Source organism: Myotis myotis, unplaced genomic scaffold (assembly GCF_014108235.1).
Source record: "Myotis myotis isolate mMyoMyo1 unplaced genomic scaffold, mMyoMyo1.p scaffold_m19_p_15, whole genome shotgun sequence".
In the NCBI taxonomy this organism is placed as follows: domain Eukaryota; kingdom Metazoa; phylum Chordata; class Mammalia; order Chiroptera; family Vespertilionidae; genus Myotis; species Myotis myotis.
This window is the reverse complement of record NW_023416319.1, coordinates 52,945,728-53,089,906: the sequence shown is the minus strand read 5'-3', so window position 1 is coordinate 53,089,906 and position 144,179 is coordinate 52,945,728. Positions and strand designations below refer to the sequence as shown.

At 44.4% G+C, this 144,179-nt stretch overlaps 1 protein-coding gene, 1 long non-coding RNA gene and 1 other non-coding gene across 3 annotated transcripts; 2 read left to right on the top strand and 1 right to left on the bottom strand.

The window, feature by feature from the left end:
• The first annotated feature begins 92,977 nt into the window (after positions 1-92,977).
• Positions 92,978-98,272, top strand: LOC118670221. The gene is made up of 3 exons (XR_004972256.1): positions 92,978-93,227; positions 95,349-95,488; positions 97,335-98,272. It is a non-coding gene; the product is annotated as an uncharacterized LOC118670221 (long non-coding RNA).
• A 3,461-nt stretch (positions 98,273-101,733) lies between these two features.
• Positions 101,734-125,950, top strand: ZNF239 (zinc finger protein 239). The gene is given in 4 exon segments (XM_036337316.1): positions 101,734-101,783; positions 102,452-102,500; positions 123,904-124,134; positions 124,137-125,950. Coding segments are annotated over 2 exon segments (1,395 nt in total). The 5' UTR covers positions 101,734-101,783; positions 102,452-102,500; positions 123,904-123,998; the 3' UTR covers positions 125,396-125,950.
• A 4,549-nt stretch (positions 125,951-130,499) lies between these two features.
• Positions 130,500-130,606, bottom strand: LOC118670401. The gene has a single exon (XR_004972302.1). It is a non-coding gene; the product is annotated as a U6 spliceosomal RNA (small nuclear RNA).
• Positions 130,607-144,179: the final 13,573 nt, after the last annotated feature.

Here is a 144,179-nt window from a genome sequence, read left to right as displayed (position 1 = left end):
TGGGGCGCCGCACCCTGTCACACTCAGGGCAGGGCCGATGGGGAGGTTTTGGCTCTACCCCGTCACACACAGAGCAGGGCCCATGTGGGGCGGTTGGGGCATCGCCCTCTATCACCCACAGCAGGGCCAATCAGGGGGTTGGGGCGCCGCACCCTGTCACACTCAGGGCAGGGCCGATGGGGAGGTTATGGCTCTACCCCGTCACACACAGAGCAGGGCCCGTGGGGGGGGGGGGGGTCACACCCTGTCACACACAGAGCAGGGCCGATCAGGGGGTTGGGGCACCACAGCCTGTCACACACACAGCTGCAGGGCAATCAGGGGGTTGGGGAGCTCCCCCCTATCAGGCACAAAGCAGGGCTGATCAGGGGGTTGGGGCACCTTCCCCTGTCACGAACAGAGCAGGGAAGATAGGGAGGTTGTGGCCCCATCCCCTGTTACACACAGAGCCACAGGGCAATGTTTGGATGCTGCCCCTGTCACGCTGATCCCGGTGCCGGGAGGCCTCACGGCTCCACTGATCCCGGTGCTGGGAGGCATATTACCTTTTTACTATATAGGATAGAGGCCTGATGCATGGGTGGGGGCCAGCTGGTTTGCCCTGAAGAGTGTCCTGGATCAGGGTGGGGGTCTCCACTGGGGTGCCTGGCCAGTCTGGGTGAGGGGCTAAGGGCTGTTTTCAGGCTGGCGGGTGACTGAAGCTCCCAACCGCTCCTTTTTTTCTTTTTTCTTTTTTTATTCTGGGTCAGCTTTAGCTCTGAGGCTTGGCTCCAGCTCTGAGGCCTCAGCTGCTGAAAGCAGGTATCTGGTTTGTTTGGATTCTATAATCGAAACACTGTTTCAACTCCAGCTCTGAGATCCCGGCTGGCTGAAAGCACGTTTCTGGGGTTTTGTTTAGCTTCTATATTTGTAACAATGTTTCAAACTGCAAGCTCAGAGGCCGGCAGTGGCAGGCGGGGAACGTTGGAGTCCTCTGTCACTGAAGCAAGTAAGCCTCATGTTCGCTTCAAGCTGCCTGGCTCCCGGCCGCCATCTTGGCTGGCAGTTAATTTGCATATTGCCCTGATTAGCCGATGGGAAGGGTAGCGGGCGTACAGCTAATTACCATGTTTCTCTTTTATTAGATAGGATGTTGCAGGTGGACTTCTACATTTTACAAAGACAGAGTAACAATGGTCCTGGTTACCCTCTTGTTTTACCAACAAGAAATGGGGAAAATATGCCCTGGCCAGTGTGGTTCAGGTGGTTGAGCATCATCCCATACACCAAAAGTTTGCCAGTTCGATTCCAACTTGGGGCGCATGCCCAGGTTGTGGGTTTGATCTCCCAGTGGGTTGTGTGCAAGAGGGAGCCAGTTGATGTTCTGCTCTCACATTGATGTTTTTCTCTGTGTGTTCTTCTCCCTTCCTCTCTCTCTAAAAATGAATAAAAATATTTTTACATGGAAAAAATAATGAAACAATGGTTTTCACGATACTTTGAACATGCAATAAATGAGTGATCTCTGAAAGACATAAAACAAATGAGGTGACTCCTGTTAATGCTTCAGCTTACTGGTAGCCTCTTCAGTCACAGGGCAGGGAGAGAAATATCTGAGTAATCCAGGACTCCTTAAGTTGAGATGACAAAGTTGAGTGCATTAAGCCACTTAGACTTTGCAAGATAGCGCACTAGATAGGTAAGAGCTTCACAGAGAACTATAGAGATCTGCCAACTACAGAGAATCTCCCTTCAATATTCCGCACACACATGTATGGAAACTAACCCAAGGCTAGAGAAATGATTAGAGAAACTAGTATCTGGTGTTCACATGCTGTGGTTCTCAACCTTCCTAATGCCATGACCCTTTAATGCAGTTCCTCATGTTGTGATGAACCCCAACCATAAAATTATTTTTGTTGCTACTTCATAACTGTAATTTTGCTACTGTTATAAATCGTAATGTAAATATCTGATATGCAGGATGTATTTTCATTGTTCGTGACCCACAGGTTGCGAACCACTGAAGGGCCAGGTATAGTGCCTTTTCCCACCAGACACACTCAAAAATCCTGCAATGCAAGAACAATTGGGTAGATTACTAACAGGTTCTTGCCTTGATAGAGAGGAATGCTTAGTCCGAGATTACTGTTCCAGGCCCACCTAACAAATCTTACTATCAAGACCCAAAAGTATAAGACCGTTTCCAAGAAAGCTTAAATGCATCCCACAACAAAGCTCAAGAATACTTATAGAAATACAATCATACCCAGCACCCGACAGCAAAAATTACAATGCTGTCAATCAAATTTACCACTGGGTAAAGGAGCAGAACCCATAACTAAAGGAAAAATAGGCAAGCAATGCTGACTCAGAAATGACAAAGATGTTAGAATAAGTAAGTAAGAACACTAAACAGTTATTATAAAAGTATCATATATTTTTAAAAATTAGTCACATAACATAGAGGCAAACTAAACTTAGACAAAACTACAAAGTGTGGCATTAAAAAATATATAGTAAATGGGATTAACAACAAATAAGACACTGCAGATGAAAATATTAGTGAACCTGAAATATAGAAACTATTGAAAATAAATGAGAGAAAGAAAATGATACAAAAAATGAAATGACTAAAGAAAGCATACTTAAATAATGATGCAAGGAACATAGGGGTGTATCTAATGGCCAAGATTTGGAAGCATCCCATGTAGATGAGTGAAGTAAATGCATAAAAGAAAAGCTGTGGTATATTTACACAATGGAATATTACTCAGCTGTAAAAAAGGAAATCTTACCTTTTGTATCAACATGGTTAGACCTGGAGAGTATTATGCTAAGTAAAATAAGCCAGTCAGAGAAAGACAAGTACTATGTGATTTCACTTATATTCGGAATCTAATGAACAAAATAAACTAACAAAAAAAACTGGAGACAGATTCATGGAATCAGAGAACAGACTGACAACTGTCAGAGGGGAGAGGGTTGGGAACTGGGTCAGAAGGGTGAAGGGATTAAGCAAGGAAAAAAATGAAAGATTCGGGGACACAGAAAAGGATGGTGATTGCCAGAAAGATGGGGGTTGGGGAGAGGTAGAAGAAGGTAAAGGGGCATAAATGGTGATGGAAGGAGATCTGATTTGGGGTGGTAAACACAATACAATATACAGGTGATGGATTGTAGAATTGTATGCCTGAAAACTATATAATTTTATTAACCAATGTCACCCCAATAAATTTAATTTTTTAAAAGTTTTAGAGAAGTAAAAGTAAAAATGAATGGCACAAAATTTTCCAAATTGGATCAAAACTATAAACCCACAGATCGAAGAAGCTCAACAAACCCCAACAAGTTTGATAAACAAGAAAAACTACACCAAGGCACATCATAATTAAATTGCTAAAAACCAGTGATAAAAAGACAATCTTTTTTAAAAATATAGTAACAAGACATTATTAGGATTACAGAAGCTTTCTTGTCTGAGACAATGCAACATCTTTAAAATACTGAAAGAGACATTAGAAAAAAAGATTTGCAACAAAAAGAAACCAATAGAAAATCCAACTAAGGCAGAGTTCCATCAATTTTAGGAAACCTGGATATTTAATTGTAGGTTTAAAGTTACTCCAAAAATGAATTTAGTCAACATCATACATAAATATAAATTTCAGTTATGTGAAAGATAAAAAGGTCAAACTAGAGTTTTATACCAAGCTAAAAATATTTTTTTCTTCTTTTTTTTAAAAAAAAATCTTTATTGTTCAGATTATTACAGTTGTTCCTCTTTTTTCCACCCATAGCTCCCCTCCGCCCAGTTCCCACCCCACCCTCTGCCCTTATCACCCCACCCCCAATGTCCTCATACATATGTGTACGATTTTTGTCCAGTCTCTTCCCGCACCCACCCCCTTTCCCCCCAAGAATTGTCAGTCCACTCCCTTTCTATGCCCCTGATTCTATTATATTCACCAGTTTATTCTGTTCATCAGATTTTTTATTCACTTAATTTTTAGATTCACTTGTTGACGTATATGTATTTGTTGTTCATAATTTTTATCTTTACCTTTTTCTTCTTCTTCCTCTTCTTAAAGAATACCTTTCAGCATTTCATATAATACTGGTTTGGTGGTGATGAACTCCTTTAGCTTTTTCTTATCTGTGAAGCTCTTTATCTGACCTTCAGTTCTGAATGATAGCTTTGCTGGGTAGACTAATCTTGGTTGTAGGTTCTTGCTATTCATCACTTTGAATATTTCTTACCACTCCCTTCTGGACTGCATATTTCTGTTGAGAAATCAGCTGAGAATCGTGCGGGTACTCCCTTATAGGTAACTAGCTGTTTTTCTCTTGCTGCTTTTAAGATTATCTCTTAGTCTTTTGCTCTTGGCATTTTAATTATGATGTGTCTTGGTGTGGTCCTCTTTGGGTTCCTTTTGTTTGGGGTTCTCTGTGCTTCCTGGACTTGTAAGTCTATTTCTTTCACCAGGTAGGGGAAGTTTTCTGTCACTATTTCTCCAAATAGATTTTCAATATCTTGCTTTCTCTCTTATTCTGGCACCCCCATAATTTGGATGTTGGTACGCTTGAAGCTGTCCCAGAGGCTCCTTACACTATCTTGATATTTTTGGAATCTTTTTTCTTTTTGCTTTTCTGGTTGGGTGTTTTTTACTTCTTCATACTTGAAGTCTTTGACTTGATTCTTGCGATCCTCTTGTCTGCTGTTGGATCTCTGTATAATATTCTTTATTTTAGTCAGTGTATGCTTAACTTCTAGTTGGTCCTTTTTCATATCCTCGAGGATCTCACTAGACTTATTGAGGGTCTTACTAAATTTATTGGCGGTTTCTAGAAAATTCTTGAAAAACCTTATAACCATGGTTTTGAACTCTATATCCAGTAGTTTGCTTTCCTCCATTTCTGTCATTTGTGACCTGTTTCTTTGTCTCCGCATTTTGGCTGCTTCCCTGTGGCTTTGTGTGCTAGGTGTCCCATAGGGCCCAGTGGCTCAGCCTCTCCAATTACCTGAGGTGGACACTCTTGGTGCACCCCTTTGTGGGCTGTGTGCTCAGTCTTGTTGTAGTTAAGCCTTGATTGTAGTTGGTATCACTGGGAGGAATTGACCTCCAGGTCAATTGGCTGTGAGATTCAGCTGTGTCTACAGTGGGAGAACTTCTGTTCTGAGAACAGCCTTATGGGGCAAGACTTGTTTCAGTGGGGCTTTGGTGCTCACTGAGTCTGCCCCTTAAGTGTGTCCCTTATGGATCTGAGGAGTTGTAATCTGGATGTTCCCACTCTGACTACTGGGTACACTGACACTTGGATCTCTAAGGAGGTGCTAATTTAGCCTCTGCATGAGGCTACCTAGCAGGAGGTATGGAGAGATCTTCAGATTCCTCTTCTTTGTTTGGGATTTGGAGGTGCCCAAATGAGGCCCAGCTGTGAAGCAATGCAAGCTGCTGTTGGGCCTTAGGCCTTCTTTTGGATGATCTGGGTCTTTCTGACCCAGCTGCAGTTTGTTAGGTAATTTTAGATTGCAAAGGGCCAGGTCATTCATATGCAAAAGCCTCTGCGCACAGCTTGGGTGGGACGGGGTCTCAGGGAATCAACAGGGCAAAGCAAACAGCTATGGCTGATCCGCAGCCCTGCCTTAAGAGGTCCTGGGTCTCCGTGGCCGACAGTAATTGCTGCAATTCCCTCTGAGAGAAAGCCGCCCTCGAGTTCTACCTGCTGACAGACAGTCCAGTTTCTCCCCGTATGAGTCTGGGTCCCCAGAGACTCGCCCGGAACTGGAGTCAGGGCCGTCAGGAGCTTGTGTCTCCCTCCCAATTGGAAAAAACAACCGCGTCCTCAGATGCCAGCCCTTTCTGTGTGCGCCTCCGTACCTCTGCACTTTACTTCCGCACCTCCTCTGAGTCTCCGTGTTCTTTTCTCTTCTAGTTGTAGACTTTCCACTCAGCCAGCCTTCCTGTGGTTCTGGATGATGTCCATTTTGTCTTTTAGTTGTATTTTTGAAGTGGTTGTGTGAGGCAGCAATTTCAGCTGTTTACCTATGCCACCATCTTGGTTTCTTCCTTTTTTTAATATTTTTTTATTGATTTCTAGAGAGAGGAAGGCAGAGAGGGGGAGAGAGAGAGAGAGAGAGAGAGAGAGAGAGAGAGAGAGAGAGAGAGAAACATCAATGTCAGAGCAAAGCATTGATTGGCTACCTCTTGCATTGCCCCCCCTACTGGGAATGAAGCCTGGTCATGGGCCCTGACCAGGAATCAAAGCAGCAATCTTTTTTTTTTAATATACTTTTTATTGACTTCAGAGAGGAAGGGGAGGAGAGAAAGATAGAAACATCAATGATGAGAATCATTGATCAGCTGCCTCCTGCACTCCCCCTCCTCGGGATAGGGCCCACAACCCGAGCATGTGCCTCTGACTGAAATCATACCCAGGATCCTTCAATACCCAGGCCAACACTCTATCCACTGAGCCAAACCAGGTATACAAACCAGCAACCTTTTGGTTCCCAGGACAATGCCCAACCAACTGAACCATACCATCCAGGGCACAAAAATATTTTTTAAAATAAAGACTTTTCAGAAGAAAAAAGCTAAAATAATTCGCCACCAGCCCTGAACTACAAGAAATTTAAGGAAAGTCCAGAAGGAATTTGACACCATATGGATATCTGGATCTACCCAAAGGAATGAAGAAGATCAGAAATTATAACTACATAAGTAAGTATATACAATTTTGTTCTTATTAATAAAAATAATAACAATGTTGTATGAGGTTAGTAACATATGTAGAAGTCAAATGTGTGATGACAATGACATAAAAAATCTAGTAGGAGAGAAATGGAGGTATATTATTATAAGTTCTAATACTATATGTGAAATGGTATGATAACATGTGAATATAGTTAAATATATATGATAACCTCTAAATCAATCATTAAAATAATGAAACAAAAAAAACATAGTGAATAGACCAATAAATAGATAAAATGGAGAACCAGGACAGCAGCATAGATAAATGCCTATACTCACGGCCTCCCACAACCACATCAAAATTACAACTAAAAGCAGAACAACCATCATTCAGAACTGCCTGAAAGCTTGCTGAATGGAAGTCCTACACCTAGAGAAGTAAAAAATAAAGCACATTGAGACTGGTAGGAGGGGCACACTGAGCCTGGCCTGTCCTGGCTCAGGCTTTAGGCTTTGCTAAAATCTCTCAAATATGCCATAGCTGGTGTCAGCATGCCCCAAAACTATCGATAAAAGGCCCAAGACATTTCTTCACAGCTGGGCCTCACCTGGGCACCTCCAAGCCCAATAAAAATAGCAACTAGAAGCCATCTGCAGGTCCCTCTGTGGTTCCTGCCAAGTGGCCCCAGGCAGTATCTGACTTTGCACTTCCCTGGGATCCCTAGAGGCAGTGCACTTGGTGGAAAGCTTCAGACCAAAGCAGATTACAACTCTACACATCCACAAGCAACACACTCAACAGGCAGACTCAGTGAGAACCAAAAACCCACTGAAGAAAGTCCTGCTCCATAGGGTGTTTCCTCCACAGCAGCTCTCCCACTGTAGTCACAGCTTGTACTCACAGCCAATTGGCCTGGAGGTCAACTCCTCCCAATGACACCAACAGCAATCAAGGTTCAACTATAAGGCTATTAAGAACAAAAAAGACCCAATCAGAATAGCCAAAAGAAAAAAGCATCCAAAAATATGAAGATAGTGTAAAGAGCCTCTGTGACAACTTCAAGCATACCAACATTCTCATTATGGGTGTTCCAGAAGGAGAAGGGAAAGAGCAAGATATTGAAAACCTATTTGAAGAAATAATGACAGAAAACTTCCCCTACCTCATGAAAGAAATAGACTTACAATTCCAGGAAGCACAGAGTCCCAAATAAGAGGATCCCAAATAGAACCACACCAAGACACATCATAATTAAAATGCCAACAGTTAAAAACAAAGAAAGAATCTTAAAAACAGCAAGAGAAAAGCAGTTAGTTACCTATAAGGGAGAGCCCATATGACTGTCAGCTGATTTCTCAACAGAAACTTTGCAAACCAGAGGGAGTGGCAAGAAATATTGAAAGTGATAAATAATAAGGACCTACAACCAGATTACTCTACTCAGCAAAGCTCTCATTTAGAACTGAAGGTCAGATAAAGAATTTCACAAACAAGGAAAAATTGAAGGATTTCATCACCACCAAACCAGTATTACATGAAATGTTGAAGGATATTTTTTAAGTATGGAAGAAGAAGAAGAAGAAGAAGAAGAAGAAGAAGAAGAAGAAGAAGAAGAAGAAGAAGAAGAAGAAGAAGAAGAAGAAGGAGGAGAAATGAATAATAAAATGGCAACAAATACATATCTATCAACAATTGAATCTAAAAATAAACAAGAAATCTAATGAACAAAATAAACTGGTGAATAAAATAGAATCAGAGCATGGAAGCATGGAACAGACTGATGAATCTCAGAGGAAAGTGAGGAGGAGAGATTAACCAAAGATCTTACCTATGGACACAGACAGTAGGGTGGTGAAGGCCTGGGATGGGTGGAAACCTGGTGGGAAAAAAGCAATGGGGGAGCAGGGGAAACATATCTAACACTCTCAACAATAAAGATCTTTTTTAAAAAGAGAAAGAGATAAAATGGAGTATTTAAAAAATAATAGTAAAATCTTAAAAAATGCAAAGAAAGAACAGGGGGATATGAAAGAGTTGGAACAAATAGAAAACAAATGGCAAGATCACATACTCAAATCTAAGCACACCAATTATCACATTAAATGTAAATGGTCTAATTAACCCAATTAAGAGGAAGAGATTTTTAAATTGGCTTTTTAAAAGACCCAGCTATGCCCTGCCCACTAGAAGTGCACTTTAAATATAACAAGAAGTGAACTTTAAATATAAAGACACAAATACTAATATGGTGACAGAGTAGGTGGAAGATACCAAAGTAGAATTACAACTAAAATATAGAGTAACCATCTAACATGGAGCTGAACAAAAGTCTTATAACCAAGGATTTATAGAAGAAGCCATATCAAGATTGGTAGGAAGAGAGGGTATGTGAGAAGGGTCAGCCCCACTCCCACAGGCAGATGAGAATACAGAGGGATATCTCAGCTACAAGTTTCCTCCTGAGGATTACTGGGTCTCAACCCTATGCAAGGCTTCTAATCCCAGAGCACCAGAGCCAGGAAAAGGCATCCATATAACATCTAGAGAAAGTAGTCTTGGATTCAGTCTCTTGCTTTTCGTTACTTTGTATACCTCATGCCATTCTCTTCTAGCCTGAAGTGTTTCTGTTGAGAAATTAGTTGTCAGTCTAATGGGAGCTCCCTTGTAGGTAACTTTCTGTCTCTCTACTGCTGACTTTAAGATTCATTCATTGTCTTTATCATTTGCCATTTTAATTATGATGTGTCTTGTTGTGGATATTTTGGGGTTCATCTTGATTGGGACTCTGTGTTTCCTGGACTTATGTGACTTTTTTTCACCAGGTCAGGAAGTTTTCTGTCATTATTTCTTCAAACGGGTTCTTTATTCCTTGCTCAGATTCTTTTCCTTGTGGCACCCCTATAATGTGAATGTTGTTACGTTTCCTATTGTCCCAAAGCTCCTTTAAACTCTTCATTTTTTAATTGTTTTTGCAATTGTTTCTCTGATTGTGTGTGTGTTTTCAACCTTGTCTTTTAATTCACTGATTTGGTCTTGGCTTCTTCTAGTCTACTGTTGATTCCTTGTAAGGTATTTGTTATTTCAGCTATGTCATTCTTCATTTCTGACTTATTGTTATTCATGGTTTATACCTCTTATTTCATGCTGTTGTATTTCTCATTAAGTTTCTATCATTCTCATTAAGTTCCATAATGTTCTCATTAAGTTACTTGTAGTTCTCACTAAGTTGTTTGAGCACCCTTAAAATTATTACTCTGAATTCATTACCTGACAATTTGCTTGCCTCCATTTCATTTAGTTCCTTTTCTGAAAATTCCTCCTTTTCTTTCAGTTGGGGGTTGTTTCTTTGTCTATATCTATATAATTTTATTAACCAATGTTACCTCTGTAAATTCAGTAAAATTTTTTGAAAAATACACAAATATATTAAAAGAGAAAAAGATAGCCGAACCTGGTTTGGCTCAGTGGATAGAGCGTCGGCCTGTGGACTGAAAGGTCCCAGGTTCAATTCCGGTCAAGGGCATGTACCTGGGTTGCGGGCACATCCCCAGTAGGAGATGTGCAGGAGGCAGCTGATCGATGTTTCTCTCTCATCGATGTTTCTAACTCTCTATCTCTCTCCCTTCCTCTCTGTAAAAAAATCAATAAAATATATTTTTTTAAAAAAAGGGAAAAAGATAGATCATGTGTTAACATTAATCAAAAGATAGCTGGAGTGGCTATATTACTATACAAACTAGATTTACACTTACATCAACTACATCTGGTTATAAAACATGCAGCACAGAAAAACCTTAGTGCAAGCAGAAAAGATATTTAAGTTTTCACTGCTTGCAAAAATGTGCATGACTTAAGTCACTTCAGATTATTTTTAAGATAATTTTTATAAGAATGATGAAGTATGTGTGGGAGCTCTTTAAATAAATTTTCTTTCTACCATGACTTTAAAAAACAATAAAATAAAACACAGAGCATAAAGGTAGACAATCTAACATATTTTTTTCTAAAATCCCTCTTGAAATCTTTGTGCAAAAGCTGTAAACATGTTTTAATGTCATAAACCCAAGAAGACAAGAATAATAGAGATGAAAAAAACAAAACTATTTTGGCAGCTGGAAATATATACTTAGTAGGAAGTAACTTACTAAATCTTAAAATAAAATGATGTAAACCACAATGGGATTTACATCATGAAATTCCCACAAAACTTAGGACCTAAAGCACCAGAAAAGATGGTAGAGTGAGGTGATGATGAGCTAAAAAAAAAAAAAAAAAAAAAAAAAAGAACTGACTAAAAGTCTGTTTAAATGGAGGTTAATCGTCCTTCTCCCATTAGATCTCTTATTTTGCTCAAAGAATGTAAATGCTCCTCCCACACCCAGTAAGAGGCAAGATATTTATGCTCTAGAGCAGGTAACTGGGCCAGGAGACAGTACTGGTGGGTTAAAGGTGAAAGTAACAGGCTTGGGGGGGGAGGAATAAAGTAATAGTTTTTTATCTACACTAATAAAAGACAAACATGCAAATTGACCATACCTTCGCTATGCCTTAAGCCACGCCCATCAGCCAATCAGAGCAACTATATGCAAATTAACCCAACCAAGATGGCGGCCGGCAGCCCCAGAGCTGGAGCAAGCAGGAGGCTTAGTTGCCCCAATGATGGAGGAAGCCAACTTCCCGCCTGCTGCGGCTGGCTCTGAGCTCCACTCAATTATAGAAGGTAAATAAACCCCAGATACCTGCTCTCAGCCATCCATAGCCACGAAGCTGGAGCGAGCAGAAGGCTTCCCTCCTGCCCGCCCTGGCCGGAACACAGCTCCTCTCAAGGCTACAAAGTTTCAATTATAGAAGGTAAATAAATCCCAGAAGAAGAAAAAAGAAGAAAAAAAAAAGGAGAGGCTGGGAGCTTCTGTCACCAGGGGGGCTTGGCCAGCCTGAAAACAGCCCTCAGCCCTTCACCCAGACTGGCCAGGCACCCCAGTGAACCCCCCACCCTAAAGGGGCCAGCCTGAAAACAGCCATCAGCCCCTCACTCAGGCTGGCCAAACCTCCATGGGGTGAGGGTCCCCACTAGGGGGCGGGGGCTTGACCAGCCTGAAAACAGCCATAAGCCCCTCACTCAGGCTGGCCAGGCACCCCAGTGGGGACCCCCACCCTGAAGGGGGTGTGACCAGCCTGCAAACAGCCATCAGCCCCTCACCCAGGCTGGCCAGGAACCCCAGTGGGGACCCCCACCCTGAAGGGGGTGTGACCAGCCTGAAAACACCCATTAGCCCCTCACCCAGGCTGGCCAGGCACCCCAGAGGGACCCGACCCTGATCCAGGACACCCTTCAGGGCAAACCAGCCGGCCCCCACCCATGCACCAGGCCTCTATCCTATATAATAAAAGGGCAATATGCAAATTGACCCTAACAGCAGAATGACTGGGAATGGCTGGTCCCTATGACACACACTGACCACCAGGGGGCAGACGCTCAATGCAGGAGCTTCCCCCTGGTGGTCAGTGCGCTTCCACAGGGGGAGCTCTGCTCAGCCACAAGCCAGGTTGACGACTGCCAATACAGCGGTGGTGGTGGGAGCCTCTTCCGCCTCCTCAGCAGCGCTAAAGATGTCCGACTGCAGCTTAGGCCTGCTCCCTGCTGGCAAGTGGACATCCTCCGAGGGCTCCCAGGCTGCCAGAGGGATGTCTGATTGCCAGCTTAGGCCCAATCCCCCGGGGAGCAGGCCTAAGCCAGCAGGTGGTCATCCCCTGAGGGGTCCTAGACTGCGAGAGGGCACAGGCCAGGCTGAGGAACCCCCCCCCCCCGAGTGCACAAATTTTTGTGCACCGGGCCTCTAGTATTTATATAAATAGTTATATATTTAATAGTTTTTATATTTAATGCTGAGAAACTCTTTCTACCCAGGATTCTTTGCCTTCTTTTCTCTTTCTGGCAATCACATTTTCTGACCACATGAGTTTATACAGCCTTTGCTAGACAATCTGAACAATCTAGACAAGCCCCCAAAAACACCACCAAAATTAACCAACCAGGTCACTCTTGTTATGAAACCAGATTGTACATAAACTTGTGTGTGCCCTATTCTTATTTATCTGCCCACAGGCAAGGTTGATAATAATATCCAATATTTATTTAGTATTTTTATGTGCCAGGAACTATGAGGTAGTTGGAATGACAATTTACACATTACAGATAAGGAAAGAGAGACACAGAAAGGGCAAGAAAGGTATCTAAGTCCCCACCATGGAATGTGGCAGTTCATAGACCACACTTCTCTTATTAATTACATATATTATTCTCTTTTTTCATAAATATTTTTCAACTCTGCACTGTCCCTTTCAACTACAACCATGGCTGCTGGGTAGCCTGGTGATCAAATCCTCCAATCATGTGCCAACAGCAATTAAGGCTCCACTGAACCATGAGGTCATGCACTACTCACACAAAGAACACACCTGAAGGTGACCAGGAAAAGTGCACCACTGGGCCCCACAGCACATCTACTACATAAGACCACTCTATGAAGACCAGGAGATTTCCAACACTTGGAGATGTAGCAAATCTACCAATACATTGTAAAAAAAAAAAGGAAAGAAAGAAAGCAGGGAGGCAGCCAAAATGAGAAGACAAATAAACATATCCCAAAAGAAAATAAAACACTCAGAAAATAACTAACCAAAATAGGGGCAAGCAATCTGCCAGATGCAAAGGTCAAAACATTAGTTATAAGTTGCTCAGTTATCGCAGTGAGAACTTCAACAAAAATATAGAAAACATAAAAAGGAGATAGAAAACATTTTTTTAAATGTCAGAAATGAAGAATACAATAACTGAAATAAAAAATACTTTACCGGGAATCAACAGTATATTAGATAAAGCAGAGGATCAAATTGGGACTTTGGGAGATAAGATTACAAAAAAAAAAAAAAAAAAAAAAAAAAACCCACACACACACACAACAACAATTAAAACATTAAAAATAAAAAAGAATCCAAAAAATGAGGATAGTTTTAATGGGCCTCTGGGACAACATCAAGCATAGCAACATCTTCATCACAAGGAAATCACAAAGAGAAGAGAGAGCGCAAGGAAATGAAAACCTATTTGAAGAAATAACGATGGAAAACTTTCCTAACCTGAAGAAGAAATAGTCATACAAATCCAAGAAGCACAGAGAGTCCCAAAAAAAGATGAACCCAAAGAGGCTCACATCAAGACATGTTATAATTAAAATACCCAAGATAAAATAAAAAGAGAGAATCTTAAAAGCAGCAAGACAAAAGCAGTTAGATATCCAAAAGGAACTCCTATAAGACTGTGAGCTGATTTCTCTACAGAAACTTTGCAGGCCAGAAGGGAGTGATATGAAATATTCAAAGTGGTGAAAAGCAATGACCTACAACCAAAATTACTCTACCCAGCAGAGTTAAGATTTAGAATTAAAAGACAGATAAAGAGCTTCCTAGGCAAGAAAAAAAGCTAAAGGAATTCATCACCACCAAACCAGTATTACAAGAAATATCAAAGGGACTTCTTGAAGAAGAAGGAAAAAATTTTATGAACAATAAAATGGCAGTAATTACATATCTATTAACAACTACTTTAAATGTAAATGGAATAAATACTACAATCAAAAGACATAGGGTGGCTGAAAAATAACAAAACAAGACTTTCACATATGTTGCCTACAAAAGACCCACTTCAGATCAAAAGACACACACAAACTGAGAGATGGAAAAAAATATTTCTATAAAATGGAACCCCCCTCCAAAAAAAAAAAATACTTGGGTAGCAATACTTATACCAGAAAAAAAAATACTTTATTTTTTATTGAATATATTGCAGTGACATTGAAACCAGAAAGGTTTATCCCACCTTTGTCAATATCAACATCCCCTTATCCCATTTCCCTCTTACTATCAACATATTATTGTCCATTTCTTTGTGTCATATATTTCTTTTGTTTAATCCTTATACCTTCTTGTTCACCAAGCCCCGCCCCCCCCCGTTTTTCTGTATCTATGTCTGTTTCTATTTGTTTGTTTATTTTGTTCATTAGATTCCATATAAGTGAAATAAGATGGTATTTGTCTTTCTCTGAAAGGCACATTTCACGTAGTATAATACATTCCAGATTCATCATGCTGTCACAAAAGGTAAGATTTTATACTTTTTGCAGGTAAGTAGTATCCATTGTGTAAATGTACCCCTACTTTGAGTGTGTAACTGTCTATCTCCCTTTATGTCCCTCAGGGTGTGCTTTATATATTTAGGTGCTCCTATGTTGGGTGCATAAATGTTTATAAGGGTTCTATCCTCTTGATGGACTTCTCCCTTTATTATTATGTAGTGTCCTTTGTCTCTTTCTATAACCTTTATTTTTATTTATTTTGTCTGATATAAGTATTGCTATCCCAACTTTTTTTGTTTGTTTCCATTTCCACTAAATTTTTTCCCATTTCTTCAATTTCAGTACGTGTGCATCTTTTTTTGTTGTTGTTGTTAATCTTCACTTGAGGATATTTTGTCATTGATTTTTTTCACTGGAAGGGGAGGGGAGAGACAGAGGGAGAGAAACATCAATGTGAGAGAGAGACATCCTTTGGTTGCCTCCCACATGTGCTCCAACCAGGGTCAGGGATAAAGCCTGGAACCGAGGTATGTGCCCTTGACTGGAATTGAAACCAGGACCCCTCAGTCCATGGGCCAATGCTCTATCCACTGAGCCAAATTGGATACGGCCTGCATGCATCTTTTGTTCTAAAATGTGTCTCTTGGAGAACCAAAATGGCAGCATAAGGTATAAACCTATGCGTGCTGCCCCCCACAACAACATTGAAATTACAACTATAAGACAAAACAGCTATCATCCAGAACCACGGGAAAGCTGGCCGAGTGGAAGCTCTACAACTAGAAGGAAAGAAAGAAGCACATTGAGACTGGGTAGGAGGTGCAGAGGTGCCAAGAACAGAGGTACAGAGGCGCACACGAGGCGGGCTGCACCTGGATGCGCGATTTTTTTCAATTGGAAGGAGATACAAGCTCTCGAATGCACTGAGCTCATTTAAGGTGAGATTCTGTGTTCCCAGACTCCTACGGGGAGAAACTGGACTGTCTTGCAGCAGGTCGGAAAGCGAGGGTGGCTTTCTCACAGAGCTGCTTGCAGGGATCATTGTTGCTGTGGGGGCATGGGACTCAGGGACAGAGACTCGGAGTCGCAGAGATGCTGAAGACAGCCATTGCTGTTTGCTCCACCGTGGTGAGTCTCTGAGACCCCACCCCACTCAATTTACATCCCCACCCAAGCTGTGAGCAGTGGTGCAAAAGAATCACCTGCACTTTTGCAGCCTAATCTAACAAACTGCAGCTGGGTCAAAGAGCTCCAAAACTTCCAAATCCCAAACAAAGAGGAGAAATCTGCTAATATCGCTGTAGCTCCTGCTGGGGGACTCACACAGTGGTTGACTTGGAGATCCAGGAGTCAGGGTACCCCTGTTCAGATACCAGATTTCAACTCCTCGCATCCATAAGGGACACACTCAAGAGGCAGACTCAGTAAGCACCAAAGCCCCACTGAAGCAAGTCCTGCCCCCTAAGGGTGTCTCCAGCACAGCAGTTCTTCTACTATAGACACAGCGGGTCCTCGCAGTCAGCCAAAAATGTGGAGACAAAGAAACATGTCACAAATGAAAGAAATGTAGGAAAGCAAACTAATGGAGGACATAGAGTTCAAAACCACAGTTATAAGGTTACTCAAGAATCTTCTACAAACCTCTGAGGAACTTAGTGAGACCTTCAAGGATCTTAATGAGAATGCCAAAAAAATGGAAAAGGACCAGTCAGAAATTAAACATATACTGACTGAAATTAAAAATAATATACAGATGCCCTGATCAGTTTGGCTCAGTGGATAGAACGTCGGCCTGTGGCCTGAAGGGTCCCGGGTTTGATTCCAGTCAAGGGCATGTACCTTGGTTGTAGGCACATCCCCAGTGGGGGGTGTGCAGCAGACAGCTGGTCGATGTTTCTCTCTCGTCAATGTTTCTAACTCTTTATCCCTCTCCCTTCCTCTCTGCAAAAAATCAATAAAATATATTAAAATAATAATAATAATAATAATAATAATAATAATATACAGAGGTCCAACAGCAGACTAGAGGATCGCAAGAATCAAGTCAAAGATTTGAAATATGAAGAAGCAAAAAAACACCCAGCTGTAAAAGCAAAACAAAAAAAGAATCCAAAAACATGAAGATAGTGTAAGGAGCCTCTGGGGCAACTTCAAATGTACAAACATCCGAATTATCAGGGTGCCAGAAGAAGAGAGAGAGCAAGATACTGAAAGCCTATTAGAAGAAATCATGACAGAAAACTTCCCCTACCTAGTGAAAGAAATAGACTTACAAGTCCAGGAAGCGCAGAGAACCCCAAACAAGAGGAATCCAAAGAGGACCACACCAAGACACATCATAATTAACACATTGTTTGCGGGTAGTTTTTATCACACGCTAACAGGTGGCATGGGCCATTTTTGCTAATTTTTTGCGCAAATGGCAACGTTCAGTAAAATTACGATAACTTTAGTTTTACATATTTTTTTTCAATGAAACTTTTTGTGATTTACTATAAAATGTATGCTGAATTATTTTTTTAAATTTTAAACAGACAAATACTGGAAAACTCACTGGAAATTGAACTAAAAGTAATAAAATATGTAAAAATTCTGATTTATTGAAAATTTTTTGAAAAAAAGTACAATATGTAAAAAAAGAATGTAAAAAAAGAAAGAAAGAAGTTTTAGTAGTGTTTTTTTGTGTGATAATCGTTAAAACATTTCCCCTGATTGTTAGAATCACACTGAATGCGTGGTGAGGCAGAGAATTGTGTGAAGGGATGACCGTCTACTCAGTTGAATAGATTACCGTTATACCTGGAAGTACATACATAATTCACCATTGTATGTGTTAGAGACCCAAATTTTGTCCTTTGGAATTCGTATATCTGCATGTTAGCATCCCTTTAGAGCAATAAAAAAGTATAAAAATAAACGTATTTATACGTTACCCGCATTCTACCACTAGTCTATAAAAAACGTATTAATACGTATCCCGCGCTCTACTACCATTCAACGTAAAACATATAAATACGTTTCCCGCATACAATGTGTTAAAATGCCAAGGGCTAAAGACAAAGAGAGAATCTTAAAAGCAGCAAGAGAAAAACAGCTATAAGGAAGTTACCTATAAGGGAGTACCCATACGATTCTCAGTTGATTTCTCAACAGAAACTATGCAGTCCAGAAGGGAGTGGCAAGAAATATCAAAGTGATGAATAGCAAGAACCTACAACCAAGATTAGTCTACCCAGCAAAGCTATCATTCAGAATTGAAGGTCAGATAAGAGCTTCACAGATAAGTAAAAGCTAAAGGAGTTCATCACCACCAAACCAGGATTATATGAAATGTTGAAAGGTATTCTTTAAGAAGAGGATGGAGAAGAAAAAGGTAAAGATAAAAATTATGAATAACAAATACATATACGTCAACAAGTGAATCTAAAAATTAAGTGAATAAAAAATCTGATGAACAGAATAAACTGGTGAATATAATAGAATCAGGGGCATAGAAAGGGAGTGGACTGACAATTCTTGGGGGGAAAGGGGTGTGGGGGTGCGGGAAGAGACTGGACAAAAATCGTACACCTACAGATGAGGACAGTGGGGAGGGGGGGATAAGGGCAGAGGGTGGGGTGGGAACCAGGTGGAGGGGAGCTATGGGGAGAAAAAAGAGGAATAACTGTAATAATCTGAACAATAAAGATTTTTAAAGAAAAAATTTTTTAAAATGTGTCCCTTGTAGACAGCATATATATGAATCATGTTTTCTTATGTATTCAGCTACCCTATGTCTTTTGATTGTACCATTAAATTCATTTACATTTAAAGTTATTATTAACAGCTACTTATTTATTGCAATTTTATTCTTTATACCTATGTGTCTCTCTCCCTTTTTTATTATTCTTTTTAAAGGAGGCCATTTAACATTTTTTGCAATACTGGTTTAATAGTAATGAACTCTTCAGCTTTTTTCTGGTCTGGGAAGATTTTTATTTCACCTTCAATTTGAAATGATAAGCTTGCTAGATAGAGTAGTCTTGGTTGTAGACCTTTACTTTTCATCACTTTAAATATTTCTTGCCAATCCTTCTGGCCTGAAGTGTTACTATTGATAAATCAGCTGGGAGCCTTTAGGGAGCTCCCTCTTAGGGTAAGTAATTGCCTTTCCCATGCTGCTTTTAAAATTCTTTCTTTGTCTTTAACCTTTGCCTTTTTAATTATGATGTGCAGGTAGATGTCAGATGTTGTATGTAATTGGCCTTTTTGAGATCATCTTAATTGGAACTTTCTGTGCTTGTTGAACTTGTGTGACTTTTTCCTTCACCAGGCTAGAGAAGTGTTAAGCCATTATTTCTTCAAACAGGTTCTCAATTCCTTGCTCACTCTGTTCTCCTGGTACCCCTATGATGTGGATGCTGTTATGCTTGATTTTGCCTCAGACGTTCCTCAGACTTTCTTCATTTTTTTTAATTCTTTCTTATTTTTTAAAACATTTTTATTGATTTCAGAGAGGAAGGGTGAGGGAGAGAGAGATAAAAAACATCAATGATTAGAGAAAAATCATTGTTTGGCCACCTTATGCACCTCCTTCACCCCACCTACTGGGGATCAAGCCTTCAACCTGGGTACATGCCCTAACCAGGAATCTAACTGTAACCTTCCAGTTCAGAGTTGATGCTCAAATACCGAGCTACACTGGCCAGGCTAAATTCTGTTTTATTTTTGTTGCAATGTTTGTGTGGTTACACTTTTCTTGTCCTCTAAATTGCTGATTCTGCTTTATCTAACCTGCTGTTGTTTCCTTCTAATGTATTTTTATTTCAAATATTGTATTCTTCATACCTGACTGGTTCTTTTTAATTGTTTCTATATCCTTGTTAATGCTTACTATCTCTGTTTAAATTCTCACTGAAATTATTTTCCTAAGGTCCTTATCACCATTGTTTTAAACTCTCATTTGGGGCATATTTCTTTGTCTTCCTGCCGGGAGCCAGTCCATCCTTGCTGTTTCAAGGGACCTGGCATATATGGCATACTGTTCTTAATATGTTTGCTCACCTTCTTGGCACTATATGTTTTAACCAAGGTCACCTCTCTGAGAAAGGTTGTTTCCCCAGGTAGGGATTTTCCCCTGAAGTTAGGGAGGGAATAAAACCCCTTAACTAAGTGCCAGGCGGGTAATTAATCACTTTAACTACGAACAATCATGCGTAAGCTACATAATCTTTACTCCCTGGAATGAAGATAAGAAACACCCTAACCTTTGGAATAGAGATTGATAGGATTGGAATCAACTGGTATAAATACAGATGTAACAAGACAACAGGACACAGAACCTAGACACAGAACCTAGACACAGAACCTAGAGACAGAAGAACTTCGCTGGAGAGAACATGGCAAAAGATCCTGGACAGAAACTGGAGACAGAACCTAGAGACAGAACCTAGCGAGAGAACATGGCAAAAGATCCTGGACAGAAACTGGCCACAGAACCTAGAGACAGAACCTAGAGACAGAACCTGGCTACAGAACCTGGATAGAACAAGCAAGAGAACCTGACTAGAACCTGGTGACTGAACCTGGCTGGAGAACCCAGAGAACCTGGCTGGAGAACCTAGCAAGAGAACATGGACACAGAACCTGGCTGGAGATCCTAACCAGAACTTCGCTGGAGATCCAGACCAGAACTTGGTTGGAGATCCTGGCTAGAGATCCAGGCTAGGCTGCTGATCAACTGAACGCTGTCTCTGTGTCATTCCTTCTTTGCCGACTCTGTCCACACCTTTGGGGACCCCTGGACCTGCTGGGGTTGGACCCCAGCATCTTCCCATTTTGTCTGCCTTTTTGTGTTTGCCTCTGTGTATTAAGTAGATCTGCTATGACGCCCAATCTTGTTATGAGGGCTTTCTTGTATAGGTGCCTTGTGGGTAGCGGTGGCACAATATTCTAGATCAGCTGACCAGGTGCTTCAGAAATTATTTTTGTGTGGGTTATGTGCCCTCTCCTATTGTAGTTGAGTATTGAATGCTCTTGGCCCATTTATGGTTAGAGTTAACCTCCAGGCAGGCTGACCATAAGGATGGACCTCGCTCACCATGTATGAGTAGCTGTTCAGGGGCTGCACACCCAAGATAGAGGTTTTCCTGGAAGGGTCTGATATTTGCCAAAGTCTCCCTTTGGCTGTGTCATTTGTGTGACTAGTTGTATCAAGCTCTTATTTATTTTGAAGTTCACCACTGGTTGTCTTGGTTTTGGGTCCCCATATCCAGGGCTTCAGTGCAGGTGGATGTCAGATGTTGTGTGTAATAGGCCTTGGGCTACCTGTCTGGAGCTACCATGCAATTCACTCTTTGTGGCTGTGTCTACTGGGCCTAAGTGTGTGTAGAAGGGGCCAGGCTTGCCGTAGGTGGTTAGGGTCAATGAATAGAGTGTCAGCCTGAAGACTGAAGGGTCCTGGGTTTGATTCCAGTCAAGAGCACATGCCAGGTTGCAGGCTCAATCCCCAGTAGAGGGCATGTGGGAGGCAGCCAATCAATGTTTCTCTCTCATCATTGATGTTTCTATCTCCCTCTCCCTTCCTCTCTGAAATCAATAAAAATCTATTTTGAAGAAGGAGGAGGAGGAGGAGGAGGAGGAGGAGGAGGAGGAGGAGGAGGAAGAAGAAGAAGAAGAAGAAGAAGAAGAAGAAGAAGAAGAAGAAGAAGAAGAAGAAGAAGAAGAAGAAGAAGAAGGGGCCAGGCTTTATACCAGGATTGGCTTCCTAAAACTTTGAGCTGGGGACAGATCAATGAAAGTCTAAGGCTCCACAAGGTCAGCATCCACCTGTTCCACCACCACCACCTCCCCAAGATTGCCTGGACTTGTTCCAACATCTTATGAAGAAAGGCTGTAGAGTGGGCCCAAGCTGGTCATGCTCCACTGACTGTTCCACACAACTCAAGCTTGGTAGGGTGGGGTGACCAGGTTGGGAAGACAGGGCTAGTGGGAGCAGCATGGTCAGGCACTCAATGTAGAGAATGTGACCCCTATTCCAGAGCCATACCATTCAGTCTCTGCTAGAGTCTCTAGCTCCCCCTGAGGAGGAGCACACCACAGGTTCAGGTAGGTGAGCCAGCTGTTCCCACTGCAGGACCAAGCTCAGAAGGACTTGGGCGAACAGATCAAGAAAGTCTTTGGGGGGTGGGGGAGTGGCAGTGGCTGGGCCACAGGAAGAGACTAAGCTGCATGTCTCCCCCTAGCTCTACAGCTATGCCATCAGAGACCTTGATTGAGCTTCACTCCAAAGGTTCCAGCTCCAAGCTGTGCTCCCTTTCCCCTGCAGAACTGAGCCCAGCAGGAGCAAGACAGTTCTCTGTTGGGCATGGTGCTGGTCCTTAGGAGGTGAGCAAGCTGCACGTCCTTCTCTAGCTCCACAGCCATGCCATCAGAGACCCCAGTGGAGTCACACTCCAGAGATCTCAGCTCCAACCTTGTTCCCTCCCCCTTGCAGCACTGAGCCTAGCAGGATGGGGCCAGTGGGACTAGTAAAAACAGATCAAGGTCATTTTTTGTTGAGGTTGGTGCCAGCCTGGCAAAGGGGTAGTGAGCTGCCCACCTCCCTTACCTCCACAGATGCACCACTAGAGGCCCTGACAAGGAAGTCTTCCATTTGGATGGTGCCTGCTGAACCAGTGGGAGGGGATAAAGATTAGCCCCCATTTCAAAGCTACACCAATCAATGACTGTCTGAGAGTCTGCTTATAGTTTGTACAGAAAAAGAGTGTGCCACAGATCCCTTTTGGGAGCAGCCAACAGTCCTTTCTGCCAGACTCAATCTTGGCAGTGTGGTATCACCTGTATTTGGGGAACATGGTTATTATACTCCCCCAGCTGGTGCTATAAGATAGCCTGCCCAACCTTGGAAGATGGTGCATGAGGGTGGTGCAGGATGTTGACTCAGAACCAGGACCTCAGTAGCCAACCCTCCAGATCTGTCTCCAGAGCCACAACTAGCCAGATCTTTTCTTTAGGACTCTTGTATGCCCTGAGTCATTTTCCCTCTACCAGAGCCCCAGGGGAGTGGCCAAGAGCAAGTTTAGGAGAGCACCTGGAATTCTAATAGACTCCCTCCTTTTCCCAGTGGACAGAGTCCTCACTGGTTTTTGCTGCCAGATACTATGCAGGCTCCTCTTTCCAGATCTGATGCTCTGGTTTGGGGGTTCCCTGGCGAGGGTTGAGACCCTACACTCCTCAAGGGGAACTTTTGTAGCCAAGATATTACTCTAGCTCTCAACTTCCCCACTTGGGTGCAGGGGCCAGACGTTTCTGCATCTCCACCCTTCTTACCAAGACACCTGAAGGTGGGCATGTCAGAATGAGCGGAGGAAATGGGATGAAGGGAAGGACAGAGATGGGGATCTTGTATGTGGTCTTGTGCCCACCACAGAAACAGCTGATGTGATAGCAGTGGTAGTGGTGAAGGAGTTTGGCTGCAGCTCTCACATCGCAGCCTGATGGGTAGGAGATGCACACGCAGCGTTCTAACCAGCACCATTGTTAAACCCAGTGACAGGGGCAGAGAGACAGCACAGCAGTGTGGCAGACACAAACTAGCAGCCACCATTACTACCAAGAAGGCAAAGCCACATAATCATGAACCCACCTCTCCTCACCTACAACTTGCCCACCCATTACAGCAAAGCTGGTAGAGGCAGAACACAATAGAGGCAGCAGACACTCCTTGGACAGCTGATAGCCTTTAGGTACAACGAAGCAATGCTGGGAACTTGCAGACCCAAAGCCTAGTCCCAAGGCAACCCCGACATAAAGGGGACACTCACCACCTCAGGGCATACAAGACATTTTCCACTAATGAGGTAAGGTTGACACACTGAGATCCAAGAGGTGCCAGTAGTGCAGGTATGAGAAAATAAAAACTTGCACTATAGCAACATCTACTGGAAAGCAAAAGAAAAACCTCTACTTATCAACTCTGAATTATTAAGATGTACTTAACAAAGTACTTCTCCATGGGTTTGATCACAGAAACTAATAAAGTATTCTCTAAATAAAAAAAAATTTAAAAAACAAAGTACTTCTTTTTTAAAGTTCACTACCTCAAATGCCTAAGGAGAGAAACAATTCACCAATTAGAATAACTGAGGTAACAAGATATCTCAAAAAGAAAGTTAAAAGTCCCCAGAAACCAAACTTAAAGGCAGAAAAGACTCTAATTTAAATTACAGAAAATTCAAGATTGCAGTTGTATAAACTCAATGAGCTCCAAGAAAACTCATAAAGGCAGTTCAATGAGCTCAGGATTAAAATCAACACAAGGAGCACTTTCCCAAAAAGATTGAAACTATAAAAAAGAAACAATAGTGAGATGGATCTGGAGAACTCAATAAATGATATAAGGATTGCATTAGAGAACATTAAAAAATAGAACAGACCCGATAAACATGAGATTCAGTGAGTTCAAAGATACAAATCTAGAAATGATTCAGGTGGAAGAAGAGAAAAACTTAGAGTTTTTTTTAAATGAAAGAACTATCTAACTCTGTTAGAAAGAGAAATATAAGAATAATCAGCATACCAGGAGAAGAACAAGAAAGAGATCAAGAGAAGAAGAAACAGTGAACAACAACAATTAACAAAATGATAGTAAGCACATACTTATTAATAATTACCCTAAATATAAATGGACCAAATGTTCCAATCAAAAAACATAGGGTGGCAGAATGGTTTTTTAAAAAATGACCCATTAATATACTGCTTATAAGAGACTTAAAAGGAGGGAGAAAGACATTGCATGCTAATATCAGACAAAATAGACTTCAAAACAAATAATTTTTTAGAAAGGAGGGCATTACGTAATTATAAAGCGATCTATCCAAAAAAGAAGATATAACAATTGTAAATATCGAGACAGCCAACACAGGAGCACCCAGATATGTGAAGCAAATGTTAGTGGACATAAAGGCAAAAATTAACAATAATACCATAATAGTTGGGGACTTTAATACTCCATTACTTCAATAAATAGGTAACTTAGACAAAAAATTAATTTTTAAAATAATGGCCTTAAATTCCAAATTAGATGAGTTTGACTTGATAAACATTTATAGAGCAACTTCATCCAAAAACTGTAGAGTACATATTTTTCTCACATGCACATGAAACATTTTCCAAGATAGATCACATTAATAGGCTTCAAAACAAGCCTCAATTAATTCAAGAAAATTGAAATTATATCAAGCATATTTTCTGGCCACATGGCATAAAACTGGAAATCAACTAAAAAAAAAAAAAAAAAAAAAAAAAACCTTGGGAAAATACAAGGAGATTAAACATGCTTTTAAACAACCAACAGTTGTTTAGAAAACAAGAAAAAGAGAAATAAACAAAACCAAAATTAAGTACAAGAAAATAATAATAAAAGTCAGAGGGGAACTAAGTGAAATATAAAAATAAAAGACAATTTTGGTCAAGATGGCAGAGTAGGGACACACTGTACTGGAATTCCCCCACGACCACTTCAAAATTACAACTAAACTACAGTAAACAAGATCAAAAGTGAAAGTAAAATTGAAAAAAAAATAATTTCTATACATATGAAAAGCAAAGGACTAAAATGTACCCTAAGTTCTTAGAAATCAATAAGCAAAGAAAACCAGTCCAATTTTAAAAATGGCCAAAGGACTTAAAGACAGTTTGGAGCTTTGCTATCCAATGTGATGGCGGTGGTGAGTGTGTTTTATGTGCTGGTGAGTCAGCTCTGTCTTCTGACTACTCTAGGAATGAATGATGACCACAATGCCCTGTCTTCAACAGCCCTGCTCAGGTCCTGTAGACTCAGACTTGTGGCTTCTTTCATGGTGTCAATCCATCTCATATTTGATCTTCCTCTTTTTCTACTGCCTTCTATTTTCCCAGCAGTACTGTCTTTTCCAAAAAGAGAAGAGAGAGAGAGAAAAGAATTGAACACTTATTTGAAAAAATAATGACCAAAAACTTCTCTGGCCTGAAGGAAATACACAGAAAGTGTAGAGAGTGCCAAAAAAGACGAACCCAAAGAGACTCACACCAAGAAACATCATAATTAATATGCCAAAGGTTACAAAAAAGTACTAAAAGCAGCAAAAGAAAAGCAGTTTGTTACCTATAAGGGAGCTACCATAAAACTGTCAGCTGATTTCTCAACAGAAACTTTGCAAGGCAGAAGGAATTGGCAGAAAATATTCAAAGTAATAAAAAGCAAGAACCTACAACCAATATTACTCTATCTAGCAAAGTTATCATTTAGAATCCAAGGACAGATAAAGAGCTTCCCAGATAAGAAAAAGCTAAAGGAATTAATCACCACCAAACCAGTATTACAAGAAACATTAAAAGGTCTTTTTGAAGAAGGAGGAGGAGAAGGAGGAGGAGGAGGAGAAAAAGAAGTCAATAAATACATATCTAATAACAATTACTTTAAATGCTTTGAACAAAAGACATACAATGGCTGAATTGATAACAAAACAAGGCCCTTATATATGCTGTCTACAAGAGACTCACTTCAGATCAAAAGATACACAAGGAGATGCAAGTAATGGGATGGAAAAAGACATTTTATGAAAATCAAATAAAAAAAGGTTGGGGTAGCAACTTATACCAGACAAAATAGACTTTAAAACAAAAGCTATAACAAGAGACAACAAAGGGCCCAGAAATTCTAATTGTGGGTATTTATTCAAAGAAACCCAAACCATTCATTCAAAAAGACACATGCATCCATATGTTCACTGCAGCATTATTTACAATAGTCAATATATGGAAGCAATAGATGACTGGATAAAGGAAAAGTGGCGCATATATAAAATGGACTATGACTCAGCCATAAAAAGAATGAATCTGCAACAACATGGATGGACCTAACGGGTACTGTGCTAAATGAAATAAGTGAGATAGAGAAAGACAAATACCATATTATCTCACTTATATGTGGAATCTAAAGAACAAAATAAACAAACAAGCAGAACAGAAACAGATTCATGGATACAGAGAATATTTTGATGGCTGCCAGATGGCGGGGGGTTGAGAGCATGGATAAAAAACGTGAAGGGATTAAGAAGTACACATTGGTAGTTACAGTATAGTCATGGGTATGTAAGATATAGCATAAAAAATTAGTAATATTGTAAAAACTACAGTGTGATATAGGTACTAGATTTATTGGGGTGACCATTTAAGCTGTTATATAAATATTTACTCACTTGGTTGTACACTTAAAACTCATATAATTTTATACATTAACAATAATTGTAAAATAAAAAATTATTTTTTAAAAATGTCTTTCAGATACAAATCAACCACTGGGTCTCCCAGGACACCTTCTATATAAGACCATTTTAACAAAACCACAAGAATCAGAAAATCTATCTAAGTCATAGAAAAAAACACAGGGAATCAGTCAAAATTACAAGACAAGGAAATATTACAAGACAAAAAGTGAAAGAACAAGGGGGGAAAAAACAACAAAAAAACTAAACTAAATGGAGACAAGCGGGGGATTAAAAATGGTGGCAGAGTAAGTGGAAGCTCACAAACACATTCCCAGGACCAAACTGGAATTACAATTAAAATACAGAAGAACCACCCTGAAAAACCAACTGAGGACTAGCTGGAGAGAACCCTGATAATCAAGGACAGAAAGCGAAGACAGCAGAGAGACTGGTAGGAAGAGTGAAAGCATGAAAGGGCTGGCCCGGCTGCCACAGGCAGCAGAAGTTCCAGAGAGAAAAAAGACCCCGAATTGCTGCAGCAATCATGAGAAAAAAGAACGAAGTAAGAGGGCTCACAATACCGGATATCAAACCATACTACAAAGCCATTATAACCAAAACAGCCTGATAATGACATAAGAATAGGCATGTAGACCAATGGATCAGAACAGAGACCCCAGAAATTGACCCACACCATTACAGTCTTTTAATATTTGCCAAAGGAGGCAAAAACATATAATGGAGTAAAAACAGCCTCTTCAACAAATGGTGCTAGGAAAACTGGATGGACAGACACATGCAAAAAGATGAAACTAGACCACCTCCTTATACCATATACAAAAATAAACTCAAGGTGGATAAAAGACTTTAATGTAAGGCATGAAACCATAAAAATCTTAGAAGAAAACATAGGCAGTAATATCCCAGACATCTTATGCAGTAATATGTTTACAGATAAGCCTCCTAGGACAAAGGAAACTAAGGAGAAAATAAACAAATGAAACTACATCAAAATAAAACACTCTGCACAGCAAAAGAAACCATCAACAAATTGAAAAGGGAACCCACTGCATGGGAGAACATATTTGGCAATGATACATCTGATAAGGGGTTAATATACAAAATATATAAATTACTCAAAAAGAAGACAAACAATCCAATTAAAAAATGGGCAGAAGATGACCTAGCCAGTTTGGTTCAGTGGATAGAGTGTCAGCCTGCGAACCTAATGATCCCAGGTTCAATTCCAGTCAAGGGAACATACCTTGGTTGCAGGTTCCTCCCAGGCCTGGGCCCTGGTGGGGGCACTTGCAGGAGGCAACCAATCAATGTGTTTCTCTCACACCAACATTTCTCTCTGTCTTTCCCTCTCTCTTCCACTCTCTCTAAAAACTAATGGAAAAAAAAAATGGGCAGAAAACCTGAATAGACGTTTCTCCATAAAAGACATACAAATGGCCAAGAGAGACATGAAAAACTTCTTAAAGTCACTAATAATCAGAGAAATGCAAATTAAAACCACAATGAGATATCAACTCACACCTGTCAGAATGGCTATCATAAAAATATCAATAAACAACAAGTGCTGGTGAGGATGTGAAGAAAAGGGAACACTAATTCACTGCTGGTGGGAATACAGATTGGTACAGCCACTATGGAAAACAGTATGGAGTTTCCTCAAAAAAATTAATATGGAACTTCCGTTTGACCCAGCAATCCCGCTTCTGGGAATATATCCTAAGAAACCCAAAAAAGCCATCAGAAAGAATGTATTCACCCCTGTATTAAAAGCAGCATAATTTACAATAGCTAAGATTTGGAAACAGCCCAAGTGCCCATCAGTAGATGAATGGATAAAAAAAGCTGTGGGACATTTACACAATGGAATACTATGCAGCTGTAAAAAAGATGGATCTCTTACTCTTTGGGACAGCATGGATAGACCTGGTAAATATTATGTTAAGTGAAATAAGCCAAACTGAGAAAGACAAATATCACATGATCTCACTTATTTTTGTGGAATCTAATGAACAAAATGAATTGACCAACAAAATAAGATCCAAAGCAGGGAGGCATGGAACAGACTCACATACCTTGATGTGGGGTTGGGGGTACAAAAAGAGATAAGCCAAAGAACTTAAATACTTACTAGAGGCCTGGTGCACGGATTCGTGCACATTGAAAGGAAATTAGTTAGAAGGTGGCCGGTGGGGTAGGATTGGGTGAGACAGGCTGGACTGACCCTGGAGCCAACCTCCCACAGTCCCTCCCTGGCCGGCCACACCTGGGGCAGCACTGAAGCTCGAAGGACATCTGCAGAGTGAGTGGGGTCCCTTCAGCAGATGGGGTCCCTCAGCCTGGCCTGCGGGGATCCAGTCGAAACTGGCAGTCCGACATCCCCCAAGGGGTCCTGGAGTGCGAGAGGGCACTCTGCAAAGTTGCTGTGGCTCGGCAGCTCCTGGGTTGAGTGTCTGCCCCCTGGTGGTCAGTGTGCATCATACCTACTGGCCGGTCAGCCGGTCACTTAGCCTTTTATATATATAGATGTTCACAGCCTATGGACACGGGCAATAGGGTAGTGAAGACCTGGATTGGGGGTAGGTGGGGAAATGGGAGATATCTGTAATACTAGTATTGTCAACAATAAAAAATATTTTTAAAGGAAAAAAATGGAGACAAGCAACCTATGAGATACAGAATTCATAACACTGGTATTAGGGATGCTCAACAAACTTAGCAGAAGAATTAATTAGCTGAGTCAGAACTTCAACAAACTAATAGAAAACAAAAATAAAGAATAAAAAAATGAAGAATGAACTAGAGGGAATCAATACAGATTAGATGAAGCAGAAGATCAAACCCATAGTCTGAACACAAGTTAGGAGAAAATAACTGTTAAAAAATTAACCAAAATAGTTACAAAATCAAGAATACCAATATTTGCATCATAAAGGTACCAAAAGGAGAGAAGAGAGAAAAAGTGATTAAAAACCTCTTTGAAGAAATAATGGCTGAAAACTTCTCTGACCTGATGAAGGAAATGCACATACAAGTCCAATAACTTCAGAGAGTCTCAAACAAGTTGAACCCAAAAGGCCCACACCAAAGCATATTATAATTTAAGTACCAAAAGTTAAAGAAAAAGAGAATATCTTAAAAGTAGCAAGAGCCGGACTGGCATGGCCAAGTGGTTGAGCATCAAACTATGAACATGGAGGTCATGATTCTATTCCCAGTCCTGGCACATGCCCAGGTTGTGGGCTTAATCCTCAATTGGGGGCATGCAGGAGGCAGCCGATCAATGATTCTCTCCCATCATTGATGTTTCTGTTTCTCCCTCTCCCTTCCACTCTGAAATCAATAAAAACATATAATATTTTTTAAAAAGACGGGCCCTTGCTAGTGTGGCTCAGTTGGTTGTGAGTCATCACTATGTCATACACCTGAAATTATTATAATATTGTATGTCAACCATAATTGTAAAATAATTTTTTAATTTCAAAATAAAAAAATTAAAAGAAATGAACTATTAAGCTGTTAAAAGCCATGGGGGAACTTTAAATGTATATTAGTGAAAAAAGAGCTAAACTGAAAAGTCTGAATGCTATATGATTCCAACTATAAACATTCTGGAAAAGGTAAAACTACAGAGATGGTAAAACTTCAGTGGTTGCCAGCAGTTGGGGAGAAGGGGGAAGAATAGGCAGAGCACAGAGGACGTTTAAAGCAGCAAAGACACTCTGTGTGTGACACTATCCTAGTGAATTCCCATCAGTATACATTTGTCCCAACCCATGGAATGCACATCAATGAAAGGAGCCCTCCAGTCAAGTGTGGCCTTTTAGTGACTATGATATGTCGGTGTAGGTTCATCAGTTTTAACAAATGTACCACTCTGGTGGGGCATGCTGATCACGGGAGAAGCTGTGTGTGCTTGAGAAGCAAGGGATATATGAGAAGTCTCTAACTCCTTCTCAATTCTGCTGTGAACCTCAAACTGCTCTAAAAAAATAAAATTCATACTTTTTAAAAGAAAAAATAAAGTGGCAGTTGGAGAAGTTAGGTAATGTGCCCAAAGTTACATGCCAGCTGGAATTCGGAGTCCAGGCTCCTGTGGCTCCAGCCCGGGAGCTTTCTAATGAGTCCATGAGACCAACATGGTCCCTGACTGAGCTTCGCCTGTGAGTGTTGCCCTTGCGTGGCCTCCCATGCCACCAGCGGTTTCTCCTTCCCCGTCTCTGGGCTGATTCTGTGCAGAAAGCAAGGCCATCTCTCAGCGGGCGGCCCGCAGAGTGCCCATCTGATAGGGGAAGGAACCCACACACAGAATGGACTGGCATTACGGCCCATCTGATAGGGGAAGGAACCCACACACAGAATGGACTGGCATTACAGTCTGCCTCCTTTCTCTCTGCTGATAACACAAGGCTTGAAGACATTTGGGACACTTAAAAGGACATTCTAATGAATAAGAAACAGAAATTGAAACACCATAAATGAGGCGGCTTGTATACACTGAGGAATTGAGTTAGGGAGATTAAGGTCTGGGCCAGAGCTGCCCAGCCTGACTGCCGGGGAAATGCCCACAGGGGCCCCATCAGGCGTATGGGAGCAGGTGGACCAGTGATCCGGGCCGGCTGCAGAGTGAGTGAGGTCAGACTCTGAAAGCTGTAGCTGCCTACACAATGGAGTCAGCAGGCTTTAGTCACTGCACAAGTAATCTCTTCGTAATCAGGATAATTTTATCCATTGCCTCTTAAGGTAAGACACGAATGTTTCCTTGTACCACCAGAGGAAATTCTTCCCAGACACCCAGTGCTTGCTGGGGAAACTATTTTATTAGGTATTCTGGGCGAATATAATACTGATTTCAAGCAACTATAGCTGAAGTCATCAGCAAGTACAATGGTCATTGTACGCCAAGAATCAGGGCCATACTTTATCTCTAGGTAAAAACTATTTTTAATGTATTTCATAAATCATTGGCAAGGCCAACCACACTAAACATTCCAGAACACACAGGGGATATCTCTGTGGGCGTGCCCAGACCTCCCGGCTATGGGGATTCATTGTTCTGACACTTCCTGCAACAGGCACAGTGCTGTCCCTTTCGCCTGCAAGTCTGCAGGGCCCACAGCAGAGCCTGCTGGCAGGGGCAGGTTCACTACACCAATCCCACAGGTGTGGATGGCACCGTGGTGCACACCGCCAGTCAATGCCGTGCCCCACCGCCGCTCACCCCCTGCAAGCCCGCTGTCTTCATGCAGCAAATGGGGACCTAATCAGCCCAGGGAATAGTGGTGAGCATTTAGCATCCCCCACCCCATTACCAAGTCCAGTGCATTCAGCCCTTGGTTCAGCCCTGATGCTTGACATAGTTCATGAATAAATGAATGCATGCATGAACAGCAAAGCACAAATGAGTGAAGAGCCCCCTGTTTTTAAGATGAAGATATTAAGAGCCAGGAAGACTGTATCATGCAGCCCCCCTTGAGACAGAAGTAGCCAAGGAGATATAAATGGAGGTTGTGAGTGGAAGTTCCAGGAAAGCAGGTTAGAAAGGAGACTGGCAATTGGCGTGAGACTTTCTTGTTCTCCTGTCCTTCCTCTTTCTAGGTGTGAGGATAGAGATGTGATGGCTGGAACTCTGAGTTGACCTCGTGGATGAAGTTGTAGGCTAACAGTGGCAAAATCTAGATAGAAGATGTCTGTGTCTCTGATACCTGCGGGGCCTCCCTGTTGTCTCTGGGTGTACGCGCGCGCGCGCGCACACACACACACACATGCAATACACACATCTCACTTTTATGTGGCAAGAAGGAAACACCCTCCCATATGACACCAGGTATTGTTATGTTTGCTCTTTGTTCCTGGAAGCCAAATGCATTTTCACCTGAAAACTTTTGGTGATATGACCATCTCTTGATTTTGCTCCTCCCAAATTGCCTGCCCTTTTTCAGTCTCCTCTTCCAGGCCCTGGTCCTTCCCTCTCTAAGCACTGAATTGATGTAGGGGTCAGGCCTGGTCCCTCTTCACATCCCACCGCTTAAAATACCTTCTACAAGCTAATAATACCCAAGTGATGTTAGTAGCTCAGGCCTCTCCCCGAGCTGCAAATTCACATCCAGTTGCCCAGTTGGCATCTCCAAATTAGTGTGTCCAAAGGAGAGCCTCAGTATTCCTCACTCCTCACAAACCTGTTTCTTTCCCCACTCCCTCCCCGCATCTCAGAACAGACTCCAGTGCTTGCTCAGGCCAAAAAGCTAAAAACCTTCCTGGATAGCTTTCTCTCCCTCAAGCCACCAGCAAGATCTATTGCTCCAAAGCCCATCAGCCCACATCTTCCCATCCCGTCCACCATTACCGCTGCTCCCCGCCCTGGGCTCCTGTGTCCGTGCAGCCCTTGCAGCCTGCCCTGTGTGTGGCGGCAGAGGGCCACCTCTCTACTCAGACCTTCCGTGGCGTCTTGTGGCCCTAAGAATACAATCCACACCCTTGGCTGCGTGTCAGGGCTCTATGCTCTTTCTCACACTACGGTCATCCAGCCCAGTGCTTCCTCGCCATGGACACGCTGGACTCGCTCCACATGCAGGGCCTTTATACTTGCCATCCCCAGACCATGACAGGAGTGGTGCCTCAACTCTCACACTGTAGTGTAAGTATCTCCTCCCTGAAGTCATGTCCAAGGAGCCTTCCACGTGCGCCACTCCTCCCATCAGTCACCTTGTGTTATTTTCTTTGTAACCTCATCAGTATCTGAAAAGTGTCTTATCAGTGTCTTTGCATTCTAGTGTATTCTTCAGGATATGGACTCACAAAATGGGAATTCTGTTTGTCTTTATGCCCCACTTCTATTTTTTATTTTTTTAAACATGTTTTTATTGATTTTTAGAGAGAGAGGAAGGGAGAGAGAGAGAAACATCAATGAGAGAGACATCGATCACACGCCCCACTGAGGACTTAGCCCACAACTAGAGCATGTGCCCTGACCGGGAATTGAACCAGTGACCTCTTGGTTCATGGGTCAATGTTCAACCACTGAGCCACACCGGCTGGGCATTATGCCTCACTTCTAAACTGTGCTGGCTAAGAGACCACTTTCCTGTTGCATGCATCAGGAATTTGAAAGCTGGGCCATTGTTTTTAAGTACCAGTTATTGTTTATTATGTCTTTAGCCTTCATTCTGATCACTGACTTTTTCATCCAAATAGACAATGTACAGATATTTATCAATTTATCAATTTATCAACCTCCTCACCCCATGTTCTTATGTTTGATTTCCCCACTCCCCCATCTCAGTTATAATAGAACTAGAGACCCGATGCACGAAATTTGTGCAAAAGTAGGTCTTCCTTCCCCTGGCTTCCAGCACTGGCTTCCCTCTGGCACCCAGGACCCAGGCTTCCTTCTGGCCACTGGCAATCACCCGGGACCTGGGCTTCCCTCGCAGCCCCAGCTTCATCTGGAAGGACGTCCGGAAGGATGTCCAGTCTAATTAGCATATTATGCTTTTATTATTATAGATAAGGTTTAGCATACCTTTAGAGCCCTTGCATATAAAAATGTTTTTGTTCTCTTGACATATAAAAGTCAAATTGGGGGTAAAAAAACACAATTTCTGTGAAAACTTAGAATTGCCCCAGTGTCTTACAGCTGTGAATGAATAACCTAACATTAACCTGCCTGGTGTTTTGCTCCTTTCTGAGTGGCATGTACTGTCAGATTGAATGCTTTTTTATGGATTTTTAAATCACTGGTTAAAACAGTAGGATATATTTACATTTGTTCATTATTGAACTAAGTTTTTTTTTTCCTCCAGCTCAGAGTTCAAACATTACACTTTTTATTATTGCATTTTGCCACTTGTTTTCTTCCTTCCTCACAATAGCCATATTATTCAAAGACTGAGTCTCCTTTTATTAGGCCCTGGAACTATTCTATTACTCTTTATTATTATTTTCATCCTTTGTCCTTTTTCAAGGAATTTCAGGAGAGCTCTCCACATTGTAGCATTTTTCTGCTGTTTCCGGTCTCCCCTCACTGCCCCTGACGGACTAGAACTCAGTTTTGCATGGCTATTGCTCTGAAGTTTTCCTGATTGTTATGCCCAGATTTCAAGATTCCCGATAGACCAACAGGGAGCCAGCCAAATCCGATGCAAAAGCAGAGAGTTTTATTATTATAGACCCGGGTCTGGCTCCCAGCCTCCACCGACAAAACGGAGAGACGAGAGTGCCAGCCCCGTGAGAAAAAAGGGGTTTTAATAGGGGGGTGGAGTGAGGGGAGGGGAGATGACTGTGGGCCCTGCCGATTGGCCAGGTGCAAGTCGGGTCTTGTTACACAGGATGTGGTCATATCTATGACGCGCACGTCCCTTGATTGTCATTGGTTAGTTTAAAGAAATCCTGGGCGTGGCTAGCAGAGGCTTGGGCTTCCGGGAAGAAGGTGCTTGCTAAGCACATGGCTGCTGCCCCAACATGGAGGACTCGGGGCAAGATGGAGGGCATAGCCCTCGCCCTTTCACTGATAGCAATGTTGACCTTTTTTAATATTTTTTTATTGATTTCAGAGAGGAAGGGAGAGGGAGAGAGAGATGGAAACAACAATGATGAGAGAGAATCATTGATTGGTTGCCTCTTGCTTGCCCCCTACAAGGGATAGAACCTGCAACGTGGGCATGTGCCCTTGACCAGAATGGAATCCGGGACCCTTCAATTCACAGGCCAACACTCTACCCACTGAGCCAAGCCAGCTAGGGTAGCAGTGTTGTCCTTTTCATCTGAGCTCACGCCCTGCCCATTGCTTTTTCATTATCCTGATCTCTTCTATGAATTTCACCTATTCTTATGCTCATTAAGAACATGAAATATTGATCTTTAAATTATTTCTTCTTTCCTGCTGAAAACAGCTTTTTCTAAAGTTCCTTCTTCAAGGGTGTTCAGTTCAGAACCTTTCCACTGGTTGTCTAGTGCTGTGGCTTCTCTGCATATTCATCCTCCGCAAAGATCTTGTTCACAGAAGAATGCCCTCTGGAGAGCTAACACCAGAGAGCAGAGCCGTTCCTTGCCCCTGTCCCCTGGTCACCACTTATGTGGTGCCATTTGCTGGGCTGAGGACGGCCAGGTCCTCTGACACACCTACAGGCAGAGTGTGCCCTCCTAAGTAGAGGGAGGGGTTAGTTTTCATCCACCAGGCTCAGTGCCCTGCCTCCCTCAGCCCTGCCAGGAGTCATTGTGATAATGACCCCTTCACCTCCCCACTGGCAATGGGCAGGGAGGAGGGAGGGTGCTATTCAATACTCTGATGGTTCAACCACTTCTTTAGACCTGGGGGGAGGGGACCTCTTCTCACCTACCTCTGTTCCACTGAGCAACTAACAATGAGACTGTCATCCATTGTGCTGCTAACTCTGTCTCATTGTTACAGATTATGGAAATCCCTCCCAATTGTTGACATGTTCCTGTGAGATTTTCGTGTGGTTTTTGCTCACTTTCTGTACTTCCATGTGTATTTTAAGGACACATTGGTAGAGAGATTACTCAGAGCTAAAAAGCCTCAGGTCACCGCCAGCCTCATTCTCTTTGACTCCCCCTAACACGGAGCCCAGACATGGGGGGGAGGGGGGCCGCCGGGGGCGGGGGGAGCAGTGGGCTCTCAGCGAGGAAAGTACAAACAGTTCCGAGTTTGGGCTGAGATGTTTGGGACCAGACGCTGATCTGGACCAGGCCGAGCTCTCAGGCAGGGACTGGAATGCAATGGGTCCCAGAGAGGAGAAGTGATCAGACGCCAGCTGGAGGCACAGACCCAGGGCCCAGACAGCCGAGGGGGCTGCAGCCTGTTAGGAGTCCGCTGAGATTGCAGCCAGGGCGCAGCGGCTGGGGGGCCATTGGGGACGCTGAGCTCCGTCCTCCTGCAGGGCACGCAGGTAATGCTGACCATGGAGGTGCCGCTGAGCTGCAGGGGGCGCCTCAGGCTGCGGAACCTGAGACATGACTCTGTGGCCAAGCCCAGGCCCTGCTGCTTGAGGCTGCACCAGTGGGAGATCCATCGCCACCATCCAAGGCTCCATCCTCAGAGACCAAGAGTCTTGCTTCCACCCCAGCTGCCCCTGGCTCTCCCCGAGACTGCTCCTTCTAACACCGCAAGCGGGTACCAGGACCGCTAAGACGCCCTTCTCTGGGCCCCCTGTCTACACACATGTGGCAGCTAGCCGCCCATGCCCAGGGTCAGCCTTCGGGTATTTACTGAGCAAGGGGAGAGGGGTGGGAGCCAAGGCTGGGCCTGGATCAGCTGGGCAGGGAGAGGATGCACTGAGCCTTGCCTGTGGGCAGGCCATCCAGACAAGCACTAGAACCAGGTTCCCTACTACCCTTGCCCAGGTCATTGGGGAAAACAAGAAAGGAGAGCCGATGAAGCATGGGAAAGCGAGAATGCCATCAAAGCGCTCGGGGACATCCGCCACCCCCAGCGCTGCCCACACAGGGAGTCACTCTGTCCTGCTGCCTCCGCCCTGAGAACGAGGCCGTGGCAGAAAGTCAGCCTGCAGCGTTCTGCTCCTGGAGAGTATGAGCAAGCATGTCCCCTGGCAGGCCTCCAGCCCTGCAGGACCCAGCCCACAAGGGACCGTGTCAGAGGGTTCCCACACTGCCCCGCTCACTCTTCAGCTGTCAGGATGGAGGGTGCTACCTCCAGAGAAGAATAAATCTCTCGGGCATTTCCCGCTGCAACAGGTTACCCTACAGGGCGTTGCCGTGGGCATTCAGGACGGTACAGGCACCTGAAGCAGCGAACGAGACTTCTGGGAGCTCTGACAATCAGCGGCTCCCGGTGGCCTCTCTCAAAAAGATGCTGAAGGTGACGATAAGGGCGGGTGGCGAGGGAAGGACCCATTGGCCTATAGATACACACAGTGTCTCTGTTCCGCTCCTCTCTGGCCCTCTCACATGGGCAACACCCATCTGCATTAGACAAACATTGAAACGTCCTGCACTAAGAGGCTGCAGGAGCCCCAAGACACGCTCAACCCCATGTTAAAGAAAGAAAAAACTTTCATCTTACTTTTGAAACAGCATAGACTTGTCCCACTTAGCAAAAGTATTTCTGCGATAGAAATAAACAGGGGAGAGAAGCAGAAAGTATGAACTAAATGTCCCTGAAAATGTTATCAAAAATGTTCATTCTAATGTTAAGTCACGGAACTGAGCGGACACCTGGGCCCGACCCCAGGCTTGGTAAATGCAGCAATGTTTCAGCGCTATGTTCATGATCTTCTCCCTAGCACCCTCTAATGGCTGCATAACAAGGTGTGTTACTTTTCCCAGGAGCACAAACTTCAGCCTTCCTCCCTGCCTGCTCAAGATATTTCAATGTCAATGTCCCAAGCCCTGCTTCTTGCCCTCCCATCCTCTGGATGTGGTTCAGCCCCTTTTCCTCATCTCCATCCTACCTGTCCAAGTCACCTCTGTGTGCCCCTCATCAACACTGCTCCGCCACCAGCTGCCCTTTCCTCCCCCAGGGGCTCTGTCAAACCACTCAGCCCTCAAGGGCAGCTTACATTTCATCTTCTCTACAGAACTGTGCCTGGGCCTCAAGCAGAAGGAAACTCCTCCAAACTCTGACTTCCCGGCACATTCCATACTTTCCCTCCTGGCCATCCGTGCGGATGTGGTCCCTCCCGAGGAGACTGGGTCCCTTAAGGGCACTGCAGACCCTCGGCACCTGCGCTGCTCCTGGCACCCGGACACACAGCAGCTTCAGGGCGAGGGAGGCATGAGCGATGTGCAAGCTCTTCAACGAACAGTGAGATTTGGTCTCATCAATTTTTCATGGCATGAGGAACACGCTTTAACATTTGTATGAGGAGAGAAGAGAAAAGGAAAGAAGAGGAAGGGAGGGATGGGAAGAGAGGCTTTGGAGAAAGATATGTATTGAGTGGTGGCTCCTGGAATCCTGAAAATATTGGGTGACGTTTCCTGAAAGGATTGACAATAAGCATTCTCTTCAGAGTTGGATATTCTACAAAAATAGTTTGAAAACAGACTCCCACCTGGCTGTGAGCTTCTGTGTAGTTAGGCAGAACAATGTGTCACTCAAAATTCCTATTTGTTCAGAAAAAAACTTCTTACCCACGGAGGGTCAAGCTGAGTGTCTGCAGGGGAGGCTTCCGAGGGTGGAAGGGACGGTCCTGCGTGGACACAAGCGCTGGCTGTGCAGGGGAGGCGTGAGAGAGGCGGAGGGAGGGGAGCAAACAGGTTGGGGCACAGGTATTGGGCCAGTGGCTCCACACCCTCAGTACAAGAGCAAAGAAATCACGAGGTGCTTGCTCTATGTGGACCTGCAGACACCAGTGTCACGGGGCTTCCCTGCCCACGGCCATGGCTGAGCGGAAAGCTGTGCAGACACAGGACCGTGGCTGCAGCGAGGCCCACGCTCACACATGTGGAGGGGTCTCTATGGTGGTCTGAGGAGTTGGGCTTTGGGCTAATTACATCAACATTTAAACATTCTCAAAGGGGGGTGAGGGGTCTCAGCTTTCATTTTTTACACACACACACACACACACACACACACGCAGATACACACATACACACAGGCTTAGCACACACCTCAGACCAAGCAGGTCCTCCATGTGTTTATTTGCCTCACACTGAGCTGAGGTGCAATGACACATGGCAGTTTGGAGCAGGGTGCTGCAATCACCAGTGCAGGGCCAGCCTTCTCAGTGGGCTCGGGTCCTTGGCACTCCCCTGCGCGGCCCTCCCCGGCCTGGGCTGCAGCGCGTGCACACCAAGAGGGCTCGGGCCTGGGAGCTGGGACCTCCTGAGGCCATCTGGGGGATGATTTAAAAGGAGAGGGAAGGATGACAAGTTAAATAATGTAGAAAATGGAGTCTTGTTTACTTTAAAGATGGAGCGGACAGCTTGCCAATAAAACACAGCTCTCCATTTCCCTCCAGAATTCTGTATTAAAAATAATCTGCGATGAACTCCTGGCACCTCTCTCACAAGGCCTTCCAAAAGCTTTAAAAATATGAATAATAAAGTATGCTCATAAAGAGCAGAGCGCATTCCAGCAAGACAGCTGGGCCAAACTGCTTCTGCTCGGCTGGGGCGGAGAGCAGGAAGGCCCCAGGAGGCAGCTTTACAAATCAAGCACAGCAGGGACAAAATTAGTAAATGCAAGCAAAGGGATGCTGTTCCTTCTGTTACTTGCATACACCCATGTAGGGAAGCGCAGGACTTGGTTGGAATGTCTGTAAGGAGGATTCTCTGAAAGGTCGGGGGACCTTGCCGAAGGCAGCAGACCCTGCCTTGACTTTTCCAAACAAGTCTGAGCCCCCGAGTGTTTTACTGAAATCTTTATGTTTAGACTTCAAAACGTCCTCACTTAAAGGACACTACAGATACATGTGTCTTCTCAAGGATGCTTACCCTGCTGATAGTATCGAATAGTTAACTTTAGTTCAAGCTTTTGTTAAAATAAAAGCCTAAGAAGGCAGGTGAACGGGACCATTTGGTCCCTATAGCCAAGCAGCCCCTTAGCCTCTCTTTCACAGAAACGTGTGTCAGAGTAATCATTCATCCCTCACTCAGGGTCTGCTGGTCCATCCTGGCACACCCACAACACAGTCTAATCAGAAACCTAATTCAGCTCACACACTTACTCATCCATACACACAAGCTCCACAAAAACACACACAGACACTTGTATACTATCACATGCCAACACATGAGACACACAAAATGCACATTTTTGCACACATGGACACACCACAAAAACAATGTATGCCACGCATTGGGAAGCAAGTACGCCTGTGTTTTGCCATTGATTTTAGTGGTCATCTCAGGTGCTATGGCCTTGCAGACCCTGTGAGAGGCATAGGGTAGGAAGGAGGGTCAGAGTCTCAGCAAAATCTCATGGAGACCTTTCCGGGTAGAGGAGTCTTTTACATAAGCCCCAGCCTGAAAGGGTTCAATAATAGCACCTAGAGAGCTGGTGAGTCCCCCTGGAAACAAGGCTGGTGGGCTTCCTCCGCTCCTTCCCACACAGCTCTGAAGGAGGCTGGATCCAATGGTACCAGCACTAACTCAGAGCCCTGGGAGGAAGGGGACATCCAGTCCTTCCCTTAAGAAGCACCTGTCAAGAAAGTATTCAGAGTGAGCCAGCGGTAGTCCAACCCTGCTCAAGTGGAGAAAGGAGATATTGTTTAGTAACTTCCAATGCCCCCCCAAAAAAACTGTAGTAAATAATTTTACAAAATTGTCATTTTTTAAATTGAATATTATGACTTTGAGAAATAAATACATTTTATAGGATGTAGCTGGTATGGTGTGCATTTGTTCTCTCTCTCTCTTTCTCTCTCTCTCTCTCCCACATACACACACACACAGCCCTGCTCTCTCCCTGTCAAGGACCCCTGCATTCCAGGTGAGCACCAGGCACAGCCTGGCCAATTGGCTCCTGCCTTGGGGCTTTGTGCTGGGACTGGGGTAACAGGAACTCTCTCTTTCTCTAGATTTGCTCATGTGGATGATGAGTGACAGAAGCTCTCATCTGCACCTTCTCTCCTGTCCTCATCTCCAGGAGGGAGTGAGCACAGAGAGGGGCATGGGCGTGAACCTGAGGGGGGGCAGGTGGCCAATTTTGAAGCAGTCCTGAGGTCAGCTAGCTGAAATTGAGCTCAGATTTACACAGATAAGTCACATCTAGGGATAATTCTATTCAACTCAATATTATTATCACACTTCACAGAACATTGAGACCTCTCAGGGAGCAGCAGGTATGTACCCTGGGTGTGAAATTGGGGACTTTCAGGCATTGGAGAAATTCTTCTGACCAGAGAAACCAACACAATGAAGGCAAAAGGGCAGGTGCTCAAAGTGGGCTGTTGCCTGGGAGCTATGAAACAGAATCAATGTGGTTCTCCTCAAGAGTGACAGTCCCTGCGGACATTGGCTGGTCACATCGGCCAGGTCACACTGCAGCCACCAAGCCTCTAGAGAAAGGGGTACCCAGGCCCCCTGCAGGGGCAGGCCAGGGAGCCTCCCACTCGGCTTATGGGGGATTTGTGGGAACATTTCTTTCTGTCTTAGAATATGACATGTAAGATTCACATTCTAAAGGGTGTTTTTAACTAAATAATAATCCTATCTAATAATAGACAAACATGGTAATTAACCATACCTCCAACAGGCTTCCCATTGGCTAATCAGGGCGATATGCAAATTAACTGCCAACCAAGATGGCGGCTGGCAGCCAGGCAGCTGAAGCGAACAGGAGGCTTACTTGATCCAGTGATGGAGGAAGCCAAGGTTCCCCGCCTGCCGCTGCCGGCCTCTGAGCTGCACTCTAAGCAATTATGTTGCAATTATAGAAGCTAAACAATCCCCAGAAACCTGCTTTCAGCCAGCTGGGATCTCAGAGCTGGAGTTGCAACAGTGTTTCAATTATAGAAGCCAAACAAACCAAGGTCTCAGAGCTGGAGCCAAGCCTCAGAGCTAAAGCCAGCTCTCAGCTCCAGTGACAGCCATAGAAGGTAAATAAATCCCAGAATAAAAAAAAAAAAAGAAAAAGAAAAAAAGGAGAGGTTGGGAGTTTCAGTCACCCGCCAGCCTGAAAACGGCCCTCAGCCCCTCACCCAGACTGGCCAGGCACCCCAGTGGAGACCACCACCCTGAAGGGGGTGTGACCAGCTGCAAATAGCCATCATCCCCTCATCCAGTCTGGCCAGGCACTCAAGCGGGATCCCCACCCTGATCTGGGACACCCTTCAGGGCAAACCAGCCGGCCCCCACCCGTGCACCAGGCCTCTATCCTATATAGTAAAAGGGTAATATTTAAACTGACCCTAACAGCAGAAGGACTGGGAATGACTGGTCACTATGACACACACTGACCACCAGGGGACAGACGCTCAATGCAGGAGCTGCCCTCTGGTGGTCAGGGCACTCTCACATGGGAGGAGCTCTGCTCAGCCACAAGCCAGGCTGATGGCTGCCAGTACAGTGGTGGTGGTGGGAGCTTCTCCCGCCTCCTCAGCAGCGCTAAGGATGTCCGACTGCAGTTTAGGCCTGCTCCCCGCTGGCAAGTGGACATCCCCCGAGGGCTGCCGGGCTGCTAGAGGGATGTCTGATTGCCATCTTAGGCCCAATCCCCCGGGGAGCGGGCCTAAGCCAGCAGGTGGTCATCCCCTGAGGGGTCCCAGACTGCGAGAGGGCACAGGCCGGGCTGAGGGACCCCCCTCCCCCCCCAAGTGCACAAATTTTTGTGCACCGGGCCTCTAGTCTATATATAAAACCCTAATATGCAAATAGACCAAACAGCAGAATAACCAAACAACTGGTTGCTATGACTTGTGCTGACCACCAGGGGGCATGCATGGAACATAGCAGGCGTTGGCAGCAGGCAGCAGAGCACGGAACATGGCAGGCATCGGCCACAGCGGGATGGTGGAGCAGGTGAGCAGGGGCACCAGACCAAGGTGGGACACTGGAGCTGCCACTAGCACCCACTGCTGGTGACTGCCCCACTCATACCCACTGCCAGTGCTGGAGCTGCCACTCGCACCTGCTGCTGGTGCCCGGCGCCGGTCCCAATCGCTCAGCGCCGTCAGCGGGTGCAAGTGGCAGCTACCAGCCCCAATTTCCCCTGAGAGCTTCTCCACCTCTGCCTGCTCCTGAAGGGCGATCAGAGCAGCAGCCACCACTCACACCCACTGAAGGCACCGGCCCCGCTTGCACCTGCTACTGGAGCCAGCCCCAATTGCTCTGCACTATCAGTGGGTGCGAGTGGGGCCGGCGCCATCAGTGGGTGGGAGTGGCAGCGGAGGGAGCAGAGCTGCTGGCAGAGAGGGGACAGGAGGCCACAGCGGGAGGGGCTGGGCAGGGGCATGGAGGATGGGCCGAGACCCACCCCTGTACCCACCACAGCCTAGCGGGCCACAGTTCCTTTCAAGGTGCACAAATTCATGGACTGAGCACCTAGTAGATCAATAAAATCATGGAAGATACTCACCCCATAATGCAGAATGAGCATGAAATTTTTTTAGATCTTTATTTATAGATGTGTAAAATCAATATAGCCTGGCCAGCTTGGCTCAGTGGTTGAGTATCAACTATGAATTCCTGGTCCAGGCACATGCCCAAGTTGTGGGATTGATCCCCAGTAGGAGGCATGCAGGAGGCAGCTGATCAATGATTTTCTCTCATCATTGATGTTTCTATCTCTCTCTCCCTCTCCTTCCTCTCTGAAATCAATAAGAATATATTATTAAAAAAATAAAAATATTTTTTAAAAATAAATAATAAAATCAAAACAAAATTTTTTCAGCTTAATGTAATTTCATCAATACATAGATTGTTTTCTTCAAATCAATTATCATTAAACTTTGTAGGAAATCTTTATTATAAATGGAAAGAGCAAGTGTGAATATTTTTTAAATATTTGCTGGATTAAAGAACAACATGTTGAGATTCTTTGAATTTATCTTCAATAACCTGATGAGTCAGAATTAATATTGTTCAGAATTTTAAAGACTGAGCCTAGAGAATCAATGACTGCACACCCACACCCACACACCCACACCCACACACCCATAATCACACACACTCACACCCACATTCACACTCGTACACACTCACACACCCATACTCACACACACTCACACACACTCACACACTCGCACCCACATTCACACACACACTCACACTCACACACACACTCACACACACTCTCTCACACACACTCCTACTCACACACACTCACACTCACACACACACACACACTGCCCCGTGCTAGCTGCCACTGGGAAATTAGAAATTAATAACAGCACCTACTGGGAATTGCTAAAGCACACCCAGAGATAATTGTAGAACAGACCAGGCTGAGGAGGGCAGAGCACTTTACAGAGGAAGTGAGTTGAGAGGACTTACATGATGAGAGGGAAGAATAAGAACAGCCTCAGAGGCAGGGACTGAGTTAGTTTATAAGCAGAGGGTGGCATGTCCTTGAGCTCCACGCTCAGAAGTTTGAATGCTGTTTCACAGGCGCAAGCCAGTCGGTAAAGGACGCGAGGGCAGAGTGACACCCTCAGGAACGCCTCTCTCTGAGGACAGTCCGGTGGTGCGTGGGAAGTGGGCTGAGTGAGTGAGACTGGAGTCATCGGGGATGTGGTTGAAGCCGCTGAGCTGGAAAGGTGAGGTTGGTGGACACGACCGGGGTCTCTCTCAGACTGACAGAGGGAGTGCAAGGAGAAGTGGAAAAAACTGCCAAGACGATGCCACTTACAGAAGTAAAAAGACAGAACAAGAGCCTTGGTATCTCTTAGAACTAGCTCTGGAGAGAAAAAGAATTATGCTGATGGGAAAGTTCTACTGGCATTAAAAAGGTGGGGGCGGGGCACCGTAATGCTCCTTTATTGCCTCCGAATTCTCAGCTGAAGAACCATTAAGGGGCGGGGGGTGGCATTAAGGCCAAAGTGAGGAAGAAGGCCTGCTGGGCACCCCCAACACGCATGCGGACCAGTTCTGAGAGCATGCCTGTGTGTGGACAACCCAATACCTGTTTTAACTCTTTTTCACATAGGGTGGTTCTGCTTTGGTAGGGCCGTGCCTTCACTTACACTAACCGTTTGCTAGTGTTCTCCTTGCTTCAGGCTTGGGTTTTAATCGTTGGGAGTTCATACACAAGCCTACTGCCACGCTGACCTCCCTGGAGCTCCTCCGTCCTGAGAGGCGACCGTGTGCTCATGTTGTGATCAAAGGATTGCCTTTGAGGAATGAGGCAGCTCAGTGGAAGCGTAGCCAGGTCTTCGTTACACCATTTATTTAAATAACCCCCTGGCAGGGCGTCCATGCTGTTTACAGGGGCTGAGGAGGAGCAGTGGGCACCAAGGGGTAACCAGAGTGGCTGAGAGAAGGGGCGAAGACGCAGTCCTCGGGGCCAAGGAGTGTCCGTCCCAGGTCAGGGTCAGCCCTGCATGCTGCCCCTCCTGTCCGGCCCGCAGCTCCTCGCCATGGGGCAGACCGCTCCCAAACCAATGCTCTCGCTCTCGCTCTCCTTAACGAAGCCTCCCGGTGGAAAGCTGCTGGGGAAGAGCGGGGCCTCAGGGGCATGCAGGCCCAGCAGATCAGGGGAGAGGGGACCCCGTGTGTGGGGCAGGGTAGCCTGAGAATGTACACAACGGAAGGAGGACAGGTGAGAGCCGGGCTGAAAAGGTCCCACCTCCTTTGATAACGGGTGTGCTGCGGCGGAGGAGCGCAGCCAGAGGCAGTGCCTCTGGTTGGACTGGAAGCCGAAGAGCAGACTTCAGGGGAGGAAAAGAGTTCAGTCTTGACCACGCCAGGGGACAGCCCAGTGCAGTCTCTAGCTTTGCTCCTCTGGAGGCCGGGAGTGGGGTCTGTGGGGGGGAAAAGCCAGGAGTGTGAGTCACGCCGCGAGAGCATCTGATAAATTAGCGGAGAGCAGGCTACGTGGAGCTCATTGTTTCCTTTGGCGTCTGTGGAAGGAATATACGTCCTCGTACAGAGGGCGAAGATCCGCGGGGAGAGGCTGCGGAAGGGCAGGCGGCCCCGGGTCTGCAAAGAAGGGGAAGAGCGCAGTAGTAGGCATCACAGTGGGCACTTCCTGGGTGCCCGGCGCTTCCCAATGCCTCGGCGGTCTCCCCAAAGACTCAGTCCGTCATTGTTTGTTCCCTATCTCATAGGTGAGAAGAGTGAGTCTCAGCGCTGGTGAGCGACTAGCCACAATCACACCGCTATGACCTGGCAGCGCTGTGCTCAGGCTGATGACACAGCACGTCCTTCCAGATACCAGGCAGCGCCCCGGACTGTCAGAGTGGGCGGTCACACCTTCAGCTCTGAGGAGGGCAGGTGAGAGCCAGGCTGAAAACCTCCCCTCTCCTTTGATAACTGCGTGTGATTGAGAAGTAGGAGCTGGACTGGGTGACTAAGGGAGATGGAAGGAGAGCAGTGGATGCCACGTTCTCTTGCCAGGAGCTCGACAACAGAGATGAGGCCACTTTTGTGGTTTTACCCTTTTTTGCTGCTGATGGTATTTTAAGCTTCTGCACTTTCATGATACAGGGAGGAGGAATTATACTGGCTGAGAGATGGCACTTGTGCTCAGTCCTGAGATCAGGAGAACAGCGGGGGGAGGGGATGGCATTTGTGGGTTGGGAGCAGGATGCTGAAGGGCCCTCATGTAACATAGAGGAGGAGGTGAGAGCAGCGCTGAGATGGGGGGAGGGGCGGACGGGGGACTGGAGGAGAGTGGTAACTGGTGGAATGGTCATTCTGTGAAAAAGAACAGGCAGCCAGGCAGAGGCCTGTGTGAAGCAGAGTGTCAAGACCACACACTGGTCCTTGAACCATTGGGCTGATGCTCCTGTCTCCCTGACCAGCAAGAAGGAGGAAGCAAATGGCTCTCCTGGTTTACAGCTGAGCACTGGCCATTGGTCAAGGGGGAGAGGGATCACACAGGGCCAGAGTGACCTTGAGAGGACATTTATGAGAAGAGAGATATGTTGCAATGGGTGTTGTAGTGGGAATTGGCAAGAACTTTATATTACTAGGCATATAAGTGTTCAATTTTGAATAATGTCGAGGTAAAGCTTTATTTAAAAGGTTTTATAACTCATACCCCCTTAAAGCTTATTTAAAGGCTGCCTAATTCATGCCCCCATCTCTCTTTCAACACATAGTAGATAAATACTACAGCATGGATGAATCTGGAAGACATTATGCTAAATGAAATAAGCCAGTCACAAAAAAGACAAATATGGTATGATTTCACTGATATGAGGTACTGAGATGTCTCAATCTATTTGGGCTGCTGTAACAACAATAACACAGCCTGGGTGGCTCACAAATAACAGAAACATCTGGAGGTGGACAAGTCCAAAATCAAGATGCCAGCACACTTGGTGTCTGGTGAGAGCCCAGTTCCTGGTTCACAGACTGTGGTCTCCTCACTGTGTCCTCACGCAGTGAAGAAGCAAGAGAGCTCTCTGGGCCTCGTTTAGAAGAGTTCTCATTTAGAAAGAATCCCATTGATGAGGGCTTCACCCTCATGGCCTGAACATCTCCCAAAGGGCCCACCTCCGAACACCATCCATCACATTGGGGATCAGGTTTCAACATATGCATTTGGGGGAGCACAAACATCCATTCCACAGCACAGAGAATTCATATCCATAGAGACGAAGTAGAACGGTGGTTTCCAGAGGCTGAGAGGAGGGGAGAACAGAAAGTTACCATTTAATGGGTTCAGAGTTTCAGTTTTACAAGATACACGTTGTGGAGCTGAATGGTGGTGATGACTGCAGAATGTGAATGTACTTAATACCACTGAGGGGTATGATTTTTAAAATGGTTAAAATATTCAGTCCTTGGTCTCTGCCTAAACTGTTGCTGTCTACACTTGTCCTTGAGGATTCCATTCGCCCTTGCATCTTAAATGCCCTGGAAACCAATGACCCACAGATGTGTGCCTCTAGGTCAGACTTCCCACCTCAGCTCCAGTCTTGCATTGCCAGCACTCTATCTATCAGACAGCTCCAGATGCTGAATCTTAAACTGGAAAATCAGAGCGCAAACCCCTGATTCCCACCCCGGGAAGAAATAGCTCCCTCTGGATCTTCTATTCCTCAGTAAATGACAACTTCTTTCCATTGCTTAGCCCCAAATCTCAGTTATCTTTGATGACCCTGCCTCTCCTCCACTCCAAACTGATTTCTCAGCAAATTCTGTAGGACCTGCCTTTAAAGTAAACTGAGGAGTCTGCACAAGATGGCAGTGTAGATAAATGCCTGTACTCGCCACCTCCCACAACCACATCAAAATTACAACTAAAATACAGAACAACTATCATTCAGAACCACCTGAAAGATGGCTGAATGCTTTTTACAACTAGAGAAGTAAAAAATAAAGTACATTGAGACTGGTAGGAGGAGAAGGGGCCCAGAACGAGCTGGTCTGGCACCCAGCTGGTTTGGCCGCCCAGAAGGAACAAGGGGTCCCAGCTCCACACCAGACCCCCAGCCCAGGGTCTAGAGCTGTGAAGAGAAGTCCCCATCACTAGAGGCTGTAAAAACCAGCAGGGATTGTGGCTGAGTGACACGGAGGCTGCTGGAAACCCTGGTGTTCCTTTTAAAGGGCTGGCACATGAACACACTCAGACTCGATACCTCTGAGCTCCAGCACTGGGCCCAGGCACATACAGGGAGAAACTGGATTGTCTGGCATCGGGGCAGGAACTTGGGGGCAGCTTTCTCCCAGGCAAAGGTGCTTGCAAGAGCTGGAACCTCCCCTGTTGCAGGACTGATTGGCAGCCATAGCAGAGTCTCAGTCAGCCTGGAGCACACTTTTAGCTCCACCCTGGAGATTCCCTGAGACCCTGACCCATCCAATTTGCAGCCCCACCCAAACTGTTTGCAGCAGCTTTTCCATATTAATGACCTGTCCTGGCTCAGGCTTCTGATTTGCTAAAATCTCTCAAACAAGCTATAGCTGGTAACAGCATGCCCCAAACCTATCAGTAAAAGGCTCAAGACCCAGTACTAGCACCAGGCTGCCTTGCTTCATAGCTGGGCCTCACCTCCACCATAGCAGCATTCCCACATAGCCACAGCTGGTCCTCACAGCCAATTGGCCTGGAGGTCAACTCCTCCCAGTGATGCCAACAGCAATCAAGGCTCAACTACAAGACTGTGCACACAGCCCACAAAGGAGCACACCTAGAGTGCCCAGCTCAGGTGACTGCAGAGGCTGAGCCACTGGACCCTACAGGATACCTACTACACAAGGCCACTCTACCAATTCCTGGAGGCATAGTAGCTCTATCTAATACATAGAAACAAACTCAGAGAAGCAACCAAAATGTGGAGACAGAGAAACATATCACAAATGAAAGAAACATAAGCAAACTACTGGATACAGAGTTCAAAACCATGGTTATGAGGTTACTCAAGGATCTTCATGAGAGCTTCAAGGAACTTAGTGAGACTTCAAGGATCTTAGTGAAAATGTCAACATCATGAAAAAGAACCAATCAGAAATTAAGCATACACTAACTGAAATAAAGAGCAATTTATAAGGATTCAATAGTAGAGTAGAGGATTCTGAGAATCAAGTAAACAATTTGGAATATGTGAAGCAAAAAACACCCAATCAGAAGAGAAAAAATAAAAAAGAGTCCAAATATGAAGTTAGTGTAAGGAGCCCCATGGGACAACTTCAAGCATACCAACATTCGCATTATGGGGGTGCCAGAAGGAGATGAGAAAGACCAAGGTACTGAAAACCTATTTGAAGAAATAATGACAGAAAACTTCCCCTACCTGGTGAAAGAAATAGACTTACAAGTCCAAGAAGCACAGAGTCCCAAAAAAGAGGAACCCAAAGAGGCCCACACCAAGACACATCATAATTAAAATGCCAAGTGCTAAAGACAAAGAGAGAATCTTTTTTTAATATATTTTATTTGTTTTTACAGAGAGAAAGGGAGAGGGATAGAGAGTTAGAAACATTGATGAGACAGAAACAATGATCAGCTGCCTCCTGCATGCCCCCTACTGAGCCTGCAACCAAGATACATGCCCTTGACCAGAATCGAACCCGGGACGCTTCAGTTCACAGGCTGATGCCCTTATTCACTGAACGAAACTGGTTAGAGCCAAAGAGAGAATCTTAAAAGCAGTACGAGAAAAGCAGTTAGTTACCTACAAGGGAGTGCCCATACAACTGTCAGCTGATTTCTCAACAGAAACTTTGCAGGACAGAAGGGAATGGCAAGAAATATTCAAAGTGATGAATGATAAGGACCTACAACCAAGATTACTCTACCCAGTAAAACTCTCATTTAGAATTGACTATATTGACTATATTGACTAAAAACTCTCAATTAGAAGGTCACATAAAGAGCTTCACAAACAAAAAAAGCTAAAGGAGTTCATCACCACCAATCCAGTATTATATGAAATGTTGAAGGGTATTATTTAAGAAGAAGAGATTAAAAATATGAACTATATAATGGCAACAAATATATATCTATCAACAATTGAATCTAAAAATCAAAATTAAGAAATAATAAATCTAATGAACAAAATAAACTAGTGACTGAAACAGAATCAGAGGCATGGAGGCATGGAACGGACTGACAAATCTCAGAGGGGAGGAGAGTGGGGGTAGGGGTGGGAAGAGATTAACCAAAGATCTTACCTATGGATGCAGACATAAATGGTGAAGGCATGGGGTGGGGTGGGAACTGGGTGGAGGGGGGCAATGAGGGGGAAAATTGGGACATCTATAATACTCTCAACAATAAAGATCTATCCTATATAATAAAGAGGTAATATGCAAATTGACCATCATGCCCTCACAAGATGGCAGCGCCCACAGCGGGGGTGGGGCCAGCTGCTCCGCATGCCTGCCACTGGAGTCCCCTCAGCCCTACCGGGGCCCCTGTGTCCTCCTGCACCCCCCACTGACTGAGGCTCAGGCAAACAGGGCCAGCCAAGGCACAGGCAAGCCTCGGATGGCAGCTGCCAAGCCTCTCACAGCCGGCCCGAGGTGCAGGCAAGCCTCAGATGGCGACTGCCAAGCCACCCAGGGCTAGTCCGAGACTCAGGTAACCAGGGCCAGGCGAGGCTTGCGCTGCCAGCAGTGGCAGCAGCAGAGGTGTAATGGGGGCATCGCCTTCCCCTGATCACCGGGTCACCTCCCACCCCTGAGGGCTCCCAGTCTGTGAGAGGGGACAGGCCGGGCTGAGGGACCCCCGTCCAGTACATGAATTTTCATTCACTGAGCCTCTAGTCCTATCTAATAAAAGAGTAATATGCAAATTGACCATCACTCCAACATACAAGATGGCCACCTTCATGTGGTCAAAGATGGCCGCCCCCATGTGGACACAAGATGGCCGCTACAAGATGGCCAGCAGGGGAGGGGAGTTTTGGACCATCAGGCCAGGAGGGGGGGGCACTTGGGAGGGACCAGGCCTGCAAGGGAGGGCAGTTGAGGGCGATCAGGCCTGTAGGGGAGGGCAGTTGGGGGGGACCAGGCCTGCAAGGGAAGGCAGTAGGGGGTGATCAGGCCTGCAGGGGAGGGCAGTTGGGGGGGACCAGGCCTGCAGGGAAGGGTAGTTGGGGGGGACCAGGCCTGCAGCGGAGGGCAGTTGGGGAAAACCAGGCTGGCAGGGGAGGGCAGTTAGGGGCAACCGAGCCAACAGGGGAGGGCAGTTTGGGGGGACCAGGCCTGCAGGGGAAGGCATTTGGGGGCAACCAGGTCAGCTGGGGAGGGCAGTTAGGGGCAACCAGGCTGGCAAGGTAGGGAAGCTAGGGGTTACTGGGCCAGCAGAGGAGGGCAGTTGGGGACGACCAGGCCTGTAAGGGAGGACAGTTAGGGGCAACCAGGCTGGCAGGGGAGGGAAGTTAGGGGTTACCAGGCCAGCAGGGGAGGGCAATTAGGAGCAATTGGGCCAGCAGGGGAGGGCAGTTAGGCATCAATCAGGCTGGCAGGGGGGGTGATCAGGCTGTCAGGCAGAAGTGGTTAAGGACAATCAGCAGGCAGGCAGGCAAGCAGTTGGGAGCCTGCAGTCCTGGATTGTGAGAGAGATATCCAACTTCCCATTTTGGCCCGATCCCACCAGGATCGGGCTTAAATGGGCAGTTGAACATCCTCAAGGGGTCCCATATTGGAGAGGGTGCAGGCTGGGCTGAGGAACACACACACACACACACACACCCCAATGCATGAATTTCGTGAACTGGGCCTCTAATATATATATATGCTAAGTGTCCCTCCTACTGTCCAACCGGTCGCTATGATGCACACTGACCATCAGGGGGCAGATGCTCAATGCAGAAGCTGCCATGACATGCACTGGCCAGCACTATGGACCTGGCACCAACAAACCAACACTCAGCTTCCCCCAAGTGGAACACAGGCCCCACCCCCACCCCAGAGCAACACCCCACAAAATCACAGCCAACGCTGCCAAGATCTCATTGCACAAAATGTGGCCCACAGTCCAACCCACCTTGGAAACCGTGGCTGTGGGCACTGGGTAATGACGTCATGAAGCAATGCCTGGATTCCTCTCCCTAGCAACTAGCCTCCTTGCACTTGCTTTATAGCCAAGTGCAAACATTTTACACTTTAACCAAATGTCTGTGAAGCGTTTTCCTGTGCCTCATCTCATTTGATCCTCACAGAAGTCCTGGAGTTAGGTACATAGGAGACTCAGTGGAATCCTATTTTCTTTTCATTAGCTGGAAAATGAAGATTTAGAAAGTTTAGAAACTTGACCCTACTGAAAAGAAGTAAGAAATGGTGGACCTTGAAAATGACTTCAGGTTTTCTCACTGTGCAGAATATAGTCAAACATTGCTACAGTTTAATATTTTACCCTTTGTTCTACCTATATGATCTACAATAAGGATCTGCTTCATGTTGATATTTACTGCTGTGTTGCTGACAATTACCTGAAAGAGAAGTTGGGGGTGCTTCACTGGGCTGGAAAAAGTTTAGCTAAATCAGAAAGCAGGTCTAATAAAGCAAGCTTATTCTATATATATAAAAGGCTAAGTTGACTCACACATGTGCAATACATATAAAGCGCTCACTGGCACCAATCGCACGCATGTGTTTCGATCTGTCATTGTCGATCGTGAATTTGATTGACACTTCTATTATAGAGAAAGGGCAAATAGCGATATTAAAATATTTCTTCTAATTAATTTTCTTTCTATGTACACGAATTTGTGCACTGGGCCACTAGTTTGAAAGTAAGAATTAAACTCATACAAGTTAACAAAAGGAAGATAAACAACCCAATAAAAAAAAATGGGCAACGGACCTAAATAGATACTTTTTGAAAGAAGACATAAGGCCAAAAGACATATGAAAACATGTTTAAAGTCACTAATCATCTGAGAGATGCAAATCAAAACGACAATGTGGTACCATCTCACACCTGTCAGAATGGCTATCATCAACAAACAACAAGTGCTGGCAAGGATGCAAAGAAAAAGGAACCTTCATGCACTGCTGGTGGGAATGCAGACTGGTGCAGCCACTGTGGAGAACAGTATGGAGTTTCCTCAGAAAACTAAAAGTGGAACTCCCATTTGACCCAGTGATCCCACTTCTAGGAATATATCCCAAGAAGCCAGAAACACCAATCAGAAAGGACGGATGCACCCCTATGTTGATAGCAGCACAATTCACCATAGCTAAGATTTGGAAACAGACTAAGTGCCCATCAGCAGATGAGTGGATTAAAAAACTGTGCTACATCTACACAATGGAATACTATGCTGCGGTAAAAAAGAAGGAATTCTTGACATTTGCAACAGCATGGATGGAACTGAAGAGCATTTTGCTAAGTGAAATAAGCCAATCAGAGAAAGATAAATACCACATGGTCTCACTCATTTGTGGAATATAGAAAACAACATAGACTCATGAACAAGGACAGATCCAAAGACAGAGAAACAGCGATCAGACTATCAATCCCCAGAGGGAAAGTAGGGAAGGGTGGGGGTAAGGGGAAGAGATCAACCAAGGACTTGTATGCATGCATCTAAGCCAAACCAATGGACACGGACAACAGGGGGATGAGAGCATGAGTGCGGGGGGGGCGGGGTGGAGATTGGGGGTTAATGGGGGGATGAGGACACACTTGTAATACCTTAACCAATAAAGAAATTAAAAAATAAAAAAATTAAAAACTGTGGTACATCTACACAATGGAATACTACGCTATGGTAAAAAAGAAGGAATTCTTACCATTTGCAACAGCATGGATGGAACTGGAGAGCATTATGCTAAGCAAAATAAGCCAGTCAGAGAAAGATAAATATCACATGATCTCAATCATTTGTGGAATATAATGAACAACATAAACTGATGAACAAAAACAGATGCAGAGACAGAGAAGCATCAATCAGACTGTCAAACCTCAGAGGGAAGGTAGGGGAGGGTGGGGGTAAGGAGGAGAGATCAACCAAAGGACTTGTATGCATGCATATAAAACTAACCAATGGACACAGACACCAGGGGGGTGAGGGCATGAGTAGGGGTTGGGGGGGCAATGGGGTGATAAGGACACATATGGAATACCTTAATCAATAAAGAAAATTTTTTTAAAAAATTTAAAAATAAATAATTTTTTTAAATAAACTGAGAATGTAGCCACTTCTTATCACCTCCATCACTGTAATGCCAGTCCCAACCACTACAAACCATCATCATCTCTCCCCAGATCATTACCTGAGCCTCCTCCCTCTTCTCCCCACTCTGCCCTTGCATGACCAACCCCTCAATCTAGTCAGAACACAACAGCAGAATCATCTTTTTAAAAAGCTTAAGTGAAATCACATAATTCCTTGTTCAAAATCCCTCTCAAAGTCCTTAAATTGACCCAAATACTTGCCAGGGCTTGAAGTCCCTCCCCATGGCTCCTCTGCCCAGCACTTACCCTGGCTCTGCCCACTCTGGTCTCAGGCTCCTGCCTCGGGGTCTTCACAGGCTGCGCCCTGGACTTGGGATGTGCTCCCCAGGTCTCCTCCTGGCTTGCTCCCTTAACTCTTCAAATATCTCCTGAGCCACCTTCCCAGCGGGCTTTTCCTGACCACTTTACTCACAATTGCCAGTAGTCTGCCTCCTCACCACCCGCTTCCCTGCTCGGTGTGTTTCTAGAGCACTGATCACTTTCTCATCTGATCTATTGTACCTAGGTTATTTGCTTATTTTCTTTCCCCCTTCCTGCTCCACCCCTCACTAAACATAAGCTCCCAGCAAGCCAGGATCTTTTTCTGGTTTTTCATTGCTTAATGCCCACTGCCAAGGCCAAGAGGAATGTCGCAATAGATACTTGTTCAGTAAATGCATGGGTAAGTCATGTCTCTCCTCCCGTTCTCTCCTTCTTTATACCTTCTTCCCTCTAATTTCTATCATTTTTTATTTTCTCTTTGATCTGAGGGGCTCCCCCAAGTTGTATTCTTTCTCTGCCTCAGATGTGAATCCATTTGTCACTCATTGCCTCTAGTGAGTTTTGTTTTCATTTGGGCCGTTGTAGACTTTTTTTTTTTTTATTTCCAAGAACACTTTCTGGTTTCCTACTGCTCCTTGTTCATAATTACCTACACTTGTGTTTCATCAAAGCACCAGCTCCCAATGCCTACTGAGGCTGCAGACCAGAATTAGGTAAAGACGCTTCTGTCCTCCACATTCACTGTCTGGATCAGGGTCCTTTGATTGCCTGGCTCGCCTACCCGCTGTGTGCACTGCTGGCTCACAGAGCCACCCACTGATTCTCTGTGGCCCAACCACATCTGGGAACAGAGGCATTGATTAACCCACCTGGAGCCAGAAATCAGGCCTGGCGCTCCAAGTCCTCGCTTCCCCACTCTGGCCCCACTGCCCACCTGCCTGAGGCAGGGGTGAAACAGGTGGTCTTTTAACCTCCTTTGCAGATCCTGCAGGTGGTAAGTCCACGAGTAACATACGTGGCAGCATGTGATAGCCATGGGTAACTGATTACCAAGGTAATTATCGAGGTAATTCCACCTCCTCAGCATCACATGACACAATACAGTGGGGCCTTGACTTACGAGTGTCCCGACTAACGAGTTTTTTGAGATACCCGCTGTCTCTCGGCCAATCTTTTGCATTGAGTTGATAGAGTAATTTGAGTTAGCGAGCTCCTTAACGAGCTCGGTGTCAGAACAAATTAAACTCGTAAGTCAAGGCCCCACTGTATTTATAAGGCGCCATGCCCAGCATGGTGTGGGAATCACAGATAAAAATGAAGATGATGCTTACCGAGCACTGCTGCATCCAGAGTCGTACGTTTGTCGAGGGACCCGTCGAAATGCTCATTGGAGAGTGTTCCAGTTATGCACAGCTGCAGACAAACAAGCCCAGATTCAGTAAGTAAAAACAACTTTCTTACATCTCACAACTTCTTGGCTCAGGAAATTTGGCAGTTTGGCTGGGTGATTTTTCCGTTCCACGTGGCACTGCCGAGGTCACTTGGGATTATTCAGCTGTCAGGTGGACTCTTTAGGAGGGACCAAGTTGGTTTCACTCACACGTCTAGCAACTTGGAAGAGATGGGGATTTGGCTCACCTGGGAGCTCCTACACATGCACGGTGGTCTCAGAGACCAAGCGGACCTCTCCAATGGTGCCTCCAGAGTCCAAGGGCAGGTGCTCTGGCAAACAAGGCAGAAACTGCAGAGCCTTTTTTAAAATTGATTTTAGAGATGGAGGAAGGGTGAGAAGAGGGGGGGGGGGAGAGAGAGAGAGAGAGAGAGAGAGAGAGAGAGAGAGAGAGAGAGAGAGAGAGAGAGATGTGAGAGACATTGGTTGCCTCCCATACCTGCCCTGACCAGGGACGGAACCCACAACCTAAGTATGTGCCCTGAACTGGAATCAAACCTCCTGACCTTCCAGTGCACGACACGATGCTCCAGTCAACTGAGCCACCCGGCCAGGGCTGCATAGCCTTGTATGACCTGCCCTCAGAGTCACACAGCATCGCTTTGGCTGCATATTAATGTTCGTAGCAACTCACTCAGATTCAGCCAATAGGAACATAGACACCACCTCTCAAGAGAAAGAGTGTCAGAGAATCTGCAGGTGTTTTAAAATCTCCACAGTAACAATACTCAAAAAGGAAACTCATTTTTAAAATCTCTTAAAAAGGAACTTTTTTTAAAGGAACTTTTTTTAAAAACAATTTTATATACATGAATGCTTATAGCTGCTCTATTCATAGTCACCAACAACAGAAAATAATCCAATTGTCCTTTGGTGGTTGAATGGGTAAACACACTGTAATACACCCAGATGATGGAACACTTCTCAGCAATAAAACACATTATTGATACAGTAACTTGGATGAATCTCAAAGGTATTATACTGTGTGGGGGGAAAAGCCAGTTTCAAAGGTTAAATCTTCTTTTTTAATATTTTTATTGATTTCAGAGAGGAAGGGAGAGGGAGAGATAGAAACATCAATGATGAGAGAGAATCATCAATCTGCTGCCTCCAGCAAGCCCCCTGGTGGGGATCAAACCCGAAACCCAGGCATGTGCCCTGACTGGGACTCTAACCGTGACCTCCTTGCTCATGGGTTGATGGTCAACCAGTGAGCCACACCAGCCGGGCAAAGGTTACATACACTTTGATCCATCATATGACATTCTCAAAGTGACCAAATTATAGTGATGGAGAACAGTTCAGTAGGTGCCAGTTCAGATGGTGAAGGGGCAGGGTGACTATAGAGGAGTTTCCAGAGTGATGGAACAGTTCTGTGTCCTCATCCTGGTGAATATATACATGTTTAAAAACTCGTCGGACTGTACACTCCCCCAAAAATCACACTTACTGTACATCAATTTTTAAAATAAAGTAAAACAACTTCGAATCAGTCCAGAAGGACTTATTCTGGACTAAATGCATGCGTAATGAAGGAATCTGAGTAGGAAACAGATCAGCTGTGTAGGGGACGTGTATGCTGAAGAAGAAGGGGGGGAGGGATCCTGTCACATGCTCTGCACTCTCCCACCAAGAGCTCATTCAATTCATGCTGACCCGACTCTGGCAGTGGAGCCTCTGTGAGGCCAGCCATGCCCAGCAGGCAGGAGTGGTCAGAGGGGCACAAAGATTTGTGAAGCTGGAGCTATTGTGGCCAAACAGCTCCCGCTGACCAGAGCTCTTCACAGCCACAGGCACACCTGGCAGAAGGTGCGGGGATACCAGCCACAACTCCTCCAGAAGCCTCCTCTCACTGCATCTTACAGATCAAAACATTTGTCAAAGAGGGTTTAACTCATGTGCTGTGAGGTGCTATGTCAAACAGACTTGGCTCACTATTTTAAACGTTCTGTGAAATGGCTACCTCCAACAGTCATTCAACTGCGTTACCATGGCTTTAAACAAAAACAGCAACTTACAAGAACATATTTTGATATGCCAGGGATTATCATTTGGAACCAAAGAAACATGAATACTTGGGAAAAAAACAAAAAACTAAGTTCAACTGTAAAAGAGATCCCTAAAATGAAGTCTCAGAAAACCTAGTCACAGGGAGGACAAATATAAATCAAAGTAAAGCAAAGGTCATAGTATTTAATACCACACGGTGGCAGAGTTGGGAAATGCTCACTTCTTCTACCTCCATTTCTACTCACCACTTGGCTTGGATTGCCTGTGTGGATCAAGAGTAGTCTGGAAAACAGTGCTTACAGTCAATCTAAATTGTAAAGTAGACAACTATTTCCAAAACTCCTAATATAAGCTTAGAATAAACCAGTGTCCTGGAAGGTTTTCATGTTTCTACTTTGATAAACATTTTTAACAGACCAAGTACATAAAAAATTAAAAGATATAAAGAATCTAAATAATATATAATCAGTCCTTGGTTCAGACGCATTCTCATTACTTTTTGCTGTCTATGTCAGGATAGTGCTTGAGGGTGACTTACAACAATTAATCATGTTTTCAATTACAAAGAGAAGTGAAACATTAATTCTAAATCTTTATCATAAAGCTCACCTCTCTGTCACCCTGCCCGGGACATCTCCTGGAGAAACTCACAGCCACAGTCCGTTGTGTCCTGTGAAATCTGCACAGGGAGGCAGTGAACTGATTACTGTCTGTAATGGACCTGATTACACCTGGGTCCAGGCCCGTCACTCACAGTGTGACCTCAGGCACCTCTTTCTAACTTAGTCTTCTTTTTCTCCAAAATGGGGAAATGACAGTCCTGGCCTCAGAGCATTATAGTGAGGATTACAAGATATGCATACATAAAAAATGCTTGTGGGAGTGAGTGCCTAATGGAGTAAATGCACAGTAAATATTAGCAATTATAATTATTATTACTCCATGATATGGAGCTTAAAACACTATTAAAAATAAGCAAGTCAAGCCGAAACCAGTTTGGCTCAGTGGATAGAGCGTCGGCTTGCGGACTGAAAGGTCCCAGGTTCAATTCTGGTCAAGGGCATGTACCTGGGCTGCGGGCACATCCCCAGTAGGGATGTGCAGGAGGCAGCTGATCGATGTTTCTCTCTCATCGATGTTTCTAACTCTCTATCTCTCTCCCTTCCTCTCTGTAAAAAATCAATAAAATATATTTAAAAAAAAAAAAAGAAGAAGAAGAAGCAAGTCAAAAGAAATGGTTCATTTGAGAGGGTTGGGCTGTAAGTGAGGGGGCCTCCACAGAAAGGGAAGTCTCCAGAAGTCTTACACTCAGAAAATCACAGACTAATCCTCACTTTGTGTTGTTCAGGAGCTTTGAGAGAAAGCCCAACATCAGCCTGGCTTAAAAACAATTAGAACGTGTAACTGGAGAGCCAAGATCCAAGACAACTCCAGAAGTGGGGGGCCCGGGACTCTCGGTGTCATGGAGTTCTCCATTCTTCTCTTTCTCCTCAGTGTCAGCTCCATCTCCTCCTGGTGACTGCAGTCTGGCTGCCGGTAAAAATCAGACTACCCAATTCTTCATTCTGGCCACTCTCTCAGCATGCACTCTGCATCCCTGCCATGGAGAGTGAAGCCAGGGCCAGAGCCACTGCCGGTCCACGGCAAGTGCTGGAGTGGGAGCTCAGCTCCATCCCAGCAGTAGAAGACAAAAAAGGGAAATTCAGGAGATCATGTGGGCAACCATAGGTGCTGAATAGCTAACCATCAGGCCTGCTGGCTCCCTGATGTTTTTTTTTTCAGGACACAAACACTGGGTATTAATCACTGTGTTCATCACACATCCTTTAAGACAATTTTGCCCATGCAAGTGGGCCAGTTCTGCCCAAAGGGTGGTCAGTAAACTATCCCATCAGAAATCATTTGCTAATCGCCCTAACCAGTTTGGCTCAGTGGATAGAGTGTTGGCCTGCGGACTCAAGGGTCCCAGGTTCGATTCCGGTCAAGGGGCATGAACCTTGGTTGCGGACACAACCCTGGTGGGAAGTGTGCAGAGGGCAGCTGATAGATGTTTCTCTCTCATCGATGTTTCTAACTCTCTATCCCTCTCCCTTCCTCTCTGTAAAAAATCAATAAAATATATTTTTTAAAAAAAGAAATCATTTGCTAATCTAATTAATGCCCAGAGAGATTAGCCAGCTTCACATGTGGTTCCTTTCAACCAGTGTGCCCTGACTACCACTAAATCCAGGTTTGATTGTTCTATTGGGCTCAAGGTGGAGATGTGGCCTAGAAGGCGTGAGCTCACGCACCTGAGGCTGGGCCAGGAGGCCGGTGCTGACCCAGGCCAGACAGCACTCCATCCATCCTACTTCCTCAAATCAGCAGTCCTGGTTTCATAATTTATGCAGCTCTAACTTCATCCAAAATTCTGACAAAACATTTTTTCCAAGTCTGGTTTATTCCCAAAGGTGAAAAAGTCTAATTTATAAAATATTGCAATATCTCAACAAAATAAACAAAGGAGAATTGGGTGAAAACTCATGGAAATTTATAAAAACCCCTACTCTGAATGAAGAATCTTCCAAGGAATTCTGTCTGGTTTAAATTAATAACTTATGCAATGATCAAAATACCACTTGTATGAATCCTTCAGTTACTCCACCTAATGAGAAAGGTCAAAGCAAGGCCCTGTGTGTTGTAAGGCTTGGGGTCCTGCTCCCTTTCCTCCATTTGGAATGAGAGCTCTCCTAACTTTACCTGGAGGCTTCGTGCTGTCAGCACAAAAGCATGTACCTCCAAAAATCTGAAGGACCTTTAGCTCCACTTCTAGCCTGGAGTGATAATAACTATGGCCCTGTTTTTGTTTAAATTTTACAAAAACAACCCTAGCCGGTTTGACTCAATGATTAGAGTGTTGGCCCATGGACTGAAGGTCCTGGGTTCGATTCAGGTCAAGGGCATGTACCTGGTTGCAGGCTCATTCCCTGGCCTCGGTCAGGACGCATGCGAGAGGCAACCAATCGGTGTATCTGTCTCTCTCACATCAATGTTTCTCTCTGTCTCTCCCCATCCCTTCCACTCTCTCTAAAAAAAATCTCAGTGGGAAAAATATCCTTGGTTGAGGATTAACAAAAAATTCACAAAAACAATATAAATATCCCCAAGCTATAAATAAACAAAGAGCTAAAGATAGAGTGAGATGTTTCTTAACTGACTTAGGCAGAATTACTCAGAAAACTGGGCTTAGAGAAAATTTAACCCTATAAGCATTTACTTTCTTGGGAACAATGAAGGGCCAGTGTCACATCTGTTTACCTTTCCAAGTACTGCACTCAGTGGGGACCCGGGGGAAAGACTTTTACAGCTTCTCAGATGTGCTTTGTGGCATCCGTTCAGGAGGCCACAGGTTTCTTTGTTTGTTTCCTTCCACCTTAGGGACATGGTGAATAATGTTAAGAGTTCCTTTTGTTGAACTATACATACTAGCATGGCTTGGACAAGACATTCTTGGTCAGAATGCGCTACTCTAAGTTTGCTTGATTTGCTAACATTTTAACTGAGATTTTTCATCTTTGTTTTTGAGTGAGATTGACTTATACATTTTCCTTGTCATGCTATTCTCTTTTCCAAAGTGGGAACAGGGCTAAGTTCACCATTTAGAAAAAAAATCAGGACTGTTTCATCTATTGCTGGGTCTGGAACATCATTTCCTTGCATGATGGTGGTTCTTTTAGAAGTACATTTTAGTCCATTTTTCCATTTTTTTCCATAGTTATTGGGACTTTTGTGGACCCTTATTAGATCATAGTTTCCCAGCATTTGTTCTTCCTATCTAGATTGTTTAAATACGTTTAAAGGGGATTTCTTCTTTCTAAAATGTCTTACCTTTCACGAACCACACTGAGTTTCTTATTCTCAGTCCTAATATTGTCTTCTATTTTTCTCTTGACTACTGTCAAAAGGTTGAATTATTTTGATATTTTCAAAGAATCATCTTTTTTCCTTCGCTTGTCAATCTTCATTAATTTGTGCTTTTCTGTTGTTTTTTAACAAGTACTTCCTAAAATATACTTAAAAGCAGGAACGGTCTGCTGAGTTGCACTTAGACATATGTTAACGTAAAAAACCATTGAAACCTGTAAAGAATTTTTGTGAGTTTATTTGAGCCAAACTGTCGACATATGCCAGGAAGCAGAACCTCAATGAATTGAGATAGTGCTCCGGAGAATGGCAGGGTTACATCCATATTTACACATGAAATTCATTGGTGACAGATTTAAGGAGGTGGGATTAAGCGAAGCGGGGGAAACCTCTGTGATAGGATAAAAAGTAAAATGATGGACACATACTTAGGTGGGTGCAGGATCAATTAACATGATAATGAAGGAATTTGTAGTATCTATCCTGGCGCCCAGAACATTTGGTTATACCCCAGGGGCTCCAGAATAAGGGAAGTTACAAGTTACCCAGACACTCCAAGGGAATGTTATCTTAGAGGCAAAAAGGCAAATGGGCTCAGTAAGGATCAAAGTTGATCTTGTCAGTGAAGATACTGGCTTAGGACATAACTGCCCACCATAACTGCTTTTAGTTAAAGTTTAATTTCAGACCATCCTTTGTGGTTATTTTAGGTCTCTGAGTCTGCTAGGCTGCCACGCAGGCCTTCCCTGAGCTTGTCAGGTCAGCGTGTGGCCCCTTTCGTCCACACATACTATATCACGCTATTGGTAGTAGTCATTTCTAAAGAGTCTGTACTTTTTAGTTGATATTCTCTATAGTTAAGCCTTGTTTAGAATGGATTTCGTTTTTTGGGTTTGTTTTTTTTTTTCATTTTCAAAGTGGATTGGTTTGGAAAGACTCTTTTTTTAGTCACTGCCTTCAAAAGATATAGCATGTATGTTTTCTTATTTTTATAATAATGGTCATAAAATTTCCATGGGTGTTGGAATAGAACATGTACCCTCTTTACTAAATATTATAATAGATCAATTATATTAGTTGAATAATTGGAGTCATGTAAATCCTTTCACATTTTTTGTCACTATTCTGGCAATTTTCTGAAAGATGTGCAAAAGCAGACGTGATTAATGCATCTTAATTAGTGTTTTAACTTTTTCAGTATGAATATTGGCCCCAATAATTATAAAAATAAGTAAGATTATGTATAGATGGATAAAAGGATAGAAAGATGAGTAGGCATTTAATAAAGCAAGTAGACTAAAAAGTGCATTTTGCTCTAGATGGTGTGTCTGCAGTGTTCACTGTAATTCTTTCAACTTTGCTGTTTGAATATCCATAATAAAATGCTCAAAAGAAACAAAATTTTAAAACCAACTTCTGTTGTGCCCAGATTTCAAGATTCCCAAGAACCCACAGGGAGCCAGCGAGTCCGATGCAAAAGCAAAGAGTCATTTATTTCAAACCTAAGTTTGGCTCCCCTGCCCCCCTTTACTGGCACAGCAGCAGGTGGCAGAGAGAGAGAAAACTCTGTGTGGAGAGAGGTTTTATAGGGGGTTGGGGTAAGGGGAGGAGAAAGGACTGTGGGCCCTGCCGATTGGCCAGGCGCGAGTCGGTGTCTCATTACACAGGATGTGGTCATAGTGATGGCGTGCACTTCCCTTGACTATCATTGGCCAGTCCAGAGAAATCCTGGGCGTGGCCAGCAGCGGCTTGGCTTCCGGGAAGAAGCCTTGCTAAGCACATGGCCAAGGTAAAATGGAGGGCATAGCCCTTACCCTGGGGCAAGGTGGAGGGTGTAGTCCTCGCCCTTTCACTTCATGGAAGTGTGTTTTAAGAACACACATCCAACTAAAGCCCTCAAAGCAAGTTCACGTTTCATCACCTACAGATGCTCATGGAATGAAGTTGATGCAAGAAAATATAACAGCACTGATCTTGCACATAAATGCTAAAATTTAAAATCTAGCTAAAATAATGACAGCAGGAGCTCCAGTGGCGCAATCGGTTAGCGCGTGGTACTTATAACATAATGACAGCAATTAGTACTTAAGTGTTTGCCCTGCGCCAGAACATATATTATCTCATTTATCTTCACAACAGCCTTATGAGGTAACAGCTAATATCACCACTTACCTAAAAACTGTGGTTTACAAAGTGAAGGTATTTTCCCCAGGCCAGACATTCTATCCATGGCACTAGATTCAAACTCAGCTTCATGCGGCTATAGAGCTAACACCTGTTTGTCTGTCTGTAGACCTACTGTGTGAATAGAGTGGCCACTAACTGAACACTTGAAATGGAGGAAGCCTGAACTGAGATGTGTCCTCTGAGTATAAAAGACACCAGATTTCTGACACACACCCATTTGATTTGAGGGGAAAACACACACACACACAAAACAAAACAAAACAAAACAAAACAAAACAAAACAAAAAAAGAAAAATAAATACACCAGATTTCTAAGACTTGGGGCAGAAAAAAGAAAGCAAAATATTTCTGATCATTTTTAATATTATGTGTTGAAGTAATATTTTGAATATATTCGGTTAAATAAAATATATTTTAACATTAATTTTAACTACTACTGGACATTTTTTAATTCTATAGGAGCACATTGTGCCAGCTGAACTTTGAGGAAGATGAAAGGTGTATGCCAACAGGCATGCTCAGACAGGCGGGCAGGTGATGTGGGAAGAATTGTGAGCTGGGTTTTAGCTATGAGGGAGGCTCTCGTGTGAAGATCAAAGGAACCAACACAGGGTGCCTCCCTCACTAAAAGGACTGTCCAAGATTGGGACGTGCTGGTTACTGAGTCCTGCTACACACCGACGCTCTAGTCTGGCTGGATTCACGGAGGCTTGCGGTTGTTCCCTAACACTGACTTTCCCTCACAGCTCATCACAACATCCACTGCAATACAGTGTGAAAACAAATCAGAGCGGAATCCTAGATCACAGAGGGTAAGGCCATGGCCCCGCTGATCCTCCAGGCCCTGGGCTCCGCAGCCAGAGCACTGCAGACCCCGACTCAGAAACCCACGCTCATGTTGAGGCCAATGCTGGGGGGAAGGGCGTGTGAAGGGAAGTAACAGCCTTAGGTACCCTGGTGCCAGATTATGAATTTCTTCCGAGTCTCTCTTAAAGGGAATGGGAAACCACTGAAGGTGCAACAATAGGAAGCAAATTAACATCAGGTTGGCACGAGGGAGTCATTATGGAATTTAACTGAAAGGTTTTGTTAGATTTCCAGGAGTGGGTGCCAAATGTGACACTCTAGCAGGAAGGGAGACGGCTGTAGACAGCCAGAAAAGGGGTCCGGGGAGACTTCTAAACCCTCCCTCTAGACGTTGAATTTCATTCTGTGCCCATTTCCAACGTCCTCCCCATTTCCGAGACTCCCTGACCCCGTCATGCTGTAATGTTGTGATTAGTTTTGTTCATCTTTCCACATGTTTCTGAAGAGACATAAGTCATGGAATGTTTACTGATTATATGTAAGCCGGAAAATATACACACAATGTATGTACAATGAATATTTCCGCTTCAATTATCCTAGCTACATGGTGTCATATGTAAAATAATAGTATTTACGTTCTATTTACCAAAGTAAATGAACTTGTCCAGAATAGTGCAGTCGACATGGCTGTCGTGCTTATATTGAAAACAGCTAAGGGTGGAATGATGGTACATCTCCTCTCAGTTAATCTTTAAACCATCCTCATCAAGTTGCCAACGTAGTTTTCTTGTCTTGTAATCACAGTTCACTCACAACCACATTCATGGTGCCGTGCACTAATGGGGTGTGAAGAGCTTTGCTGGGTGCCTTTCTTACATGACTTTCTAGCATAACTCTGCAGAGTGGGTCTTAATGGGTGTTATTGCACTGATTGAAAGTAGGGGAGGGCGGGGGTAAGGGGAAGAGATCAACCGAAGGACTTGTATACATGTATATAAGCCAAACCAATGGACATGGACAACAGGGGGATGGGAGCATGAGTTTGTGGGGGGGGTGGGGGGAGGTTGGGGGTTAATGGGGGGGATGTGGACACATTTGTAATACCTTAACTAATAATAAAAAAATAAAAAAAGAAAAGAAAAGAAAACTAAAGTTCAGAGACATTTGTCTGCCTCCCTCTAATGGCATCTCTCTGGGACTCCATGATACCTTGAACGCCTCCACATAGACATTCAAATATTAAAAGAGTTTTCAAAGCTAAAAACACTCGGCCCCTCCACTATCCCCCACGATTCTGAATACTTTATCCCAGTCACCTTCTAGTGAGCTTTCCTTACCCACTTCCCACCCCAGTTTCTACTGTTGTTGATCTAATTGGCACCCACTCCATACCTTTATCTGATTTATTGAGGAGAACGAGGAGCAGAATGGAAGGCAGCACAGCATGCATATTCAACCATGGCATCTGGAATTCCTTGGTTAGAGTCCAGTTACTAAAAATGGCTGGGCCTCAGTTTTCACACCTACAAAGTGAAAAATTATGTGTTCTCCCTCCCAGAAAAGTGGGGATACAGAGACGGTGTAGCTAAGAAAAAAGCCAAATTGAGCTAGAGGCCAGATATGACCTTGTCTGGAGAGAAGACAGGTTCAGGTTCTGGTGCACTGCAGGAAAGGTGGTGATGTGGAGCATCAAGAGCAGGCACTCTGGCGCCAACCACCCTGGGTTCAAGTCTGAAGGCTGCCTAGGTTTTCTCTTCGGTTCAACAAGGATAGTAAGACTACGTACCTCACTTAAAAAAAGATCCTGACCAAGAGCCCTCTTAAAACAATACCCAACCTTTTTGAGGTAATTTGTTAGTAGAAGGAGTACCTATAATTCCAGGACAGGCTTAAGTACTTGGGAAGGCTCACCCCTCAAATATTTGTTTATATATTCATTCAAAAAAATGTGTTGAGTATGATGCCAGGTGGGTACTAGACTTACTAGGGGATTACTTTGTAAGTTATATAAATATCTAACTTCTATGTTGTACATCTGAAACTAATGTAATATTGAATGTCAACTCTAATTGAAAATTTTTTAAATTAAAAATAAAATATTCCCCATGAAAAAATATGTATTGAGCACCTGCTCTGTGCCAGATATTATTCTAAGCACTTAGGGTACATCATGAGCCAAATATGCCTGACCTGATGGGGTTTACATCCTCATCAGATTAAGTAGTGGATAATAAACAAGCAAATCACATAGAAAGGAGTTAATATCCAAAATGTATAAAGAACTCATACAACTGAACACCAAAAAACAAATAATCCAACTTAAAAATGGGCAAAGGACCTAAATAGTTACTTCTCCAAAGAGGACATATAGATGGCCAATAGACATATGAAAAGATGCTCAATGTCACTAATCATTAGAAAATGATAATTAAACCATAATGAGATACCACCTCACACCTGACAAAATGGCTCTCTTATATAATAAAGAGCTAATATGCTAATTAGACTGGACGGTGGGATGACCCTCCAGACGACCTTCTGAAATGACCAGTGGGCGGGACCATGGGGCCATGAGGCAGCCAGGCTGCAAGGGCCAAGGCAGCCAGGCTGCGAGGGCCAAGGCAGCCAGTCTGCGAGGGCTGAGCCCTTTGCAAGAATTTTGTGCATCGGGCCTCTAGTCATCAATAAATTCACAAACAAGTGCTGATGAGGATATGAAGAAAAGAGAACCCTAGTGCACTATTGGTGGGAATGAAGATTGGTACAGCCACTATGGAAACAGTATGGGGTTACCATAAGAACTTAAAAATGGGACCGCCTTATGACCCATTAATTTCACTTCTGGATATATAGTCAAAGAAACTCATAACACTAAACTGAAAGAATATATGCTCCCTATGTTCACTGCAACATTATTTACAATAGCTAAGATATGGAAGCAACCCAAGTGCCCATCAATAGACCAGTGGATAAAAAAGTGGTGGTATAGCCCTGGCCAGTGTCACTCAGTGGCTAAAGCATTGGCCCACGCACTGAAGGATCACAGGTTCGATTCCTGGTCAAGGGCATTTACCAGGGTTGCAGGTTTGATCCCCAGCAGTGGTCAGGTCACACGCAGGAGACAACCAATCGATGCGTCTCTCTCACATTGATGTTTCTCTCTCTCTCTCTCTCTCAATGGTGGGAAAAAGTGATGGAACATACATATATACAATAGAATATTACTTGGCCATATATAAGAATAAAATCTTACCATTTATGCCCTAGCTGGTTTGGCTCAGTGGATAGAGCATCAGCCTGCAGACTAAAGGGTCCTGGGTTCGATTCTGGTCAGGGTCACATGCCTGGGTGTGGGCTTGATGCCCAGTGGGGGGCATGCAGGAGGAAGCAGATCAATGATTCTCTCTCATCACTGAAGTTTCCATCTCTCTCCCTCCCTCTCCCTTCCTCTCTGAAATCAATAAAAAAATATATATTTTAAAAAATCTTACCATTTGTGACAGCATGGCTGAAAATAGAGGGTCTTTATATATATATAATTGATTTTTTACAGAGAGGAAGGGAGAGGGATAGAGAGTCAGAAACATCGATGAGAGAGAAACATCGATCAGCTGACTCCTGCACACCTACTGGGGATGTGCCCGCAACCAAGGTACATGCCCTTGACCGGAATCGAACCTGGGACCTTTCAGTCTGCAGGCCAACACTCTATCCACTGAGACAAACCAGTTAGGGCTGAAAATAGAGGGTCTTATGCTAAGTGAAATAAGTCAGTCAAAGACAAATACCATATGATTTCATTTATGTGGGAAATTTAAAGAACAAAATGAATGAATAAACAAAATTGAAACATACTCATAATACAGAGTACAGATTGATGGTTGCCAAAGGCTGGGGGGACAGGGGAAACTGGATGAAAAAGGTGAAGGAATTAAAAAATTTGTAGTTACAAAACACTCACAAAATACTACAGTAATCTACATATATAAAAGCCTAAGCAACTGAAGGACCGAACAACCAGTCGCTATGATGCCTACTGACCACCAGGGGGCAGACGCTCAATGCAGGAGCTGCCCCCTGGTGGTCAGTGCACTCGCACTCACACAGCCAACCTCCCGTGGCCCCTCCCCCCCAATGGCCCCAATCAGGGAAGCCAATTCTCCTGTGGCCCCTCGCCACCCCCAGCCAGACAGCCCAATGGTCCCAATCAAGGCAGCCAACCTCCTGAAACCCCTCACCCCCCAGCAAGCCAACCTACCTCCCGCAGCCCCTCCCCCAGGCCAACCTCCTGCGGCCCCAATTGGCCCCAATCACCAGCCAGGCCGGGCGACCCTACCCATGCATGAATTCATGCACTGGGCCTCTAGTCTATATATATAAAAGCCTAAGTGCAATAAAATATATATAAAAAAAAAAAAGCCTAAGTGATCATCCAACCGTTCGACCATCTGACTGGTAGCTATGACGTGCAATGACCGCCAAAGGGCAGACGGTCTGACCAGTAGCTATGACATGCACTGACCACCAGGGGACAGAAGCTCAATGCAGGAGCTGCCAAACTGCGGTGACTTGGCAGCTGCAGTTCTCGGGTGACGCACCCGGAACCAGAAAGGAGGGAACCAGAAAGGAGGGAGCCCGATTCCTGGGTGCATCACCTGAGAACTGCCCTCTCGCAATCTAGGACCCCTTGGGGGATGTCAGAGAGCTGGCTTTAGCCCGATCCCCACAGGCCAGGCCAAGGGATCTCACCAGTGCACGAATCCATGCACCAGGCCTCTAATATTGTAATAACCATGTATGGTGCCAAGTGGGTACTGAAAATATCAAGAGGAACACTTTATATAAAGTATATGATTATCTAAGCACCAATACAAAATAATATTAAGTGTAAATTATAATCGAAAAATAAAATTTAAATTTAAAAACATCACATAGCATGTCAGAGATGATACAGAGCAGCACAAATGGAGGGGAAGACAGGTTGCAGTATTACAGAGTCAAGCTGGACCTGTTAAAGAATCTGACAGCTGAGCAAAAGCTAGGAGAATATCGACACAGGAACTCACCCAGCTGATGCAACAGAGGAATGGCAAGGAGACCGTGGGGATGGATAGGAATAAGAGAAAGTGGATAGGTCAGAGGGAGGGGGGTCAGACTTTGGAGGGACTGGCAGACAATTGCAAGGACTTCAGCCTCTGCTCGCAGTGCGTTGAGAGGCATTGCAGAATTTTGCACAGAAGAGGTCATGAGCTCTGACATTGTAAAGGAACGTTCTAGGTGCTGTGTGAGGAGACTATAATAGAGTAAGGATTTAATAGCTCCATTAGGAAGCTCTCACAATCACCTGAGGAAGGAGGTGGCAGTGTCTTGCACCAAATGACAGCAGAGGAGGAGGTACATTCTGGACTTCTTTCTTTTTATTTTTATTACTAGAGGCCCAGTGCATGAAATTCATGCATAGGGGTGGGGGGAGTCCCCTCAGCCCGGCCTGCACCCTCTCGCAATCCAGGACCCCTCGGGGGATGTCCAACTGCCGTGACTAAGCTGGCAGTCCGACATCCCTCTTGCAATCCAGCACCTCTGGCTCCAAACCGCTTGCCTGCCTGCCTTATCACCTCTAACCACTTGCCTGCCTGCTTGATCGCCCCTAACCGCTTGCCTTTCTGCCTGCCTGATTGCCCCTAACTGCCCGCCTGCCTGCCTGATCACCCCTCACTGCTCGCCTGCCTACCTGGTCGCTCCTAACTGCCTCTGCCTTGGCCCCTGTCACCACGGCTTCATCCAGAAGGATGTCCAGAATGACGTCTGGAAGGTCATTCAGCTGTTCGGTCTAATTAGCATATACACTTTTATTATTATAGACTAGAGGCCCATTGCAGGAAGATTACTTCAAGAACAGGGCTTCCTCAGGCCTATTCCTGCAAGAATAGGGCTTCCTGAGGCAGGAGCGAAGCAGAGAAGGGAGCAGAGCCGGGCTTCGCTCCCTTCTCCTCTTCCTCATTCCCTCCCGTCTCCACTGCCTCGCTCCCTCCCGTGTCTGCCACCACAGCTCCGCTCCCATCTCCGCTGCCTTGCTCCCTCCCATCTCTGCTGCCTCGGCTCCCTCCCATCTCCACCGCCTCGGCTCCCTCTCGTGTCCGCCACCTCAGCTCCACTCCCATCTCCACTGCCTCGCTCCCTCCCTTCTCCGCCGCCTCACCCCTGCCTATCTCTGCTGCCTCACTCCCTCCTGTCTCCGCTGCCTTGGCTCCATTCCCTTCTCCGCCACTTGGCTCCCTTCTGCAGCACTTGGCTTCCTTCTACGCTGTCTTCAGTCTTTGTTCTGCACCTGTGTATGCAAATTAACCGCCATCTTTGTTGGGTTAATTTGCATATTGCTCTGATTGTCTGGTGGGCGTAGTGGAGGGACGGTCAATTTGCATGTTTCTCTTTTATTAGTGTGCATGGTAAAATACACATAACATAAAATTTACTATCTTAACCACCTGTAAGTGTACAGCTTGGCAGCATTAAGTACATTCAGTCTGTTGTGTAACCATCACTGCCATCCATCCCCATAACTCTTCATTTTATAAAACCAAAAGCTGGACAGCTTTTGTAGAGATGCAGGGATAACAGGACATCCTAAAAGGAGGTGAATATTTGACTAAATATCATAAGCATGTCCTTTTTAACAGGATATGGCCCAGGAAGTCAAGCATTGGGCTGTGGAAATTGCTTTCATTGAATTGTCTGTTTCATTGAAACATCTTCGACAGACAATTCAATGAAAGCAATTTCTACAGCCCAATAGCAAACTCTTGTCTAGGCACAACCTCCTCCAGTTATCCAGACAATCATGAAGCATTTCCCTTACACACTGGTGGAAATCAGCTTGGATTGAGATAGATGCTCAATCTCACATGACTGAGTTGAATACTATGCACTCAGTGTTGACCCACTGAGCATGGGTCAAACTGTCACAAAGGCATTTAAAAATCTGGAAGCATTCTGCTAGGTCCAGGGGTCATAGCTGGTGCATGCACAGATGGGGATACTGAAACAAAAACACATCCTCATGATTAAGACTGCACAGACTGCAGCCAGGCCTGGAGCTGAGGGGAGATGCTTCCCACCAAGGCATTGCACCTTCTGGATATAGTGTGATGGGCTGGAGAGAGCCCATACCCACACTTCCTGGGATTCTCAAGGACCAATGCACACCAGCCCCAGCTCTCCCTACTCCATCTTGATCCTGCATGTTCCCAGAAAATATCGTGATAGTTTGGTGCCTGTGGAAGCCCCAAAGTACTAACCAGGGGTTGGTAACATTTTTGTGTAAAGGGCCAGATAGTAAATATTTTAGGCTTTGCCATCACACTGTATCCTTCACAGCTTCTCAGCTCTGCTCTGTGAGGGTAGAAGCAGCCATTGTCAATATATGAATGAATAAGCAAATTTTCATGGTTGTGTTCCAATAAAGCTTTATTTGTGAACACTGGAATTTGAATTTTATTTTTTTAAAAAATATATCTTTATTGATTTCAGAGAGGAAGGGAGAGGATGAGAGGGAGATAGAAAAATCAATGATGAGAGAGAATCATTGATCGGCTGCCTCCCACACGCCCCCTACTGGGGACTGAGCCCGCAACCCAGGCATATGCCCCTGACTGGAATCGAACCCGGGACCCTTCAGTCCCCAGGCTGATGCTCTATCCACTGAACCAAACTAGCCAGGGCAAAATTTTAATTTTATATAATTTTTACAGGCCACAAAATATTTTCGTTCTATTTTTTCCACCATTTTAAAATGTAAAATCCATTCTCACTTTGCTGGGCAAACAAAAAGAGGTAGTGGCTAGATTTGGCCTGCCAGCCATAGTGAGGACTCCTGGACTAAACTGTGTGTCTTGGAAGGGTCCCTGTAGTTACCAGGGCAGGACCGAGGGCCAGGCCCTCCTGCTGGTGCACAAGAGGGGAGGACCCTGCACCCTGCTCCCTCAGGTGCAGCCAGGTTGAGCACAGAGCCTCAAGGTCAAGCTTACCATGGTCATCTTCCTGCAGTGGCCCCAGCTCAGCAGTGAGTGCTGTAAGTCAGATGTGCCAGGTCTCGGCCCACTGATGACTCACAGATAAGCCCCACAAATTACAATAAGGCACCTGCTCTTCGTGACGCTTTCCTGCCATCTACTGGAAAGTTATAGTAATAAATAGATCTACCAGGACAATGCATTTGAATAGCATTTCCTTGGAGTTTTGCGATAATCATTGGTTTAATTCAGGGGTGGGCAAACTTTTTTTTTAATTGCTTAAAGTATTACAAAGAGTATTACATATGTCTCCTTTCCCCCCCCCCCCGCCCCCCCCTGCCCTTGACAATCCCCTGGCCTCCCCTACCCCCCAGTGTCTTATGTCCATTGGTTATGCTTATATGCATGCATACAAGTCCTTTGGTTGATCTCTTACCCACCCCCCTCCTGCCCTCCCACCCTCCCCGGCCTTCCTGCTGTAGTTTGACAGTCTGTTCGAGGCAGCTCTGCCTCTGTATCTATTTTTGTTCATAAGTTTATAATGGTCTTTATTATCCAGAAATGAGTGACATCATGTGGTATTTTTCCTTCATTGACTGGCTTATTTCACTTAGCATAATGCTCTCCAGTTCCATCCATGACGTTGCAAATGGTAAGAGTTCCTTCCTTTTTAGAGCAGCATAGTATTCCATCGTGTAGATGTACCACAGTTTTCTAATCCATTCATCTACTGATGGGCACTTAGGCTGTTTCCAGATCTTAGCTATGGTGAATTGTGCTGCTATGAACATAGGGGTGCATATATCCTTTCTGATTGGTGTTTCTGGTTTCCTGGGATATATTCCTAGAAGTGGGATCACAGGGTCAAATGGGAGTTCCATTTTCAATTTTTTAAGGAAACTCCATATTGTCTTCCATAGTGGCTGCACCAGTCTGCATTCCCACCAGCAGTGCACAAGTGTTCCTTTTTCTCCACATCCTCTCCAGCACTTGTCGTTTGTTGATTTGTTGATGATAGCCAGTCTGACAGGTGTGAGATGGTACCTCATTGTTGTTTTGATTTGCATCTCTCGGATGATTAGTGACTTTGAGCATGTTTTCATATGTCTCTTGGCTTTCTGAATGTCCTCTTTTGAAAGGTGTCTATTTAGGTCCTTTGCCCATTTTTTGATTGGATTGTTTATCTTCCTTTTGTTAAGTTGTATGAGTTCCCTATAAATTTTGGAGATTAGGCCCTTATCAGATATGACATTGGCAAATATGTTTTCCCACGCAGTGGGTTTTCTTGTTGTTTTGTTGATGGTTTCTTTTGCTGTGCAGAAGCTTTTTATTTTGATGTAGTCCCATTTGTTTATTTTCTCTTTAGTTTCCAATGTCCTAGGAGCTGTATCGGTGAAGAAATTGCTTCGGCATATGTCTGAGATTTTGTTGCCTTTGGATTCTTCTAGTATTTGTATGGTTTCCCGTCGTATATTTAAGTCCTTTATCCATTTTGAGTTTATTTTTGTGTATGGTGTAAGTTGGTGGTCTAGTTTCATTTTCTTGCATATATCCGTCCAATTTTCCCAACACCATTTATTGAAGAGACTATCTTGACTCCATTGTATGTTCTTGCCTCCTTTGTCAAATATTAATTGAGCGTATTGGTTGGGGCTGATTTCTGGGCTCTCTATTCTATTCCATTGATCTATATGTCTGTTCTTGTGCCAGTACCAGGCAGTTTTGAGAACAGTGGCTTTGTAATACAGCTTAATATCTGGTATTGAGATCCCACCTGCTTTGTTCTTTCTCAGGATCGCTGCAGCTATTCAGGGTCATTTTTTATTCCAGATGAATTTTTGGAGAGTACGTTCTAGGTCTGTGAAATATGCCATTGGTATTTTAATGGGAAGTGCGTTGAATTTATAGATTGCTTTGGGTAATATGGACATTTTAATGATGTTGATTCTACCAATCCAAGAACATGGTATGTTCTTCCATCTGTTTATGTCTTCCTCTATCTCTTTTTTCAACGTCCTGTAGTTTTCTGAGAAGAGGTCTTTTACCTCTTTAGTTAAGTTTATTCCTAGGTAGCTTAATTTTTTTGGTGCGATGGTAAATGGGATTGATTTTTTAGTCTCTCTTTCTGCACATTCACTATTGGTGTATAGAAATGCCATAGATTTCTTGGCGTTAATTTTGTATCCTGCTATATTGCCGAATTCTTTTATTAAGTCTAATAGTTTATTGATGGAGTCTTTAGGGTTTTTTAAGTATAATATCATGTCATCTGCAAATAAGGACAGTTTTCCTTCTTCTTTTCCAATTTGGATGCCTTTTATTTCTTCTTCTTGTCTAATTGCAATGGCTAATACTTCCAGTACTATGTTGAACAGGAGTGGTGAGAGTGGGCATCCCTGTCTTGTTCCTGTTCTTAGGGGAAATGGTGTTAGTTTTTGTCCATTGAGTATGATGTTGGCTGTGGGTTTGTCATATATGGCTTTTATTATGTTGAGGTATGATCCTTCTACTCCCACCTTGCTGAGAGTTTTTATCAAAAATGGGTGTTGAATTTTGTCAAACGCTTTTTCTGCATCAATTGATATGACTATGTGGTTTTTTTCTTTCAATTTGTTTATGTGATGTATCACATTTATTGATTTGCGGATATTGTACCATCCTTGCATCCCTGGGATAAATACTACTTGGTCGTGGTGTATGATCTTTCTGATGTACTGCTGGATCCGATTTGCTAAGATTTTGTTGAGGATTTTGGCATCTATGTTCATGAGGGATATTGGCCTGTAATTCTCTTTCATTGTGTTGTCTTTACCTGGTTTTGGTATTAGGGTGATGCTGGCTTCATAGAATGAGCTTGGAAGTGTTCCTTCCTCTTGAATTTTTTGTAGTAGTCTAAGGAGGATAGGTTTTAGTTCTTCCTTGAATGTTTGGTAAAACTCCCCTGTGAAGCCGTCTGGTCCTGGGCTTTTGTTTGATGGAAGCTTTTTGATGGCTGCTTCAATTTCTTCCATAGTTATTGGCCTGTTGAGATTTTTAGATTCTTCCTGATTGAGTTTTGGAATGTTGTATTTTTCTAGGAATTTGTCCATTTCCTCCATGTTGTCTAGTTTGTTGGAGTAGAGCTGTCCATAGTATTTTTTAACAATCATTTGTATTTCTGTGGGATCTGTTGTTATTTCGCCTCTATCATTTCTGATTTTGTTGATTTGGGTCCTTTCTCTTTGCTTCTTGGTGGGTGAGTCTGGCTAGAGGTTTGTCAATCTTGTTTATCCTTTCAAAGAACCAGCTCTTGGTTTCATTGATTTTCTGTATTGTTTTTTTGGTCTCTATGTCATTTACTTCTGCTCTAATCTTTATTATCTCCTTCCTTCTGCTTACTCTGGCTTTTCTTGTTGCTCTCTTTCTAATTCTTTGAGCTGTAGAGTTAGATGATTTACTACCATTTTTTCTTGTTTGTTGAGATAGGCCTGTAGAGCTATAAACTTCCCTCTCAGGACTGCTTTCATTGCGTCCCAAAGGTTTTGGATTGTTGTGTTTTCATTGTCATTAGTTTCCAGGATGTTTTTAATTTCTTCTTTGATCTCATTGGTAACCCAATCAATATTTAATAACGTGCTATTCAGCTTCCAAGTGTTTGAGTATTTTGAGTTGTTTTTGTTGTAGTTTATTTCTAATATTATGGCCTTGTGGTCTGAGAAGATGCTTGGTATGATTTCAATCTTCTTGAATTTGGGGAGACTTTGTTTGTGACCCAATATGTGGTCTATTTTTGAAGATGTCCCATGAGCACTTGAGAAGAACGTATATTTTGTGGCTTTGGGATGAAGTGTTCTGAAGATGTCAATTAAGTCCATCTGATCTAGTGAGTCATTTAGATTGCTGTTTCTTTGCTGAGTTTTTGTCTAGCGGATTTATCCAGTGATGTCAGTGGTGTATTAAAGTCCCCTACTATGATTGTATTGTTGTCGATCTCTCCCCTGATATCTTCCAGAAGTTTTCTTATGTATGTGGGTGCTCCTGCATTGGGTGCATATATGTTTATCAGGGTTATATCCTCTTGTTGTATTGATCCCTTTAGTATTATGAAGTGGCCTTTCTTATCTCTTGTTATGGCCTTCACTTTGAGGTCTATTTTGTCTGATGTAAGTATTGCTACCCCAGCTTTTTTTTTCATTTCCATTTGCCTGAAAGGTATTTTTCCATCCCTTCACTTTCAGTCTTTGTGAGTCCCTTCTAATGAGGTGGGTCTCTTGTAGACAGCAAATATATGGGTCATGTTTTTTTATCCATTCAGCCACTCGATGTCTTTTGATTGAACCATTTAGTCCATTTACGTTTAAAGTTATTATTGAAAGGTACTTGTTTGTAGCCATTTCTATTTTTTTGTGTGGCTGTTTTCTTTCTGGGCTTTTTAGTTCTTCTTTTTACACCAGTCCCTTCAGCATTTCTTGCATTGCTGGCTTGGTGGTGATAAACTCCCTTAGCCTTTTTTTGTCTGTGAAGCTTCTTATTTCCCCTTCAATTTTGAATGATAGCCTTGCTGGATAGAGTATTCTTGGATTCAGTCCTTTGCTTTGCATCACTTTGTAAATTTCTGTCCATTCTTTTCTGGCCTGATGTGTTTCTGTTGAGAAATCATTTGATAATCTGATGGGGGATCCTTTGTAGGTAACTCTCTGTTTCTCTCTTGCAGCCTTTAAGATTCTGTCTTTGTCTTGTACATTTGCCATCGTTATTATGACGTGTCTTGGTGTGGGTCTTTTGGGGTTCATCTTGCCTGGGACTCTCTGTACTTCTGTAACTTTTTTCTTCCCCATACCTGGGAAGTTTTCTGACATTATTTCTTCAAATAGATTTTCTAATCCTTGCTGCTCTTCTTGTCCTTCTTGCAGCCCTATTATGCGTATGTTACTTCGGTTCATGTTGTCCCGAAGCTCCCTTAGGCTCTCCTCCTGCTTTTTAATTTTTTTCTCCAGTTGCTGTTCAGATTGAGCTTGTTTCTCTGCCTTATCTTCTAATTCACTAATTCGGTCGTCTGCTTCTTCTAGTCTGCTGTTGAAACTTTCCATGGTGTTTTTGATTGTAGCTATATCACTTTTCATTTATTCCTGATTCTTGCATAGGTTGTTGATTTTCTCATCCATCCGGTGAATGAATTGTACAACCATTATTCTGAATTCTTTTTCTGTCATGTTGCATGCTTCAACTTCATTAATGTCCTTTCTTGGTGACTCCTCATTGTCTTTCCTCTGGGTGTTGTTTCGTCTCTTCATTCTGATTATCTCCCGATGGTTCAAATGTCGAGTTGCGTGGGCCTGGGCCATGTGCAGTGGGAGCCTCCCACCACCCTAGTGTCACTGAAGAGCTCTGACACTAAGATGTGTGGTTGTTGTGGGTTGGTGGGAAGCAGGCTCGCTCAGAGTCAGTGTTGTCAGCGCTCAATGTGGCCTCGTACGCGCCCTTAGAATCAGGGACCCTTCCTGCACCGTGCTGAAACAGAGACCCCCCTGAAGCATGTTGAAAACCAGAGCCCCCTAGCATGGGGCAGGAGTCAGAGTTCCCCAGAATCCAGTATCAGAGTCCCTGTTGCTTCGCGCGACCTTGCCTTGAGAATCAGGGTCCCTGTGTGCCCTTGCACCAGGAATTGGAGTCACTGGCTCTTAGTATGAATGCACAGGAAATCAGGATCTCAGGCGCAGGTGAGAAGAAACACAGTCAAGTCACTGGTGCTTGGTGCTGCCACTGCCCAGAGAATCGGGGTCCCTGGGCCTGTGATGCGTGACAAATTCCCGGTATTCACGCGATTGCTCCCAGCCCAGGGCTCCGAAGCAGGCAGTGTGCTCCGAAGCCGAAGCTGGCAGTGCGCCTAGGCTCAGTTCCTGGGGTTCGCGCGTTTGCTCCCAGCCCAGGGCTCAGAAGCCGGCAGTGCATGTAGGATCAGTTCCCAGGTGCTCGCGCACTCTCAGGCTAAAGTTTCTGGAGCACTGAGGCCCCAGCAAGGGGTGGGTCTATCAGTTAGTTACTCTGGCGCTGCCGCAAGCCTGCGGGGAAGGGGGGAAGGGCTCTGTTACTCACGGATCTGCTGCGGGGACTTCTGAACTTTTGGTGTCCGCAGGTCTGTAGCTGTGGTCACAGGTCTCTGTCCCCAGTGGCTGCAGGGTCCTGGTATGCGTCTGAGATCAGACTGGGTGGTGCTGAGGCCAGGATCCTAGTCTCAAGCAGCTCTGTTTCCCAAGATGGCCTGGTCGCCGTGCCTGTGCTGGCCGCCCAGGTGTGTCCGCGCAGGGAGCGGGACTCCGCCACCTAAGACTACCCGGTTTAGCAGCCCCTTAGAAGACCTGCAGAATCTAACTGTCCCTAGCTCATACACACACACCACACGCGTCCACACACTCCTCTATCACTTCCTTGCGCTCTCACACTCTCTCCCTCCCTAGCTTCCTGCTAGTCGCCATTTTTCAGCATTCTGGGCAAACTTTTTGACTCGAGGGCCACAATGGGTTCTTAGACTGGACCGGAGGGCCAGAACAAAAGCTTGGATGGAGTGTTTGTGTGAACTAATATAAACTCAAAGTAAACATCATTACATAAAAGGGTACGGTCGTTTTTTTTTTTTTAGTTTTATTCATTTCAAACTGGCCGGATCCAGCCCGCAGGCCGTAGTTTGCCCACGGCTGGTTTAATTTAAGCAGTGACCCCGGTTCAGGAAATATAGGAGGAAAAGTAACTAACTCCAAGGAGTACCAGACGATGTCATGCTAATGACAAAAAGGTCTCCCTTCCACAACTTCCGAGAATTTGGAGAAAGGGATGCAGATGGAGAAGGGAAGGAAGAAGGGTCATTGCTGTTCTTACCCAGGGTTTGCGCTAGTTTTAGTTCAAAGTGGTCATTTAAGATGAAATCTCCTGGGTGTAAGCTAGGGGCTCTATTTCAGCTACACTTTGATTCATCCGGGCATACTTTCCAGCATGTCTACCTTGTTACCGCTTATCTCCGCCCTCCACTGAATTAGGTTAGACTGGTGCTCTGCCCGCCACTGAAGGTGTTCTGCAAACAGAAAGTCTTCTCAGGTAAGTGAGGGTCCCACAACTTGCCTCCACTGGACCCTAGAGAGACAGAGAAGAGTGGAGCCATTAGCATGACAGCCCTTCTCAGCTGCAGTCAGTCCACACAGCACTGGGGCCCTATTCCTTCGGCAAGGAGAACCTGAATGCAGTTAAGCTTTTCCACAGACTGTGTGACCTTGGGCCAGCACCTGCCTCCTTTGCCTTAGTTTCTTTATCCTTGGATAAGAACAGCAGTGCAAGACAGTGCTGTCTCACAGAGGTTAGTGACAGTAGAATGAACACTTCACACATGGGCAAGCCTGTGGCCGCAGGGCTGCAGTGAGAACAGGAGGTGGGAGGAAAGGGGCTGGTTCTACGTACTAAAGTGTAATAGAAAAGCTACCAGACACAAAGAGTCAACAACATGGCTCCAGTCTCTCGGGACCTAGCAATGAGTCCCCAGGTGTTCAAATAAAACAGGAGAAGGGTCAGAGGCTGAGACCAAGGAATATTTGCAGAGACCACAAGGTCAGCCTTCTCTAATTTAAAACCAAAGCCTGCCGAAACCGGTTTGGCTCAGTGGATGGAGCGTCGGCCTGCGGACTGAAAGGTACCAGGTTCGATTCCAGTCAAGGGCATGTGCCTGGGTTGCAGGCACATCCCCTGTAGGAGATGTGCAGGAGGCAGCTGGTCGATGTTTCTCTCTCATCAATGTTTCTAACTCTCTATCTCTCTCCCTTCCTCTCTGTAAAAAATCAATAATATATATATATATATATATATATATATATATATATATATATGTATATAAAGCCTTAGCTGTGTACCCCAGGGAAGCTGGGAAGGAAGAACCAGAGCTGACCTGCTTGCCTTGCCCATCTCCTGACATTTCCCACCCTCAGGCGAGATGATAGTCCAGGTCAAGAGTTTCTGCAACAAGACAGGCGAGGGCACAGCGAAGACTCGGGATACCCAACATGCAAATCAGCTGGAACTCAGGAAACTGAGGTGCAGAGAGCCCCCTTTCAGGCCTAGAGTGGGGGCAGCACAAAACCAAACATCAGACCCAGATCTGGCAACAGAACTGTCCGAAGCAGAGCTGCAGACTCCAGTGTTATGACAGCTGCTCAGGGCAGCCAGGCACCAAGGGCGCTGTGTGGGGAGCGCTGCCTGGGAAGGGCTGAGTGTTATGACTCATCCGACACTGTCTCCCACAGTCTGACCAGGCACTTGAGGTAGATTAATCTTATAAACTTAAAAACCACTTTCTCCTCATCTACATCCCATGACTAAACTTCCATGTTGAAGCTTCTATCTGAGAACATGGGGTTCCTCTGGGCCTGGTGTGTTGTGAAGGGCACTTAGCAATGATCCCAGCACACAAGACACAGGTCAATGTCCAAATCCACTGTGACCCAAACAAGGAAGATGAGCACCTCCATTGGCTAACCTGCCAGCACTTCCTTCAAGTATCTCAGGGTCCCGAGAGCGAGACCCTCAGACGCTCCTCCGCTCCTCTCCATCTCCTACCACTGGGAGCCCTACCAGTCGGGCCGGAGGACACAGCTGCCCCTGGCCTCCAAGCAGACATGAGTCTGTCCTCAGGGAGTGGGCGCTGTGTCCCATGCTGCTCACCAAGCCACAGGCACAAAATCTTTCTTACCCCAACACTTCACCATAGTCTGAACTCAGAGTATTACTTTTTGTGGGAATTTCCTAAAGACCTGGGAATGAGCCAAGGGAAATATAACAGAATAACTTAGAAGTGGGCCCCATGCTTGTCCTAGAGGCCCCTGGCCAACTGCTCAGCTCACTTCAGACAGCCTCCTTGTGGTCAGAGTGATCACCACCACCTCTAGGCCATGCTCTGGACTCCACCTGCCATTCCTGTGAGATATTTCTCAATTTGTTCAGAACTCAGACATTTGAGGGTGTATTTATTCCATCTGCTCAGAGACCCCAATTCCCCCCAAGTTCCAGGTCCTGTCCTAGACTCCACCACTTCCCTGATGGTTGACCATAAAGGCCCTGCACTCCAGGTTGTGGTCAGGCCTTGGGGTCTTGACCTGATAATCCCCCAGGAAATGTAGAGGAAGGAGTATGAATAGGGATCATGATACCAGCAGCCTCCTTCCCCTTCCCACACAGCTAGACAGACTCGCCCAGTGCTTTAGGAAAGGGAGTCAGAACATAAAGAAGATACATACTTGGTTTTTAATTTCAAAAGTACCATCTAGCCTGAGACCAAAGATTTAAAAGGTGATAAAGTAGAAAAATACAAGGCTTGTTTTCCACCCCTCACCACTATCCTCATCTGCAAGGCACCATATATGTGAAAGGAGAGCTAAGGATGTATCTTCTTTGTATATAAAGAACTTATGTAATTGCCCTGGCTGGCATTGCTTAGTGGTTAGAGCACTGGCCCATAAACCACAGGGTCTCAGGTTCATTTCCTGGTCAAGGGCACATACCTGGGTTGCAGGTTTGATCCCTGGCCCCAGTTGAAGCACATGTGGGAGGCAACCAATTGATGTGTCTCTCTCACATCAAAGTTTCTCTCCCTCTCGCTCTCTCCCCACTCCCTTCCACTCTCTCTAGAAATCAATGAAAAAAATATCTTCAAGTGAGGGTTAACAAAATGTGTGTGTGTGTATGCGCGTGCACACACACACACGCGCGCGCGCGCGCACACACACACGCATGCCCTCCAAGCTGGGCAGGGAAAGGAACTGTTGAGAAAGGAAACGAGGTTAGGCCCATCCTGCTGCCCATACTTGCTCCGTCCCTCCTTGGGCTGAGTGCTGGGGGTTGGGGTGAATGATGGACAGACAGTGCACTCTAACTTGAAGTCTGAGAGTCTGACCTAGAACTGGGACCAGATAATAGCCTGGGAGAACCAGCAGCAAGACTCAGAGAGGCCTATGTCATTGGGCCTCAGGGGAGTAGTACATATGGGTGTGTCTAGGTACCAGAGGACCCATGGCAATCCCATCTCTCCCACACCTGAAAAACATGCAAGACTATCCCTAAGTTCCCAGAACCTAAGTGGGATTTGGAAGTTAGATAACCCAAGTGGATCTACTCAGAGTCTTGAAACTGGAATGCTAGCAACTATATCAAAGGAACCCACTTGGCCAGTCTCCAGTGAGGCCATGTACAGATGTCACCACTAGGGTGTACAGGACGACACTCCAACCAACAGAGTCATACCAGCCAAGGCTGTTTCTGTTTTTAAAATTTTTATTAGCTATTCTAATCCTTTGCCTTTCTCTATAAATTTTAGAATCAGCTTGTCTATGTCTACAAAAAAAAAGTCTTGCTGGGCCTTAAATTAGAATTCCATTGAGTCCACACATTTATTTTGAAAAAAACACCATCTTAACTATATTGAATCTTATACTCAATAAACATGACAGACCTCTCCACTGCCTTAATTTCTTCAACAATATTTTGTAGCTTTTAGCATAGAGATCTTATATGTATTTTGCTAAATTTCTTCCTATATATTTGACATTTTTTATGCTATTATAAAAAAGTACTTTTGGGGGGTAGGGGAGGCCAGGGGATTGTCAAGGGCAGGAATAAAAAGGAGACATATGTAATACTCTTTGTAATACTTTAAGCAATAAAACAATTTTAAAAAATTCATAAAACAAACCAAAAAAAGTACTTTTATTACATTTTCTAATCCCTTGTTGCCATTGTATAGGAATACAATTAATTGCTTATTGATTTTGTGTCCTATCTTACCAAAATAATATTATAGTGGTTTTATTTTTATAGTCCGTAGGATATTCTATATACACAAGCATGTCAGTGACTAATGAGAGCTTCATTACTTCTTTTACAATGTGTATGTTTTGGCAACTCTGGGAATTACAATGAAGATGGGAGAGAGGGTTGGAGGCTGAGTGAAAAGGTGAAGGGATAAGAAGTACAAATTAGCCAAAACCGGTTTGGCTCAGTGGATAGAGCGTCGGCCTGCGGACTGGAAGGTCCCAGGTTCGATTCCGGTCAAGGGCATGTACCTGGGTTGCGGGCACATCCCCAGTGGGAGATATGCAGGAGGCGGCTGATAGATGTTTCTCTCCCATCGATGTTTCTAACTCTCTATCTCTCTCTCCCTTCCTCTCCCTTCCTCTCTGTAAAAAATCAATAAAATATATTATAAAAAAAAGAAGTACAAATTAGCAGTTACAAAACAGTCACAGCATAAGAAATATAGTCAATAATATTGTAATAACTATGTATAGTGATACTGGACTTAGGAGGATCACTTTGTAAGTTATATAATGTATAGCCACTATGCTGTACACCTGAAACTAATGTAATATTGAATATCAAAAGAAATTTAAAATTTTTAATTTAAAAAATAAAAAAACTTGTTGAGAGAAGATAGAATGAATATGGGAGGCATTGGGATTATTAAACAAATGTCCATTTCTTCATTTACTAAATATTCTCCAAAAGCCTGCATCACTGCTCAGTAATGAAGACGCTCACAGACGCACTGGGGCAAGATCTTGCTCTCATCACCAAGAGGACGGAGATAAAGGAGGACCCAAGGTGGTGACAGAGGAGGTGGAAGCTACACTCACTTCCTCCCAAGACCAAACTGGAATTACAACTAAAATATAGAGCAACCAACCTGAATAACTGACTGAGGCTAGCTGAAAGAAGTCTTACAAACAAGCATTTACAGAAGCCACATCAACCCACAAAAAGGGCTGCCTGGCTCCCACAAACAGGCTAAGGTTCTGACGGTATATTTCAGCTGCAGGGGATTCCCCCTGAGAAGCCGGGGGTCTCCATGTCAAACCCCACGCTGGGTTCCAAAGCCCAGAGCACCAGAGCCAGGAAGAAGCACTCACATAACATCTGGCTGTGAAAGCCAGTGGGAATTCAGCCCGTCAGGGAGAAACAGGAGTCCTTTAGAGACAATGGCATCCTCTTTAAAAGCCAATGCATAAAATCATTTGCAGCCATTCACCCTGGGCTCCGGCGAAAGGAGGGCAAACCGGACTAGAGTCACTTGAAAAGACTCTGGTGTCTATGGTCCTGGGGAGAGAGACACCATCTTTCTTGGGCGCAGCACCCTCCTTCATATGGCATAAGCCTGGGGGAAAGCATTAGCCCCATCCTCTGAACTGCCTCTCACTCCACCCTGCACAGCCCCATCTGACACAGCCCCATCCTGAAGAGTCAGCTGTCTTGGCCAGGGTGTAGAGGTCTAGGCAGACTCAGGGGATACCAGTGACTGAGTTGTATGGCTTTGAGGCAGGGCCAAACCCCCAATTTCATCAAAGCCTGACCAACACTTCCCCTTCATGGGAGATCCAATAGCCCTGTCCTCCCAACTCCCAGAGTCCCCACCCTACTGAACTCAGGCTCCTCCTGGCAGAATCTGGGACAAACTGAGTTGTGTGGCTCTAGCACAGGGGCCATGTTTTCCTCACACACTCAAGCAATGCAGAGCCCGTCCTTGGCATAGCCAAATATTGGTCTGTCTGGGTCTGATAGACTCTGCTGGCCTCACCCTAATGACTCCTTGAGACACCACCCAACCAAAAAGTTGTGTGAGCACCCAATGGGTGGCAGCTAGACTCAATATACTAAGGGGCCTCAAACCCAGCACTAGCACCAAGTTTGAACCTATACCAATCTGGTGAATACCACTCACCTTTACCTGGTGACTTGCTGGGAATCTATCTCATACAACTTGAGTTCCACCAGAGGTTCTTTCAGTGACTGAGCCTTACATAGAAACCACAAAAAGCAACCAGTCATAAATGAATAATACAATTTTAAAATGAAGAATACACTGAAGAAATGAGTAGTAGTTTGGAAAAAGCAGAGGATCAAATCAGTAATTTGGAAGACAAGGTAAAAAAAAACAACAACAACACCCAATCAGAGCAGTAAAAGGAATATTTTTTTAATATTTTTATTGATTTCAGAGAGGAAAGGAGAGGGAGAGAGATAGAAACATCAATGATGAGAGAGAATCATTGATTGGCTGCCTCCTGCACACCCCCTACTGGGGATCGAGCCTGCAACCTGGGCATGTGCATGTGCCCTTGACTGGAATCGAACCTGGGATCCTTTTGTCCGCAGGCCAACACTCTGTCCACTGAGCAAAATCTTTTTTTGCTAGGGCAAAAAAAGAATTTTTTAAAACGAGGATACTTTAAGCAACCTTTAGAACAACATAAAGCATAACAACATCTGCATCATATGGGTGCCAGAAGAAGAAGAATAGAGAGCAAGGGATTGAGAACCTATTTGAAAAAATAATGACTATAAATTTCCCTAACCTGGTGAAGGGAAAATATGCACAAGTCCAGGAAGCACATAGAGTCCCAAACAAGATGAACCTAAAAAGGCCCACACAACCACACACCATAATTTTTTTCTTTTCTTTTTTTCTTTTTTTTTCACACACCATAATTTAAATGGCAAAGGTTAAAGACAAAGAAAGAATCTTAAAAGCAGCAAGAGAAAGACAGTTAATTACCTACAAGGGAACTCCCATAAGACTGTCAGCTGATTTCGCAACAGAAACATTTCAGGCCAGCAGAGACTGGCCTGAGATATTTAAAGTGATGGGTGATGTCAGAAGAATGGCAACATGAGCGATCCCCATGGTCTCTCCTCCTGAAGTTTCAACAAGTTGAACAGCTATAACTCAATAAAAGATTCCCTGATCAACACACAAACATGCCTGAGACATGCATTGAAACATCTAAAGGTGGGCACGTGGGAGTTGAGAAGGAAGGAAAGCTGAGACAAGCCAGGGATGCAGGCCTACACCTAAGAGCACATGGCAGGGCTCAGCCTGGAGAGGGGAGGAGTCAGACTGTGGCTGCACTCCCTTCAGCCAGAGGAGCAAAGAGATTCAGTCGACATTTCTCTTTTTTTTTTAAATATGTTTTATTGATTTTTTACAGAGAGGAAGGGAGAGGGATAGAGAGTTAGAAACATCCATCAGCTGCCTCCTGCACACTCCCCACTGGGGATGTGCCCACAACCAAGGTACATGCCCTGGACCGGAATCGAACCCGGGACCCTTGAGTCCGCAGGCCGACGCTCTATCCACTGAGCCAAACCGGTTAGGGCTCAGTGGACATTTCTGTAGGAGGTGGGCACTCTGACCTGAAGCTGAGCCCAGAGGCCTGGGCAAGGAAGGACACAACCCAGAGGTGCAGCCGCAGTTGTCAGGCAGGCGAATTTCAAACAAAGAAAAAAGCCACAGAGCCTGGCCACCCTGTGGCCCTCCAGAGATCACCCTCACTCACCCTGGTGTCAGGCTGAGAGCACATTATCCGCACACCTGAGAACTGGTTCTACAAAATCACATTTTCCCCTGAGCAAAGGGTCCTTCAATCAGGGCATAGGGGGAAGTCAGCAGTGATCCAAAGTCCCTATTACCATAAGGACAAAACAACAAAAAAGCCATCCAGGTTCCTCCAGCCCACCCCACACATCTTTGCTACACTGATGGCAGCATTGGGCTGTGAGGGAGAGCATGGAGATTTCACAGATATAAAGCCCCATTGCCCACCGCATTTCCCTACAAGGTTGGTCCCCTGAAATTGTCATGGCCAGAACACAGGAGAGAAACTGCCTACCAAGGGAACACAACCAAGCAAAGATCTGAAAAGCCAAAAAAGTGTAAGAGTTAAAAACTTGTGATTCAGTGCCACCTACTGGAAAATAATACGATGACCTTTTCATATTAATCTGCTAGGAAACTGCCTCTCATATATAGATACCTAGACAGGGAAGGAATTCATCAAATATCATGAATAACCAAGACAGCAAGGCAACTCAGAAAAAAAAATGAGAAATCTTAGATAATACTGTTTTCTCTCCCTAATTCATGGGGTATGTGCAGAACAATTTTTTCTTGGTTCACTCATATACCTGCTTTGCTCTGAGGGAACAGGATAAGGTTCATCTGGTTTGTACCCTGGCCCTCCCAAGAAGCTCTCACCTGGCCCCTGGCCCTGTCACCTCACTATTCTGGGCTCCCTGCCAGGTAAGAAGCCCATCCAGAGTCCCAAAGCTAGTCAGTGGTGCAGCCAACATGTGAACTCAAGGCAATGGCAAAGCCTGCTCTCCTACCTTCACCTGGTATGATAAAGGAACAGAAGAAAAGAGCTCTTCGCCAGAGGGTGTCACAAATAGTTTTATTTACTTGCAACATGTAAAGGAGAGAGGGGATTGATATCCAAAGCTGTCTCCTGAAGGGAGGCCTGGCCTTTAAAAATTAGCAAGAATAACATGTAGTAAGAACTGCCCAGGCATTGAAACCTTAGTCCTACCTAACAATGTCCCCCTGAGGTTTTTCACTCCTTGTCCTTGAGGGAATGGGGACAAGGGTCATACTTTTGTAACTGCTTCCTGCTGAACATGGATGAAGTGAGCGCCTCTTTGAGTTGAAGGAGTGAAAACCTCTGGCTGCCTGACTTATGAAAGTCCTGGGGTCCCCTAGCTTCTGGGTTTCCTGAGAACAGGAGTGCATAGAGCACTACTTGCCCTGGCTGTTTCGGCTCAGTGGTTAGAGCGTTGGCCTGCGGACTGACGGGTCCCAGGTTCCATTCTGGTCAAGGGCACATACTCGGGTTGTGGGCTCAATCCCTGTAGGTGGCATGCATGAGGCAGCCGATCAGTGATTCTCATCACTGATGTTTCTATCTCTCTCTCTCTCCCTTCCTCTCTGAAATCAATAAAAATATATTTTTAAAAAAGAGAGCGAGAGCCCTACCCTAACAGGAGATATGTGCCATTGGAGATGAGGCAGAAGCAGGGGGGAAAACAAGGAGACGGAGACCCTGCCACTCATAAACTCACGCTCCGGTGGGGAATCTAATGAGTAAGGTGGACCAGAGTGACAGCCTCCCTAAGAACAAAGATGGCAGCAAGGGAGAGAAGAGGGAAGGTGCTGTCGTATTTGAATCATCTTCCATATGATTCAGGACACCAAGCCATGATTTTTGTTCAGGAATCACTTATTGAGCTGCTGGGTCTATCCAAGACTTTCAAGGACAGGTAGGATCTGGGCAGGAAGTGACTCTGCAGAGAGGGGGAGCCCCGTGATACAGTTCTACACAATATCGAGCCAGTGTCCATGGTTTCTCAAGCACAGTGATGCTTGCCATGTGGCCTAGTGAAGAGCTGCACCTTGGCCTGGGGAGGGAGAACAGCTTGGGAGGAAGTCCTGACATCACCCTCTGCATCCATTCTCTTGGAGGCACCACAACCCCCCACCCCCCCTAATCCCCCGTGATGGCAGGAGGCACTCCCAGGGAGTACAAGCTCTGTGTGTGTGTGTGTGTGTGTGTGTGTGTGTGTGTGTGTGTGTGTGTGTGTGTTTGGTGTGCGCGTGTGTGTGTTTGGTGTGTGTGTGTTTGGGGTGTGTGTGTGTGTGTGTGTGTGTGTGTGTGTGTAGAAAAAGGATAAGGCCAAACATGAGGCCACGCTGATCTGGCCCCAACACAAGGCCCTCTGTGATCAGACATCCTGTTAGGCGTCATCCCCTAGTTAGCCAGCTGCACAGCTGCAGCTCGGAGAATAAAGCCCTCCTAAAAATCAGGATACAGGGAAACACCACCAGTCACTCTCTACCTCTTTGTCCCCCAAACTCACTGCCCAGTAGGCATTGGGATGAGCCTGGAGATGAGGTTTACATAACCCACAGTTCCTATCATTCACAGGCTGCCTCCTCCACCTCTTGTCTCCAGTTTGGAAACATCAGGAGCTCAAGACTCAAAGTGGAGAAAAGAAACAGCTGTGGGCACAGGTTGTAATCAAACAGGAGAAGAAGGTAAGGAGAGTCGGTGATGCCAGGAGGGGCTGCTCACATGAGGCACTGCCTGTCTCACTTCTTCCCTCCGGGCCAGACACCCACACTAGCAGAGTCACCCCCTACTATAGTTACAGATCCCAGCTCCTCTTCAGCCCCCTGGCTTCTGGACTCTGAGAGAAGATGGGCTGAGGAGGCATCCCAAGGCTGCCCCCCCTTTCTGGTCCCAGGCTGGAGGGACCGTGAGAGGTAGAGGACAGCCCAGCATGCCTGGTTTACCAGACTGGCTCACATGCCAGAATTCAGACCCAATATGCTAAAAAGGTTCTGTGTGCTATGGCCTTCCCTGCACCTGTCTCCTTTCCAACTCACACCTCAGCAGTGCAGTATTCTGTTCCTAAACGTCTGTAGCTGCCTCAGCCTTTGACAAACACTGGGCTGGCTCCACCTTGCTGTTTCCACCTTGCTGCTTCCACAGCAGGGCAAGTGCCCAGGTCAGCCAATTCCACTGACCGCAGACTGCCAAAGCCATAGGGCTGAACGGGGGTCACTCCCCAGCTATGGGACACAGTTTAGAGCAGGGGTGGGCAAACTTTTTGACTCGAGGGCCACAAGGGGTTCTTAAACTGGACCGGAGGGCCGGAACAAAAGCATGGATGGAGTGTTTGTGTGAACTAATATAAATTCAAAGTAAACATCATTACATAAAAGGGTACGGTCTTTTTTTTTATTTTTAGTTTTATTCATTTCAAACGGGCCGGATCCGGCCCGCGGGCCGTAGTTTGCCCATGGCTGGTTTAGAAGCACCTCATCCTGCCTGTGGATACAGAGAGCAAGTTCTCTCACCTCAACCTGCCCCACGCCAGCCACCCCATAGCTTTGAAGCGGGGGAGCCAATGGGCTGCTGCTCAGAAAAGAAGCTGAGGTCTCATGAGCCTCTGGACCTGCCCGGGCTCTGACAGGAATGCATGACTGTGCACTTGCCCAGAGTCAGTGATCTCAAAACCATCCTGCAAATGAATGGACATGAAACCAGTAAATCACTTGTTAAGACCACTCTAAAATTTTACTAAAAACAGTTCATTTCCCTGTGTCATTTCCACCTTCCTCCCACACCTTGTCGCTAGGAAGCCCAACCTTTTGGCTTTTATTACTCAAAATACATGCACCTGGTTGATTCTACCTGCTTCATTTTGCAAGTCCAGTACATTTACATATAAGACAAACAAGGTCACACAAAGAACAAAATCCAGCTTTTGCAGAACAATCAGACAACCGGACCAGAGACTGTCACCCGAGGATGTCTTGGGCTGCTCCACAGGCATTCCTTGACTCCCCAGAGTTAGACCTAAGTTGGGCTCTGAATCTATCTTCTCAGAGACAGTTCCTGCCCAACCAACCAGAAACCAAGCACGAACCAAAACTGAAATTACCTCTCCAACAACCCTATACCCAAAATGAGATATGCTAATTAAAGCAGCCACTAGGCTGACCTACCCACCTCCCTTCTACTAGTAAAGTGCTGAATGAAACAGGTTCAGGTGGCCACTCAGCTTCCCTGTGAGGCAGGCCAGGAAGCCCTTTCGGTGGTCAGCACCAGGCGAGAGTCTCCCACAGAAAGGTCCTCGGTCCAGCACATACCCAGGCACCTGCCAGCTGCTTCGCCAAGCATCCACACCAGGTGGAGAGGGAGTCCTTTTAAGAGGCCCATCTGCAGTCACCAAATTTGTTACCTACTCAGGTTCACCTCTTGGGGTGCTCTGTTCAAGATCGAGCCACCGTGGTCGCAAGGTAGTTTTATTTACTTGCAGAAGTAAAGGAGACAAGGGATTCATATCCAAAGCTCTATCTCCCAAAGGGAGGCTTAGCCTTTTACATTTAGCAGGAATAACATTTAGTAAAAACTGCCGAGACCTTGGGACCCTTGTCCTATCTAACACAGCACTCAACACATAACCCCTAAATACCCAGGCTTTATCAATCAACTTCTCCCCAACACTTTGTTCCCTTCCACCGTGCCCTGCAAGAACCTTATATTCCTCAGCAGACAGCTTCCCCAGGTTGTCCATTCCCCCTGGCTCTAGTCTGAGAACAAGTCCCCACCTCCGGCAGCGGCCTGGCTCCCCCCAGAACTACATTTCCCACAGTGCTCTGAAAAAGTTAGCCGCGGAGGCCCAGGGCCTGCAGGGCTGGTTTACGCAGAGCCTCCTGGGAGTTGTAGTCTGGTTTGTTCGCAGGCGCGCTGCTGCGGACCGGCGCTGGCCTTTGTCTGTCCGTGGGCTTGCACGGCTGTGGTGAGTGAGGCTGCTGGCAGGTCAGGGCACCCAGGTGAGCCAGGGCCAGGCTGGCAGGCGGCCCCCGGGGCCCCCTGCTGCCCCCACGACCCTGAGCAGGGCAAGCCTGCCCCGCTGCAAAGGAGGCCAGCCGCAAGGGGAGAAGTCTGCGGCTGCAGGAAGCGTCCAGCTGGACCGGAGGTGGGGTTGAGGGCCGGCACGCAGGGCATGCATGGGGATGCTGAGGAGGGAGGGGGAGTCAGCCCCTAGGAGCCGGGATCCCTCCGACCACCGCTGTGCAGGGCAGGGCGTGTGGAAGGCCCCTCATCCCGGAGTCGCGGGAGGGGCCGGTCACAGACAGGTGTACCCTGGGCCTGCGTGAGGGTTCAGATGGACAGGAAACTTGCAGCCTCTCTAGGGAGGGTAAATGGGAGAACGGACTAAGTGGACTCAGTCGTGTGGAGAAAATAATCACCCCGCCCAGAATCTCTAATGCTGAAACTATGCCCCAGGAGGTCCCAGAGACAGCAGTCACCCCCTCCTCTCAGCCTCTCCTTGAGGGCTGTCAACTTCAGGCCTTAAATCATAGGTATTGTCGCATTTGGTTCTTTTATTCTCCCAGGAATTACCTGATATGGAACTGTTATTAACCTACTTAATAAGTGAGGAAATAGAGGCAGGATTGTTTGGTTATGTGCCCAAGGTCACAAGGGGGAGTGGGGAGCCAAGGCAGAAATCCAAGTCTCTCGTGGCCCAATTCTGAACTTTCCAAAGGGTAAATAGCCATTCTGCTTGGAAAGGCAATATTTTCTATGACAAAGCCACTGTCTCCAAATTCTGCAGGAAATTAATTCCTCAGACATGTGATGCCAGGAGAAAAATAAGAGTTTCCCTTTATTAATCAAGGAAGTTCCTGAGATGCAGCTGAGTTTATTACTTGTTGAAGAGCTCATAGTCTGTGAAGAGGCAGAGCTGTGAGTTCTACCCACTTGTTCTGACCAAACTCTGTTTGCTGGATTCCGCAGGGACAGAGTCCAACCTCAGGCAGCAGGTGCCAGGGGCTTTCCACTGACTCTTGGTGAATGTGCAGTTGTTGAGCAGTGACACCTGGGACTTCCAAATTAATGTCCTGTAGTATCAGGGATTCCTTTGCAGCTTGTATTCCCAGTTGGAGGTGAGTCCTCCAAGTAAGAGTTTGAAATGCCTCTTCAGTCACCATAATAAGTAGCAGAATGTGCAGTTGACAAGAAGACTACGTGCTTCAGTTAACAAAGCAGAGAACTGCAGCATCACGCTTCCATTTCATTAAACCGGGTGGCCAGCATTTTGATGAGAAATATTGGAGGGAAACAAAGATTATACACCAGAACCACTGTAAAAAAAAAGTGTAAGAATGTGGCAATCAGGATCCTGGTAAGAAGAGAATATTCCAAAGTGAAAAAATAGAAAAAGGTAACATGGGGCAAGAGAATTCCTAGGATCTAGATGAGTAGTAAAGTCTGGCCAAGCGCTGTTCCATTCTGTTCCATGTTATAAAAATTGCCACCAGCTCTTTAATGATGAGGAACTAGAGAATTGTCTAGTCTAAAGGCATAGGCTTTGTATACTGAAAACCTTGGATTTGAATCTTTCTTCGACCTTGACTCCTTACTGGCTCTGAGAATTTGGGCAAGTTACTCACCCTAGTTGGAATGCCTTGGGCTAGGTTTTGGAATCCAAAGTAGGTCTTCCTTGTCCAAGTACTGACAAGTACGTACACTTCCCTCATATCTTGAAGAGTAGGAGAGGGGAAGGTCTGGATCTGGAGCCTCCTAAGAATTGTTTAAAGGTAACATATGAAATATCGTATTCTGTCCTTATAACTTAGGGGGAACTGCAGAGGAGGACCACAGCCATTTCTATCGTAGAGCCAGTCATGAAGTCTGAATATTGAGTTTTTTATATTCTGGAGGCTATCCAAATAGCAGATGGTTAGATAGGGGAAGGAATTAGAAGATTATAATCACATACCAAGGCAAAGGAACAAACAGGAGTGCCCATTATCTTAGAATTGGCAGGAGGAGAGAGATATGTGTGTACACGTTATCTCCTTTTCCACCTGCTTCCCCCTGGGCTCATTTGTGTGTGGTCATGGTGCCTTTAAGGCCATTTTTCTGTTACATTATAAGTGACTAACATTACATCAGTCCATCCAGAGTCTTCCATTTACTCGTACCCCAAACGAGATCCTGAGTTTAATCTTTTCACTCATCAATTCTCCTGCCCTCTCCTGTTTTTGTTCTATTTTGTTTTTGTTTGTTTCTTCGGTGTTTTCCTCCTCAGGTGCTCAAGAACAGCCTATGGAAGCAGCATATGAAGAGGTGGTGATTAAGGTCATACAGCAGGAGTGGACATGTTTGGATTTCCAACAGCTACCCTGCTGGACTGTCATGGACGATATGCCCAGAATGTAGCATTCTTCAGTGAGTGAGTCAGTTGATCACTGGGATGCCCTCAGCTCCCCATATGGAGTGTCCCTGTCCTCAGCACTGGTTGGCAGGCTGAGGACGCAGAGGAGACATTCCTGGGTGGAGCTCACCATTTCTGGGGGTTATAGGAAAAGCCTGCAACTTCAAATTAGAAATAACAGTAGAAACAGCAGAAAACAATCCTGATATGGAGATAAACTTGAGGTAGTTTCTCAGAAAATGAATGAGCAGCTTTAAATCTCAGTGCAGTCACTGAGTAAGGAAGGGTAAGGCAGAGGAACAATGAGAAAAATCTCCCTAGGACAGCAGTTCTCAACCTGTGGGTCACGACCCCTTTGGCGGTCAAACGACCCTTTCACAGGGGTCGCCTAAGACCATCCTGCATCAGATATTTACATTATGACTCATAACAATAGCAACATTACAGTTGTGAAGTAGCAACGAAAATAATTTTATGGTTGGGTCACAACATGAGGAACTGTATTTAAAGGGCCAGAAGGTTGAGAACCACTGCCCTAGTATGACTCCAAGCAAACTGTTAATCCAGGGTAGTGATAAATTGGACCCATATTTAAAGGGCAGTAGAAGACTCAGATACAGGGCAATATTGGAAAATACTGTCAACAGCTGCATAGGAATTGTTTGAGAATAACTTCTAAACCAAAACTGATTTCAATTCCACCATAGCTTAGTAGACTGAAGTAGCATGAATTTTAAAGGGAAAAATTCCTTGGATCAGATACTGTAGTTGTTCTGGCTCAAGCTGGAGTATCAGCAAATTATTTAACTTCATTGAACTGCAGGGTCTTCATCTATGAAACAGGACAACAGGCTCTACCCTGCCGAGTTGCAGGAATTAGAGACAATAAGTGTAAAATACCAAGGATTCTGCCCTGCCGGTGTAGCTCAAAGGTTGAGCATAGAGCCAGGAACCAAGAGGCGTCCAGTTCAATTCCCCATCAGGGCACATGCTTGGGCTGTGGGCTCAATCTCCTGTGGGGGCGGGGGGTGCAGGAGGCAGCCGATTGATGACGATGTTTCTCTCTCATACAGGTTTCTCTCTCTATCCCTCTCCCTTCTTCTTCTTCTCCTTCTCCTTCTCCTTCTCCTCCTTCTCCTTCTCCTTCTCCTTCTCCTTCTCCTTCTCCTTCTTCTTCTCCTTCTCCTTCTCCTTCTTCTTTCTCTCTCTGTCTCTGTCTCTCTCTCTCTCTCTCTCTCTCTCTCTCTCTCTCAAAAATCAATAAATATATATATTTTTTAAAAGTACCAAGTATTCTACTACATATTTTCTGATGTCATGGAGTTTACTCCCCTGTCAGGAAAGCAAACTAGTGCAGAAGTGGATTTTTCATGAAAGCTAATGAAATCTAAGTTTCAGGATTCCTCTCTTGCATGGTGTCTTCAAGGCCCTGTTCCCACTTTTGTACTTTTTCCTAATGAAGTGCCTCCAAAATTTTAAAGCTTTAGGCCCTGCCCAACCTGGATCCTCACCTGTTTGAAGTCAGATAAAATTTGGATATGGGGCTCTATGTGATCCTGTATCCCAAGATTATGTGGGAGGCTAAATTAAACAAAATACAGAGGCAGTGGAATATGCCTGTGTTTGAATCTCAGCTCTATGCTAACCTAAATGCATAATCTTTGACAACCTCTCTATGCTTTCATATCCTTGTCTGTAGCATCTCACAGGATTGTTTTCACTGTTAAATTATCTATGCAAAGTTCACTGTGTAATGTCTGGCACATAATAAGCACTCAACAAAGCATTGTTTCTTTCTTCCCTATTCTTCTCACTCAGCATATTAGTGCATCTTACCTGGCTTCCCTCTCATTTTACCAGATGTGATGACAGAAGCCCACCACAAATATGATCACACTGAGGCCACAGGATCCTCAAGCTGGGACTTCCAGAATTCTTTCAGAAGAGAAAAGCTGGAACAAAAATCCCCAGATTTTAAGGCACTACAGGAAGATTCACCTGGTGTGAGACAGAGGGTCTATGAGTGCCAGGAATGTGGGAAATCCTTCAGGCAAAAGGGTAGCCTAACGTTACATGAGAGAATCCACACTGGTCAAAAGCCCTTTGAGTGTACCCATTGTGGAAAAAGCTTCAGGGCCAAAGGCAATCTTGTTACACATCAGCGAATACACACAGGAGAGAAGCCTTATCAGTGCAAGGAGTGTGGGAAAAGTTTCAGTCAACGAGGTAGTCTGGCTGTTCATGAAAGACTCCACACTGGACAGAAACCCTACGAGTGTGCAATTTGTCAGAGAAGTTTCAGGAATCAGAGTAACCTTGCTGTTCATAGAAGAGTTCACAGTGGCGAGAAGCCCTATAGATGTGATCAGTGTGGAAAAGCCTTCAGTCAGAAAGGAAGCTTAATTGTCCACATCAGGGTCCACACAGGCCTGAAACCATATGCCTGTGTACAGTGCAGAAAGAGTTTCCATACCAGAGGAAATTGCATACTGCATGGCAAAATCCACACAGGAGAGACACCATATCTATGTGGCCAATGTGGGAAAAGCTTCACTCAGAGAGGGAGTCTGGCTGTGCACCAGCGAAGCTGCTCACAAAGACTCACCCTTTGACCACATTCTTCAACAGGAATTCTCTTTATTAATTAACTACAAAATCTTCTGAGATCAAGCCACCTACCCAATTCTATGGAGTGAATGGAGACTCTTTCAGAAAGACTATCATTAGGTAGGGCAAACTGACTTTTCCCATTTCTTCCAAATGAGTATGAAAAATAAATGTCTTGTTTATTATCATTATCATGTTTGTTTCATAGTTTCTGTCAGTTTATTTTGACCTAATTTCCCAAGGTACTTCCATTAATGTAGTGCACACTTGGAGATTGTTCTGTGTGTGGCAGATACAAATTTCAAGTTTTTAGTTGATACTATCAGTCTTTAAAAAAAAAAAAAAACAAATAAAAAAATAGCCTTTGTCAATCCCAAGGTTCTTTTCTTCCCTGTATATTCAAATTAATCTTGTTTTGCATTTAAGACTACTGGGCAGAAATCATGAGGCAAATCTAACTACTTTAATAATACTCCTATCGAACACTGTATTAACTGGGTGATACCCTTCCTCAAAAACCAAGTTTAATAAATCACCCATGTCCACAGCAGAAGCCCTAACCTTTCCTTACAAAAGAAGGTTCCTTTCTCCCCCTGCAAAGATTTGACGTCTGTGTACTGATTCACTTCAATCCTCCAGGGCTAACAAAGATAGAAATAATTTGCTTATACCCAAAGAGCAGAAAACTGAAATTTTTTGAGAATCTTAAGACTATTATCATGCCCTCTATTAAAATGACTCCTCCCTAGGAGACACAATGCCATCCACTCCCTTTTTGACAATAGTAGTATCTCAGGGTTGAAATCACGTAGAAAGAATACAACTGTCCTTATTACTGAGCCCAGATTTGTAGTCAATAGTGAAGATCCAGCCCTCCAACAATACTATCCTCTTCCTCCTACACACACACAGAAACACAAATAAAGAAACTTGGAAGGATAATCCACTCTAATATATATATTTTTTTAGTAGATGAGAATTGAATGTTATTAGAGGAAAGAAATTGGTTTTGGGGAGGAATTTCCTTTTTTATTAATCTTAGCCACCTAGATGAATTTCATGGTGAATATTTGTGTCATTAAAATAATGAATAATGAGGATTTCCAGTCTTGATGACAGGATAGGGAAACACTACTCATGATCACATCAAAATTACAACTAAATTATAGAACAACCACTCTTGAGAACCACCTGACGATTAGCTCGACAGAATTCCTCTAAGAGTAGAAAGAAGCAACTTCAAGACTGGAGGGAGGGGTGGAGACATGAAGCAGGCTGATCCCAAAGCCACCTGTGGAGGTTAAGGATTAGGAGGGATATCTCAGCTATGGAGGTCCACCCTGAGGAGCAAGGGGTTTCAACCCCACACTGGGCTTCCCAGTCCAGAGCACTAGTTCCAGGAAGAGGAGTCCCCACAATTTCTGTGAAAAATCAACAGGGATTCTATTCTGGTAAGACAGAGGGCTGCTGTAGATTCGAGTTTTCTCTTGAAGCAGCGGTTCTCAACCTGTGGGTCGCAACCCCTTTGGGGGTCGAATGACCCTTTCACAGGGGTCGCCTAAGACCAACGGAAAACACATATATAATTACATATTGTTTTGTGATTAATCACTATGCTTTAATTATGTTCAATTTGTAACAATGAAATTGGGGGTCATCACAACATGAGGAGCTGTATTAAGGGGTCGTGGCATTAGGAAGGTTGAGAACCACTGTCTTAAAGGGTCAGAGCAAACACTCATTCATAAACACAAACCCTAAGCTCCAGTAAAGGACCAGCAAAGTACCAGGGACATACATGGAGGAACTGAATCATCTGGCTTCAGGGGAGGGCTAGAGGGGCAGCTCTCTCCAGGACAGAAGGGCTGTTAGGCACCACTGTCCATTGTTGAGCAGCCCCACACACAGCCTGGGAGGTGCAGAGGAAGTGCTGGAAGGCACCATTATTCCTTTGTGGAGAGCTCCCCACATCCACCTGCAGGTGAAGGCAGGCACCAAATCTGCATCTCCATCAACCTAGTTAACACTGGTGATTTGCAGACACTGCCCCACCCAAATCACATACAAGCCTGAACCAACTTCAGCGGCTTTTCCACATGAGCAGCCAGCCTTGCCCCAGGCTGCAGACATTCCTACAATCTCCCCCAAATCCACAAAGCCCAACAAGCAGCAGTTGGCCTCAGCACGCCCAGGGCCTCTTGCTAAGCAGCCCCGAATCCGAGTCCGGCACAGACGGCAGCCAGCATCAGATCATAGCACAGCCGCGCCCAGTACTTCCAAGCCCAGCACAGGCAGCAACCAACCACAAATCACTTTACAGCTCCTACCAGGAGTTCCCTGGCCAGGAAAAGCAGCAGCTGGACTTAGCCTGCACCAGAGCCCCACCAAAAGTCCCCAGCTTAGCAAAGCAGGCTGGCAGGGAGCAGAACAGACCATCAAGGAGCAGAGTAGAGCTGCCCAGTCACAGAAGGGCCTGGTCCCAGAGCCACCTGGCCCCAGGGATGCTGCACAGCCCTGGTGTTTTCACAGTTGTGCTTTATCACAATTGAGCTGTTTTGCACTGAATAGTTTCTTTCCTCACGCACCCCAAGTTGGGGAATCCGGAATCCAGTTGGCATTGAATTGGCGCCAAAGACCATCATATGAATAGGTCAAAATTTAAAACAGGGACTTCTGGTTTCAGCCAAATGCAATAGCCCCATTTCTCCCAAGTCCTCCCTCCTATAACTAAAAAATCCTGGAGGAAACATTGTGTCCGTTGAATGTAGTGCATTTGTTTGCCCAGCACTTTGCTGTCAGGCACTGAGTGCTTCTGTGTCTCCTACACATGCCTGCCTCCACCCTCCTTCTCTCCGGGGCCACTTCAGAGTCTGCAAGTCTGTTTTCAGGGGGAGTCGGGCCCAGCACCTTCACGCTCTGGCTGGTTGTGAGCTGGTGAATAGCTCAGTCCCACCTGAGAAGCCAGGGAGAGGCACCTGTTAGCACAGGGGGGTGACCCTGCCTTTCCTGTGGGCTGTGCAAAAACCCAGTGCTGAATGGCACATGACTGATTCCTTCATTTCCTCAAAGTCTTGGCTCCAAAAGTTCCTATTTAAAATTGCACTACCATCCTTCAATCCCCGACTCAGCTCTACTTTCTCCATAACACGTCACCTTATAACACACTATACCACTTCTTTATCAAAATTACGTATTGCTTGTTTCTTCCACTATTTAACATCCAGAGTGATTTTTCTTTAAGCGTCTTTAACAGTTCCTAGAACACAGTGAGGCCTCAAATGTTTGCTAAACTAATGAACTTCAGGAGGCAGATGAAGATGCCGAATGGCATTTATTCGGTTCAGAATATTTTTACAGGTAAAGACGAAATTACGGGTGATATTTACGTTCTTTTCCCCCAGGAGCACATTAACAAAATGTGAAAAACACTTTAATGGGCATTTCTAAAATAAATCTTACCCGTTTTTAATTTAAAAATAATAATAACGTAAATGAACTCTCAAAGAACAGTTAAAAGCAGTCCGCTGGAAGCAGGAACCCAGACACCTCCACGCAGGGCCCGGGAAGCCGGGGAAACAAGGGACGGGCACCGGAAGTGTACACCGGAAGTGTCCGTGGCCCTCCCGCGGCTTTCTGGGAATTGTAGTTCAGAGCCCCTCGCGGGCGGAGACGCCGCTTCCAGGCACTGGATTCACGTGGGAGGTGAGCGGCGGGTGGCGGCTGGCAGCTGGCACCGCCCGCAGAGAGGCGGCGGGCCGGGGGGCGGGGGAGGCCCGCGGAGAGGCTGGCTGTTGGGGGAGGGCGCGCGACCCGGGAGGTGCGGTCCGAGGCGCACCAGCGACCAGGCGCTGCGAAGCCACTGCGGCTCCGAGGGCCCTGCTCTCACCCGCGCTCCTGGGGGCTTCGTGGTTGGCCTTTTCTGCCCGGTGACTGGCCTTCTTTCAAGGAGGTTTCAGTGGATACGAGGCAATCGAGCGGGGCTCCCGTGAGGGGCCGAGGTTTCTGTCCCCACAACACTGTCCTCATTAAAGGGTTGCATCTGAGCCCTGCACCCCAAAAAAATGAGTCAGGTTGAGGAAGGTGTCGCAGGCATCCAGAATTCATCACGATAGACGATACCTCCAACCCGAGAGCCCCTACTGCTCCAACTAGAACTTGAGGGCGGAAAGTGGACACATCCTGGAGCTGCTAGGGGCAGCAGGATGTACCTGGGGAGAAGGGGGGAGGGGGGCGCTTGGTCTGATGACCCAAAGCTCAGTGGAGAGAGTGAGGGGGACCGCGCGGGGAGACAGGACAGGCGCCTCGAGAGGGTTTCCTGCAGGAGCAGGAGCTGGGGGACTTGACTTTCATGGATGTTTCTCTTTTGCTAGCTCCGGCTTCCCAGGACTGTGCTGCGAGGAGGGCATGACCAAGTTCCAGGTGAGTTGTGGTTTCTCCTCTGAAAATGCTGTCTCCCTGAGAATGCAAGTAACCTTTCTTTCCTGGGACCCAGGTAGGACATCAGCATTAATGGACATCAGATGTCAGGTCCTGTCTTTGTTCTGTGTGTCATTTTTCCCTTTATTGTCGGACTCCAGTGTGAGACATACGGTATTTTATAGATATGGGTGTAGCAACACTGATATCCTAAGGCAGTGGTCGGCAAACTCATTAGTCAACAGAGCCAAATATCAACAGTACGACGATTGAAATTTCTTTTGAGAGCCAAATTTTTTAAACTTAAACTATATAGGTAGGTACGTTGTTATTAATTTAATTAGGGTACTCCTAAGCTGGCCTTTGCTAAAAACGTCCTCAATCTGATTGAGGTATGTTCGCTGAGGTCGACCCCTTCCAACTCTCCCATCCACACTCGTCTTGTATACTTGTTTCCTCTATCTCCTTTGGTTTTTCCTCTCTATATGTCCAAACCATCTCAGCATACCTAACCACTGCACAATGAGACTGCTGACTGACTGGCTCACTCAACTTGTGCATGAATCGCACGCGCCTCCCCCGTGCTGCGTCTCCTGTCGCCTGACCGACCAACACCCCCCACTTCTTCTAATGCCACTTCTTCAAAATAGACTCGCCCAGGCCGAAAACCGGCTTCTGCACATGGGCCACGAAGTTTCAATCGCACTGTACTGAGCCACACTCAAGGGGCCAAAGAGCCGCATGTGGCTCGCGAGCCGCGGTTTGCCGACCACTGTCCTAAGGGCATGGACTGAGGCATCCAGCCATCAGTTGCTGCACAGGTCTCTGCTGCCTTTAAATTACACACCAGTTTTCACTGAGCTGCCCTCTTCCTGATCTTGGCTCCCTCCCCAGAGCACTGGGCTCAGGTCTTTTATGGAAAGACTCCACACAGCATCTTTGCTTGGTCGTCTCTGTTAAAGCCTGCCTTTTCCTGTAGATAATTCATTCATATTGAAAGTCATTCAAAGCTATTACATGGTCAGTTCTTTGCTAAGTGGTCGCAGGAAAACCCACTCACTCCCAGAAATGCTCGTCAACCAGGCTGTGTATTAGAATTATTTGTAGTGTTTTTTAAGAGTTAAGTGCCACCACTCCCAGACCTACTAAAAAGAGAAATTTCACTTTTTTTTGTCTCCTCGATCCTTTGTACATCCATTAATTTGTTGCATTTATTGTCAGATATTTCTCCACTTGCTCGATGTGAGCTTCTCTAAGACAGGTAAAAGGTCCGTCTTTTATGCTCCGATTGCTTACCAACATATCTACATGTTTAAGTGGTACAATAAATTGTTAAATTACCAATTAGCACTTTTTTTAAAGAAATCGATTTTTCATTTGTCTCCATAAAACCATTTCTAGAAAGTTACCTCAAGATTGGCACTTAGAATCGTAGAATGCTTTCGATGGAAGGGTCAGCCAGCCCCTCTCTGCCTTGGTGCCATCACTTAACCAAGGAGACCTCTGATTCTGAGGGAGCCGGGAGGAAGCGCCCGGTCCTTGTGGCAGAGAGCAGCAGAGCAGGAGGGAAGCCCCATGTTTTCTAACTCCAGGTCGTTCCTTCGCTACAACTGAACAGGTCATGACACCAGAAACTATGTGAACAAAATATCAGGCTGAATTTTAAGGAAAAAATAATTGGTTCTTAAACAAGACCATCTTTTTGCTTAGCGAACACAATCCTCACATACATAGGAAGTGACCGTGAACTCCTATAACAATTGGTTTGGCCCGGCTGGTGTGGTTCAGTGGTTGAGCATCGAGCTATGAACCAGGAGGTCGGGATTTGATTCCCGGTCAGGTCACATGCCTGGGTTGCAGGCTCGATCCCCAGTGTGGGGCCTGCAGGAGGCAGCTGGTCAAGTATTATCTCTCATCATTGATTTCTATCTCTCTGAATCTCTCTCCCTTCATCTCTGAAATTAATAAAAAATATTTTTTTTAATTGGTTTGTTTAAAGGACAGTAAATAGCCTCAAGGTACTGAGAACATGCCATTGCTGTGCCTTGTAAAGTGATTGAGGACTTCAAGGGAGCTTAGCATGAGTAGGAAGACCCAGTGTGTCTTTATTTTCCTTCCTTCTCTTTTACCTGTTTCCATGTAAAGATTATTTTTTCACTGCTGATGAAATTGTGGATTGCTAGTGTAATAAATTTTGAGGTTCTGGTGTATATTAATAACTGAATTTAAAGAAGGGACTTCATCCCACCAATACTTGCGGAATGTTTTTATTTACCAGGCATTGTCCTGAGTCTGCTGAGAGGCAGCAGTTGCCATTTAACCATCCCTTCCTCTGTGACTTGGGTAAGTCACTTCACCATTATGAACCTTAGTTTTCTCATCTGAAAATGAGAGTGTTGAATTTGATGCGCTCGCGGTTTACTTGTAGCATTTGATTATTCTTTTAAATTGAATATAAATTTATAAATACCATTTAGATTCTGAGCTCGTTGTGCTAGTTGTTGAGAATTTAAAGATTAGTTGAGCATGGCTCCTATCCTTTAAAATCTTATAGCCAATTTGGGAGACAGTCTTAATAGCTATAGTAGATGTATATGAAAGATGCTATGAGATGCTGGAGGAGGACACACCTAACTCATCCTCATGCTTCAGAAAGGAGGTTGTTGATTGTCCTGAAACTGAAAGTAATTCCGAAATGGATGAGAGAAATAGAAGTCAGAGCAGAAGCAAGGTGTAAAGGGCTATTCTACACTAGAGTATGACGTTTAGATGACTACAGGTAATCCAGTGTGACTACAGCTCCTGGCCACCTCCTGCATTACTGTTTTCTGCCCCCTCCAAAGTAAATTGTTGGACCCAGCTAGGATGGGCTCTGGAAAGAAAGTAAAAAGCCATTTGATGTGTGTAGTTTGGGGGAGTTCGGCATTTTTGGCGGGCGGTGGGGTGGTGGGAGGGACAGAAAACTACTAGTCCTGTGACCTTCCACCTTGGTTGGCCCTCAGGATACTGAGTCCACTTTCCCAGAGTAAGCACGAGGTCCACCTGGGTGACCCATGCACTCCACTGATACCGGGGAGACTGTTCATTATTCAGGGTCTTTTAGTTCCAACTTTGTCTTCTTTAGCAGGACCACTATTTTCTTCCTCTGATTCCTTTCATTTGGTCCACTGTCATACTATTTCTCATCTTCAAATTTTCAACCTGCTACAAAGTTTATAGTCCATCAACACAACCTTTTCATTCTCAGCACAAAATTCTCTCTACCACTTTGTGGGATTTTTAAAAATTACTAAATCTATCTAATCTATGAATTGAAAAAAGGCAGAACTTGTATTTGAAGACTTGGTAAGGAATTCTTGTGATCTAGGTAAGAAATGAAGGCCTTACCTAGGACAATGGCGGTGGGAATAAAGAATAGGTAACACGTTAGATGGAGATTTAGGAGACAGCACTGACAAGATCTGAAGTTACCTGAATATTGTTGAGGTAGGGAGGGTGTCTTAGACAACCCAGACAACAGGGTGGAAAATGAATCCTATCTAATAATAGAGAAACATGGTAATTAACCGTAACTTCGCTACCCTTCCCATTGGCTAATCAGCAAGATATGTAAATTAACTGCCGACCAAGATGGCGGCTGGCAGCCAGGCAGCTGAAGCGAACAGGAGGCTTGCTTGCTCCAGTGATGGAGGAAACCAAGGTTACCCGCCTGCCGCTGCCAGCCTCTGAGTTGCAGTCTAAGAAACAATGTTGCAATTATATAAGGTAAATAAACCCCAGAAACCTGCTTTCAGCCATCAGAGCTGGAGCTAGCAGGACTGCAACAGTGTTACAATTATAGAACCCAAACAAACCCAGAGACCTGCTTTCAGCAGCCGAGGTCTCAGAGCTGGAGCCGAGCCTCAGAGCTAAAGCCAGCTCTCAGCTCCAGTGACAGCCATAGAAGGTAAATAAATCCCAGAACTAAAAAAAAAGAAAGAAAAAAAGGAGAGGTTGGGAGCTTTAGTCACCTGCCAGCCTGAAAACGGCCCTCAGCCCCTCACCCAGGCTGGCCAGGCACCCCAGTGGGGACCCCACCCTGAAGGGGGTGTGACCAGCTGCAAACAGCCATCATTCCCTCATCCAGGCTGGCCAGGCACCCAAGCGGGACCCTCACCCTGATCAGGGACACCCTTCAGGGCAAACCAGCTGGCCCCCACCTGTGCACCACGCCTCTATCCTATATAGTAAAAGGGTAATATGCAAACTGACCCTAACAGCAGAAGGACTGGGAATGACTGGTCACTATGACACACACTGACCACCAGGGGGCAGACGCTCAATGCAGGAGCTGCTCCCTGGTGGTCAGGGCGCTCTCACATGGGAGGAGCTCTGTTCAGCCACAAGCCAGGCTGATGGCTGCCAGTACAGCAGTGGTGGTGGGGCCTCTCCTGCCTCCTCAGCAACTCTAAGAATGTCTGACTGCAGCTTAGGTCTGCTCCCTGCTGGCAAATGGGCATCCCCCGAGGGCTGCTGGGCTGCCAGAGGGATGTCTGATTGCCATCTTAGGCCCAATCCCCCGGGGAGCGGGCCTAAGCCAGCAGGTGGTCATCCCCTGAGGGGTCCTAGACTGCAAGAGGGCACAGGCCAGGCCGAGGGACCCCCTCTCCGCCGCCCCCCCCCCCGAGTGTACAAATTTTTGTGCACCGGGCCTCTAGTAAAATATAAAAGGGGAAAAGATAACTGATGGACTTGAATCTCAGAAGGGAAGCAAGGATTTGATCTGAAATGCATAGGAAGAAGTTAGCATTGGACAGCAAGAAACCTTTTTCTCTTGAGGTCAAGAAGGCTGGTTGAAAAAGTGACAAATCCAACGGCTTAATATTCACCTGACCCTGTTGTGAGAAAGGGTACATTTATGTCCCTCTGGGGCAACACCTCCACTTCCATTTCTTCTTTGTCCCACCTTTTGTACTGGGACTTGCAGGCTGCTCTAGCCCTTCCTCAGACACAGTGGAGACCTGTGACCTTGAGGACAAACTGCCATTTGCCTCACTATCACCTTCTCCACTGGTGACTAGTAGTCAGGTCATTCCTGCAGGGTAGGAGGGAAGGGCTGGTTGTCCTCAATTTCCTGAGGAAGGAGTAGGTGATGCCCCTTCAGCCTCAGTCCTAAGATGTGACTCTTCTGAAGGTTACTGGGCATGTCCCTCGCTCAGAGCTGAGTTGCTCCTTTGGGCTTCACTTGGCTCTCGGTTGTTTTGTGTATATTCTGTCCTCTGCTTTTCAGCATGTGGCCTGTAGACTGCTGGCAGCCCACAGTTGGTTACCGGTATACAAAGATATAAGTGTTGCCGGTGGAAACAGGATTCTTTCACAGAGTCGCAAGAAATGCATTTCAGGGACCCATGCACAGGAGGACTTGAGCGTAGTGTCAGATTTATTGGAATGAAACAAAGGACTGTCCCCAGGTGGCTCAGGTCCATCTCCCTGCAAAAGAAGTCCTGGGCCTGGTGAGCACAAGTGCCCACCAGGAGGGCTCAGGACCCAGAACTGCAGTGCCATCACCCTGGGCTCCAAGTAGTCCAGCGCAGTCTTTTTTCCCGGCTGCACTTGCCTGTGTCTCATTTCCCCATCTGCACATCTGCTGCCAGTGCTCAATGGTGCCAGGCCACGACCCAGTGCTGAGTTCCAGCTCACCCGCAGCTGCTAATAGGTGAGAGAATGCTCCAATGCACAAACAATGAAATGCTGGCCTTTGTTAAGCTTCCCCCTTGGGTTTGGGAGAGAATAGGCTTTCTTTCAAACTAAACAATCACCTTCCTAATTCTTCACGGCCTTGTGCTGGACCCTCCCCTAACCAATCCCTTTCCTGGATCTTCTGGGGTTCCACACCCTTATTCTGTCTGATCCTTTTCCCAGACTAGACACCTCCCCTTTATGTTTGCCTTTTTGGCTTCTACTGCACATGCCTCAGCAGAGGAATTTCCCCTTTACTATTTCTCCCTGCCCCTAGTAATCTGGGGGAGCCCCTGACTGGTCCCTGGGGAGATTGGAGGGCCAGTCCTTCCTCCCTACTCAGGGGGAGGAAGGGATGTTAATCCCCTTGGGGAGGCGGAGGTGATACAGCTATCATCCCCTGGAGTGTCTGGAACCTGTAGCTTCCTAGTCGATCAGACTCAGCCAGTTTAGCTCCCTTCTCTTTTGTCAATAATTGACCAGCTGCCTACCCTAACATAAGGACAGAGATTGAGTGTTTGAAACCTTTATATCTGTTAAATCTAATACTTTTAAAAATTGGTGTTGGTATTTTATATCTTTTTTTATTGTATTTTACAAACTATCAGTCTGTGACACATGAGAAACATACCAGAGGCAGTTTGAAAATGTCCATTGAAGAAACCCTGAGGAGCCAGATTCACTGTAAAGTCAACTCCTCAGGTGCCAGGCCTTATGAACAAATCAGACAGCCTCTCTGTTCTTAGGGAACTTGCATCTTAATGGGGAGAGAGAGACAGTAAATAATAAAACAAATGAGTAAGAAAATGAGATAAGGCATAAGAATACAAGGAGAAGTGATAGTTTGGGGGCATATCTGGTATTTTTGATATAGACATCTTTGCCAAAAGCATTTTCATGCCTAAGTAATTAGAAATTAGTAATGGCAATTTTTCCATTAAAATAAAAATCACAAAAAAATAAAAGTGGCACTAAAAAGGGCATAAAACTTAAAAGATTTATTTGAAATGCAAAATATTCAAATACATTTTAAAATATGTGTAGGTTCATGGGAATACTGCTCAAATAACTAATTTTATTTTGTGGATTGTACCTTAGCATTGTTTTTATGCTGTGAGAAATGTGGGTTTAACTCTGAGCCCTCAACAAGGCCCTTGTAATGTGTTTAAAAAAGAAATCATGGAAATTGCTGCCTGTCACAACAAATTCAAAAATACAACTAAAAGACAAAACAGACATCATCCAGAACCACAGGAAGGCTAGCTGAGTGGAAATTCTACAACTAGAAAGAAAGAGAATAGCACACTGAGACTCAGAGGAGGTGCGGAAGTAAAGTGCAGAGGTATGGAGGCGCACCCGGCAAGGGCTGGCAACTGAGGACGCGGCTGTCTTTTTGAATCGGGAGGGAGTCACAAGCCCCCGACTGCTCTGAACTCTGGTTCTGAACTCCGGTTCCGGGTGAGTCTCTGGGGACCCAGACTCTTATGGGGAGAAACTAGACTGTCTGACAGTGGGCAGAACTCGGAACTCGAGGGCGGCTTTCTCTCAAAGGTGCTTGCAGCGATTATCGGGACACTGAGACGCGGGGCCCCTTAGGGCAGGGCTGAGGATCAGCCATAGCTGCTTGCTCCACCCTGTTGATCCCCCCAGACCCTGCCCCACCTAAGCTGCGGCAGAGGCTTTTACATATGAATGCCCTGGCCCTTTGCAATCTGAAAATTACCTAACAAACTGCAGCTGGGCCAGACAGACCCAGAACTTCCAAGAGAAGGCCCAATGCCCCACAGCAGCTTGTATTGCTTCACAGCTGGGCCTCATCTGGGCACCTCCAAACCCCCAAACAAGGAAGGGGGATCTGCAGATCTCATAGCTCCTGCTGGGTAGCCTCAAGCAGAGGCTAAATTAGCACCTCCTTAGATCCAAGAGCCACTGTACCCAGTGGTTAGAGTGGGACCATCCAGATTACAGCTCCTCAGATCCATAAGGGACACACTCAGGGGGCAGACTCAGTGAGCACCAAAGCTCCAGTGAAGCAAGTCTAGCCTCATAAGGGTGTCTTCAGCACAGAAGTTCTCCCACCGTAGACACAGCTGATTCTCACAGCCAATTGGCCTGGAGGTCAATTCCTCCCAGTGATACCTACAACAATCAAGGCTTAACTACAACAAGACTGTGCACAAAGCCCACAAAGGGGTACACCAAGAGTGTCCACCTCAGGTAATTGGGGAGGCTGAGCCACTGGGCCCTATAGGACACCTAGCACACAAAGCCACTCTACCAACACAGGGAAACATAAAAAATGCAGAGACAAAGAAACAGGTCACAAATGACAGAAATGGAGGAAAGCAAAATACTGGATATAGAGTTCAAAACCACACTTTTAAGGTTTTTCAAGAACTTTTTAGAAACCACCGATAAATGTAGTGAGACCCTCAAGAAATCTAGTGAGACCCTCAAGGTTATGATAAAGGACCAACTAGAAATTAAGCATACACTGACTGAAATAAAGGATATTATACAGACTAGAGGATCACAAGAATCAAGTCAAAGATTTGAAATATGAAGAAGCAAAAAACACCCAACCAGAAAAGCAAAATGAAAAAAGAATCCAAAAATACGAAGATAGCATAAGGAGCCTCTGGGACAGCTTCAAGCGCACCAACATCCGAATTATAGGGGTGCCAGAAGAAGAGAGAGAGCAAGATATTGAAAACCTATTTGAAGAAATAATGACAGAAAACTTCTCCTACCTGGTGAAAGAAATAGACTTACAAGTCCAGGAAGCGCAGAGAACCCCAAACAAAAAGAATCCAAAGAGGACCACACCAAGACACATCATAATTAAAATGCCAAGAGCAAAAGACAAAGAGTGAATCTTAAAAGCAGCAAGAGAAAAAAACTCAGTTACCTACAAGGGAATACTCATACAACTGTCAGCGGATTTCTCAACAGAAACTTTGCAGGCCAGAAGGGAATGGCAAGAAATATTCAAAGTGATGAATACCAAGAACCTACACACAAGATTACTTTACCCAGCAAAGCTATCATTCAGAATTGAAGGTCAGATAAAGAGCTTCACAGATAAGGAAAAGCTAAAGGAGTTCACCACCACCAAACCAGTATTATATGAAATCCTTTAAGAAGAGGAAGAAGAAGAGAAAGGTAAAGATACAAATTATGAACAACAAATATGCATCTATCAACAAGTGAATAAATAATCTGATGAACAGAATAAACCGGTTATTATAATAGAATCTGGGACATAGAAAGGGAATGGACTGACTATTCTTGGGGGGGAAAGGGGTGTGGGGGATGCAGGAAGAGACTGGACAAAAATCGTGCACCTATGGATGAGGACAGTGGGTGGGGTGTGAGGGCGGAGGGTGGGGCGGGAACTGGGAGGAGAGGAGTTATGGGGGGAAAAAAGAGGAACAAATGTAATAATCTGAACAATAAAGATTTAATTAAAAAATAAAAGTAAATAAAAAAAAAGACAAAGAGAGAATCCTAAAAGCAGCAAGAGAAAGACAGTTACCTACAAGGGAGTACCCATATAACTGTCAGCTGATTTCTCAACAGAAACTTTACAGGCCAGAAGGGAGTGGCAAGAAATATTCAAAGTGATGAATGCCAAGAACCTACAACCAAGATTACTTTATCCAGCAAAACTATCATTCAGAATTGAAGGTCAGATAAAGAACTTCACAGATAAGGAAAAGCTAAAGAGTTCATCACCACCAAACCAGTATTATATGAAATGCTGAAAGGTATCCTTTAAGAAGAGGAAGAAGAAGAAAAAAGTAAAGATACAAATTATGAACAACAAATACACATCTTTCAACAAGTGAATCTAAAAATCAAGTGAATAAATAATCTGATGAACAGAATAAACTGGTGATTATAATAGAATCAGGGGCATAGAAAGGGAGTGGACTGACTATTCTTGGGGAGGAAAGGGGTGTGGGGGATGCGGGAAGAGACTGGACAAAAATCGTGCACCTATGGATGAGGACAGTGGAGGGGGGGTGAGGGCGGAGGGTAGGGTGGGAACCAGGTGGAGGGGAGCTATGGGGGGAAAAAAGAAGAACAACTGTAATAATCTGAACAATAAAGATTTAATTTTTAAAAAAAAGGAAAGAAATTATGGCCCTGGCCGGATAGCTCAGTTGGTTAGAGCGTTGTCCTGGTACACCAAGGTTGTGGGTTTGATCCCTGGTCAGGGCACATACAGAAATCAATCAGTGAACTCATAAATAAGTGGAACAACAAATCGATGTTTCTCTCTCTCTCTCTCTCTCTCTCTCTCTCTCTCTCTCTCTCTCTCTCTCTCAAAATCAATTTCAAAAAATAAGAAATAGCCGAAACCGGTTTGGCTCAGGGGATAGAGCGTCGGCCTGTGGACTGAAAGGTCCCGGGTTCGATTCCGGTCAAGGGCATGTGCCTGGGTTGCGGGCACATCCCCAGTGGGGGGTGTGCAGGAGGCAGCTGATCGATGTTTCTCTCTCATCGATGTTTCTGGCTCTCTATCCCTCTCCCTTCCTCTCTGTAAAAAATCAAGAAAATATATTAAAAAAAAAAAAAGAAATAAACTGTTGGGCCCAATCATTGTTATCGCGAAGAAATGCTTACTGCTTTAAGAGCACCACCACGTGTACTTGTCTCTGTACAGACCATTATGACGACTAGCTCAGATTCACATATAATGCAAAAATGGGAGTAACTGAGAATTTTGTCAATTAAGAAATGAAATCAAACTGACAACTTGCTTAAATACATTAAGACTGCTGAAGGTTGTTGATTTCTTGTGGAGAAGTGAAAACAAACAAAAAACAGTTAACCAGTTCTTTTATCTCTTCTACAGCAGTTAATTGATTTATCAATAGAGAAATGAAATCAAATAAACCAAAAAAATTGAACTGTCAACCAGTTTTGTTTTGTGTGGGTTTTTTTAATACATTTTTATTGATTTTTTACAGAGAGGAGCGGATAGGGATAGAGAGTTAGAAACATTGATGAGAGAGAAACACCGATCAGCTGCCTCCTGCACATCCCTACTGGGGATCATGCCCACAACCAAGGTACATGCCCTTGACCAGATTCAAACCTAGGACCCTTCAGTCCAAGGGCTCACACTCTATCCACTGAGCCAAACCGGTTAGGGCTGTTTTGTTTGTATAGCAGAATTGCCTTACAGCCAGTGAGTTAGCAGGGATAATGTTTGCAATAAAAATACTTTTGGAAAAGATGCTATGCAAAACTACCTAGAACAGGTGTTTTTTTTTATTCGTTTGATTTTTTGTGCGACTGTGGATATGGTCAAGGAAATGCTTCTCAGAGGAGATGGCAGTTCAGCTGAGACCTGAATAAGGAACCAGGCATGTGAAAGATGTGGGGAAAAACATTGTGAGCAGAGAGGACAATAGTGCAGATTCCCTAAGTTGGGATGTTTGATGTGGTCTAGGATCAGCCTAGTGCAGCCGTGGGCAAACTACGGCCCGCGGGCCGGATCCAGCCCATTTGAAATGAATAAAACTAAAAAAAAAAAAAAAAAAAAGACCGTACCCTTTTATGTAATGATGTTTACTTTGAATTTATATTAGTTCACACAAACACTCCATCCATGCTTCTGTTCCGGCCCTCCGGTCCAGTTTAAGAACCCATTGTGGCCCTCGAGTCAAAAAGTTTGCCCACCCCTGGCCTAGTGACACACAGGAGGGAGGAGTGACTCTAAGCTGGAGAATTGACAAGACCTCAGTCTGTAAAGCCTGGCAGACCAGAAGGAAGAGTTGATTTTACTCAATGTCCATTGAAAAGTTTTTGGAGGATTTCATGCCTGACATGATGTATGTTTTAAAAGATCACCCTGGCCCTAGCTAGTTTGGCTCAGTGGAGGAGCGTCGGCATGCAGACTGAGGGTCCCGGGTTCGATTCCAGTCAAGGGCATGTACCTTGGTTGAGGGTGTGATCCCCAGTAGAGGGTATGCAGGAGGCAACTGATCGGTAATTCTCTCTCATCATTGATGTTTTTCTATCTCTCCCTCTCCCTTCGTCTCTGAAATCAATAAAAATACATTTTTTTAAAAAAAAGATCACCCTGGCTACCAGGTGGGAAATTCATTTTGGGGGGGGAGCAAGAGATACATATCAGGAGGTGGAGAGTTAAGGAGAGCTGTGACTCGCAATGCTAATAGTGTAAGATAGAAGTGGGTAGATTCAGGTATGTTTTAGAGGTGGAGTTGATGGGACTTGGTGATTGATAAAATGTGAGGAAGAGAAAAGAATCAAAATGACTTCTAGGAATGTTGCCTTGAGTAATTGGGTGGGTCATGTGACATTTACTAAAACGGGCACAACTAGGAAAGAGCAGATTTTGTTTTTTTTCCTCGGTTGAAAAAATGCAGATTTTGGTTTTAGGCAGTTCCACCAACCAGAGTTTAACATTTCTGTTCAGGACTATCTACAAGCTGGTTATGAAAAATATATGCAAACTCCCAGAACACACAGAGGAACCAATCAAACCTGCACCCACATGCACAGGAGCCTAAGCCTCCAGCTTTGGGGAGGTGAGGACGGAGGGCTGCAATCTGTACCCTGGTTGTGAATGGGGCCCAGGCAAGGAGATTGGGTTCATAGTTTGTGATCCAGCCAGGTGATGTGTGGGGGTCAGGTGGGTCATAGGAATGCGCCCAGGGGCTGTGGTCCAGGTCCTGGTTGTGTGTAGGATGGACAGGGTCAGGGTCCTTGCTGGGTCCTATTTGTGGGTACGACGAAGACCTGGAGTCCTGGATCACGGGTTGGGGTCCAGGTCCCCGGGGCTCAGGCCCCCACTCACTCGTACGGAACTGTAGCACAGCGCCCTGTGCTCCCCCACCCTCCCTTCCACAAACACACCATTCTTGCCGAAGCAGCTCGCCACCCAGCCATTGCCGCCCCCTTTGGGGCTTGAAGATCTCCAGGCACCACAAGATGAAGCTCGGGTGGCCCAAGCTCACGTCCACCGAGCCATGTGACCAGTTGCAGATGATGGTCACGAAGCACTTCTTCATCAGGTGCTCGAACCCTTAAGGTGTGCCATGAGGCCCACCCACCTCCTAGGGCCTGCTCATCCAGCAGGAGCTGAGGCCAGGCCGCTGGCCGGCAAGCAAGGAGTGGCAGCCGAGAAGAGCAGATGTGGATGGACATTGAGAGGAAGAGGTCTGCTGAGGCTTACTAAGTTTTAAGGGCCTTTTAGATACCCAAGTGTAGATGTTAGGTGGAAAGTTGGAGCCTGGAGTTAAGGAGGAAGGAGATGGAGACAAGTGTTTGCAAATACCTAGAGAGTGTGTTATGGTTGTATGTATATGTGCTATTTTATTTTTTCCAATAATGTTCAAGTACTTGGTTTAGAAGAAGAAAGGACATAGGATTGATATGACTATGGAAAAATTTGAGATCTTAAGAATACTGTGGCTGAGAGGAAAAGACATAAGGTTAAAGGATGATGATCTTGATAAAGCAGGTGTGATAGAAAAGGAAGAACAGAAAGAATTGGAAGATGTTTTAAAAGTATAGCTATCAAGATATTAATATTTCAAAAGCAGAGTGGTCCAAGTAGTGAAATGGCCCTGATTATGGTAATTGAGTGTGAAAAGAGACTGAGATCATTGGGACTATAGAGGTTAAAAATGTCAGGTTAGGCTGTTGGGTAAATTATTCTCATGTGTGTGGAAGTCGTCAGGATAATAGTAGGAATGGGTGGAAAGGACAACTCAGCAATGACCATGAGATGACAGTGACATGGAAAGATTAAGTAGCTGGATGGCTTGAGCCTGAGTGAGTTGTGGGCAGGAGAGGAAGGGTTTCGAAGGAAGTAGTGAAGTAGATGAGAAAGGAAAGAGTTTCCAACAAAACTTGATTTGGACCCCTCAGATCCCTGAACTGCACGCTTCTATACCCTTCTCACCTTTTCAAGTGCTCCCAACCTCACCTTCCTTCCAGGGCATTTGTGCAGATCGTTGTCAGTAAAGGAGGAGCGCTTACTGTTTTAGAGCCAGTAACATTCGAGGATTTCTCTGTGGACTTCACTGAGGAGGAATGGGGTCCCCTGGACCCTGCTCACAGGAAGTTGCACAGAGCTGAGATGCCGCAGCCCTACAGCCACTTGGTCTCAATGGGTAAGAACATGAACCTGGACACCTGCCCATTGGAGTCTTTGTTTCTTCAATTTTAAATAATGATGGGGCCCCAGGAGTTGTAGTTCAGGAATCAGAGTGTCCTAATTTCTTTTTGACACAAAAGGATGTTTCTGATTATACTAAGCAGCTAAAGAACTTTACTTGGTAAGAACTGGAGAATTGTAGCTTTACTGAGTCATCTGAGAAATCATACCTGATCCATCCCTGATACGGCAGAATTTGGTACTGATTGGCTTTCTGCACAGTTACCCAACCCCTGTGTATTTCCCAGATATGATCTTCCAGTTGCACAAAATTGAAGTTAATTACATAATGAAGAACGAACTCCAAAGGAATCAGCAAGGCATCATGGCAAGTTACAAATCCATGAAAGAGGAGTCCCTTTTTATATTTTATTTTTTTAATTAAATCTTTATTGTAGAAAGTATTACATGTCCTCTTTTTTCCCCCATTGACCCCTTCTAGCCCGCCCCCAACCCCACCCCCGGCCCTTCACTACCCTCTTGTCTGTGTCCATGGGTTATGCATATATGCATACACATTCTTTGGCTGATCTCTTCCCACCCACCCACCCTCTGAGATTCCACAGTCTGTTCTATGTTTCTATGTCTCTGGGTCTATTTTGTTCATCAGTTAATATGAGTGAGATCATGTGATACTTACCTTTCTCTGATGGGCTTATTTCACTTAGCATAATACTCTCTAGGTCCCTCCAGGCTGTCTTAAAGGATAAGAGATCCTTCTTTTTTACAGCTGCATAATATTCCATGGTGTAAATGTACCACAGCTTTGTTATCCACTCATCGACTAATGGGCACTTGGGCTATTTCCAGATTTTGGCTATTGTAAATTATGATGCTATGAGCTTAGGGGTGCATACATTCTTTCTGATTGGTGTTTTGGGTTTTTTAGGATATATACCTAGAAGTGGGATCACTGGGTTAAATGACAGTTCCATTTTTAATTTTTTGAGGAAACTAAGAGGAGTCCCTTTTTAAATGTTTAAGGAGTTCTCTTTGAAGTTCTCCGGTCTGTGGAGAAAGCTGAGGCTTCAAGGATACTTTCCACAAACTGATCTACCTGTATCTATTCACTTACTTTCCCTTCTAGCTTTTCAGAAAGCTGTGGTCTTTCTCATTCACGCTGACCTTCTTATCTGTACTCTGTCTTCTCCCACGTTTTCCCCGCCTTGGTCTTGCACCATCTTTGCTTGGACTTGATTTTCATTAAAAACCCCACTGCCCTGCAATATCTAGTTCCCTTTGCTTCTTTTCTTACACATCAGAGATTCATCCATCTCCCCTTCTGAATATAAGACATCTATCTCGAGATAGATAGGAGTATAGCTGATACAGGTTTTCTCAAAAAGCTTTTGACTGCTTGAAGCAAAGAGCCTGAAACATTTCTGATGAAGTAATTCATTTTTAGGTATCTACCCTAAGGAATTAATCAATAACTTCAACTGAAAATTGTGAACAGTCATTATAGAATTATTTAATACAGTGAAATAATTACTCACCAAATATATCAGAGGGGGTTGCTTATACAAATTATAGAGGGTCATATACTACTAAGAGAAAAACATGTGGCCATTAAAATATATACTGATCAAGACTTCTTAATTTTTATTGAATTTATTGGGACAACATTGGTTAATAAAATTATATAGGTTTCAGGTTTACAGTTCTATAATAGATGATCCATATATTGTATTATGTGTTCACCACTCCCAGTCAAGTCTCCTTCAATCACCATTTATTTCCTCTTTACCCTACTCAGTGTTCCCCAATCCCCTTTTCTTTCTGGTAATCACCATACTGTTTTCTGTCTCTGGGTTTGGGGTAGGAGGAGTTTGCTCACTCCCTTCACCTTTGTCACCCTACCCCTCAATCCCTCCCTTCTGACAGCTGTCAGTCTATTCTCTGTATCTATGGGTCTGTTTCTGTTTGTTAGTTTATTTTGTTCATTAGATTCCACATATAAGTGAAATCATATGGTACTTGTCTTTCTCTGACTGGCTTATTTCACTTAGCATAATGTTCTCTAGGTCCACCCATGCTGTCACAAAGGATAAGATTTCCTTTTTCTTATAGACCCATAGTATTCCATGGTGTCGATGTACCACAGCTTTTTTATCCACTCATCTGCTGATGGGCACTTGGGCTGTTTCCAGATCTTGGCTATTGTAAATAATGCTGCTATGAAGAGAGGGGTGCAAATAGTCTTTCGGATTGGTGTTTCTGCATTCTTAGGATATATACCCAGAAGTGGTATTTCTGGGTCAAAAGCAGTTCCATTTTTAATTTTTTGAGGAAACTCCATACTGTTTTTCACAGTGGCTGCACCAGTCTGCATTCCCACCAGCAGTGCACTAGGGTTTCCTTTTCTCCGCATCCACGCCAGCATTTGTTTTTTGTTGATTTATTGATGGCAGCCATTCTGGCAGGTGTGATCTTCTGTTCACTATTTCTTGAATCTGCGCCAATCTTTATGAAAATTAGTTTCTAATTAAATCTTTATTGTTCAGATTATTACATTAGTTACTCTTTTTTCCCACCATAACTCCCCTCCACCCAGTTCCCACCCCACCCTCCGCCCTCACTCCCCACCCACTGTCCTCATCCATAGGTGCACGATTATTGTACAATCTCTTCCCTCACCCCACACCCCTTCCCCCCCCCCAAGAATAGTCCATTCTCTTTCTATGTCCCTGATTCTATTACAATCGCCAGTTCACACTGTTCATCATATTATTTATTCCCTTGATTTTTAGATTCACTTGTTAATAGATGTGTATTTGTTGTTCATAATTTGTATCTTTACCTTTTTCTTCTTCTTCCTCTTCTTAAAGGATACCTTTCAGCATTTCATATAATACTGGTTTGGTGGTGATGAACTCCTTTAGCTTTTCCTTATCTGTGAAGCTCTTTATCTGACCTTCAATTCTGAATGATAGTTTTGCTGGATAAAGTAATCTTGGTTGTAGGTTCTTGGCATTCATCACTTTGAATATTTCTTGCCACTCCCTTCTGGCCTGCAAAGTTTCTGTTGAGAAATCAGCTGACAGTTGTATGGGTACTCCCTTGTAGGTAACTGATTTTCTTTCTCTTGCTGCTTTTAGAATTCTCTCTTTGTCTTTTGCTCTTGGCATTTTAATTATGATGTGTCTTGGTGTGGTCCTCTTTGGATTCTTTTTGTTTGGGGTTCTCTGCGCTTCCTGGACTTGTAAGTCTATTTCTTTCACCAGGTAGGGGAAGTTTTCTGTCATTATTTCTTCAAATAGGTTTTCAATGTCTTGCTCTCTCTCTTCTTCTGGCACCCCTATAATTCGGATGTTGGTACACTTGAAGCTGTCCCAGAGGCTCCTTACACTATCTTCGTATTTTTGGATTCTTTTTCATTTTGCTTTTCCGGTTGGGTGTTTTTTGTTTCTTCGTATTTCAAATCTTTGACTTGATTCTTGTGATCCTCTGGTCTGTTGTTGGGAGTCTGTATAATGTTCTTTATTTCAGTCAGTGTATGCTTAATTTCTAGTTGGTCCTTTATCACAACATCGAAGGTCTCATTAGATTTCTTGAGGATCTCACTACATTTATCGGCGGTCTCACCAGTCTTCTTGAAGATCTTACTACATTTATCGGCGGTCTCACCAGTCTTTTCGAGGGCCTTATTAAGTTTATCGGCGGCTTCTAGACAGTTCTTTAAAGACCTTAAAAGTGTGGTTTTGAACTCTATATCCAGCAGTTTGCTTTCCTCACATTCTGTCATTTGTGTCCTGTTTCTTTGTCTCGGCATTTTTTATGCTTCGCTGTGTCGATAGAGTTACTTTCTGTGCTAAGTGTCCCAATTACCTGAGTTAGACACTCTTGGTGCTCCCCCTTGTGGGCTTTGTGCATAGTCTTGTTGTAATTAAGCCTTGATTGTTGTAGTTATCACTGTGAGGAATTGACCTCCAGGCCAATTGGCTGTGAGAATCAGCTGTGTCTGCAGTGGGAGAACTTCTGTGCTGGAGACACCCCTCTGGGGCAAGACTTGCTTCAATGGGGCTTTGGTGCTCACTGAGTCTTCCCCCAGAGTGTGTCTTTTATGGTTCCACAGAGCTGCAAACTGGATGGTCCCACTCTGACCTCTGGGCTTCCTAGCTCCTGGATCTCTAGGGAGGTGCTAATCTAGCCTTTGCCTAAAACTCTCCAGCAAAAGTCTCCCTGCAGGGCTTGGGTGGGGCGGGTCCCACGGGATCAACAGGGCGGGGTTAGCAATTACGGCTGCCCTCAGTCTTGCCCTCAGAGGCTCTGCTTCTCAGTGTCCCAGTAATTGCTGCAAGCCCCACGGAGAGAAAGCTGCCCTAGGGTTCTGAGCGATGCCAGACAGTCCCGCTTCTCCTGTATGAGTCTGGGTCCCTAGAGACTCGCCCGGAGCTGGAGCTCAGAGTCTGAGACTCCCTCCCGATTGAAAACAACAACCACGCCCTCAGCCGCCAGCCCGTTCCCCATGCACTCCGCATCTTAGTATTTTACTTCAGCACTGCGCCGCCTCTGAGTCTCGGTACGTTTTACTCTTTTCTCCTAGTTGTAGAACTTTCACTCAGCCAGCCTTCCTGTGGTTCTGGATGATGTCCGTTCCATCTTTTAGTTGTATTTTTTTTTTAAACCTATAATATTTTCTTTTTTTTTTTTAAATATATTTTATTGGTTTTTTACAGAGAGGAAGGGAGAAAGATAGAGAGTTAGAAACATCGATGAGAGAGAAACATCGATCAGCTGCCTCCTGCACATCTCCCACTAGAGATATGCCCGCAACCCAGGCACATGCCCTTAACCGGAATTGAACCTGGGACCTTTCAGTCCGCAGGCCGACGCTCTATCCACTGAGCCAAACCGGTTTCGGCTTAGTTGTATTTTTGAAGTGGTTGTTCGAGGCAGCAAACTCTGGTGTTTACCTATGCCGCCATCTTGGTTTCTCTAGTTTCTATTTTTTATTTTTTTTATTTTTTATTTTTTTTGTCTGCTTACATTTTTTTATTGTCCCATTTCCCCACAAAGTCTTTTTTGTGCACAATACAATATTGGAATCTACATCCTCAGCTGATGCCCAGCCCTCTTTGGTGCATGCAGGCTCTACTAGCAAGGAAAAGCTCTTCTAAGTGGGCTTGGAATGGATATCGGAATCCAGATGGTGAGTGGTATAGACTCCTTTTTGAGGGTGCCTTTTCAGACAAGTAAGTTATCTAAGGCATCCATTTGATCTCCAGCTCTGAGATATCTCCCTTGTCAGAAACCCCACTGCAGGGGTTACCTTGAGGCTTTGTCCTGGAGTCAATTGCCTCTTTTTGTACCTTAACCAGCCCTGCCATTGTGCAGGTTCAGCATTACCTCCACTTCTGCTTCTCTTTTCAGCCCAACTAATACTATTAGGAGTCTTTCTTTAGCAGATCATTTACTTTGTATGGGGCTACTTCTGGTAGCTACCCAATACTTCATTTTTTTGTTGGGAAAAGGATGGTTGGGAGTATGATGCTGATAAATAGCAACAACTAGTCTAGTCATCAGAAATGTCTAACAGGATCAACCGAAGGACTTGTATGCATGCGTATAAGCATAACCAATGGATATAAGACACTGGCGGTAGGGGAGGCCAGGGGATTGTCAAGGGCAGGAAAAAAAGGAGACATATATAATACTCTTTGTAATATGTTAAGCAATAAAACAATTTAATAAATAAATAAATGGGAAAAAAGAAAGAAATGTCTAACAGGAATTTAAATACCTGAATTTCCAGGATAAACCTCTCTTATTTTATAGTCATTGATTCTGAATTTGGAATTTGAATTATTTGAATTTCTAGGACTTCTTGAGAAGATCTCTTATTCCTTCAGAAGTCATCTCCTGTACATGGCTTGAACTGTTCAATTTTTTTTTTTTCTAGTTTCTAGTTTTCTAGTTTCTCCATCATTCCCAATTCATGTGCTCTTTATCATCTGGGAAGTTTCTCAACATTTTTTTCTGGTGATGACAACTCTTACTTTTTTTAAGTCTTTTATAAATTTCTTTTTTGTTATTTCATTGTAATATTAGGATTTTTACTCTAATTGTTTTAACCAACATATATACTAGTAAGTCTAAAAATTTTCATTTTTAGCACAGTTCTCCCTCAGAAGTTCCAGACCCATATATCTCACTGCTTACTGAACAGTAAGACGATTCCACCAGCACCACAAATTAAACATCAGATTTAAAGCTTGTCGTCTGTCCTTCTCCACTCCAGCCTTTTCCTTTTGCATTCCTTATCTTATTACATAGTACCCCTAAACCTAGTCACTCAAGCAAGGAACTTGGGGATCATGCTTGGTGCCTCCTTTCCCTTCTAGTTAGTCATCATATGATTTAAAATGTCCCTCTCCCACTCTCTCCATAACTGTCATCCTTACCATTTCTTTTTTTTTTTTTTTTAATATATTTTATTGATTTTTCACAGAGAGGAAGGGAGGGAGACAGAGCCAGAAACATCGATGAGAGAGAAACATCGATCAGCCGCCTCCTGCACATCCCCCACCGGGGATGCGCCCGCAACCCAGGCACATGCCCCCGACCGGAACCGAACCCGGGACCTCCCAGTCCGCAGGCCGACGCTCCATCCACTGAGCCAAACCGGTCTCGGCACCATTTCTAATTTTGCTACAGCAGTTGTCTCTCCACCTAAAGTCTTGCTCATTTCTGATGAGCAAGTCAATCTTTCATTCCCAATTGAAATCCTTTAATAGCTGTAAATCTTTAAAGGTTTTAGCCCTAAATCCTTAGTAGTATACACCAAGCCCTTTGTTCTGGCTCCTGCTTTCCTCTCCAGGATGCACTTTAGCATTGATATGGTGCTATCATTGTTGATATATTTGTCTTTCTCCCCAGTAGGCTCTAGCTTGTTTACTTTCTTGTATCCCCAGCATCTATTAAAGTGGATGACCAATTCAATGCAAATTTACTTAAAATAAAATGAAGTAAAGTGAACCAAAATGTAATTTGTGGCAAGGATGTGGGATTCATAGCCTTCTGCAGAGTTAGGGGAGGAATACTTTTATTTCTTAAATATATTTTGTTTTCGTTTATTGATTTCAGAGAAGGGAGAGGGAGAGAGAGGTAGAAACATCAATGATGAGAGAGAAACATTGATAGGCTGCCTCCTGCACACCCCCTACTGAGGACTGAGCCCACAATCCGGTCATGTGCCCTTGACCGGAATCGAACCTGGGACCCTTCAGTCCACAGGCCAATGCTCTATCCACTGAGCCAAACCAGGTAGGGCAGGGGAGGAATACTTTTATTGGCTGTGCATAAAAGTGACAAGATTTATATTTTGTCTACAAAGTCTTTTCTCTGACATTAATCCAAAGTACATGACTATAAGGACAAGACTGAACTATTTCCTAGTTATTAAGGCTTCAAGACTTAAACACTCTACTTCTGAAATCTTGAAATCTATCCATTGTTTGTTTTTATCACTGAATTTTCTTTGTTCCCTAGGAGACTTGAATGAAAATTCTGTGGAGAATCTTCAAGGGAAAGGACTTGGGGATCTTTTACATGAAGAGCTTTTCTGCTGGCTAATTTGGGAAGAGATGGCCAGTACCATAACTGGGAGTAAGGATTACATTGTGAATCTTCAAGGAGAAATGTACAGGAGCCCTGAGCTAGATTTTTCCCTTTGTCAAAATTGGGGAGAAGCATCTTCTCACATTTCCAGCAACAAGAGCAGTGGGTGGCCCTTCAAGGTGGTGATGTCAACAAGTGTTTAAGTGCCATGGAAAGTGAAGAGTGTTTGTCTTTGAAAGTTCCGAGCCAAGTGGCCACACAGGACTCCTCAGTGACGTTTTGTAAGAATGAGCCCCAGGATCCTCAGGAGAGAAAAAGTCTGTTTGTAACAGAAGAAAGTACTGAGAGAAAAGTATTAGGAGGGAAAAGTCCGCCCATAGACCACTGTTCAGAGACCCTTCATATTAAACTTGTGTCTGATGTAATAGAACTGGTCTCACCATTGTTCAGTGGTGAAGCTATTTGCCAGAAGAGCCAATTGAAAAAATCCTTGAATCCCTTTGACTGTAACTGTAATAACATTTATGGTGGGAAATCACGGGTGGTCAGTCATCAGAGAGCTCCTACAGAGAAGCATCCCTGTAACCATTATGACTCTGGCAAAATACCTAATACCAGCTCAGATAGTCATCCATGTGAGAAAATGCACAGTGCAGAGAAACAATACCAATGCAGTTGGTGTGGTAAGGACTTCAGGGAGAGCTCAGAACTACTACTTCATCAGAGAGACCACACAAAAGAAAAGCCCTACAAATGTGAGCATTGTGGGAAGGGTTTTGTGAGGAGCTCAAGTCTCCTCATCCATCGAGCCATCCACACTGATGAGAAACCTTATAAGTGTGACAAGTGTGGGAAGGGCTTCACAAGGAGTTCAAGTCTGCTTATTCATCATGCCGTTCATACAGGCGAGAAACCTTATAAATGTGACAAGTGTGGGAAGGGCTTTAGTCAGAGCTCCAAATTGCATATCCATCAGCGAGTGCACACTGGTGAGAAGCCCTATGAGTGTGGGGAGTGTGGAATGAGCTTCAGTCAGCGCTCTAACCTGCACATCCACCAGCGAGTTCACACAGGAGAGAGGCCCTACAAATGTGGAGAGTGTGGCAAGGGCTTCAGTCAAAGTTCGAACCTTCACATTCACCGGTGCATACACACAGGGGAGAAGCCTTACCAGTGCTATGAGTGTGGGAAGGGCTTCAGCCAGAGCTCAGATCTCCGCATCCATCTCAGAGTTCACACTGGGGAAAAGCCTTATCACTGCGGCAAGTGTGGGAAGGGGTTTAGCCAGAGCTCCAAACTCCTCATCCACCAGAGAGTACATACTGGAGAAAAGCCCTATGAGTGCAGCAAGTGTGGGAAGGGCTTCAGCCAGAGCTCCAACCTCCACATCCACCAGCGAGTTCACAGGAAAGATCCCTGTTAACAAGCTCTTCAATTACATGCTTGTACTCTAAAGACTTAAATATTTTTAACATCACTCTGACCTCTATATTCTATGAAGAAAGATGAGTTATTAAGATTTCCCTCACTGAAAATAATTCATTCATTTGAAGTATTTAAGTGCCAAGAACTTTGTTATATTATACAATGAATTCCTTGTTTTAGTTCCTTAGGTGGAATGAAAACAGCTGTACACTAGTCAGCCAGTGTTGTTAGAACTATATTAGAGGCCCAGTGCGTGAAATTTGTGCACGTATAGGGTCCCTAGACCTGGCCAGCAATCAGGGCCGATCGGGACCTTCATTCCCTGGCTGACAGCTGCTAGCCAGGGCCTTCCTTCGTTCTGTGCTGCCCCCTGGTGGTCAGCACACATCATAGCGAGCTATTGAACTCCTGGGGGGACACTTTGCATATTAGCCTTTTATATATATATAGATACCCGCATTTATAACTGCAAGGACATTACATTTATCCAAGTTCAACATGTTTCCCTTTGTTCACAATCTCTGAGAAAACATAACACTGATTTCTCTTCAAATCATGTGTCTTGTGTTTTTCATATTTCTTTCCAGCCTGAGTAGCCCTGAATAAACTATAATTGTATAACATATTGGTTTTAAGCCATGGGGTAGTTGGAGATAAAATCAACATAGAAATTTGTTTTGTTTATTGCAAAAACATACAACAGTCTGTGGCCACACAAGATGGAGAAGAGCTCCTTGTGTAGTACAACCCAGACACCATTTTAGAGGATGTTGAGCCCCCCTCCCCACAAAGCAACAGCTCGGTAACTACCATAGTTGTTTTTTATGGGTGTAGCTAATCTATTGGGTTCTTCCAGATCTCACCACCTCATATGACTCCCCAAACTAGAGCCAGATAGGTTATATACACTATGTTGAAACATTTCAAATGAAGTTGAAACCTACTTAAATGAATTCAGTTCCTCTCTCAACAATTCCCTCTCTGTTTTCTTAATTTTCTTGACCACCCATGTTCTATACCAGCAGTTCTCAACCTGTGGGTCGCAATCCCTTTGGCAGTCGAACGACCCTTTCACAGGGGTCGCCTAAGACCATCCTGCATATCAGATATTTACATTATGATTCATAACAGCAACATTACAGTTATGAAGTAGCAATGAAAATAATTTTATGGTTGGGTCACAACATGAGAAACTGTATTTAAAGGGCCAGAAGGTTGAGAACCACTGTATACCAAGTAAGACAAAAGAATCAGGAGAGAGTTTCTGATATTTATCTCTGGGCTTATCTCTTCTTTTAATATTTGATTTACTTAAAAAAGTCATTTGTTTTTGCAGCATCTCTGGCCTCTTTAGACCTCACTATAGACATCTCATATTTATAAATTATTTTTATATTTGGCTAAAAGTATTCCATATGAAAGTAGCTATATAAAATTTTTTAAACCATATTCAGGTCTAGCCGGTGTAGCTCAATGGTTGAGTGTCAACCTATGAATCAGGTGGTCACAGTTTCATTCCTGGTCAGGGCACATGCCCTGGTTGCAGGCTTGATCCCCAGTGTGGGGTGTGTAGGAGGCAGTCAATGATTGTATATATAAAACTAAATTGGAATTTACTATACAATGAGCTCTTCGTTGCAGCCCTGAATTTCTAAATGGTGGTTAATGAGTCCTCTAGCAGTGTTCTGGAGGCTGCCCAATGATCCAGATCTGTTTTTCTCCAGTAATTAGTATTCATATGTGAAAAATATCAGGGAAAATATGCATGCTTTATTTACTAGCCTGAGAGGTGAGCTTATTACTGATCTATCCAGCCAAAGGCAACCTAACAGTTAATTGGATATAGATAGCAGGGGAGGTATACATTAATTTAGGGGAAACATAGCTAATCTCTATTAAGGATAAAGGAGGTTGACAGATTAAGATATTTACCCTACTTAAAGAGACAGCCCAGAATATTTGACTCCAACCCATAGCAGTCCATGTGGAATGATTAGGGTAATGACTAAGCTTTTATACCCAAAGTCTTAAGTGGGTATAAAATAGCCTCTTACACATAAATTACCAATGTTTTTAACTATGTTTTTACTGTCTCTTTTAAGCATTACCTTTCTTAATACAATTGAAATGTGATTAGTCCTTGGAGAGCATGTCACTAATTATGAGAAGGAAGTTTAGAGAAACCAGAATGTTAGAAAAAGAAACACATGCATAAAAAAACAACAACAATGGGATATGTCACATTTCATCAGATCTTAAGACGCCATGGATTGTGAGGGGAAAAACTTCTGGTTGATTTTTTTTTTAATATATTTTTATTGATTTCAGAGAGGAAGGAAGAGGGATAGAGAGATAGAAACATCAATGATGAGAGAGAATCATTGATTGCCTCCTGCACGTCCCCTACAGGGGATCGAGCCCGCAACACAGATATGTGCCCTTGACCGGAATCAAACCCGGACCCTTCAGTTCACAGGCCGACACTCTATCCACTGAGCCAAATCGGCCAGGGCTCTGGTTGATTTTTTATTAGAATTGCTGAAAACTCATTCCTTTTCAGAGTTCAAGGGCTGCCCTAGTTCTTGTTTATTTTGAACAGGACCTTTGGGTAGTTTTGTTATCAGAGAAATGAGTGGATGGGTTCTCTCCATTGCTAGTGGGAATGGGGTTCTTGGGGTGCCACTGGAATAAGCATTTTTGGAAGCCCCCACAGGAAGATGAGATGTGGTAGAAAGCTTTATTTGCATGGAATTACATCCCTGGGATTCAAAGTCCCATTTCCCTTAATCCAGTCCTGGAAGAGGTGCAGTTGGGGATTCAGCAGAGCTAGAAGCAAAGCCAGAGTTTCCATTGCAGTTTAGCATTAAGCTAGTTGCAGTCCATTTGTCCATTGTGTGTGGGGATCACGTGGCCTGGCCATGGACCATGTGGGCAAATGCAGGAGCATGAGAGTCCTGCAGTCAGGAATGCAAGAGACAGGTGCATGAACCAAAAGGCAAGAGAGCAAAATGCTTTGTTTAAGAGATTATCTCAAACCTTCCCGTGCTTGCAGTGGCCACACAGACAAGTACTTTCCCTGTGTCACCCAGACTTTACCGGGCATGCCTCTATTCTTCCTTGTCCAGTTCCTTCCCCCAAGATCTGCGGGGAACAGTCCTGGAGAGTGTTAAACTGCAGTTTCCTGGCAAAGCTGCACAAATGGCATGCCCATAATATTTGGCCTTCCATTTGCTCCTTTCCAGTTATTAATAACTAGTTAATTACAACTGTATCAGTCTCAGTAATCATTATGTTCAATTGGTAATTCACTACTTTAGCAAAGGATCTAGTTACAATTTATTATTTATTGAGTACTTAAGCATTTACAATTCTTAAAATTCTTTTTTTTTAATATATTTTATTGATTTTTTACAGAGAGGAAGGGAGAGCGATAGAGAACTAGAAACATCGATGAGAGAGAAACATCAATCAGCTGCCTCCTGCACACCCCCTACTGAGGATGTGCCCGCAACCAAGGTACATGCCCTTAACTGGAATCAAATCTGAGACTCTTCAGTCCACAGACCAATGCTCTATCGACTGAGCCAAACCAGCTGGGGCTTTGCTTTCTTTATGGATTGTATAATGTCTTCAGGTCAAGATACTGGTGATTATGTGATTACTACTTGTAGTGACAGTTCCAAATTAGAATCTTTTTAATTCTTCCTTCCCAGTGCCCCACACTGACAGCCAGAAACATAGAAGTTCACTTTTGCAGCTCCATAGCCTTCCTCGTATTTTTATTGGTGAGAAGGGTTCATAACAGCTGGAGTGCAAGGCTGAACCCCAGGTAATGAAAGCAAGGGAAAGTCCAAAGAAATGTGGTCGCCAGAGTAAAACTGGCATTGGGTTGGTACCTGAGAGCAGGTGATACCAAGCAGGTATAAGAGATAGAACTAGAGAGAGAGAGAGAGAGAGAGAGAGAGAGAGAGAGAGAGAGAGAGAGAGAGAGAGAGAGAACTGGGAAAAGCTAACACATAGGAAGCGTGTGGGAACTGATCAGCAAGGGCTACAGAAATGTCATGGTTTGGTCAGGTAAACAAAATGGCTAGCAGAGAAAAGACTAGGAAATGTGCTTTTGTTAAACATGTCTGGTCCCCTGGACCACAATTAAAATACTAGAGAATAATATTTTAATTTATAAAACCACAGCAATAAAGAGGGAAAAGACCATAAGCAAACAAGATCTCAACAAAAACTTGAAGATGGAAGGAGGATAGCTATTGTATCAGAAGCAGACACCATTGATACTGCTTGCCTATGAAGATAAGGAGTAGAAGGAACCAGTTTGGCTGCAGGCTCAGGAATGCCTAATAGAATGGGAGATAGGGAGGGAAAGCAGTAAAATTAATGACAGTTGGAACATTTCTCTCATCCCATACACACATTCCCTCTTCCCCAAACCCTGTGCACTGTCAACCAGGGACTTACCCTCCAGCAAGAGATGGGGAAATTGGCCCCGAGGGAGAGACTTCTGTATCTTGGCATTTGATAATCCAACAGCAAAGCAAATATAACAGAGGTTCAACATTCATAAAATAAAAATGAGTAAAATTATAATTAACACAGGCAAATTTCCAATTATGTATTTCAATACCTAAGTAATCCATAGCACAAATGGATAGAAAATCAGTAAAAATATAGAAGATTTTTCAATTAACTAACTGATGTTTCTAGAACACTTCACCCAACAACAGCATGATACAAATTCTTTTCAAGTTGACAGTTTTGGGCTAGAAAGCAAGTTCCAAAAGATTTAAAAGACATGCCTAGCCGGTGTGGCTTGGTGGTTGAGCGTCAACCTAGGAACCAGGAGGTCAGCATTTGATTCCCAGTCAGGGCACAGGCCCAGGTTGCCAGCTCTATTCCAGTGGGGGGTGTGCAGGAGGCAGCCAATCAATGATTCTCTCTCATTATTGATGTTTCTATCTCTCCCTCTCCCTTCCTCTCTGAAATCAATAAAAATATATTAAAAAATAAAATTAAGATGCATATTGAAAATGATACTTGCTGTTTTATTTACAACTTGATAGAAAGGTATTCATCAGTTTTTTGTTTTTTTGTTTAATATGGAATGCTTCACAAATTTGCATGTCATCCTTGTGCAGGGGCCATGCTAACCTTCTCTGTGGCATTCCAATTTTAGTATCTGTGCTGCCGAAGCGAGCACAGGAGTTCATTTTTTTGTTTCCATGCTGCTAGATGTTTTGGTAGGCCACATCCAAGAACTTGTAAGGAGACAGGAGTGGAGACCTCACATAGTGATCCAGATCATCGTCTTCAATTGAGGATGATATTTCACCACTGCTTATAGAAGTTTGCAATTCTTACTTTTCCTTGGTACATCACTATCCATATAACGTTAGTGGATAAGATGGAGTAAATGGGGAATTCAGAAATTCACTGAAAAGTAGTTAGTGGAACACATAAGAGGTTTATTTTTATGTTTTGACTTTTTTAAAATATATTTTATTGATTTTCTACAGAGAGGAAGGGAGAGGGGTAGAGAGCTAGAAACATCGATGAGAGAGAAACATCGATCAGCTGCCTCCTGCACACCTCTTACTGGGGATGTGCCCACAACCAAGGTACATGCCTTTGACCAGAATCAAACCTGGGACCTTTCAGTCCGTAGGCCGACGCTCTATCCACTGAGCCAAACCGGTTAGGGCATGTTTTGACTTTTTGTTGTTGATAAATAAGCAGTCAATATTTGACTAGTGGTATGGAGTGTACCAAATGCATTTGCAAATGACTTGACAAGATGACTATATGACAATCAAAATCTGTTATTGTTACCAGAGCCGAGTCAAGTGTATCTTTTGCAGGTTAAAAAACTGCCACTAGATGGCAGAGCTGTAGAGATGGGGGAAGGATTGCCACCATTCTCAGTATAATACAGCATAGCCGAAATGACGTGGTAAAATAGGGGCACCAATTTCATATTCTTCAAAGAATTTCTCTTAAGTTAATAAACAATAATTAATTTAAAAAGCGAGTAAGCAAAACTTGATTTTGGTTTTGAAATATTTTTGCAACACTTTTTAATCCTGATAATGATTTCAAATTTCCTATACTGTTACAGAAATGTCTGTGCCTACATTTATAAAGCATATACTCACATTTCCAGTTTTCATTCAGGATACCGGTAACTCTACTCTTGGGAATTGCACACTTTTCCCCCATTTTTCTCCCTATCATCTAAAATGGCTATGTGGCACATAGTATCATGATGTGTAGAATATGGTTTAGTTAATAAAATTTTGCTGTAGAATATTTTTTCTCAAAAGACCCCATATCCAAAACCAGTAAAATAAAGGGTTCTACTGTAATTGGAATTCAAAGTGATTACATTCCTTTTTTTTTACACCCCTTTTAATCAGTAGAGGCTTAAAGTGTTGCCACATTTTACATTTCCCTATTATTTTTAGTTTCCTTATTTACAACTTAATAAAAAACCTTGGACAGAAATTATTCTTAGCCAGTAAAAATTTACTGATTGTCCTATTTGGTATATTATTCTTAACTTGGAAAACATAATCTGAAACAACTTTTGACGTTAACTGAAACATTAGAAGTAGGATTCATATCTAAAATTCTTGTGAAAGATCTTGCTTATTAAGTATTATTAAACTTTGCTCTTTAAAATTAAAAAAAGAAATTCTAGAACTGAAAAATGTAATTACCAAAATAAAAAGCTCACTAGATGGGCTCAAAATCAGAATGGGGGTGGGGGGGGGGGGGAAATGTATCAGTAAACTTAAATGTTAAATAATAGAAATTACCCAGTGTGAAAGACAGAGAAAACATAGCAGCAAGAAAATGAACAGAGCCTCAGGGTCTGTGGGACTGCAACAAACGACCGACCTTTCATGTCATGAGGGTCCCAGAAGGGAAGAAGAAAGAATGTGGAGCTAGAAAGTATCTGAAGAAATACTGACTGAAAAGATTCCAGTTTGGGCAAAACAATTACAAAGGGCAATATGGGAAAACTATACAGACTCTACCCCCATAAGCTTGAGAACTGAGATAAAATGTACCAATCCCTCAAAAGCCTACTACCACAGCTCACCCAACATGAAACAGATTATTTGAACAGCCCTATACTTACTTAGAAATTGATTTGTAATTAAGACTCCCCCCAAAATCTCTAGACACAGATGGTTCCCTAAAAAATTATAGCAAATATTTACAGAAGAGTTAAAACCAATTTTATACAATCTCATCCAAAAAATGGAAGAGGGAACATTTCCCCCAATTCATTTAATGAAGTCAGTATCCCTCATATAGATGTAAATCCTTCTCAAAATGTTAGCAAATAGAACCAATAATATTGAAAAATAATTATACATCATGACTAAGTAGAGATTGGAATATGCAAGGCTAGTTCAACATTTGCAAATCAATCAATGTGATGTAACATATCAACAGGCTAACGAGGAAATACTTTAAATAATAATTATATGAACTGACACAGAAAAAGCATTCAACGAAATACAACACCACACATTCATGATAGAAATTCTCAATAAGTTAGAAATAGAGGGGAACCATCTCAACTTGATAAAGAGCATCTACAATCCATACTTAGTGAAACAGTGCATGCTTCTCCCCAAGATCAGGAACAAGGCAAGGATGTCCACTTCACCACTCTAATTCAACATCTTATTTTAGGTCCAATTCAGTGAAATAAGGCAAGAAAAAAATTTAAAGCATACAAATTAAAACAGAAGAATTAAAACTATTCCTTTTGCTGATGGCATGATATGCTATATAGAAAATCCTAAGAAACATACCCCCAAAGTTCCTAGAACTAATAACTTAAGCACAGTCATAGACTACAAGATCAATATACAAAAATCTCACCAATATTTTTTATATGTATAGAGTCTATACTACAGACAAATGTATTCTAAAATTTCTATGGAAAGGTAAAGGGGTTAGAATAGCCAAAAAAATTTTGAAAAAGGTGAATAAAGTTGAACTCATACTACCCAATTTTAGGAATCAGCATAAGAGTTACAATGAAGCCCTGACTGGTTTGGCTCAATGGATAGAGCATCGGCCTGCGGACTGAAAGTTCCCAGGTTCGATTCCAGTCAAGGGCTTGTACCTTCGTTGCGGGCACATCCCCAGTGCGGGGGGGGGGGGGGGGGGGGGGAGTGTGTGCAGAAGGCAGCTGATCTATGTTTCTAACTGTCTATCCCTCTCCCTTCCTCTCTGTAAAAAATCAATAAAATATATATATTTTTAAAAGAGTTACAATGCCGAAACCGGTTTGGCTCAGTGGATAGAGCGTCGGCCTGCGGGCTGAAGGGTCCCAGGTTCGATTCCGGTCAAGGGCATGTACCTGGGTTGCGGGCACATCCCCAGTGGGGGATGTGCAGGAGGCGGCTGATTGATGTTTCTCTCTCATCGATGTTTCTGACTCTCTATCTCTCTCCCTTCCTCTCTGTAAAAAATCAATAAAATATATTTAAAAAAAAAAAAGAGTTACAATGAATACAGTGCAGTATTGATGAAAGGATACACATATAAATCAATGGAACAGAATCCAGATCTAGACACACACAAAAATGGCCATCTAATTTCTAACACTGGAACAAAGCTAATTTTTAACACTGGAACAAAGTAGTTGTGTCAACAAAGAGTGCTGGAAAAATTGTATAGCCATTTGGAGGAAGAGATCCTTGATCCTAAACCTCACACCTCATAAAAAAAACAAAAAACACTAAAAATAAATCTTATACCTGTATGTAAAATGTCAAAGTGTAAAATCTTTAGGAGAAAATACAGATGAAAATTTTCAAGATCTAGCGTTATGCAAAGAGTTCTTAGGTAACACCAAAGGCAAAATCCATAAAATAAAAAGTTGACAAACTTCATCAAAATTAAAACTTTTGCTGTGCAATACTGTTAAGATAAACTACAAGCTGGAAGAAAATTTTGCAAATCACATATCTGACCTATATTTAGAAAAAAAGCTGTCAAAACTCAACTGAAGCCCTAGGTGGTTTTGCTCAGTAGATAAAGCATCAGACTGAAGTGTCCCGGGGTTCGATTCCAGTCAAGGGCACATGCCTGGGTTGCGGGCACGATCCCCAGTGGGGGGCGAGCAGGAGGCAGCCGATCAATGATTCTCTCATCACTGATGTTTTGATCTCTCTCTCTCCCTCTCCCTTCCTCTCTGAAATCAATAAAAATATATATTTTTTAAAAACTCAACTGGAATGAAACCAATTTTTAGAGTGGGCAAAACACTTAACCATATACTTTACAAAAGGATCTAGGATGACAAATAAGCTCATGAGAGATAATCAACATTTGCCATTAGTGAAATTCAAATTAAAGCCATGAAAAAACACTGGTGCCCTGGCTGATGTAGCTCCGTTGATTGGAGCATCCCTAAACACTGAAAGGTGAAGGCTTCATTCTCGGCCAGGGCACATACCCAGGCTGTGGGTTCAATCCCCAGTCAGGGCGCATGGGTGAAGCAACTGATCCATGTTTTACTTTCACATCAATGTTTCACTCACTCCCTCCCTCTCTTCCTCTAAGATCAATTAAAAAATATATGTATACTAGAGGCCTGGTGCATGGAATTTGTGCACTGTAGGGGTCATGGCCTGTGGGGATCAATGCTGTGGGAGTGCAGCTCATCCCAGTCAGCCGAGTGGCTGTGGACCCACTCTCTGAGTGCTGCTCCTGCTGTGGGAGTGCACTGACCACCAGGGGGTAGCTCCTGCATTAAGCGTCTGCCCCCTGGTGGTCAGTGCGCATCATAGTAACTGGTTAACCAGTCATTCTGGTTGCTGGGCTTTTATTATATAAGACTAGAGGCCTGATGCACAAAAATTTGTGCACTCAGGGGGGTCCCTCAGCCCGGCCTATGCCCTCTTGCACTCTGGGACCCCCTTGGAGGATGTCCACCTGCTGGCTTAGGCCCGCTCTCTGGGGGATCAGGCCCAAGCTGGCAGACATCCCTCGGACAGCCCAGCAGCCCTCGGGGGATGTCCACTTGCTAGCAGGGAGCAGGCCTAAGCTGCAGTCAGACATTCTTAGCGCTGCTGAGGAGGCAGGAGAGGCTCCCACCACAACCGCTGTACTGGCAGCCATCAGCCTGGCTTGTGGCTGAGCAGAGCTCCCTCCCCCTGTGGGAGCACACTGACCACCAGGGGGAAGCTCCTGCATTGAGTGTCTGCTCCCTGGTGGTCAGTGTGTGTCATAGTGACCAATCATTCCCAGTTGTTCTGCTGTTAGGGTCAGTTTGCATATTACCCTTTTATTATATAGGATAGAGGCCTGGTGCATGGGTGGGGGCTGGCTGGTTTGCCCTGAAGGGTGTCCCAGATCAGGGAGGGGGTCCCGCTGGGGTGCCTGGCCAGCCTGGGTGAGGGGCTGATGGGTGTTTGCAGGTTGGTCACAACCTCTTCAGAGTGGGGGTCCCCACTGGGGTGCCTGGCCAACTTGGGTGAGGGGCTGATGGCTGTTTGCCGGCTGGTCAAGCCTCCCCCCCACAGTGGGGACCCTCACCCCATGGAGGTTTGGCCAGCCTGGGTGAGGGACTGATGGCTGTTTTCAGGCTGGCCATGCCCCCTTTAGGGTGGGGAGGTCCCCACTGGGGTGCCTGGCCAGTCTGGGTGAGGGGCTAAGGGCCATTTTCAGGCTGGCCAAGCCCCCCAGCAATGGAAGCTCCCAGCCTCTCCTTTTTTTTTTCTTTTATTCTGGGATTTATTTACCTTCTATAATTGAAACTTTGTAGCCTTGAGAGGAGCTGAGAGCCAGCCAGGGCAGGCAGGAGGGAAACCTCCTGCTCGCTCCAGCTCCATGGCCACAGCCAGCTGAAAGCAGATATCTGGGGTTTACTTACCTTCTGTAATTGAAACTTTGTTGCTTTGAGTGGAGTTCAGAGCTACTGCGGCAAGCAGGAAGCTTGGCTTCCTCCATCATTGGGGCAACCAAGCCTCCTGCTTGCTCCAGCTCCGTGGCTGTCAGCCGCCATCTTGGTTGGGTTAATTTGCATATAGACGCTCTGATTGGCTGGTGAGCCTGGCTTAAGGTGTAGCGAAGGTATGGTCAATTTGCATGTTTGTCTTTTATTAGTGTGGATGTGGCCATATACCTCTATAGAATGGCTAAAATACATATTTTAAATTGACCATATCAAGTGCTAGGGAAGATGTAAAGCAATGGGAACCTTCATACCTTGCTAATAAAATGCTAAATGTACAGACACTCTGGAAAAGTTTGGAGTTATATAAAGTTAAATATTTACACACTATGTAATCTACCAATCCCCCTGGGGTTATGGAGTTAAATGGGTTCAACTGTTGGGAAAGTGTCCTTATGTCATGAAGTTGAATGTGGACAAATCTTATATTCCATCACAGACCCCAAAGGTAGTCTGGCACATGTGCCCCAGAAGACAAGTTCTGGTTCAAAGCACCACTGTCTATAATATCCAAAACTGAAAACAATCTAAACATCGTTTAACAGCCCTACCTGGTTTGGCTCAGTGGATAGAGCATCGGCCTGCAGACTGAAGGGTCTCAGGCTCGATTCTGGCCCAGTGCATATGCCCGGGTTGCTGGCTCCATCCCCAGTGAGGGATGTGCAGGAGGCAACCGATCAATGATTCTCTCTCATCATTGATGTTTCTATCTATCTATCCCTCTTCCTTCCTCTCTGACATCAATAAAAATATTTTTTTAAAAAGAAAGGCACTAAAAAAAACAAAAAACTCATCACTGGTGACATATATTTGAAAAAAAAAAAAGAAAGGCACTGAAGAAAACATAGTATGTATACAATTTATATAGAATCCAAGGACATGCAAAACTATTCAATACATTTTTTCTGGGATACAATTTTAATCAAATTATAAAGAAAAGAAAGTAATTAACAAGCATAAAATTCAAGACAGTGATTGGGGGAAGGTGCTATGATGATTTGGAAAGAAAGTTATAGGCTAAGGGTATATGTAGTTTATTGAAGATTAGTGGTGAATATACCCTGACTGGTGTGGCTCCGTTGGTTTCACATCATCCCTGCATTAAAGATATGCACCAAAGGTTGCTGATTCGATTCCCTGTCAGGTCACATGCCCAGATTTCCGGGCTCAATCCCCAGTAAGGGGCATGCAGAAGGCAGCCAAAGTAAGATGTTTCTCTTATCGATGTTTCTGTCTCTCTCTCCCTCTCCCTTCTTCTCTCTCCAGTAAAATCAATAAAGACATATTTTAAAACAAATAAAAATATAAAAACCATACAGTCAATTTTAAAAAAAGATTAGTGGTGAACACACAGGTCTTGGGTTGAGCAGTATTCTTTAAACCTTTGAGATATGTTTTACAATATACCTCTTATATGTCATATTCCTTATTTTTAAAATTGGGGGGGGGAATAACTACACATAAAAAGATTGGTCATAAATATAATATATATTAGAGCCTGAGACAAAGCCCTAGACCTACTCCCAAAACCTGCTGAATTCAGTCTCATTCCCAGATGAGTTGTCAAAAAGCAGCCAGTGCAAAATGTAGCCAAGGGTAGGACTTGAAAAGGGGAAAGAAAAACAAATGGCTGACTGCACACAGCCAAGTGTGACCAGGAGGTAAAGAAAATCAATGAGGAAATATTTCAGACCAACGTATTCAAATACAGCGAAGCTGATGAAGGAAGCACACAGAGGGGAAATGCAGATACAAAAGGAAAAAATAAAACTTCCAGAGAAAAGTTCAAAGGTTTGAAAATATTTCCTCAGGGAGCAGGAAATAAAGAATTTTGGAGTAATAAAGATTTGTGCAAGTTTATGACTCTAAATATGTGAATGTACTGCCCTAAAAGATAAAACAAACTAAAATAGAAGGACAAATTAAAAATAAAAAGAGCCTCTTTCCCACCAAGTCTCAAAACCCCTGACGGTGTCCCTGCAGACACCTCACACCTCCAGGCCCCCAGTACCCACCCATCCAGGAACCCTGCCCTTAGGGATTCCTCAAATTCAGCTGCTTCTGGCTCCCCTTGTCTCCGTGCCCCCTGTGGACGTGGCTCCCTCTGCTACGACTCCTCCTGCCCCATCCCAAATCTCAGGCCTGCTGAGGTAGTATAATCAGCTGTTAGAAGAATTTTTGACAAGTGGGAAAAGGAAAACTGAAACTGGTTAGACAAACAGGGTCAACCAAGTCAAGCAATTTACAGCCAACTAGTTAACCACAAGATCTTATCTTTCCCAACCAAGGATACTTGAGAGTAAATGGTTTACACAATTCCTCCCTAACCAGAGAGTAAAGAGCTTAAATCACCCTGGTCTGAGAGATAAGTAACAGAGACCCAACTAGTGCCATTAGTGCCAGCCAATTACAAAAACAGATAAAGTCATGGAACTAAATAACAAAAAATCCAATTAGAACCACACAAACCCAAGATAGATGCAAAGCTGACCAGAAAATGATCCTGGTCCCTCTATGCACTCATTTTGGTATGTCAACATATTTAAAAAACACAACTGGAAAGCCCGTGAATATTCTGCTGCAACCTTCCCAGAGACCTCCCCTAGGGTTCCCACCTACAAAAGAAAAATAAAAGACCTCAAGACAAAGGATGCCAGCTGTGGGCCCTTGCCGGAGTCTATTTATTGTCTTCACTAGCTGAGTATAGACAGAGACCCCCAAAAGTTAGTAACCTTGAAGCCCTAGCAAAGGTCAGGGCTGTGTACCACCCAGTTAATCTAGATAATAGTAGCTGAAGCAACCTCCCTACCTTTAATCATGTAAATTGCCTAAGGGTCATGCTAGGACCTAGTCTGTGTGTCATTGAAACCTCCTTACCCTAGGGCTACCCCAGATCAAATAAAAGGTTGGAGGGGCCTGAGCATGGGGGAAGTCCTTCTGGACTTGCCCACCTGGCTCCCCAACATTTCCAAATTGTCTCGTCTCTTTTCTCTCTCATTTGTGTGCGGCTCCTCTTCCAGATCCGAGCCCTGAACCACGCAGAACGTGGAGGGAAAACATACACAACAGGCCCTCTCAGGACTATGCCCATGCCTTTTCTTTCTTGGGTGTGAACTTTCTCTTAAACTCTAAGGGTCCCCATGAGACTTACAACCAGAGGAGCAGCAAGCAGCAACAGTTCGTCAAGGCTCACCTGTCCCCAAGACCCCCTTTCCTCTGACTTCCCAATGAGCTGACAGCAGCCCCACCTTGGCTCACTTCTGTCCCTGTGATTTTTATTTCTCAGCAAGCCAAAGCAGCCTGGCCAAGTGTCTCTCCAGTCTTCTATCTTAAGCCCTTCCTTTGTTTCACTGTGCCCAGCTTTAATAAATCATCTGGACTTATTTTGTGAAATCTTTCCCACACAAAGTCAAGAACCCACACACTTCAGGCCAGCCCAAGGCAGGCCAGCTCCAAGCCCAGTCCTTTTCCGGTGACACTGCTGTCCCCACTCCCACGAGGCCCAGTGCATGGTCAGTCCCCGGTCAGTCTCGAGTGTGCGACCCTCGGCTGCAGACCTTGTCTCCACACTCCCATTCTACTTCACATCTAGCAACTCGGTCACCCTAATATAAGAGAAGGTCACAAGAACTACATAAATTAACTACAGTCAAACAAAGTTAAGTCCAGGGCCCACTCCATGCTGCCTGACATGCAACTTGGCTGACCAGAGGTGCAGACTGTTATGCCCAGTTTCAGGATCCCCAATAGACCACCAGGGAGCCAGCCAAGTCCGATGCAAAAGCAAAGAGTCTTTATTCGAGCTAGCTCGGCTCCCTGACCACACTCACTGACGCAACGGCAAGCCAAGCGGCAGAGAGAAAGAACTCTGTGTGGAGAGGGGTTTTATAGGGGGTTGGAGTAAGGGGAGGAGAAAGGACTGTGGGCCCTGCCGATTGGCCAGGCGCAAGTCGGTGTCTTGTTACACAGGATGTGGTCATATCTATGGTGCGCACTTCCCTTGATTGTCATTGGTTAGTTTAAAGAAGTCCTGGGTGTGGCTAGCAGAGGCTTGGGCTTCTGGGAAGAAGCTCCTTGCCAAGCACATGGCTGCCCAAAAATGGAGGATCCAGGGTAAGATGGAGGGCGTAGCCCTTACCCTGGGGCAAGATGTAGTCCTCGCCCTTTCACAGACCACAAACAGCCTCTGGTCAAAGAAAATTCTTGCTACCAGGGAAACAGCTCCTCCTCCTCCCTGATTGTGCTCCTAAACTCTCACTCTCTTGTCTTTCCCAATCGCCTCTGATGACAAAAGTGTATCAATGGCCTCCAACGTAAAGGAGAAGTCCCTTTTCTAGCCTTCTTCCTCCCTTTTCATTTGTCTCAAATCAATAAAATTTTTTTAAAAAAGAGTAAGTCAGTCATAGACCAGGGAAATATGCACACAAGTCAATGTCTGTGGGACCACTGCAAAAGCACACACATCTTCCCTTCCCTAAAATTTTTCTACCCGTAGTTACAGAACTGAGGGGGGGGGGGGGGCACTTTCTTTTTGTATCCTAGAGACTTCCACAGCCCTTACTCTCAGCCAGCAGTTCTCAACCTGTGGGTCGCAACCTCTTTGGGGGTCGAACGACCCTTTCACAGGGGTCGCCTAAGACCATCGGAAAACACATATATAATTACATATTGTTTTTGTGATTAATCACTATGCTTTAATTATGTTCAATTTGTAACAATGAAAATACATCCTGCATATCAGATATTTACATTACGATTCATAACAGTAGCAAAATTACAGTTATGAAGTAGCAACGAAAATAATTTTATGGTCACGGAAGGTTCTCAACCTTCCTAATGCCGCGACCCTCATGCCTTCAAAAGATGGCCACCCCATGTTGTCACAAGATGACCGCTCCACGTCATCACAAGAGGGCATTACAAGATGGCCAGCACAAGATGGCCTGCACAGGAGGGCAGTTGTGGGTGATCAGGCCAGCAGGGTAGGTCAGTTGGGGGCAATCGGGCTGGCAGGGGAGCATTATGGGGTAATCAGGCTGGCAGGCAGGCGAGTTGTTAGGAGCTAGCAGTCCCGGATTGCGAGAGGGATGTCCAACTGCCAGTTTAGGGGATTGGACCTAAACTGGCAGTCAGACATCCCTGAGAGGTCCTAGATTGGAGAGGGTGCAGGCTGGGCTGAGGGACACCCTCACCCCCATGTACAAATTTTGTGCACCAGGCCTCTAGTAAAATATAAAAGAGAAATGTCCAGGACTCCTTCATATGGAAATCCCTGAAATGTGGTAAAAAAAAATAAAGCCCAGTCAGTGTAGCTCAGTAGTGAGTATAGACCTGTGGTTCGATCCCAATCAGGGCACATGCCAGGATTGCGAGGTCAATCCCCAGTGGGGCACATGTAGGAGGCAGCCGATCAATGATTCTCTCATCGTTGATGTTCCTATCTATCCACTGAGCCAAACCGGTTAGGTCAAGAGTTGGAATGTTTAAATAGGCTTTATGTTAGGGTTAAGTCCACTTTAACTGACTGGTACCTCTTTTACCTGAATGTATTACAAAAACAGACACTGTATCTCTTAGGGAATTGGGACATGAAGGCTGTCAGGGTTTTTTTTGGTGTTGGGTTTTTGGGGGTTTTTTTTTTTTTTTTTTTTGGTTTTTAGAGGGAAAGACTCTAGAAGGTCTGCACCCTCTTGGGTCCATGGAATTGTTTAATAATACCATAAATAGGTACTGTTTGTCCAACTCAAAGCTGACAAGATATATGAAGAAGTCCTTGCCTGCTAGCTCAGTTGGATGTGGGCCAAGGTTGCAGGTCTCATCCCCAATCAAGGCTCATACAATAATCAACCAATGAATTAATGATTAAGTGAAACAACAAATCCATGTTTCTTTCTCCTTTCCTCTAAAATCAATAATTAAAAAAAGAAATTTAAGCCCTGACTGGTTTGGCTCAGTGGATAGAGCGTCGGCCTGCTGACTAAAGGGTCCCAGGTTCGATTCTGGTCAAGAGCATGTACCTTGGTTGCAGGCACACCCCCAGTAGGGGGTGTGCAGAAGGCAGCTAATCGATGTTTCTCTCTGATCATTGTTTCTAACTCTCTATCCCTCTACCTTCCTCTCTGTAAAAAATCAATAAACATATATTTTTTAAAAAAAGAAATTTAAGATATCTGAAAGAGCTTCTGGGTAATGTAGGTCGGAGAGTACAAGACTGTGATCCAGGGTTCCCCCACATCACTCCAGGGGTAAAGACCGAGATCCGCCACTGGAGGGGCTAAGAAATGTCATGTCCTCATGAAAGAGACATCTTGAAAATGGCTAAAGAAAATTGTCATCTTTTCCTGCTGAAGAGACTTGAGTTCATGTTGATGAAAACACATTATCTGTGACTTCAATACAGCAATAATAAAAAAGGTATGCCAGCAAAAATATATATATTTGAAAGACTGTAATAACTTTTTGACCAGAAATTAGACCAAATTAAAAACGAATGCCAAAGCCTGATAGAAATTTTTAAAAAATGTTTTTATTGATTTCAGAGAGAGGAAGGAGAGATAGAAACATCAGTGACATCATCAATGATGAGGATCATCAATTGCAGCATCCTGTACACCCCATACTGGGCTCCCTACCTGTGCCATGACCAGAAATCAAACCGTGAGCTCCTGGTTCATGGGTCGATGATCAATCACTGCACCACACCAGCTAGGCTTGATAGGAAGTTTTTATTTTTGAGTCCCCTCCCTTAGCTAAAATAAAACTATATGCCCAAAGGGAAAGAAGCAAATCAGAGATTATGTAAACAGGTAGATCAACCTATGTCACTTAAAGTTTCAAGCCCAATTTTTTAAAAGTATTTTTTTATTGATTTTAGAGAGGGAGAGGGGGAGAGAGATAGAAACATCAAAGATGAGAAAGAATCATCAATTGGCTTCCTCTTGCATCCCCCCTACTGAGGATAGAGCCCACAATCTGGGCATGTGCCCTCACTGGGAATTGAACCGTGACCTCCTGGTCAGTGCTCAACCACTGAGCCACACCGGCTGGGCTCAACCCAAATTTTGAGGGTTATCTTACAAATCTTTGTGAAACCAGAAATGTAGCTCTAGAAACACTTCAAACCCACCCGTCTTTATTATCCCCAAATCCTAAGCTTGACGGAAACAAAAGGGAGACTGGGTACTTTTGAAAGCAAACTGCTTCTATAGCTCCAAGATTCCCTTACCAAGGACAAATACAGATGGTGTTTTCTCCATAAATATTAAAAAGAAAAAACCCTTAGCCTTCTGAGCAAATCAATGTAATTTATTCCAACTGTCCATTTGTGAGTTTTGCTTTATGGTGCCTGTTTCATGGCTTAAAAGATCTCTATGCCTGTATGTTTTTAGTAATAGAAGGTATAAGGTATGGAAATACATTTTTGAAGGAATTAAATGAATGAAGTTTGTCCCAAAATAAGGTTGATTATTTCTGAATGAGGAAGAAGAGACAAACTAATAGGAACTAAGAATTAAATACATTTAAATATCTAAAGAAGGAGTTTGATTTTTTAAAAATATATTTTATTGATTTTTTTTACAGAGAGGAAGGGAGAGAGATAGAGAGTTAGAAACATCGATGAGAGAGAAACATCGATCAGCCGCCTCCTGCACATCTCCTACTGGGGATGTGCCCGCAACCCAGGTACATGCCCTTGACCGGAATCGAACCTGGGACCTTTCAGTCCGCAGGCCAACGCTCTATCCACTGAGCCAAACCGGTTTCAGAAGGAGTTTGATTCTTTTTCTGGATT